General features: G+C 42.8%; 6 protein-coding genes across 7 annotated transcripts; 2 read left to right on the top strand and 4 right to left on the bottom strand.

Annotated features, from left to right (window-relative positions):
• Positions 1-12,587: 12,587 nt before the first annotated feature.
• PSMA6 (proteasome 20S subunit alpha 6) lies at positions 12,588-22,470 on the bottom strand. Of its 2 annotated transcripts, none has more exons than XM_088529208.1 (7): positions 22,310-22,470; positions 19,063-19,157; positions 18,245-18,326; positions 17,836-17,991; positions 15,801-15,979; positions 13,854-13,948; positions 12,588-12,824 (listed from the first exon to the last, which is right to left on the bottom strand). In XM_088529208.1, exons 1-7 carry the CDS (start codon positions 22,383-22,385, stop codon positions 12,764-12,766), a joined length of 744 nt encoding a protein of 247 aa, XP_088385334.1. In that variant the 5' UTR covers positions 22,386-22,470; the 3' UTR covers positions 12,588-12,763. The 2 variants fall into 2 exon arrangements, with proteins under 2 accessions (XP_088385334.1, XP_088385335.1); XM_088529209.1 differs by having other exon boundaries at positions 12,588-12,801; positions 22,310-22,469.
• Positions 22,471-28,265: 5,795 nt separating this feature from the next.
• PRORP (protein only RNase P catalytic subunit) lies at positions 28,266-63,421 on the bottom strand. Its single transcript, XM_088529246.1, has 7 exons — positions 62,286-63,421; positions 61,214-61,261; positions 59,583-59,715; positions 49,059-49,166; positions 31,152-31,300; positions 30,350-30,545; positions 28,266-28,408 (listed from the first exon to the last, which is right to left on the bottom strand). The coding sequence occupies exons 1-7, from the start codon at positions 63,278-63,280 to the stop codon at positions 28,277-28,279; spliced, it is 1,761 nt and encodes a 586-aa protein (XP_088385372.1). The 5' UTR covers positions 63,281-63,421; the 3' UTR covers positions 28,266-28,276.
• An 869-nt stretch (positions 63,422-64,290) lies between these two features.
• Positions 64,291-77,620, top strand: PPP2R3C (protein phosphatase 2 regulatory subunit B''gamma). Its single transcript, XM_088529258.1, has 13 exons — positions 64,291-64,362; positions 65,283-65,410; positions 66,361-66,465; positions 67,004-67,116; positions 67,889-67,986; positions 69,034-69,104; positions 69,664-69,796; positions 70,864-70,919; positions 70,991-71,066; positions 71,690-71,826; positions 73,752-73,889; positions 76,786-76,845; positions 77,355-77,620. The coding sequence occupies exons 1-13, from the start codon at positions 64,314-64,316 to the stop codon at positions 77,541-77,543; spliced, it is 1,353 nt and encodes a 450-aa protein (XP_088385384.1). The 5' UTR covers positions 64,291-64,313; the 3' UTR covers positions 77,544-77,620.
• Positions 77,621-80,469: 2,849 nt separating this feature from the next.
• Positions 80,470-92,579, bottom strand: FAM177A1 (family with sequence similarity 177 member A1). The gene is made up of 5 exons (XM_088529207.1): positions 92,505-92,579; positions 89,143-89,319; positions 82,779-82,845; positions 81,554-81,651; positions 80,470-80,795 (listed from the first exon to the last, which is right to left on the bottom strand). Exons 1-5 carry the CDS (start codon positions 92,577-92,579, stop codon positions 80,583-80,585), a joined length of 630 nt encoding a protein of 209 aa, XP_088385333.1. The 3' UTR covers positions 80,470-80,582.
• A 4,232-nt stretch (positions 92,580-96,811) lies between these two features.
• On the bottom strand, positions 96,812-109,464 carry SRP54 (signal recognition particle 54). The gene is made up of 16 exons (XM_088529206.1): positions 109,345-109,464; positions 107,324-107,432; positions 106,672-106,763; positions 106,079-106,163; positions 105,087-105,191; positions 103,867-103,933; positions 103,725-103,782; positions 102,887-103,037; positions 101,347-101,495; positions 99,778-99,878; positions 99,586-99,672; positions 99,097-99,170; positions 98,787-98,895; positions 97,817-97,987; positions 97,285-97,380; positions 96,812-96,937 (listed from the first exon to the last, which is right to left on the bottom strand). Exons 2-16 carry the CDS (start codon positions 107,399-107,401, stop codon positions 96,846-96,848), a joined length of 1,515 nt encoding a protein of 504 aa, XP_088385332.1. The 5' UTR covers positions 107,402-107,432; positions 109,345-109,464; the 3' UTR covers positions 96,812-96,845.
• An 8,176-nt stretch (positions 109,465-117,640) lies between these two features.
• LOC104566871 (uncharacterized) lies at positions 117,641-132,616 on the top strand. Its single transcript, XM_088529374.1, has 8 exons — positions 117,641-117,734; positions 120,704-120,825; positions 122,184-122,322; positions 123,176-123,298; positions 125,059-125,168; positions 129,245-129,351; positions 130,804-130,894; positions 132,390-132,616. Exons 1-8 carry the CDS (start codon positions 117,641-117,643, stop codon positions 132,504-132,506), a joined length of 903 nt encoding a protein of 300 aa, XP_088385500.1. The 3' UTR covers positions 132,507-132,616.
• Positions 132,617-142,505: the final 9,889 nt, after the last annotated feature.

Here is a 142,505-nt window from a genome sequence, read left to right as displayed (position 1 = left end):
AGTGCCCTAAGAAGGAGGTTATCATGTTAACCCATGAGGCTGTCACCTCTGGGAGATTGCAAGAGGGAAAAAGGAGACCTGTGAAAGAGCAGCTCTGTCCACCCCAGGCTCCGGATAATCCCAGCGGGATGGAGAGCTGGGGCAATAGGGGAGGCAGGTTTTCGGGTGGACATGTGTGGCTGTTCCCACCTGACCAGCAGTTCCCTTTAGCTCTGGGTTGGTTTGTGTCGCTCTGTGCGTTTTGGAGGAGCATAGGTTCCCCTGGAGTGAGCCGGGCTGGTGAGGCTGCCCAGTGCGAGCGCTGCCGCACGTGCAGCCACAGCTCACCGAGCGGCTGGCGGGGAGGATCGCAAAAGCTTTCACCTCCTCCAGTTCAGACCGAGCAGGCCAGGGTGGCTTGGACAAGCCGAGCTGCTTAAATTAACCTATATAATTTTGCCTGAAGCCAGCGCAGGGAACGGCACTCCGGTTGCTCCAGCAGCTATGTGAGGGGGAGCAGTCTCCAGCGGGAGGGCGGGTGCGAGCGCGTGGGCTGCAAACCAAGCCAGAGCTGGCTCTGTGAGAAGAGGCAGCCCCAGGCCCACAGCCATAGCGGGGCGCGGGCGGCGCGCAAGCCGGGCCTGCGTTCAGGGCTCTGGCCGCGGTGCAGGCTGAGGCGGCGCACTGAGAAGGAAGATGGCTGCACGGTGAAACGACAGTCATTAAATCCAGTGCTGTCGCACAGGGAAACACCAAGTTTCTTCCCCAAGCGACCTGTTCCCTCTGCATTTTTTTGTTTTTGTTTTTGTGGAGTTGCTGCCTACACCCATCTGCACAAACAGTACTGGCACTGCAGGTAAAGGTATCAGCTCCTGAAAAACGTTTTCTCAGGTGGCTTTGTTAACTGCGGTGTGACAGTCATGCTTCTGTCACCTTCGCAATGTGTTCGGTAAAATCTGCTCCCTTTGACTATCTGCGGTGGGCACGTGCCCTCACACGTGCCGGCGCTCTTGAGCGGAGCTCGGTATTTCCCACAGCACCTGCTGACAAGGAGGTGTCTTGGTGACTCAGATGCCATGATGTGCTGTCACTCATCAAGGCGGCTTGTGTCATCGCCATCCTAATTAGTTCACCTGACGATGTGTAGGCCTTTGAGACGGCCCTTTTCTCTGCCTCACGAGCTCTGTGTTTTATAGCTCTGCTTTGCTGCGTTTCCCTAGGAGGCAGGTGGCTACACGAGCAAGGTACCTGTCAGCAAGAGTCATAACTGGTGAGCACTACGCCAGGTCTCTGCATTCCAAACGGGCACCGTGAGGAAACCATCGAAACTATGAAGCAGGAAAGGTCCCTTGGGAGGAACAAAATGCAGAGGAGTCAGCAGGGCATTGGCATGGGGTGTCCACGGCTGCAATGGTCTCATTTTACACACAGGGCCTGCAGAGGCTGGGAAAACATCTTCATGGAGCAAGAGGCAGAAACGGGGCAACTTGCTGAAGCTTTGAGCAATAGGGGAAGGCGACTGGCAGGGTAGAGATGCAGATCAAGACACTGCGTGAAACTGCAATCCCCAAACCAGTTACCTGTGGGTCAAACCAGTGTAACTTCTACCTTTACGCTGGATTTCAGAGCAAAGGGGTGTGTCGTGCAGAGGCCTTTAAAAAAAAAAAAAACTATTTTTGCTCAGAAACCAGAGTATTTCCTGTGGAAACTTGCTGAGACAAACTCTTGTTCTTAGGGTTGGAAGGAAGAAATTTTTCCATGCCCGCCAGGGAGGTTCTCTGACAAGACATGCCGGGGAGCAGCATGGCCTTTCTGGTGGGCTCTGGAGGGGCCAGGATGATCCTTTTTCCATCCTTGCTCTCTTTCTGTCTCCTTTACACCTCCCTGACGGCCACTGAAGCAAGGCCAGGCTGGGGCCAGGGCTGCGATGAGGGACAGGGAGAGGCAAGCAGGGCTGGTGCCTGGACCTGTGACTAGAGCAGCCACGGTGCGGGCCTTGGCTGGGATTTTCCGGGGAAGCACCCGGATCAAAGCAAGCAAAGCACACACACCCGACGGGTTTTATTAAAGACTTCCCTACCGCGCTGCGACAGTGTCCTCGGCTGCTCTGGGGCCGGAGAGGACAGGTTGGGCTGACACAGCAACGCGGTATAGCGGGGACAGTCCCAAACCTGTCCGGCAGCAGCCGAGCAGCTCCCACCGCACACGTGGGGCGAGGGGAAGCACAGGAGGAACAGCCCAGGGAAACCCTGCAGCAGCAGCGGCTCCACACCCGCCTCCAGCCGGGAATGCGGGATCCATGCAGGGCGGGCAGCCCGGGGCTGAGGCTGTGGTTATGAAGGGCTCTGCGCACGGGAGGGCTTGAGTAACTCACTGCAACCACAGCGCAGGGTCACGCAGGCTCCCTGCTGATGGGGCAAAGTTGCTTGTCCTGTCACCACAGCAACCTCCTCAACTGTCACATACACACTCGTCAGCTGGTTGCAGGCTCCTTGTAAGAGCTACTTTAAAAAAATCATATATATATAAAATAAAAAAGTAGGTAATGTTCTGGTTAATATTCACTAATATTATTAATCAGTCAAGTGATTCAAGGGGAAAACATTCTTTCAGTGCTTTACATTGAATACACACATTTGGAGGGCCATGCCTTGAGAAGCGGCTTGTTCTTTCCATCTTTATTTTAGCAGTAAGGAGAGGAAAAAAAAAAAAAAAAGCTGATGTTTCCAGCTGGAACAAAGACAGCAAAACAATGCTGCCAATCCAGACTTATGAAGCAGGAGAAGGCTGCTGTGTGCAGCCTCAGCGCCAAGTAAATAAATACCAGACACTGGCAAAAACATTGGGATTCCAATTCCCTCACATTTTAGCACACCAGAGTGTTCTCTCAGAACTACATCATCCCCTTGCAGTTCCAGTACATCCCCGATACCCCTCTGTGGGATCCTGCTGCCCTGAAGTGTTGCAGAAAGTGATTTTTTGGTCCATGAGTCGAGAACCCTTTGCCCTACTCAGAGTCTCCTCGAGCTGATCATTTGACCCAAGGAGGAAATTCTTGAGGCTATTTCCAGCCCATGATTAACAGTCAGCCTGCAGAACCAGGGTAAAAAACACACATCAGAAGAATCAGAATTGTTAGTTAGGGGGAAAAACTAGGAAAAAAAAGAAAAGGGGGGAACAAAGCCAAGCCCGCAGTAACTGAGAAGAATAGACACATTCCTCCCCTTTCAGCCGCTGTGCCCTGCAGCTGAACGCAGCAGGAGACCTACATGGTGACAAAACATCTTAAGTGCATTTTTTCCTCTTTATTTTTCCATGAGCCTTTTTGTTTGCCTTTCCCCCTCCCTCCTTGCAAGTGGCAGGAGCTGCTTTCGTAAGCGGGCTCGAGCTCCGGCCTCAGCTTGCCCCGCTTCCAGCTTGCTCAGCTTCCAGCCGCGGGGATTTCTGGAGAAAGGCGGTCAGCACTGTCGCAAAGCCAGCTTCCCTTTGCCGGGCAGTCAATAGCCCCGGAGCTCCCGGAGAGGGGCCAGCGCAGCGCCACGTTGCAGCGCTCGCCTTGCAGCGCCCGTGCTGACACCTGCTCCCCGTCACACTGGTGCCAGGAGGAGCAGGAGGATCGAGACGGCTTCTCTCTGGCGTAGCCTAGTCTGTTGATAGCCCCTAAATTACCAGATAATGTAACCAGCTAATCAGGCATTAGGGATTTGAAGGGATTTTCACAAGGTTCTTCTATGGAAAATGCATTTCTGCTTAAGTTTAAAACTCTGGTGGTGCTGGCTCTGCAGCATCCATCTTTTTCACCTGCGTGCTACTTGACAGTTTCCCTTGCTCCTTATCTGCTTAAAACAAGGAACATTTTAGCTGAGAAAGCTGGAAAATTTGTGGCTTCTAAAAGCTATGTATGCCTCGAGGCCACCTCTCTTCTCCTGACCAGATGGTCCCGGAGCAAGGAGGATCCCGCCCTGTGTATCACACAAAATGGTCTCCCGAGAGCGGAGCTCGCAGAAACTTTCATGAATGGAGCAGGACGGCGCGCTCGCCCTGCGTCGAGCTGGGATCCTGGCTGTGGTCTCTCCTCTTGCTGCTCACACGCTGTTGCAGGGTTGTGTAATGACAAAGACACTGCGTTTCAGGAAGCAGAAAGAGGAAGGAAACTATGCAAGACAGGGATTTCCCGGGCTGAGGCCCGGTCTTTATGTGAGGTACTTTTGAATGGAGGAGAAGTCTGGAAACAAGGAAACCAGGAGGGGGTTTTGGTACCTTTGCTTCTTGCTGATCCCGTAACTTTGATTCCGGACAAAGCAGCCTGCAGCGACAGCCTGGCAGGCCCGTGCGGGACACGCTGCGAGCCAGCAGACGCGCACGCAGGGCCGTGCACAGGCTGTCCCTGTCCCCGTGGCGCTGGGACAGGCTGCTGGCCGCCGCGAGGCGAGCGCACAAGCTGCTCATCTGCCTCCCGCAGCCAGGGCCATCCCCCCGCGGCCAGGGCCATCCCCCCGCAGCCAGGGCCAGCCTGGTGCTCCTGGGCCGGGCCATCCCCCCGCAGCTCGTGGAAGAGGTCAGACCCAAAATGTAATCCTCCTGTTACATGGAGCACTTAGCCCGGAGGTGAATTTTGCTCTCAAGTTGCTACCTGCATTGCAGCATTTAAGGCACACTTAGGTTTGACCTACATCCCTAGCTGTACAGAGGTCACTGTCCATCTAACCACAGTAGATAAGAGCAGCACAGACCAGACTGGCCCAGTCTAATTGGAAGAAAACACAGATTTTGCTATTTGTCGCAAAAATAAATCTTGCCCTAGCTGCAAAGGCCCTATGTTTTTACACAGAGCACATCGACTTTGGCCGAGTTGCAAGAGAATAAGAAGCGCCAGCACTCTGGTTGTTTAACATTCAGCATTTGTGTACTGAGGCTGTTTAATATTTAGCGCCAATGCTGCCGTGCAGTTAGCGGGCGTGGGAATTCCCTGCAGGCTGGAGCTGCCTCTGCAGGCGGCGCGGCCCCAGCAACGCGCCCAGGCGGCCGCTGCTGCCGCTGGCGCCAGCCAGGAGCCGCCCCCAACCTTTGCTGCCAGTAACAGCACGGCAGATGAACAGTTATATATGCTCAGCAGTTAATGTGGAGGGGACGGGGCAGAACCAGCAGCGATTCTGACAAGTTTCATTATTCTGGTAGTTTATAACTTCCTTCCTGCAGGATACATGATGCTTCTGTTACAGCACTGCTCCCTGCCCAGATTGAACAAATGTACGTGATGCAGCCCTCAGACCTGAAACAAAAGCAGTATGTAGGAGTTGATCAGTTTGTGCAGATGGCTTTTGCCAAGGGTATTGAAAACATTTGGGCAGTCGCAATTTGTGATAAAGAAGCAGAAAGCCGGGTGAAAACGCTTCTCCGTGCTGAAGGTGGCACAGAGCTGCCTGCAAGGCGCCGCCAGCAGCGCAGTGCTGCAGCGCCAGGGCCGGGCCCACGTTACGTGACTGCGCTCGGTCTGGGGAAGGTGGTCCCACCGTGCAGCTCCCAGCGGTGAAACTGCACTGTGTGAGCGATGCAGGGGCACTCCTACCGAAATATGAAAGCACGCAGCCAGCTGAAACAAGCTGAACAGGTTCTGCTGCAACTGTATTTAAATTGCTGCTCTGCACCCTATTGCACAGCCAATGGCTCAAAGCTAGCAAGAACACCAGCAGAATTAGACTGGCTTCTTTTCTAGCTAGGCTATCCTCAGATGACCCTGGTTGCTGAGGACAACGCTGTTTTCTTTCCCAGCTTTCCAGTCAACGGCTATGCCAAACAGAGTATGCATTTTTTTCCATAGTTATCATAAGTGCTCAGCTGTGCTCAATGCATCTCTCTTAGCAAAGACGTAGTTTAAGGGTTTTGCTTTATTTTTACAGAGCGCCAGAATGCAAACCAGGGACGGACTGTCAGAGCAGAGGCAGGAACATACTCTTCAGCAGAGCTAACCTGCCGCACGCGCTACCCACCCCGAGCAGCCGGAGCGCTCCCTCCGCGGCCTTTCGCGAGCAAGGAGGCTCCAGCGAGTCACGGCAGCTCTGGAATCTCGCCCGAGTTACGATCAGTTTTATGGAGACGCGGCGAGCGCGCACGTAGGCAGCCGCACACGCCGCGCTGGGCTGGCAAGGCCGCTTGTTTATCCGCCTGGGCAGCTACCCCTCTTCAGGCGGCTCAAACACCAACACGGCACAACCAGGGAACCTGCTCCGCGCTGCGCTTGGCACACGCAGCCCGAGGGCTGCACTGCCGCATCCTGATGGGACGAGGCACCCGCCTGTGCTGAGCTGGGCTCTGCCCTGCCTGTCCCACAAACTCTCATCCTCCCCCTCAGCAGGCACTGGGGCTTGTGCAACCGCATGGTGAACAGGCCCAAAGAGCTGAGCTGGACAAAAAATACTCCTGCAATAAAGGGGGGCCGGTGCTGGCCTCGATTAAGCCCCTGAACGAGGTCAGCTTGTGATCCCGAGCACCGCTGGTGGCACACAGACAGCGCGAGGCCGCAGAGCCCAGTGGGGAGGCACTCCTGCCTCACTGTGCCCATAGCCTGTGGGGCTGCCCCCTCGCTAGGCCAGAAGCCTAACGGAGCAGCCCGGGCCTGGGGGCTGGCGTGGAGCCCGACTGCCCCTCTGCTGCATCGGGCACCACCAGCCCTTCCAACAGCCCCGTGCACCTGGCACATCCCGGTTATCCCCTTTACGCGTCCATACACTTTTGTTCCTGCTGCAAGGCACCCGTGTCCACATGATCGTGCATGCTTTGGATCGCGACCAGAGTGGAAAAGCATCATCTCCCCATCATTACTGTGCGGAAAATCCTGCTGTCAAGAACCGAATGTCCAAAAAGGAGACAGAAAAGTCCTAAAACTTTATTCAAATAAAGGGAGAGTCCACGGGACATATCCCTGCGGGGTCTCTCAAATTGCTGGAGGACGCAGCCCCGCCTTTTACCCTAATTTCCCAACCGAGGGACGCCCTCTCGTTTACCCCACTGGCCAAGGTACTCGGGAGTTACAGCCTTCCCGCCCGCCTACACCAAGCTCCTGCCTCCTGCCATCTGTTCTCGCCCGAGGTCACCGACTCCTTTGTCCCCCCTGCCAAAGGAGGGGGAGCCATTTCCTCTCGGCATTTGCTCTTTTGTCCTACTCCCTCATGGCTCCGCTCAGTCTCTCTCCACTTTGTCCTGCTCATCAGCCAGACTGTGGGGAATCCCCTTATTTGTGAATACACAAACTCGTGTACTCTGATCATTACCTACACCTCAAACAAGTGTTGTTTGACAATATGTTTTTAAATGGAACAGCAGTTTCACACTCCTCCTCCTGCTGAGTGTCTTGCACATGCTTTCATCCGCCACTAGCCCAGCATCAGACAGCACAAGGAGAATCCATTTGACCCTCTTTTTCCATTTTGAGAAATAAATTCCAGCTTTAAACTGGGGGCGGGGGGCAACCTTTCCTACTCATTTGTGATATTAAAGACTTCTGGTATTGCTACATATTCTTGCTGTGTCTCTTCCCCAGAAGACCCCGTGCCCTCTCTCCTTTCCTTTTTGGATACCAGGACATTCACCCCTCCTCCCGCCAGCCCTGGCCTGCAGGCCATTCCTGTCCCTCCTGCCTTGGATTTAGGGAGCTCTGCTGCAAGCAGCTGTCCCTGCTCGGCCACCTACCAGCACCAGCGCTCTGGCCTGTGTGGGAAAAAGATGTAGGTGTGTGCAGAACACTCCGAGTAGCAAATAAATAAAACTGGATAGATTGATCTCCCCGTACGTAGGGTTGTCACACAGGGGACCTAACTATTTTTTGCACCGACAGAACGAATTTTACACTACTGTGTTTGGTTTGCTACTAGATAAGAGAGGTTGCTAACGGAAACTTCTCCTGGAGAGAAGCACAGGGAATACTGCCACGTGGTTGTCTAACAGATACCTCAGGTGTTTGTACGTGCAGAGAGCCGCAGGGCAGAGCAGCTGGGCACTGCAGGCCGAGCAGTGCCAGGGCCGCCGGCCGAGCCGCCTCCTGCTTCTCTCCCTGTGCCTGCAGGCAACAGGCTACAGACAAACCTCCAGGCTTCACACCGCTGCATCCCGTTTCCTTTGGATGCTAGGGAATACAATGGGGGCAATAAGCAACTAAGCGAACGTGAAAGCTTGTTTCTAAAGTTCAGCACATTCTTGAGATCTTTTATTTTTAAGCCAGACATCTCCAATTACTGTTAACTGAAGGTGGGCTAATATTAAATGCAAATGAAAAAAAAAATCTTCAGAACACCAAAAAGATATGCAAATGCAAGCAATTTATAAATGCCACAGGTGGAAAGTGAATGAAAAACTGTTAATTCCAAAACCTCTGTCCTCTTCAGCATCCAACTGGCTGTTTTCTTAACATCCTCTTAGATATTGCATCTTCATATGTGCAAGATTGCACTGACCTATGACACTCCTTTCCTAGCAGGAAAGGCTGACAGGGCATATCAGTCTCCTGTTAGTCTCCTTGATGGATTTTTTATGGGATTCAAAGAATTAATATTCCCTCATTCCCCAAAGAAAACATTTGCTGACAGGAGGAATTTCACCGCCTTGCCTATCAGATGCACAACTGGTTTAACTGGCCCCTGCGCCCGGTTCCTGTCCCTGCACTGCCCCCTATGCAGCTACTGCCCGGCCACTGGATCCAGCTGCTGCAGGACTGCAGTGGAGGTTAAAGTTAATGCAACTTTTGCATTAATCTTGTCACACTTTTTGCAACACAGACACATTTCCAAATCAGGTTCTCCAGGTTACCCTCAGTACTGCTGGGCTGCATGGGGTTTAGCAACAGGAACAAACCAGGAGCTGGGGAGAAGCTGCTGAAACAGCCTCACCCCCCAAAAAACCTCCTGGCTAAAATCCGCCTGCTCAGGAGACACCAAAGGGGCAATTTCGATGCTGCTCAAACTAAGGCCCTGTGTCACCTGCAGATGCAAGTGCCACATCAGCAGTGCAAGCACCAATTCTCAAGCCCACCTACATGGTCGAGTGTAACTCTGTGACCTGGAAAAGGGCTGCAGTGTGCACTGCGCTGCTGCAGCCTCGGCTGGACAACTCGACTGCAGAGGCTCCTGGTTCAACACGCGTTTCACCAGCCAGGACACGACGAGTAACAGCAAGGCCTTCTACTGAATCAACAAGGACAAAAAACCTCAACTACCGCTGGCAGCTTCTAAAAAAAAATGGACAAAAAAACATACTTATTTGGTTCATTGTTGATTAGTCAGTTCTGCCAAATGCAATTAGCAGGATTTTGATTTGAGGGGTCTATTCATTCCCCAAGCTTGCAGTCAAATACATAGCAGTGCCCATATTTACCACCATCTATGAAAATTCTCTGCTGCTACTTTGACACAGACAACTACCACCAGAGCAAAGACTATTATGCTAAGAGGAGTTTGAACAAGCAGTATCTACCATCTACAAACATTTTGACAGTCATGTACAAAACGCAAATTTACCTCAACACACACAGTATAAAGCACAGGAAAGTGTGTGTGCCTTTGTTTTGTTTTAAGCATAAGGATGAAGGGGGGCGGGAGGGAAGCCCAGCGCTGCTCTCTTTAGGCCGGCTGGAAGGGAAGGCCGTGCCGGCGCGCAGGACGCGGCCGCTCTCAGGATGTCTCGCGCATTGTTGTGGAGCGGATGGGGCCACGGCGGGGCAGGGCTGCAAAACAAACCGTTACCAACAGAGCTGACCAGAACAAACCAGGGCAATTTAAGAAGTTCCTGTCTGGAAAACAACCGATTACAAAACGAAAAGCAGCTCCCCTACCATTAATACCTCTGATATTGCAGGGCATTTTGCCCCCACCCCCCTTTTTTTTTGAGGGAAAACATGAACACTCTCCGTGGATATGCCCTGTTTCATCAGCCACCAAGCCTGCTGCTTTAGAGTACTCAAAAGACTAGATTTTGCTCCAGTGTCAAGGAAGAACCAAGTACTAAGCTGCTGCTTCAGATGGCAGCAAGCTTTCCTTTGGATTCTTTCGTATTGCCTGAAATAACGTGCACTGAACCAAAACATTTACTCTTTGGTACTTCTTTAATGAGAAAGACACAGAAGGCAAAGGGAGATGCAGTTTATTCTTTCATGTCATTAAAAACACTCTTTACACGCACACATGCACACACTCCCTCCGCACATATTCCCAATCTAGATCTCTCTGCTTGGAAAATGCCAGCACTGAAGGCTCTAAAGTGAGAAGGACTTGTGTGCAGCAGAAACCCAACCTGTACCAGCTGTTGCATTTAAGAAGTACCTGAAATCCTGGAACAGTTTGTTTCTGCCTGCTTCCGTGCCTTTTGTTCCCAGGATGAATACACAAACAACACCCGACGATTGGTGGATGATTTATGAAACGAGTCCCCTTAAGCTACCTCCATCTGCCAGAACATGCCCCTGCTCTTCCTGGGGCCCTCTTCACGCGTTCGAAAGCAATCCAGGTGCTTTCTACAGAGCAGAATCCAAGCTAACGAATCCCAGCTGACTTAACCTCCCTGGATGTATTTAGCACACATCTCCTTACATTCTATACCCCAAACATAGCCACAGGCTGTTCAGAGCCCATTGGAGGTTAGTGCAGCTGACACGAGCCAGGTCTAGCTGGTTAAATAAGGCCGAGGCACAGCTGGGCAGCAAGAGGCTCACGTACCTGTGACTTAGGAACAGCCGCCGGGATTCCGAGCATGGGAGGGTGGCACACACGTACGCTGCGGTATGAAGCACCTTCTCACTACATCGGGTATCTCTACCTGATGCAATCTACCCTCCCTTCTTACCTTAAGGACAGACACATGGACTGAAAAAGAAAAATCCTGATCACCAACATAAAGTCAAGAATTATTATTATTTTTTTTTAATATGCAAGACTAAAATTGTAGCACTATTCCCAACATACTATCCTAGAGGCGACTTATTTCATCATCTGCACACCCTGAGTGGGATGTGATGCACGCAGGCGCACAAGGTGTGCAAGGACACCCATTGCCCTCAGAAAACCTAACCGAGTTACACAACCACAGACAAGCTTCAGAATTTAAAATGAAAGGTGTTTCAGGGAGTCTCAGTACTACACATCATGCAAACATGCTCCAGTAATGCATCTCCCTGACTGCTCCCTTCCTTTTGTTCAAGGAGTCATAGCCACCATAATCAATTCAAGCTGCTCAAGAGCAAAGTGAAGGTTCCAGCTTGTTGTACAACTGATGCGTTAGAAACAGATCCCAAGGAGTTTCAGAAACTCAGCGGCCACTTGGAAACACCCACACCTTTAAAAATGTTTTCTGTTGTTGTTGTTGTTCTGATATGGTTGCACAAAAAACCAGAATCCTCAGATAACCAACCTCAAACCAGAAGAAAGCACAGCCTCCTTATACTCATCTATGACACAGTATCTGACAGCTGGACACGTGACATTTGGAAGCACTACTAGAAATTCAACAGGTATTATAAAGTCAACAGTCCGCTGCACTTCAGGTGCAAACAGGCATCTAAATAACAATCTCCTCAAGTCAGTTATCACATGAAAATGTAGTGAAGGAGATGTAATATTTGTTTTAATAAAGGGTAATGCTAACAAATAACTTAAAGATTCAGCAGGCTATAACTGAAAAGGAAAAAGGGAAAAAGAAGCAATCTGAGTTTCTGAAAACGTGTGAAGCCTTCCCAAAAGATGTCAGAAAAAAACAAGACAATCTCAAGTAATAAAAGCCAACATAGGGACAGCAAGGCAGAGGAATATGTGTTAAGGAACTAAGTCATATTAGCTTTGCTGTCTTTCAGGAAGACACTCACCTCTAGATATTTTAAGGTGTTGGGCAGCCTGCCTCTTTATTTGCCTCAGTGTCTCCTCCCTAAACTTTCCTACCTCCCATTTTGCTGCAGACACAGAAATCTTCAGCAGAGCAGAAATGCTGTTTTCTGCACCTTGGCTTAAAATTTTTGCCATCATGTTTTTTTCTCCTAACCTGGAATCTCTGAATCTCCAAGCAAGGGGAACAGCTTCTCAAAGACATTCTTGTTGTTGGACTTCACCTGGGTCACCCCTGCCGCAACAACAACTTTTGTACTGCTCAAAGCCTCAAACCAGGTGGGTGATAAACCACTAAAATCCCTAAGTGCACCACTTCAAGAATGCCCTCCCCTAAATAATAATGTTAGCTTAGAGCTGCTTAACTGCAGCAGGCAGTGTCTATTAAATTCAGTATCTAAAGAAAAAAAAAAAGAGAAAAAAAAGGCTGAAGGGATTTTGGTCCTCCCCCCCTTCAACGACTCCTACATCCTCATTCAAACCTGAGCAAACTGAGGATTTAATTTCCTCATATGTAAAAGAGCAAATTATCTTAGAACAAAATTATCTTAGAACACACATACCACATATCTGATACAGAACTAAGAATCATCTAGTTCCGACTACATATAATTTTTTTCTTAAAGTACAACTAAAAGGCAAGTGATTATCACAGAAACATTCAAAGTGACCAAGCACTTTGAATAACAATTTCATAGTACTGAAAGCTTTTTTTTTTTTTAAAGTTACATTAAAAGGAACACCAAGTTATTTCAAAAACCTCTGTTTTATTTGTACAGAGTAAAATACATCATAGAGTGAATATACTGTTTTCAACCCATAATCTAGATCCATTAACAAGTGTTTTCTTTTCACCAAATACCTTGGCCAGAAGCACCCAGACAATGGGAATGGGAAAGCTAATTAGTCTCTCTCTGCCAGCGCTACAAGGTGAACATCAATCTCTGCCTCTGTAAGGATCCTAAAAGAACAACAAAAAGAAATCTTAAATAGCTTTTGTGAGTCTTCCCCTTACACTCCCATATTTCGACCTAATGTAACAAGTTTTTATACAATGCATCTTTCAGCCCTTTCAAGCACCGCTGCCAGGCCACAGGCCAACATACCAATTCTTCTTGAAAAATAGAGAGATAATCAAAGGCACTAGAGAGAAAGGGTAACAAAGGTAGAAAAAGGACAGGTTGTTCCTCATGAGTAATATATTTGCAGGCTGGGACTGCAGAGAAGAATGGGCACGATAATTAATAAGATCACTCCAGTTGGGACACAGGTTTTCATAGCCTTCCTTTCTGGTTGTTACCCCTCCTTTCAATAAAGGACATAAGGGCTGACAGATAAAGTCTGACACAAAGTTAAGTCTCACGTTTTCCCCCTCCCCACAAAGCTGTGTTATTCTATCATGCTAAACCTCCCGCTGTTCGTTTCAAAGCCACCCATCGCTCTCATGTCAACTTTAACACATGAAGAACATGCAGAAGTCTGCTCTGCAGGGCACGAAGGTCTCAAGACTCTCCTCAATCACTGAGGCAGGTAACTGTGGGCTACATCACAGGTGTCTCGCTTTCCTGCTTGGGGAGAACCTGGCAGCTGCTGGAATGTACTCCAAGTAAAAGAAATTGCATTAATTGCCATAACTGTGATTTGGGAGTGGACTCTAGAACACAGGTACAAATTAAAGCTTTCAGTTTTTTAGGTATGAAAAGTTACCTAGACTCGTTGTAACTTCAGTTGAATCAAATACCCTTTTGGTTTTAAAGGATAGCCCTTAAAAATACACTGGACACTTCCCTTGTCCAGACCCAATAAGACCACACATTTCCAAACTGTGCTCCTTTTTTTTAAATCATTTTATTTTATCGCTGGCCATCTGAACAGTTAGAATTAAGAGAGGCCCGGGCATATAATTTCTGCTATTTCCTTCCTTTTCCCAGTTTACTATTACACAAGGAGCTAAAACTAACTGCACCTAGTCAGAGAAACACAGAGCAAGCTTTAACAGTGCTGATCACTTACCTGAATTTAGGATTTTCCACAGTAACTACACCAACTTCTATTTCTGAGGGTTTGAAATCAATGGATAGTACAGTAGACAGGCATGTTATTGCTGTCTGAAAGATGATAAAAGCACAGAAAGCATCAGACCATTTGCTTTTATACAGACCTAGCATCAAACTATTCTTCTTTCCCGTTTTAAATTATTTTCTTCCATCTCCAAACATAATCTGAAAAGCTTCAAAGTTTCTTCTTGTTACAGAAGGTAGTCCCTCTCCAGCTCTCTCCCGAAAAGGTTCAATTTACAAAAATATAAAAGGACATATTTTCTTAGCAGAGAGAAAAAAAAAAGGAAAGAAAAAGAAAGAGGGGGAACAGAAAGGGAGGAAACAAAAGTTAAACCCCCTGGTCCCAAAGTCAGAACATGTTTACCACATACAAAACAAACTAGACATCACCGGTACAATCCAGAATCATTTAGTGTACGTTACTTGTGCAGCACATTCCTGCCTTTCCTTGTTAAAATTACATTAACCATTTTTAAATGTTACATTTAATTGTAGTTTAACTTGACTTTTTTCCTCACCCATAAAAAAACAACACCCACCATTTGTTTTAAAAGTGTTCTCTACTTAATTCTGCAGCAGAACTGTAATAATGCTGAAGATACACAGGCAAAGTGATGAGTGCGCACAAAGAAAAGTTTTGTAAACAGCTACATAACCAGATGCTTGTCAAAACAGTTATTCTGACACACTGGGACTTAACTCTATCAGTAATAGTGTTTTAGGGAATACAGAATACTAGACAAAACCTTACTAGTTTTTTTCACTATGCCAGTAATATACTGATCTTGCAGGAATTCTGTGAGACTTTGAAACTTTAAGAATGAGCCTGAACAGATGTCTTAACAGAAGACTCCCTGGAAGCAAAGTTGTGAGAAATTGTTTATCCATGGAGCATACTACTATTTAAAAAAAACAAAGTGCTTTTGCTCAGCAGACTTGCTTCTCCCTGTCGCCACCTACTTTTAAAGGACAATACCTCATCTACATTCACAAGTTCAGCATTCTTACAAAACCAAAAAGCTATAAAAATGCATCCAAGATTTGACCAGTAGAACTTGGTTTCAAGTAGATATTTGCTCTATAAGTACAGCTTTATGAATAATAATAAAAAACCAGAATATTAAAAAGCTGTTCTGCCTATTTTGATCACTCAGCTAAATGATGTGTACAGTGTAATCAAGTAATGATAGAAAAAAAACGTTTAGTTTGAGGATTATTTAACCAGGATAGAAAAAGGGCTCCAAGAGAACCTGGAATTCACGGCATGTTCCACTTCAACATGATACAAGCATTAAGATGGCTCAGGATCTTCTTTTACAGAAATTACCAAATTGCAGGCATTAGTATTTATTGTCCCTTTTAGGCATGCAGTAATGCAGACTTTGGAAGCAATTTTGCTGGAGCTCTTGAACTGCACAGCAGTCGCACAGACGTCAATACAACGGGCTGTTTAACTTCACCAGATTAGCAGAGCTGATTGCAACTGCTGACCTTGTGATGCAAGAAACACTGCAACTGCAGAACAAGACTGGACAGGATAATGGGCCCCTTGAATAGGACTGTTTATATAAATCTCTGCTGTGTAAGTCTAACTGCAGAAATACACACACACACACACACACACACACACACACACACACAAAAAAAAAGATTCACTGACCAATTTTAACCCTCAGAGCCCCCTCAGCTAACACAGGGACAGGAAAACCAGATTAGGTCACTCCACCTAAACATTTGCTAGGCAAAAGATTTTCTCGTGGGAATGGCTGTATTTGGCCTGGCAGCAACACCGAGCTGCAAGACAACAGGAAATGCCTGGCTGCACCCCCGGTACCACAACCCTACGCACACCGCGCTCGGCAAAGCCCTGCGACGCAGCTGGGCTCCCCGCGCTGCCTACCTCGACTGTCTGCTCGTAGGTCCAATCAAATTTCTTCTTTACTTTCTTCTCAAGAAAGCTGGTCGACTCGGTCTGTTTAACTCCTGCGGCCGTGGCCTTGAACCCACAGTAGTAGCCTGCCGGGTCACACTTGTACACCTGCGGGCCGTGCTCTTCATCAATGCCGATCAAAATCATACCTTCAAGAGAAAAAGGTGATGTTTTTAATAAAATCTCATTACCTTAGGAGTAGAGCACAGATCCTTTCTCTCCTGTGAAAAACACACATGCCCAGAAACATTTTTGCAAAACAGCCTCATCCTCAGAGCTACAACTTCCTTTGGCACCTCAGTTTTGTGCAACTAGATTTCTGCCATGTTCGCACAAGAGCACTCGTTAAAGGCAGGGAAGTTTTTTGCCATGCTTAGAGAACCACAAAGTCAGGAAATACAGAAGTTTTAAGTCTTGGTAACAAGGTTAACACAGCCACACTTAACATCCTGTGCACTATACAACATTCAAAAAATGTACACAATAGTTCAATTAGGATACACTTTCCACCAGAAAGCAGCTTTATAAATATATTTAAATTAATGAAAATATTAAGAGATCAATTTTAGATGTCCTGACTGCAATCCTGACAAGCCCTCCTTTATATCAATTTCAGATTTTTATTTTGTAAAAAGAGAGAAAAGGGAAATCTGAGAAAATAAAACGGAACTTTTTAAGACCATTTGACTGAGTGATTTCAAATTGGGCGGATTTCAAGTAACTCAAACTTGTCACAACATTGAAGTGCATCTGTGCTCAACTATACATTCTAGATTTGTAGTTGCATCATCTCAGTACGCCTCTTAAAAATATCTCAAGATCAATACTTGTTAAAAAGAAAAAGAAGAAAAAAACCCAAACAAACAAAAAACAAAACACAGAGCAAGATCAAGGTCTTAATGCTTACAGCCATACAGTTTCTAAACCAACAGCTGTAACTAACAGCTAGTAATTAACAGAATAACTACCTGGGAAAAATAAAATAGAAAAACAAACAAACTCTTCCAAAAAGGAGAAGCAGCATCAATTTGTATTGTTGTATTCTAAAAAAAAACAAACAAAACTAAAGCAGCCCCCCACACACACACTTTCCAGCATTATCAAGCATGGGAAGTGCCAAAGCACCGAGGGACAAAAGAAACGATTATTCCTGAAAGTTACAAGCGTAAGAAAATCGACCCATCACAAAAGGTGGTGCAATCCCGAATGCTACTTCTTTACTGAGAAGTGCTTGTGCCTATGATTACGAGAAGTGATTCATCAATTCTAAAAATATTCTTGGGAAAAGAAAAATGAAAGTCATACACCAACCTCCCACCAAAACAGACAGAATGTTTAGCAAAATAGTCATTGAGGAAACATTAGATCTTTTCCCAGGCAATTTCCAGGCATCCTAAAAAGTACATCCTAAAAAGTACATTCACACTGGGCTGTGAATAAAATGAATGAACAAACTGGAATCCCCTCCACTACCCCATCCCCCACTAAATATGAAAGTAATCAGAAATACCTAGAAAACTTCACACATATCTTTGTCACCTAAACTTAAGATGTATTTGCAAAGACAAAGCAGGACTCGTGCATAACTGTTTGCAAGTAAAGTATATTTAAAAAAGAAATCATAAAATCTACGCAAGTCAAATTTCACTCTTCATATATCTGCTTTAATAAAGGTTCTTACCCTTCACGAACACTGGTAAAAGGAGCAACTTCCATTCACAAGCATCAGTGTTCAGTGCAAACAGGCTGGGCCCATAAAATGAAGGTGAAATAGTAACAACGTTTTAAAGATGTTAAATGACTTATTTAAATTCATATCCTAAGTCAATTGTTGAACGAGGACTTTGATGCTTCCAACACTACGTGTTTCGGCTGTTGGTCCCCCGTACTCTTTCAGTTACAACCACATTATTTTACACAACCTGAAAAATGGATGAGCAAGTCCCATATTTGCAGTTGTGAGCTTAAAAAAAGATTAGAGGACAGTTTCATGCACCATACTTACAGCAACCAAGAGGCCTCATTTCAGCATTTTGTGTGTAGACCTGAGAAATGTCTGCAATCCTCTTGCACAGCATATCCACGGGGATGTCATAGCCATACTTGTACTTCCAGTTGGCAGCCTCGTAGCGGGCTCTCTGCACCTGGGAGCGGCTGTCAGCTAGAGAAGAGCAGCATTAACTTCACCCAGTGCCTGCCACGTTGCATTCTCAGTTCCCAACTCAACGTCATCTTCAAGTACACACTATCAGAACTAGACGAGCTCTCCCAATCCAATCTGAGTGCAAAAAATCTCCTAGAGCATATGCTCAGTTTTACGTGATACAAAGTTGGAAAATTTATTAAAAAAAAAGCAAAGAAACCCACAACACAACACACACTTGGGAAGGTTTAAAAGATTGGGAATTAAATACCTGTCATTCCTGTCATCACACAGCCAATATTTTCAGTAATTCTGAATAAATGAGTCACAGTGTTGGAATCCAGTAACTTGTCCTAAAGAAGAAACAGAAATACTCTAACAGAAAACACTAGCTTTTAATAAATAGATACATAAAGAGATAAATAAGAGATTCTTGATGTGTCAATATCTACAAAAGAGCCCAAAAGAACCTGCTTAAAGCTAAAAAATGTTTTTCAGGCTCTCCACTATTGACTGCTATGGGCATACAGAGGAAGAAGAAGGAGAATGACGAGGATAAAACTGAACATTTGAAAGGGTCTGACAGCTAAGGTATGGTCAATAAAATCAAAGACGCTTTCCACAGAGGAAACTTTGAGAAGAGACATACAAAAATCTCATGCTACCTTTCAAACACAAGAGCCTCCAACTTTTTCAGCAATAAACTGGGCTGGCATACTCATGAGTATCTGTTCTATGCAGGTCTGTGGACTCTGCATAATGCTTTGCCAGCAGGACTTATGCAAGAAGAGAAATCAAACAAACAAACAAACAAACCACCATCTGATTGTGGACAACCTAGCCCTCATAAGCTACCCATGCCTAACTTGTATTTTAGCTTTACTCCTTGGTCAGCTATGTAGAAAGCCAATCCAATGTTACCTGGATAACAAAATGTACAAATGAGCATCTAACGGGTGCTAAAAATTTTAAGAGAACAACAACCAAGAATACAGTATAGACATGTATCTCAGCATTAATAATCACAGTGCCAGTGTTGCAGAGTGTCACCTCCACCTTTCTTTCCTCCAGCACCCTCCACGTACTTACAGGTACTTTCTTCTGTGTTACAATTACTGCAGAATCCTTCCCACGAACAGCTACTGATGTCAGCCCACCCTGGTTGATAGCCTTAAAAGCATATTCTAGGAAAGAGACAGACAAGTTAACAGAAATAGTGCTAGAAATACTGGTAGTAGCATCTCGAACACCCACTCAGCACTGAAATCCCACTCAGCAGTACAGCTTCCGTTTCCTTTTTAACACAAAGGTATTTGTGCAGCACCTTGTGTCTCTGAGGTCTTTGGTACCACGCACAACAGAGGCTTCAGGTAGGAATTAGGCAGTTCTCTCGGTACAAAACCACTGTCACTGCTACCTTCACACATTTATGAGAAGTTTATCTCTTTGGTCAATTAGAATGCTCAACAGGAAAAGACTTTGTTTTGAATCAGAAGAAATGCAGGAGTTTGTTATTTCAAGCATTAATATCACCAGAAGAATGTCATTTCCTTTTGCTGCTTTAACTGATACAAATAAAAACTGAATTCTGTATTTTAACTTGTAATAAGATCCAAATTAAATATGTTTGTTTGCTGCAGCATTTTCAACCTTTTATAATCACTTGTTCTGACTTGATGTTCTGACACTGACTTGGTGTCTTTACTCACTTTTTAGATGAAATCTGCCCACATGCCTTCTAAACAGCATTATTCAGGTAAATGTAACTGAAGGAGTTTTATTTGAAGTGACTTATGCAATAAAGTTTTCTGGAAAAACGCTTCCAAAAGCTTTGTTCTCAAATCCTTTAAAAATCTGTATAAGGCTGTACGTAGCAAACTCTCAAGAGTATCACTTGCTAAATGTAGATGAAGCTTTTGCTAGCTGTGTGAATAAGACCAGAAGTTAGAATAAGTCTAACCAACATCAGAGTAAACTGCTAAAACGGTCTTCTAGAGTAAAGGGAGTAAGAAGCTCAGTAGCTTTAAAAGCTGAATTCAAATCTATGGAAAAGACTGTAGAATAGGAGAGGGATAATCTGGGAGTGGAAAAGAAAAAAACAAATAAATAAACAAAAACCTAAACAAAACAAAATCAAAAAAGAAAATACACACATGCACTCGCACAGAGCTTGCTATACCAGAATCTTAATTTTCCATCTGCTCAGTCAGTGCGGTGAAAGCCCTTGAAAGGGCTGATGACCACTTACTTACAGTGCTGTATTTATTGCTTCAGGCCATCTCTTCCTCACTGCTCAGCGCCACAGGGAGCTCTCTCCCTTTCTCGCCGCCAGCTGCAGCTTCCCCCCGGAGCCACCTCTTCCACCCGCCTGCCCCCGCGCAGGAGCGAAGCCAAGAGAGCGGCGAGCGCTGCCTGCAGACGGGTCGGGACTGACGCCCCGCGCCAGGACCCAGCGCAGCAGCGGGCAGGAACAGGGCCCCTCGAGCCCTGGGTCTGCTCACAGGTACCAGCTTCAGTGAAGCACTTAGCCTCTTCTCTGCCTGCTCCAATCCTCACCCACAATAAAGATCCTAAGCAGTTTCCAAAGAGATAAGTCAAAGAACTACTGGAGCCATTTAACATTGTATTCTGGTATGTAAATATTTTGGCAGTCCCATATATGTTCTTTCCAATTACAGCAGCTCCCTGCAGCTTCCCAAATACTTCACACTAGAGTTATTTGTACATAACCATTTTCTTCATCTCCCCCAAATATGAGTTGGAAAAAAAAAACTTTGAATACAAACAGATTGCAGGAAAACCATGATGCTATTAAGGATACTAACCACAGCAATGAGAATGTGCAAAAAGAACATTACTTTCCTAATTTGAAAGCATTTCAAAAGACACATAAGTTTCTTGTGTTTCAGAAGCAGTAGACAGATCTGAGGCAAAAGTGTCTCGAACTAACACTGCTGCACGGAAAACCCCTGGTCAACTCCTGATGAATTCGGGAAGAAATTCCGACTTTCAAGATGGCCTTAAAGCTCCACATCTGTCCATGCCCATCCTCGGGCACCTACTTGTACCTCAGTACATGGAGAAGGATGTTTGGCACCCTCCCACACACAGATGCTTACTTATGTGACATGGGGGCTTCCCCTCCATAAGCTGCATGGCTAAACAGCAGTTGACACTTAAACCCAGGTGGAAAACCAAGCCTTATTTCCCTCTTCACTACAGGATGCAGAAACTCTGTCCAACTCCACCTCACGGACACCTGGCCAGGAAGGTTGGGCACACCAGCCAGCACATTGTGAAGGCAAGGGAAGGCTGAACACCCTGACCTTTGTTCTCCTGCATAAGAAGGTGCTGGCCCTGCTACCTGTGTGCATAAGGTTTACGTAACAAGCATAATACAACTCTTACTGCAGCAAAGCTGCCAAATAAGTGTCCATGCATAGGCAGCTGCTACAGCAACTTTCCACCTGTGTTACTTGCACTCAAGTGTTTCTTCCCTAGATATTTGAAGAAGGACCTATTCCATCACTGCAGTACCCACTTATGAAGTCCGCTGCACCTAATCTTCTTTCTTCCCTGATAACAACTTTAGGGCAGATCCAAGAGCAGCCGTGGCTGCCGCGTGCGGCCTGGCCGCAGCAGTGAGACAAGCGGGTGACGTGCGCGCGGTTACGGCTCTGCAGCAGGGGACGAGCCTCTGAGTGCCCAGGAAAACCACCCGCAGGAGGATTCAGTCAATTCATCCAGCCCTGAGGCAGGATCCTGAGAGCACCCTGCATGAACCGTCTGCCCAGGCTGCGGGTTCATGAGGTTAGTAAGGAGCATTCTGTGGAAGAGCAGCACAGGCCGTACGGAATCAGGTACACCGTAAAAAGGATAAAAGAGGCGGGGAGCTACAGAGGAGCGCAAAGCTCTGCAGCAGCTCAGCAGAAGGGGCAGGTCCTACACCATGCAGACCAGGCTGTGCTGCACCCACAACGTTCAGGCGTATCATGGCAGGCACGCGCCGCCTCCACTGGCTTTGTTCAGGCCTGGACCACCAGGGACAGCTCAAAGCCCGTTCTGAGCGTGGGGGTTTTTGTTTGTTGCTTCCCCAGAGGGTTGCACTGCTTGCTGTTACAGAATACCACCACACTGATAACCCGGCTTCTACACGGCTCAGCCTCCCCGAGACACCACCCTAGCGTATCGGGACCAGCCTCCCCCGGGGGCTGCAGCCCCCGGCCACACGGCACAGAGCAGCGCGGGGGCGGCAGCAGCCGGCAGCTCGGGCAGGCCCGGCCCGGCCGGGCCGTGACGGGGCAGTTTGGCGGCGGCGCCCCGCGCGGGCACTCACCGACTTGGTAGAGGCGGCCCTCGGGCGAGAAGATGGTGATGTGCCGGTCGAAGCCGGCGCTGGAGCCTCGGGACATGGCGGCCGCGGGGCTCCCGGCGTGCAGGCCCCACCGCTACCGCACACCGGCCACCGAGCGGAGTGCTTCCGGGGCACGCACTGCGCGCAGGCGCAGAGCCGCCCGGCTCGCGCACCGTCACGCTGCGCGGCGGGGCAGCGGGGCACCCCGACTGCGCATGCGCGGGCCGCACGACCGCCTCTTCCCCCTCCCCCGCCCGCGGCCCGTATGCGGCCCGCGGAGCATGCGCACCGGGGAGCCGCGGGGCGGGCCGCCGAGCATGCGCACCGGGGAGCCGCGGGGCGGTCCGCCGAGCATGCGCACCGCGGCGGCTTGGCGCGGCCGCGCTGCCGCCGTGCGCAGGCGCGGGGATCGCGGCGGTTTCCCGCCCGCCGCCTGAGGCGGAGGCGGCCGCGGGGCGGCCGGCAGCGCGCGCGGTTTCAGCGTCCAGCTGGTGCTCCCTGGTATCTGGAAAACTGCTCAAACATGTCCGGGTTCGGGATGTTTTAAAGAACACGCACAAAAATACCAGAAAACCGGAGAGAAGCCAATCAGCACGAACTGTGCAGACATTCAGGAAACAAAATGCACACAGATTTTCTGAATGTTTCCATGTGTTCTCACAAGTCAGTATAATTTTTAAGGCAAAGCAATACATTACCTCAAAGGAAGATCTTTAAGATACTGTTTGTGGGTTGTGGCTACAACTGCGCGGGACTGACGCTCTGCCAGTGTCCAGTACAAAGGGAAATTCCCCCATTTAAGCACGTGAATGTTGCGCTTTCAGCGTCTTGGATTTCCCCTGCTCCTTGTGGGGAGACTTGTTAAGTTGTAAAGGAGCTGGAAAAGCTCTGCCTTGATATTGAAACTTACATGTTAAAAGAAGACTATTTTGATGAACTTATTCTCTGTTGGAAGAGCAGACTGCAGAAGCATTTTGGATTGTATTGCTATTTCATACATTAAAATCATCTGCTTTTCTCAATTTCTGCATATACTTCTTGCTGTTTATTAGTACCATGGAAACATTAGCTGTCTCACTACGTATTACACAACACAAATTTGGTCAATAAGGGAAACACTGCAGGCAGACATAAAGTTGTCAAAGCTGTGATGCAAACATTGCAACACAGAAAACAAATACGCAGGAATTCCTGTACAGGCCCTGCTTAGCCCACTACCCTGTCTCCAGCTGTGGATACCCGCAGAAGAGCATGAAGACTACAGAGAGCCCTTCATTAAACATGTTTGTTCTGAATATTCTCCCAGTCCCCAGCAGTTGGAAGGGGCATCCCAAGGCAGCGATGGTGTCTATTTTAATAACCCGTGATGGATTTTACCATCATGAACTTGCTGATCTCCCCTTGAACTCAGGTGAACTTGTACCGGCAACATGCTGTGTGTCAGCACGTGTGGTTCCAGCTGAAACTTCACTTTTTATCTGAACTTTCTATCTGCCGGTGCCTCCTCTTGTACTGGGAGAGACTGCAAATGAGTGAACCCTATTTACCCCTTCCAAAACAGCTCTGACTGTAAAGACATCTATCTTACCTCTGCTTAGTCATCCTTTTTTTTTTTTTTTTTTTTCTTTTCAGGCTGAGGACTCACGAGCTACTAGTCCTTCCTTATTTGGAAGCTCCATACTGTAACATTGGAGTTTCATGTCAGATCTTTTTTTTTTTTTTTTTTCTCTTGACATTAAGGGTATAGGAAAATGGAAGGAATTATCTAACATTCAACGCAATTGCCAAAAAGTAATAGAGTCAGAAAGTCTTATGACCCTGAGAGTCAATATTTGACTCAGACCAAGGTTAGATTATAGTTACTCAATACCATGGGGATGACAGAGCAGGAGTCATAGTGCTCTCAGGATATAGCTTAGTTTTCCTCATGTGTAGCAATTTAATTGACTTCCAAAATATGGATTTGTTTCAGAAAAACAATAAATATTGCTGATGTAATATTCACCAAGTCTTATCAACCACATTAGTCAGAGTCTGTGCTATAGGATTACAAAGAAAGACTGTTCTGAGATCTTTTTAACATAATAAATCCATTATCTTGGCAATTAAACTATTCACAAACTATTGCTGTGGCCAAAACTATTGCTGTGGCCGAGGGATACTGGTGAAACTTGTGATGGACTTGCCGGTATTCAGAGGAACATTAAGAAATGAGATGCATAGCACTTTTTTAATTAATAGAAGCTCATGCATCGCTACCCATTCTGTTTATTCAAAGCTATGTTATGTTACGAGATGGATTTCTGAGAGGTAGAAGGCCCCGCCTGGCTGCCACCCTGTGCCACATGCTCCAGGTGTCCCCGCTGGAGCAGGGGGTTGGCCTAGATGATCTCTAGAGCTCCCTTCCAACCTCTACCATTCTGTGATTGTGAACCAAAGGACCTGTGAATCTAAGCAACACCAGTAAAGATTCTTAAATTTTTGCTATATTAGTAAGCACAGCTTTTCAAAGCCTCAGCTCATTACCTTACATGGTTTTCTTTTCTCCAGTAGTTTTGGTTTGTGGATTGTTTTGGTTTGGCTGTCAGGTTTTTTGCCAGTGAAATCCCCTGGAATTCCTTTAAAATAGTCAGAAGCAAATCCTCATATTCATTGCTGTCTCCAAATTCTGTTTTTCAGTGATCTCTTTCCAGGCAAACAGCCATGCAAAAGCAATGTTATTTCACCAATATCTTAAAGAAAATGCAAATAATTATTCTGGAATAAGTATGTATTTTCAGCCAGAACGCAACCTCGGCAGAGTGTGCACAGCCATACGAACAGGCAGCATGCAGAGTAAAAAGTGCCTGGACATAGAGAGGAGGTAGTTAACTCCTTGTCAAGAGCTTCAGGTCTTTGAGTAAATTGTATAGCATTACAGAAAGAATACAGGAAAGAAAATAAAATCATAACCACTCTGACACCGATCTTAGAATATCTTCCTCTTGTAAATTCCAAGATTCTTTTCTTTATTGTTAATCGGTAAAGTACCTGACAAAAGACAATTTAATACTGTAATTTTTGCTGGCATTAGCACTATGTTATTGCATTATCTCAGATATTCCTGCATTGTAAATAAAATAAAATAAAGTTTGCAACAATGTTATTAAGTTCTCTAAATCTCTTTCTCACACAATACCTAAACCACAGACTCACCTGATCGTTTCTTACAGCAGTTCATCCTCATGGGATAACCACTAAACTTCACGTGTCTTTGATGCACAGTGCCCACATAGTGAATCGCACAGCTCGGAGCGTGCTGTTCTGGCCAGTTTGCTGTAGCGCCCGGCGCGTTCCCTGCAGCACGCGCGGCCTCCTGCACAGGAGCTGCACAGCTCTGCCCGCAGCCACATCGCGGCCGTCACGGGGCATCCTTGGCACAGGGGAAGGACGCGCTACAGGGGTGCCGTAGCTGCAAGCTGTGCTTAGGCAATGCTCTCAGTTGTCGGATGATGCCATCTGCTCCAACCCGTTGGGATACGACACATGCTGCAAGGCCGGTGCTCTCCTTTGGGCCGTCAGCATCAGCAACAGTTTTCCTTGTACTGAAGTACGAACGAGGAGGAATGTGAGAGCACCTCGTTCACGGCTGCACAGGAAAGCACACAGACTGGCACTCGGCAATAATAATCCACGCTAAGAATGTGCACTGAGAAAATGCCACTATTTGGAAGGTGTTATGGCATCTCTAAGAGAGCATTTTTGACGGGAAACCATGACTGATTAGGGACACGTCTGGTTTCAGTCAAAAGCTTGTGAAGGATGGCTTGCACTTATTCCACTTAGATGCTGGTTATCACGTGTGTCTCCGAATGACCAGGATAAAGATAAAACATGAACCTCAATGCCTGGCCCTGCCTTGCGGTGAAGCAGACAACCTGAGACAACCTGCTCCTGGTCGGGCAGAGCCACAGGGGCCCCCTCTCCCGCATGGCAGCGGCCACACGACGGTGCCAGGTCAGTTTTACAGAGCTGGCTTCAGGCGACAGCTCTGAATGGATTATCCGCAGGGCTGCCCTAGCAGAGCTAGAATCCAGCTCAGACCACAGCAGCCATGATCCAGACCAGCCTGTTCTGCTGTGCAGTTCACTGGGGATGGGGTGAAATAGGTAACCCCAGGCAGGGCAAGGGTTGCCAGCTAAGCACTTAGTCCAAAGAGCAATATCACCGTTTTCAAGGAGGGGTGGCAACTCCTTGACTTAGAGAAACGTCAGGACAATCCTCATACACACCCGAAGTCACTAAGTTTGAGGAACAAGAGCAGACGACCCAGTCTCTGCCTTCCCCGCGGCCTCCGGAAAGCCGAGGGCGACAGGAGCTGGCACGCTCTGCTAGGAGGGAAGAGGGCTCTCTCATGAGTGCTACCGACAGAGCAACAAATTCAAACCCTCTGGTTTACCTGGAGAAGGACTCGGCTCCTCAGCACCCAGCACGCTATGTGACGGGCGCAGCTACTGCAACCAGCGCCAGCTCCTTTACAAACGGCTACCGCCAGGGTCAGGAGCAGGACGAGAAGCGGGATGCCCGTCTCTGCCATTACAGGAAACGTGCAGGGAGCAGGAAAAGAGCAGGGAACGTGCCTGACCTCTGCAGGTCCTGCGGGAGGCTGTCCCGGACACTCCTGGGGCTCAGGCCGGCAAATTCTGTACGGAGACACCCGTATGACTCAGCTCAAACTGTGTCTGGGGGACAAAGGTGACACTAACAAAAGCACTACGGAGAATACACCGGGTTGGGTGGCGTTTTTTTTTTTTTGGAGAAAGTTACTTGCTCTTTACACCGTATCAAGGAACTGGTTTCATCGTCAAAGCACCCTTTTCAGAAAAAAAAAAAAAAACCCAAGCATTTTCTAACTAATAAAAATTATACACATTAATTTTTCAGTCAGTATAAGAAACTACTGTAAACTCTTCAAGGGAGCTATGGCTGTGGGGTATATTTAAAAAAAGGATGGCACAGTGGAGCCATGGCTTCTCATGGCACCTCTATGTGCTATTTTAAATAGAACAATTTTAATAACCAGAAGCAATGGTTTTCCTAAATAGGGGAGAAGGCTGCTTTTGCCTCTACTTTACCACCAAATTGGTGATCTTCCAACAGAGATAAGGCACTTCCATCTATTTTTATGGGGAGAGGAGTTTTTATAAAAGTGGTAAACTGAATAAACAAATGCTTTTTTCCCCCCCCCCCATAGAGACATTTATAAATCATAACTCAGAACACTTCTTTTCCTGTTATATATACTATTTTTTTTTCTTGTAAGCTTTTTTTTTTCTGTAATGAATTTCTAGCTGGGATTAATTTCTATTTAGAAAATTCACATATTTACATAAGCAAACTTTTCCAGAGGTGCGAAATCCTCCCAAAAGCAGCACGTTTAAGAATAAGAGAGCCACATGGTCTCTTCTTCTTGTTACCTTTTTCTTATGAAAAAAACCTCAATGAATGTTATTAAATATTAGAACTATGTTTGGCAAATGGTGAATAGCACCTGGCCCAGTCAGCTCGTTTTGGACGCACCATACAACACGGTTGCAAAGTCAGCAGGACAATTTGCAAGTACTTCACAAGTCATGATTGATTTATTTACGGTACAGAGTACCTGATTTTAAGTGCAGATGAAAAAAAAAAAAAAAAAAAAAAAAAAAAAAGGAAACACAACCTGAAATTCCCAGATGGAAAAATACATTTTAATTCAAATCACATTGAGAGTTACAGAAATGGCCTGGAAAGATGGACACAGTAGATCAAATTAATCCCTAAAGAACCACCATCAGACTCACTGTTGGAATAATTTTGACAAAATGCAACTATTGAGTCACTTTTCAGCCATGTCTCACCAATTAATCCTGTAATTGTACTGCTGAGCTCTGATAAAAGAACAGGTTTTGGCTTCTACAAGTACATTCTTCATTGCTTCTGTTGAAGACAGAGCCATTTTCTTGGCACTTCATATGAGTATTTTTCCTCAAACGTATCTTTATAGGGAATATGCCATGTATCACCTGTAGTCTGTACAACACAGTCATAATTGAAAGCAGGCTGTAAGATAAAGACAGAGAAAAATCATCTTTATACACCGCACTGCTGAAACACCAGTTACGCATCGACGTTTTACAAAGCAGCAGCTACAAGGAATAACCACGCGCCAAGTACCTGATCAGTCACTTAACTGAATTTTTTCTTGATTTTTTCACTGCACATTTTATACCATTTGTGTACCTTGTACAAGACACCAGCCACATTCAGGCAGCCTGATGTGCTGCTGAACTTGCAAGCCCTGGGACAGGCCCCCTTAGCTGACTCAAAGGTCCTTTTCTTTAGTCTTTCTAACTGCACCATGACCCATACTCCACATTTCCTTTCATGGATATAGATTATTTTTCATTTCTGTGTGTTTAAAAGGTTTATACAGATCAAACATGACAGTATCCCATTCCCAAATTCTCATTTATTTCCCAACAGTAAAAAACTCATCAATTTTAGGAAGGGCTGGGGGAAAAATGGAAACATATTTCAGTAGTTTGTGGTCTTGGAGTCATTATAAAAGGTTCAAATTCTGCCTTTAACATCCACCAGATAAAAAATCATTTGAACATGATACATTAAATTTCCAGAAATAGCAAATTGCCTTTTCTTTTTTTCCTCCCCATTCAATGTAATCATATGAGAATTAAATCTGGATGTGGAGTTTGCATGTTTCTACTAAAATCAAGGTTGAAGTAATCACATCTTGCGTTTGCTCATCCAGTGCACCTCCTTACAGAACTGATTTGCCCTGATCACTGATGTGCTCATGCTGATGCCAGAAATAGAATTAGCACTAACACCTCCGGCATGTCCCATCAGAAGAAAAATATTAAAAAAAATATAATAAACCATTCTGAGAGTCTATCAGGCTGCAGGTACACCAGCCATCGTGCAGGACACAAATACCGAAGGAGTGTTACTGGTTATTGCAGCTCCTGGGAAAACCTAGGAGGTAGCTATGCCTGGATAAGCCCAACATCCAAAATCAGCTGTACAGGGACCAAGATGGGAAAATTACTAGTTCTGCTAGAGCAAGAGAAGGAAACGAGGTGTAGCTAAAGGTGTGCAAAGCAAGTTAGCCTAGTGATGGATTCATAGAGAGGCACATAGCTAGTGATACTTAATGAAAGGTTGTCATAAGCCTTGGTCTCTATAGTATGTTTGCAGTAATAAATACTATTTTAAAATTTCAGAGCTGCAAGAAAATGAATCTGCATATGCACTGCATTGATAAAAACAGAGACAGACCAAACATTAGAAAAATGTATAATCTGGAATATCATGTAATGAATCTGACAATCCCTAGAAAAAAAACTTAGAATGGCTGAAGCCTTGTTAATAACTGCTTATGCCTCCCAGGGATTGCTGTCTCCCAAACACAACGTTACAGTACTATGCTAAGAAAGACCTCTTATGCTGGAAAGGTGCCATATCTACAGTCAAATACTGATAATGAATCTGCCTATTTTGGTCTTTCTTCACTGCATGAAACCTTAAAAATATTTTAAAGAAATATTACAATGAATACTGAAATAGCTGTATTTGATTCTTTAAAACAAAAATGAATGGAATTAGAACACAGTTAGAAATATGGTATTTAATAATAACTCTGTAGAGGAGAACAAGGTATTTCCACATTTTAAACAGAATGCAGAAATACTGACACTTAGACTTTTGTGTATACAAATCTTTCCAGTGCAGTAAAACGTATCTACATGTACACAAAAACCACCTACATTTTAAACATTCTAGGCATCACTTCCTTCAGTTTTCCAGTTTGTGGCAGGCTTGGAGAACACAGCGAATTTTCAGCAACAACAGGAGTTTTCAGCCCACAGGTACAAAACCATCTCTTAGACCTCAACAAGAATCCTTCTGCTTACTGAGTTTGAAACTGTGTGTATTCTTAGTGAGTATGCTCGGCGCTCTTTCTGAATGCTGCCCATAACTTACCAAAAAATTGAAATGCTTTCCCTCCGCAGAAGGGGAAATGGCGATTTGGTGCCCACGCTGCCACTTACGGAAGAGGTGCCGCGTGAGGCTGTCGGAAAGACAGGCCTTGTGATCCCGCAGGAAGTCCCTAGTAACAAACCTGCAGTGCTTGCCCGATCTGAGGGTGGCATACAGCAGGAAGGCATCGTCTTCAGAGCTGAACCAAACAAACGGGAAAGACAGACACCGTTCACACGGTAGTAACTGGCTGCAGGAAATGAATCAAGTGCTGATCGGAGATTTATTCATCAGCAACGCTCAAAATTCCCACCACTACTCAGTTTCACCCATAAAACAAATAATTTCTTCCTACCACTATGCACTAAAAGCTAGAAAGGGGAAGAAAAACTAATTGGATGCTACAAAGATTCTTGTCTTTTATCACAAATGAATAAGTTAAGAGTATGATTTTTTTGCCACCAAACTGAACCAAACTTAATGATACAGTGCTATGGGGAACAGAATTCCTAAAATTGATAATGGCACTCCCCCCCCAAATTTTGGAATACACTTGGAATAAAAACATATTCATAAATTAATTAAAAAATGATAAATTGATTTAAAGCATTATAAATAGCCAGTGGGATTCTAAATGATGATATTGAGTCTTAATACAACACTTAATCTGTTTTGGTTCCTGAGGCAAATAGTGCATGGGGTACACTTTCTTATGCATACTGACCTGGAGTTATTCTACAGCTCTTTATATTGATTTAAAACGCACACAATTCTCTCTTAAGTTTAGCCATTTTCTTCAACTCACATATTTTCTGCAAAGAAGAAGTCTGCCATATTCTGCATCTCCTTCATAACCTTCTGGTTCCAGTTTGAAGAGTTAACCAGCATGTGCTTGCGGCCCAGCACAAGCAAGCGCACATTCTCTTTTGCCAGGCAGTTGATAGCATGAAAGAGCTGCAGAAAAACAAAGCAAAACCCAAAGATTTTCTTAGCTATATGAAAACAGAATGACAGGAAACACTTTTTCGTCTGCATATCAAACACTGCAACTCCCAATACTCCCTCATTTCCCACAGTTCTTTCCTGCAATACAATTTACGTGGATAACTAATATAGCCCTCTAACAACAACTCATTAAAGGAAGCACCTCTCAAACACAAAGAAAATGCGCTGCTATTACAAACCTCTTCCCAGCTCTTGCAGGTTATAATTGCACAGATGACTTCGTTCAGAGTTCTGTGGAGACCTCGAAAGATGAGAGCCAGCAAAGGGGCCCGAATCTCTCTGGATTCGAGTGGTATCTAGTCCCAGAATCAACTCTGCAGCGAAGCCTCCGCTGGTACCTGAGCAAGGAAGACGGAGCCCTCAACCATCCTCTTTTCCAGCCCCATCTACGGTTGGGATCGCAGAACTGCACTTGAGCTGGGCCGCCCGCGAGGAAGCAGCAACCCCCCGGGAAAGGGAAGGAGCGAGCCGAGCGCTAGGGGCTCAGGAGAGCCCCGGCGCCGCACGGCGACGCGGCCGCCCCTCGGCGCGGCACCACGGGCTGCTCGGCAGCAAACGCCTCTCGCGCCGGGGCCTGCGCCAGGACCGGCTGCCTGCGCCTCCCACCCCCCGAAACGGGATCCTGGCGGAGGGACACAGCTGTGCCTGGAACAACTGAAAAACTGCAGTTCAAATTATTTTTTCAGTATTGGTGTTTCATTGTTGAATGGTTCATCTAAGCTCATCAATTTGCTTCCATCGATTTATTTTCAGGTCTTCAGTTTATCCTCAGGTTCTCTTATGCATTGGCCCAGTCCTGCAAATGGTTGGAAGCAAGTCCCAAAGGGAAATTAAATTTGTTAAGCTGACTCATTAAACAAAGCTTTCCAAGGCTTTCAAACACAGCTTTCAGAGAACCAGTTCCTTTGCTTTCCCAAAATCTGAGTTTTATAACATCCTCCTCTGTGGACACCACCCACAACAGCGATCCTGCAACTTCTATTTTTAGCCACCAGCCCTCGGCCAGAAGCGTTACTACTTTTTGCCATTCACGTAATTCCTACTCAAGCAGAGACACACACAACGACTTTCAGGAAAAGTTCTGCTCTTGGGTAGCATGAAGTGGGCTAAAAACATCATTTTTTTCCCCAATAATCTCATATAGCCTTTTTTTTTTTCCCCTTCATTTTGTTACAGAGCTGCAATGCTCCATGGTCGATATAGCTACCTTACTTCATAGGTGACCTACAGTGTAAAATTAGCGAAATTAATCTTCTCTTCCTCTTTATGATTATAATGCAGATAAGATTTTTTTCTTTGCTGTCTATTTTTGCTTTAAAAACATCAAAATTTATGTTTGGCCTAGTTACGACATGGCCAAAAGTAATTAGAGTTAATCTCACTTTTTATGGCTTTATTTCAAGTCTCTCTGTGAACGCTGATTCCGAAATAAAAATTATTTCAACTACCTTTAACTTAACTTTTTGTTCAGTTAAACTGCCATGACCTAGCAGCAAACCTGCATACAAAAGCTCTTTTCCTTGGACTACAAGACAGCTTGCACTCGGTTTAACATATCTTCAATTTGTACCTGGTTGACACTGGATTAAATTGTGCCTGTAAATCCAGCGGCTTTAAAGCTGTATTTCCTCTTATGCTGCAATATGTACACTGAGATCCACAAATTGCATTGAGGCAATAGAAGCTGGAAATGTAACTACTACCTCCATATACATTTTCACATAAAGAAGAAAATAGTAAAGAAATATCAACCAGGAGTAATGTAAGCAACCCCTTATGAGGTCTGAAATTAAAAACTGGACATCAAGAGTAGCTGGATGAGACAAGAGAAGAAACAAACCCTTGACAGAGGCTGGGAGTCAGACACAGCCTCAGGAACAGAGCGGCAGTAGACGCGTGGTCTGTGATACCAGATCAGTCAGCAAAGAATTGTCAGCATTTGAGTTGGTGGAATTTACCCACAATAAAGAAGGAAAAGCTTTTTAATTACACGGATGGTTTAAGACAGTCAGCTGGATTTTCAGCTACAGATGGGTGAATCGGGGCTATTCAGTTGGCTTGGATCCAGTGCCCTTCCCATTTCCTTTCCCAGGGTACGGCATTGCTTTGTCCCTGACAGGCAGATGGACGCTCTCTAGTGAGAAGTGTCTCTGGGAAAGATTTGGAGGTGTGGATATAAATTAGTTTCAGTTTTGCAATGGAAATACAGGCTTAAACTTTAACAAAGTTAAAAAAAAAAAACTTTAGAAACTCCTGCTTGCATAACAGCACATTGTCCCTCCTGTACTTAAAACGAATATTAACCTTTACTTATGGAAATAAACCTCAGATCAAAGAAAGTTTTGCTTTTGCAAGATCAGAAGGACATTGTCCTGCACGTTCCCTTCCCTGATGCTACTTCAGGAATGAACATTTTATCTCATTTTAGGATGGGGCTCAACAGGGGGGTCTCCAGGCAGCCACACACTTTTAGGGGGTGGTTCCTAAGTGAATCTGCTCCTGTGAGGGCTTCTCGGGAGAGGAACCTGAGGCAACGTTAACACTTGCTTCAGCCATGGGGGAAGCAGAAAGTGGCACTGATAACCACGGAACAGCAGCAGCGGTGTCTCAGTCAAAAAAAGACACAAGTGCTTTTTCACCTAATATTTCCAGATGTCATTTACAAACCATCATTCTCTGCAACTCAGCAACACCAATATCGCGAACGCCACAACCACCTTCACGTAGGTACCACCCCAGAACGCCTCTGCCCTTTTAAGGTGGCAAACATCACATGTACAATTGGACAATAGGTTCAAAAGACAATTTGTGGAAAATATTAAGGGAATATTCTCCATGAGAATACTATGAAACACACATACTGTCCATAAAAATTTGTGCAGCTCAATCCTCTATTCCAAGCATTCCCATATGATGCAAGTCAGAGATTTACTTATCCTCAGTGCCAAAAAGGTGCCTTGAGTCCTTATTTCCCTCAGTGAACAGAAGCAGAACACAAAATGATGCTTCAAGGCATATCTAGCTGTACAGAAAAAAAACCATCCTTTTAAATGACTAACCTCTATGCCTTTTCTTTCTATCATTTTCCTCTGCATCATTACGAATTTTAGTCATTAAAAATAATCAAACCATGGCTAATTCTCTCTTCAAAGGTTTTTGTGTCAGTGAATCCTAACATAGAATCATAGAATTCTTAAGGTTGGAAGGGACCTCTAGAGGTCATCTAGTCCAACCCCCCTGCACACGCAGGGTCACCTGGAGCACGTGGCACAGGACTGTGTCCAAGCGGGTTTTGAAGATCTCCAGAGAAGGAGACTCCACAACCTCTCTGGGCAGCCTGTTCCAGTGCTCTGTCACCCTCACTGTTAAGAAATTTTTCCTTAAGTTCCTGTGGAACTTTTGGCGTTTCAGTTTGTGGCCATTACCTCTAGTCCTATCAGTGGCCACCAGTGAAAAGAGGCCAGCACCATCCTCCTCACTCCCTTCCTTGAGGTACTTATATACACTGATTAGATCCCCTCTCAGCCTTCTCTTCTCCAGGCTGAACAGGCCCAGCTCCCTCAGCCTCTCCTCATAGGGCAGATGTTCCAGGCCCCTGATCATCCTTGTGGCCCTGCGCTGGACTCTCTCCAGCAGCTCCACATCCCTCTTGTACTGTGGGGCCCAGAACCGGACACAATACTCCAGATGTGGCCTCACCAGGGCTGAGATTTTCCTTATTGTTTAAAACACATGTTGAACCAGTTTTACTAAGAATCTTCTGCTTTCATTTCACGGGACAGAATCAGTAAGAGAGTTGTGGAACATTTTGTACTGTTTCACTGGTCTCAATCTCATATCTTTACTCCTTCCTGTGTGCAATGGAATTTATTATTATTTTTTTTACACTGACACACTGGACCTTGTTTTTCAAAAATTTGCTTTCATTACTTTACGTTTTACATAATTGCTATTCATTTTCTTGAGAGCGGTGATTGTGTAAGAATGTGTAGGAATGTAGCGTAGGAGTGACCTTTCACAAATATTGGTATCTTTCAAACTGAGACAGCAGAGCGTATTCCAAAGCTCTTTTCTTCCGAGAAACAGGAATTCTAAGCTCCCATTCTGCAGAGGAGAGAAGAAAGCACCGCACGGTTGGAACGGCTAGTCCTGCTCCGGGGCAGGACGCAGCACGAGGCAGCTCTGAGCCACTGCTCTTCTGCACAAAGCGACAGCCACGTGCCACAGCACTAGGACCCCTGCATTGCACAGACAACTGCACTCAGACTGACTTTTCCTCTGACAGTGCACATGGGTTCCACGGTGCTTTCAGAACTGCAGAGACTTTTTAATCAAGCTACTCATGAAGACTGCTAGATCCTTCCGAAGTTCACGCCAGCTGGAACGTGCCGTATGAACTGTCTCCATTTCCAATCTTTTGCATTTATCAGGTACATTTCATGTGTCAGTGTGCTGTCCCCATCTTCGTTTAAGAAGATCATCCTCAACCTTCTCCTGAAGTTTAGCCTTTTAAACTAAGTTTAACAATGAAAACAATTTTGTGTTCACAGCGCTTTAGTAGACTGGACTCTGATGAAGCCATAAAGGAGTAGGAAGTTACACAGAGCTCACGGCAAAAATGAACACGAGCTGTTTGCAAGCACAGCAAGCCTTTCCCAACGCAGATCTCTGCAGCACACTGCTAAAACTACCTCTTTCTTTTTTTTTCTCCCTGGGAAAAGCTTAATTAAAGGGATGCATTCATTCAACATGCCTGCTCTAACTCTCATTTCTGAATCCTAAGTTGTGAATCAGTGAGAGAGAGAAAAAAAAAAAAAAAAAAGCACACTTGTACACTACCCTGATTGAGCATACACATTTACCTTTCCTGAGTTCTTCTTTCCTGGGGACAATCCCAGAGATGGAAGCATGCACCAGTAAACAAGTTCCTTCTTGTTTCTGCAGCAATACCATTTTACGACATTTCCCCTCAACCATCCAGCTCCTGCCCTCATATCACAAACACATCTTTCTTTCAGCTGATCTGACACAACCTATTCGCAGGGCTATTTTGTCAACCACATCACAGCACAGAAACAACTGTGCTCAGACACAAGATATCCCATACAAATCCTTGGAAATGGGAGTGCAGTGCTGGCAAACTGCAAGATGAAAACTCACCATCACAGTATTTTACTGAGGAAAGGCATATTTCCAGCTCCATTTGGCATGTGCATAAGAAGATGAATGACTCCCTCATGCAAGGAACTAGGAGCAGAGCAGGCTCTTGACTTCCCAGCCATCTCTTTCCGGCATGCCGGGCCACGCGTCCCCGTTGCAAAGGTAGCTTCCTGCACGGCAGGCTTCCTCCCTGGATGTTTCTGGAAACACCTGCCCGATGGGAATGCCCCGGGGAGGGCGCACGGGACACGCCGCGCGGTGACTCAGCCAGCGGGGCCCTGCCCGGGCCGCGGCTACGGCATGCGGCCAGGAGTAACCTACAAGTTAAGTTGTACTTAGTGCTAATAAAGCACATTAGTCATTTTCCAAGCTAGTGTTTTACTAGCTGCCATGTAAAAGTCAAACACCCTTCAGTCAGATACCTGCAAATAGCAGTAACAAACTGCTCTTGCTATTAGTAGCTGCTGTTACGAGCTGCTAGTGCTACCTCCCACCAAGCCTGCTGCTGGAAAGCGCAGAGGAAACAGCCATCCCGGCCACAACCACCCTCCGCGGAGGCTCAGCGTGAGCATCTGCCCCACGAGTCATGCAGAGATCCAATTCTGCACATCAACACCAGAATTTGACTTCTAGTTGCAGCATTCTTAGTTTCCTTCTACTTATTTGCAGACAAGGAAGCTCAAAAAACCTGACCTTGTTCCTTACTGCCATGCATGGGAGCAGAGGGACTTGACGGGAAGCACGAGACTCTTTCCCAGAGCACAAGCAGCTGCTGAGGGGAGGGGGATGCTGCTTGCACCAGGGAAAAGTTGGAGTTTCTCAAGAAGCCTGGTAATTTCACAGAAGCAAATTCAATAGCGTTATCGCAGAAACGACACAATAAAGGCTTCCTTTTATATTCACTATCATGGCAACTGACAGGGTGTATTAATGCGAGCGTGCTCTTCACTCCCATGCAGAGGCAGCACATCCACGGCACGAGCTCCCGCAGATGCTGCTGTCCTGCCCAGCACGGGTAGAGCTGCCTACACGGCAGAGGGGATGAGTAACCACGAGCCTCGTCGCCAACGTTTGCCATCCTGCTTGCGGGCAGCCAGCAGCCAACGCCTGGGAATTAACCAGTACAATACTGGGGGTTTCTGCAAGACTGCAGAACCAATAAGATCGGGAGTACCTGCATCCTGCATGACAGCTGGGACTACTTAGATGGATGGAACACGTATCATGCAAAACTCTCACCAGTGAGGCCACTTCTTACAGCTTGATGACAGCAGCAGTTGCACAATGTATAGAAAGTACAAATGCCATGAAAGATGAGGAGGCAGGAGCAGGATCATGAGCTGGAGAAAATGCTACACTGAAAAGCCTGGCTTTTCAAATAACAACACTGCAAGATCTCAGACTGCACGTGCAGCGCACCCTTTAGTGCGAGCATTCTTACTTGTCCCTTTCTGAATTATATTGCTTTCATCATCATCATCCTCCTCCTCCTCAGATGAACAAGGTCAACCAATGAGAAAGGAAAGAAAATAGATCATGACGACATCTAGCATAGCAGACCAATGATAAGAACTCCAAAGTGACAGCTATAGAGGAAACGGAGTGGGGTTATTGCTATATATCATATTGTGATGGGCTATTCTTTCTGACTCTTGCAACAATTCAAGAAACACATGTGGACACAAGAACATTCTTTAGTTGCATAACTGAACTTTTGCAAGTTGAATTCTGAAAGTCACTGCAGAACCAGCCGAGCTTCTCAGTCACAAAAAAATTCTGTTTTACAGCAACAGTTTGAGTCTCCTGGTGACAAAGAAACAATGATTTGTTAAGCATGTACAATACTATTTTCTTTCCCAGTCACTTGAAAAATTGTAGGGCTGGCTTAAACATTCAAGCAAATTCACTGAATTTGGCTTCACAATTATAAATCAGGCATAAAAGTGGCAGAAAAAGGACAACATCAGAATCCAAAGCAGCAGCCTGAAAAGGCAGCAACTGAAGCTAGGATACGTTTTGCAGCGAAAAATGAGTGATACAGCAACTTTCCTCTTCTAAGTAAAGCAAAACTTCCCTATAATAATTTCAGGAATTTAAAAATGCACGTGTGCATCAGCTGTCACAACAACCACCTGAAATGGGGTCTTGGGCTGTTTGCCTTCAACCCAGAAGGCTGCACCTCTCTTCCCTAGCCTGCACCTTATACCTCCCAGGACTTACACTGGAAGGAGGAAAGAACGTGAGTGAAACCCACCGCACAGGCCATCAGAGGTGACTGAGGGGACCTACATTCATTCTTCATTTTATTTTGGCTATGTTTTCTCCTGCACAGTTTTGAGGGACAGGAAGGTTAAACAAGTGGCCCATGATGATGTGTCCTCAGTTAACTGACTTCCTGGCGCCAGCTTTGAGAGGGACCACGAAGGCCTCTTGTGGCCTTACTCACCGGAGTACACGTCCGTGTGTGCAGGTAAACAGCTTGTTTTCACATTTTTGAGCAAAACCCTCTTCTAGAACTTGAGCTTTGAACTACTTAATACAGGAAGTACAAAAGATGACAACAGAAATGATGCACAGACAGTAATTTCTGGAATACAAGAAGCTAACTGTGGAAGAAACGCTTTGCAATAGGAAGATATAGGTATGAAACAAAACATGTCTCAAAAGCTTTGTTCATCTGTTCTAAGAGTGATCAGCTCTAGATGACTTTTTGTCCTCCACAAAAATTACTCTTTGGGACAGTTTCTCAGAAAATAAGACTGAGCACCTGTTTCTCTGTGAGAAACTTTCTGGGAATGCAAGCATGATTTTTCTGGAATGCAGCTCTTTAATATTAGGGACAAAACGCCTCTCCTGCATATTTTAAGTTTTTAAATATACTGTGCTCTTCTCCAAGAGAGGAATTCTTCAAAATTAAAGGCATTTTCAATAATAACAACAAACATTCTTGGATTTTCCCCTACTTGAAAAACTCTTTCCTCACAGTTAAATGCAGTACCATAAATTAAATAAATACATAAAACATTTTTCTTCATATTGTACCTAAAGAAGGGGAATTCCAGTGATAGAAGATGATTCAAATCTCTTGTTCTTTTATGTTTTATTATGAAATCCAGAAAGTCAATCTGCACAGGTAGAACTACTAAATCATGGCACAACAGTCCTTCCAAATATAAATAAGTTCTGTTTTGTGGCATGTCTTTTAACCTTCTTCTCAAGCCATATGTCTCAACACATCAAAGAAATCTGACTAGCTTTCCACACCTGTTGCATGATTGAACCTAGCAATTATGGTTCTGGAAGAAAAGTTCATTCAAGCCAGTGTCCTGCCTCTTCATAATGGAAGCATCTGGTACAAGTCATTTTTCTTATTTTAATTTTTAAACCTCGGCTCACTTCTTTTTTGCCCCTCATGCATTGACCATTGAAATTAATTTACAGCCTGGCTCTGCCTGGGAGGAAAACAATCTGGCACAAGAAATCCCATAAGCTTTCTTACAACGTATGAGCATGCTGTGGTATAGAAATGGGGGACTGGTTGTTCCCCATACTAACTGTCATCTAGTTTGTCCTATATCCGGTGCATGAGGACTTTTCTGAGCTGCAATTAACCATTGACTAATGTCCATTAAGTACTGTACAGGTATAATAGCAATGAATTTAACACTTTATAGTTATTAAAATATGCTTCTTTTCAGGAATTCTGAATTTCCTAAATGTCCTTTTAACTTGCGTCATGTAAAAGGGAGAAGAGAAGCTCCTGAGACACTTTTCCTTTGTAGCTAGAACTGCTGTATACTTTTATTATCTCTCCTCTTACTCATCCCCTTGCAACGAAGAATAAATACCATGATTTTGACAATATTCATGGAGCATCTTACCTGGGCTTTTTTTGTCCAGACCCCTCCTGCACACTTACTATTTTGTACCATAAACTGGAGATTTACAAAGTATTACAAAGTTACTGGTATCAACCCTTCACAGTAGGAAATAAACACGCTAAGGTTGAAAGGACATGTGGAAGTGCGACCTAAGCGTTTCCACATATCGATACCACCGTCTGCTCTCATTCCTGAGCTCTTCACCGCCTGCGCTGTCACTTCTTGAACAATATTTTCTTACTGTTCACTGCGTGTCGTTGCACTAAGTGCTATGCAGACATAATCTTCATATTTATGAGACAGCAAGTTATACAAAAAAGAGAGGGAATATGATTTTACTTTTTTATATATAGTCTACAGAACTGGAATTTTAACCAGAGCCACAGACAGTAAATGGAAGTTTCCTAAATGCAGTTGCAGCTTCAGGGGTCTGTCATCTTTTACGCTATGTTGGGATTCTTGCTCTTTTGCTATTCCTGTACTAGCTGTACACAACTACTTAAGGTTCTAAGAGAATTAATGCTGTCATTTCCTATTTTAGATGGAATGCAAAAAGCCAGCTATTTGAAAGAAAGGAACTAGAGGCGTCTGCACCAGTCTTAGACTTTCACAGCTTGGGTCAGCAGCTATATTTAAGTACTAAAAATCCAGAACATGAGCAGGATCTCAGCACAGGGAGGGGAGGGAGTAGGGGATGTTGTAAATACAAAAGCACAGGCTTGACTGATCCTTTCCATAGATAGGAAATAACTTGGTGTGGGACTGAAATCAGCTTTGTAAGACTGAAAGTGGCAGTTTAAAAGATAAAGTTTAAAAGATAGTTTGGCTCTCACTCCTGTTCTCCAGAGATGTCTGCACAATGTCCCTGGCCAGCCTGATGCCTGCATGGTCAGAAAGTGCCAGAAGGTACTTGTGTTCTTTGTGGAAAGGTGCCACATCAGCTGGGAGATCACTGCTTCTGCAGCACAGGCGTGATGATGCCACCATCTCACAGGACAGTTCAAGGCACCTTAAACCTCAGCTTCTGCAGAGACGCCCAAGCTTTTCATAATCTTGAGAGTTACACAAAAGCTTTACAGCAGAGACTGTTTTTATACTTCCAAGTCAACAGGCTTTTGGTTCAAGTAGAATGACATGAACAGCAACAAACCCATCAGAGGTGGAGACGCAGGAAAACACCACAGATCTCAGCAAGGAGGAATTAAAGAAAGAACCTTAACACTGATACAAGCACAGGTGGCTTTTACCACACCAGAGGAGAGTTAACAGTCTTTCACACCCACCAGAACACCCAACCAACACTGCCAACCTCAGGCTGCTCCTGCAGAGCCCCAGCAGCCCCATTTGGACCAAGGCTGCACATCCTACTGTATATTCCCCTTGCAGGAGGGCAGCCATCTGACTCAAACTGCAAATCTGAACTGTGACTCTGCATTATTTTGCTCAACACAGTTATCTAGCCCAGTCGTACAACTACAAACTGGTGCTCTTTCACTGCAAGTAACACCACTGCAGCCAACATCTCTGCCTGGAGAACCTGGGCAGTGAAGGTCTGAGAGCCCCTCACAAGGGCTACAACGCACAACATCTAATTTGCTTCAATGCTTTTAATATAAGTTTATTGATAACACACTGCACTACTCAAAAGCTAAACACTGGTCAGGCCAGTATTTATCTTAAGTATTCTTCTCTAACTCCAGAGATAAGACACTGCAATTCAATAATCTGATAATGTTGTCAGCTCCCACAAATTAATTATGTATGATATTTGGCATTTGCCTAAAAGCTTCAGTTTCTGGGAACAAGTGGCTATATTTCTTGTTGTCAGTTTACAAACAGATATAGATTAAAAGCTGGAGACAGTTCTTTTTGGCTTTTCTGTAAATTAAGATAAAAATGTCACAAAGTTTACTTTAACTTTGATTTTAAACTTCACTGCAGACTACAATCACTTTATAATCTCAATTTAAATAAATTAATAAGTTTAGTTAGCTAAATGTAAATATGCGTTTATAAGAATAAATATTCTTAGAAACATAAGAATGCAGGAGGGAAAAGAAAATGAGTCTAGCTTAAGGGTCATTTTCCCGAAATATCTGGGAATAAACGGCTGTGCAAAAAATAGGAATTCATAATTTTATAAACAAACCTAAATGCAATTTAGATTTTTGTTTCATTGTACCTTTGTCCTGAAGATAACAGCTTCTAAATATTTTTTTTCCACTAAAATGGTATACCAGATGTAAAAGCCAAGTGTAAACTAAAAATGGATTGCCTTTCAAAACATCTAAATAAACCCAAATGTGCATGAACGAACGCAACCACTGTTCAGATGATTTTATCTAGATCACCTTAAAGATGACTCAAAAATCAGTGTTTCTCATGCTCGAGTTAACTTCTGAACACAGAACTGGCCCGTGATAGTCCAACTTCCACATCTTCTGGCCTTCTCAGTATGGAGAATTTCCTTTCCCTAAAGGCAAAGATTTGGAGATTTCCAGATTTTGAAGCGCAGCACCTCCTGTTGCTGCAATGGCAACTATTCCATAATTAGATGAAACTACCCAGCTGCCTAAAGAAGGTTCAGTCTTTTAACTTCCAACTAAGGGAAAAGAGCAAGCTCAAAATTAATTCAATTTAAGAGATACCTTCACTGCCCAGGTTCTAGGACTTCTTTATACTACACAACACGGCAGGCACTGTTGACCTGTTGCTATAGTAGAGGTTGACTCAGGCAGGACTTGGTCAAGACATGTTCATTCTGCGCTGCTGAACTTCAGGCTTAGCTTCCTAGTGACATAACGGAACTCGTTATGAAAGATGTGATGCAATTCCCCTCATAAAAAGGAGTGCTCAGGTGCTCCTCTACTTACCTTAACATTTGATTTACTGCTCTGGTCATATACAAAGGTTGAAACCACAAACACCAGAAAAACCTATACAGGTCATTAAATTAATCACCAACTTCTTTTCAGACTTACAGCCAATAAAAGAGATTGCAAACACTAAGTCAGACAACACCAGGAAGTTTTTGCCCTTGGAAGGCTGTCTAAATGCCTGATACTCTGATATTTTTACCTGCTCAGTTTCTGCAGCTTTATTCTTCTCACCAGGAAATGCAAAGTCAGGCTAGCTACCACTGAAAAGAAAAATAGTCTCTTACAGCACACTCCCAAGGAATTTAATTTAGTCAGGGAATCCTGGCAGCTTCCTGCTCTGTTTCATGCTGATGGGGAATTTAAGCTCTGACTAAATTTCCCAGTATTGAGGTAGCACCAGTGTGACTTGGTATTTCCTTTCTTAGTCAGCCCCAGCTCCCTCTTACAGCCCCCACACTGCCAAGGACGCAGGGGAGCAAACCCGTGTGGAAAGGGCGCGCGGAGCTGCGCAAGGCCGCAGCCCAGAGGCCCTCTCGGCTGCGGTGATATCCCTGATGTCTGAATGCTCATCCCCCTAGTCCTTCAGGGCTGGGTTCAGTTATATGAGGGGGAATGTACTACATGCCCTTTTGCCTTGCTTTTAGCCACAGATTAAAACCAGAGATTTTAGGAGAACTGCGAGGAGAGAGTGAAGACTTGCAGGCCAGGCCCTTCTGCTTGGTTTCAGAGACGAACGAGTGCCTCCTTCACCTCTCCTAGGAGCCTTTCTCTCCCTCTGCACCTGGTGACAAGTTTTTAACTTGAGGTATTCTATTTTAGTATGATCCCAATATGCAGCAGGAGGGAAGATACTGATAAACTGAAACTTCTACCTTCTGTTAGGAGAACAAAGTGACTAAACTCATACCAAGACACTCAAGAAACCCCAGAAATGAACCGAGGAGAGATGAATGCAACGCTGAACGCTCCAGTCCCGCTTCTCCAACACTGAAGCGGGGGAGAGCTCCACAGGCACCTCTCAGTGCTCAGCTCCTCCTCTTCTATCACAGTGTATAAACACCTGATCGTGCCACACAGAGGCTGAAGGTGAGTGAAACCAAAGTCTTCATCTTCACAATCTGCGTCGTGCACAGAGGAATAAGAACAGAGTTCTAAAGAATGAAACAGATGTTGCAAAGACAGGAATCTTTCCTTTCTTGAGCAACAGGGCTTAGTTATAGTGGAAATGTAAACTTGGATTATCATTAAAAGACAGAAAAAGGAGATGGAAGAGGCTGGGAGCAACTGGACAAGTACATGTCTGACTGCTTCGTTGTGCGGTAAGACAAAGATAGTGGGAGGAAAAATTGATGAACTGTCACAGGATGACAGAAGAGACCTTTGTTGGACCCACTGACTCTGAACAGAGAATGAGTCATGGATCTACTTAATTCTTGCTTCATTTAAAGACAGTAAAGTATGGGAACAAATCACGGACGCTGCCAAATAAGTCAAATAAGAAAAAAAATAATTAAAAAAAATTTCCATGCATGATTTGGTTTGGGTCAAATTTATTAATAGCTATTTGCTTTGCAGGGTGACCTGTGCGCTAGAGCTCAGGGTTTTTGGGAAGCCTTGCTCCCTCACTGCCTGCCCAGGCCACCTCTCGCCTGCAGGTAGCACCCACACTGCGCTAGGCTGAGAACCAGGAAACTCGCCCCATACCTGCACAGGTATGTCAGCTAGGCATGCGTGCACAGGCGTTGATTACTATGATATTCACAACCATATAATACATTTGACCAAAAGCAGATTTTAATGGGGGTCCCTTTTCCATATGGCAACCTCCTTTCAAAAGAGGCCCCCTTTTCCCTGTAGGGGACTGGGAAGGGTTGCAGGGCATGTCCTATCTTCTGCCCATCACAGGGACTCTCAACAGCAGTGGTCACAGGGACCTGGCTTCGGGAACCGTTGTACAGACTTGCTGTATTTTACATGGGAACTATATGAACTTGTGCATTCCAGTTATAGAAACACTGATTCAGTTTAAAAGCTACTGCTTTGAACCCTCAGCCAAGGGTTCCTTTGTGCAGTATCAGCCTTAAGGAACCCAATCTGGAACTATTTTATCAATCTTCCAAATGTTCAGGCTCAATATGGAGATTAGAGAAAAAAAAAAAAAAGGTTAGGGCTGAGCTAGCTGCATGCTGTCAAACTGTTTGAAGAAGGGAACTGCAAGTTGGCTTTGATCCACCCCAACACACATTGGAAGTAGATTTCAGCTACATCTAACACCAGCTGGGAACATCTGAGAGGAGCTAGCTGCATACCTCAATCCCAACAGAAATTAGAGTGCATTATTTTACTCTAGTTTACTCCCTAAGCTGTCCTTGCTGCCTCTCACAACCCCCCACAGGCCTTCACCCACTGGGGACAGCCACAGAACAGCGTGTCCCAGCTCTTATAAAGCAAAGTCAGATGCTTCAGAGCCTACACATCCCTAGATTCACCTCACTTCCACAGAATACTTCTACAGAAAGTTTTGATAAACAGGAAAAAGCACGTTTAAGCATTCAGTAACAGTTTGTTACAGTAACTTGCGTTTGGAATTTCCCTCTCTTGACCTTCCCAAGGTGAAGGCCCGTGCGGAATGACGGCAGCCGAGGACAGGGAGTACCCAACGTCACCGCGCTGGCTCAGGATTTATGTAACCCGTATGTCTGGAGGGAAGGATTAGTTCAAAGTCGTGATACAGCCTGAATCAACTTTGCCTAGTCAAACTGCAAGCAGAGCTGAGTTTACAAACTACCATGTTTGCAATGCAAACAAGGACTGGTTCATCGAGGCAAATACACGTTAGGTGCAGCCTTAAAAAGGAACAGGATTTAACGTACAAAAATTGCAGAAAGACTTTCACATTTGTTTTTATTGCTTGGACTGTGTAGCAGATAATTTCCTTTCTATGCCTTTTAATAGGGAATCAATTTTAATGTCTAATCTAAAATGACACACACCAGCAAGGAAATAGTTGATTGCTTGCTAATATCCAGTGTTACAGTATTCAAAACAGGACTGCACCATTCCCTAGCCCTCAAATATGTTTTTCCCACCCTAACGCCACCTCCTCTTTTCTTGTGCTTAGTATCGATGCAGCACATAATGACTTGTACTAACAAACAGATTAGTTTGAAATTAATTTAGCAAAAAAGTGGAGTATAGTTAAAAACGTGCCATACACTACAGACATTACCAGAAAATATTCTTCCAAGTCTTTCAAATCAATAAGTGCTGACTGTGAGGACTGAAGTTGCCTGGGGCTACTTGAAGTCACATAGTTTCCCAAAATTTGAGAATACTTTTGGAACTGAGTAACAATCACTCCTTCCACTTCTGTTTTTTTCCTTCCCTTCTCATTCCTCAGGGAACTCCTGCCTTCCCCACACAATGCAACCACTTCCCAAAATGCCTACAGAATCCCTATGTGGAATCACACACTGTCAGAAAAACAATAATCTTTTAATCCAAGTTTTCTCATTTTACTTATATGACTAAGAGTAGCTAGAGTTCTTCAACAAAGAGTTTACAGTACTTAAAGCTAAAAATCAAAGTGGAACAGTATTTCTGTTGAGTTTAAATAAGAACTAGCATGCATTAAAAATACTCTATTAAATATCTCATTTTGAACTGGCTTATGTGATTTAGAGAAAATGGCAAAACAAAAGACAATAAAAAATCCTAAAAACTCACCCATACTAACACTTAGTCATACATGGAGAGCAAGAAAATCATCTGCTGTTTAAATCATTACTGTTATACTAATAGACTGAAGCAAAAAAAAGTTTATAAAACAGTATTCAAAACAGTATTCAGTAATGAGCCCCTGAAACAGGAAGCCTGGCTCCCACATGGAAACTTGAAATCCTTTAGCTCTTTGACAATTAACACCCATAGGGTAGGATGGTTTTTAACGCATGTTGTTGGAAGTGTTACTCCTATTCGGTTATTTCTCGAGCCCAACAGAAGAGGTCACTGCAGAGTCATAAAAGTCCCTCTTCAAACGGGCTGTTTTCTGCCTAGATTTCAGCTTAAATTCAGCAGCCTTTGCTGCAAGCTCGTTCTAGCCTTCATTATTCTCTGCCTAATTTTTCTTGTTCACTTGCATTTATTTCTCCTCTTCACCCTCTCAGTTCTGCACTTCACTTCCCTATCAATCTAAACAGTTTAAAATGCCAGTCTGTAAATGCCCCAGACCTACCACTCCGCATTTCTGTGCTGATACAGGACCACCTGAATGGAAAAAGCTGGTGCCTGCACAGTCCCCTTCTGGAGCTCCCTCCCCTCAGGGATCCTGAAGTCCTTCCAGACAGCAGCAGCTACAAAAAAACTCATGGGCAGTCAGTTTATATTGCTAATAGCTCCTAGTAACATTTCTGAACAGAAATCAGATGTAATTACACAGCAAAACCCACATGGCTCTTCTATCAGGTTATACAGAGCTTTCATGATCTTGTTCAGAGATCCCCACACTGGAACAGCCATGCAAGGAAGGATGTTAACAGATGAACAGCTCATTTCTCCTCCCCATCCTTGGCAGCATAAATCTGTCTCTATAGCTCTTGAAATTCTGCACTACTGTCTGCTCCCTGGGACTTTTCCTCAAATAATCCAGGCTTCTTCTATGATCCCACGCAAACAACTTGCAAACTTCCTTTTCTATTTTCATAGTAAGGAAAGCACCCCCTTCACGAGCAAGCATCTCATGAAATCTCACCACAGCTCGCAAGCAAATGCCTTTCAGCAAGTTTATCTAATCTCCCCACCTCAGCTGCTTCCACCTCCATATACTATCTGCCCTCTCTTAGGAATAGCTTTGAAGTAGTTCTTAGAACAACAACAAAAAGTATTTCTTGTAATTGCCAGAAGTAAACTACTTCCTTCATTATCAAGTATATTTGTAACTCAGCTTTACTTTCACAAGCTTTAAAGTCTAGCTTTGGAAGGCATGCCAGTGGCTGCTTTTTCCTCACACCTAATTAATATTTGCTTGACACACAGAAAAAAAGAAATCAAAAAACCACAAACAAAACACACACACACAAGAAACCCCTCTAAATTATATCTTAATACAATCCCAAGAGGGAGTCCCAAGAACTCTTAAAATAGTTACCAGTAAACAACCAGCATTATTCGACTTAAATGACAAAGTGGAAAGAACTGAATTCAGTCTGAGCTGCACTTGCAAGAACAGGTCTCAGAAGCTTAGGGCAATAGGAAGTGAAACAAAGTTAAAACTTGGACAGGATGTGGTTTGAACCATCTTAAGGGTTATTCAGCTTAAGGACAAAACTTACCAGCATAATTTTATTATTCTGAGTTTCCTACATAATAATTCATTCTAATTTTTCCTCTTCCCCCCAACTAGTCAATATCACATATATGAACACTGCAAGTATATTGATTTTCATTTCTAAAACAGCGACACTTTTGATCCACTATTTTGGCAGAGTTATTACCAATAACTTAGCTATAAATATAAGCATTGCCTAGATGGAAAAAATAAGCACAGCTTTGCACTGTTAATATAGTCATTGCATAGGAACAACCATTGCCCTGGAACAACCATTGCATAGGAACAACATATCATTTTCACTCCTAAAGTCCAGATAAATCTCTGAACTTCACTGTAATGTTTGCTACAAAAATGTTCTATCAGTTTCTCAAGAGAGTAAATAACAATGAGGAACTAGTTATTTTATAATCAGCCTAAGCACACACAAAACTCTTAATGAATATTTAACCAGCACTTACATTTTCACACTGCATCTTTCTGGGTTTTAAGTGGGAAACATTGAGACCATCAATAACAATATCAAATGGAAGGCGATCTTCCACAAATGCTTGAAAGGCTTCAAATTCCTGAAAAAAAAATAAAGTGAAATTGAAGGGGAGAGGGATGGGAATTTCATTCATTTCATTGTCTTATAATAGAAATAAAACCCAAATCTCTCACTTTTCATTTGTTGGTTACATTTCTTATTTCCCCTTATATATTTACTAAATACCAAAAGGAAGTATCTTTAAAAACATCAAATATTACAATGGATATTTGAAAAAATTATTTTGAAATTCTATTATAAGAACACCGAAACAGCTAAAAAACCTCTTAAAAGTCATCTAGGCTTCCAAAATTATCATCTGAACTACACATTTTTATAAATACTGTAGTTATTGTTACACAACAGCTGCAAAACATAGTATTTAAAAAGGAGAAAAAAAAGAAATGAAGAAGAAGAAGAAGAAAGAGCAACTTTACCTACCAGGAGGCTGTGACACTGCTGCTAACTCTAACACCTTCAAATGCAAAATAAGCATCAATATTCCATAAGAACTCTTAAGTCTTTAAATACTAATCATTGGATAATACTGCTGTATTTAAAGACGATATTAACGCAGCCTTCCATCTGTGAGAAATAAACAAATCCTTAAACCTGCCCAAACAATGAACTTTGTTATGAACATGATACAGCGATCAAGCAAACGAGATTCATGGAGTTTTTCCAACTCCATGGAAAGGAAAAAGGGAAACCACAATTGCTTTAGGCCTGAGACCCCATATGAGCAGAAGAGACAATAAAATTTTAATTTTTAGGTTTTTTAGCAGACACTTGCAGTTGATCTCTACTTCCTGCTTCTCGATGTTTTTAACAGGCATAGGAACTGTAAGTCATCTAGTTGGGCAGTGACCTGCTTTCATGGTGGACTTTCGTATCAACAGGTAGTACTTATTTGATCAAGTAGTAGAGGTTTCTCCATCCAGGACTATATATGAAGCCCAAGGGGAGCTCAGAACAAGCGCAACTTTCACACATATACTCAGAGTGTGTGAAGGATTTTTCTAATTTTGCCTTCTCCATATTATGAGGAAAGTCTAAGCGAGTTGGGCCTGTTTAGCCTACAGAAGAGAAGACTGAGAGCGGATCTGATCAATATGTATAAGTACCTGAGGGGAGAATGTAGGGAGCATGGGGCCAAGCTCTTGTCTGTGGTGGCCAGTGACAGGACAAGGGGTAATGGGTACCAGTTGAAATACAGGAAGTTTCATCTCCACGTGAGGAAGAAGTTCTTTCCATGAGGGTGACAGCCCTGGAACAGGCTGCCGAGAGAGGCTGTGGAGCCTCCTTCTCTGGAGATCTTCAAAACCCACCTGGACCTGGACCTGTGCCATGTGCTCTGGGTGTCCCTGCTTGAACAGGGGGGTTGGACTAGATGATCTCTAGAGGTCCCTTCCAACCTCAACCATTCTGTGATTCTCCCTTGTAACCATCCAGCAATACTCAAGTCTACAGCACAGCACTCTCCACCACAAAAGCCTACATAGCGCACACAATTCCTCCTCAGAGGAGTAAAAGAAAAATTGTCCAAAAGATACACTTCTAACAGCAACAGGAAGTGATCATGTGTGTCACTTTAGTCACAATGTTGATGACAAATTATACTGGAAAAAAGGGATTACTTATACATGAGTATAAACCAAGCAAGACAAGACTGCCTCACTGATTCAGATGTTAATATTTGTGGCACAAATTCCAAGTGAACTGAGCTATGCTGATCAAAAGCTGTCATGAATACAGGACACTACAGCATCAAAATCAATTGGCTTTTATGTACTGCTTCTTAGCTTACATAAACATGCTTAGTGAGAAAGCATAAAAGCAGCAAGGGAACAAACAAATTGCTGACACTTGCAAAGCTTTCCCCCCTCTATACACAAGCACCATCTTGGTGTGCTTTATATAGATGAATCCACATCACCCACATCATAGATGAAACCCGCATCACCAGCAGATGGACAGGGAAAGCAAGACAGAAAGGAAGAACCTTAACAAAAGCTGGGGTACAGGTGTGGGGCACAAATCAGGCTCCAAATCCCCCCACCCTTCCTGGATTCCCAGTTTGGGTGCTCATGCTGGTCGGTGGATTTTCCCTGCCGTCCCACATCAGGTAAGGTTTGGCTGTAACACAGGATTGCTCTATGAAATGAAGGAAAGAAGAAAGAAAACACTACAGACTGAATGATGGTAAAAAAGGAGACTTTTGAAGGAGGAAGATAAGTAAGAAAAGATGAAAGACAGGAGAAGCAGATAAAAATACACATAAACACTCCAAAAGAGTGTTATTTTCATAATGCCAGCATTGAGATAACAGTTGTTACTGTCTGGCGGACATTTTTAGAAAGGATGGTATCCATGTAATCCCGTCTTTAACGGCTCAATTCAATCCAGAACACTTAATGAATAATTTTAAGGGGTATTTGACTTCAAGTGACGGTAATTACAGAGCAGTTTCTCACCAGGGCAGGTTTTTCCTAGCGGGCAGGGCAGATGGCCCTAGGGAGAAACCCCTCAGCCCCAAAGCTGCGGAGCAGGAGCTGCCAGGAGGCTTCGCAGCTCTCAGCAGCCACTCTCCATTCTGACCTCTCGGCACGCAGGAAAAGCTGCGACGGGCTTTACCCCTTTGCTCACCCCACCGATCCACGCTGGAGATGGCGAGGAGCTAGCAGTAGAACCAGTGCAGAGACAAACACCTGTGTTCAAGTTGTCACTGAACACAAGGCTCCAGTGAAAAGCCTAGACAGACCAGACAGGGCTAGGAGCAGCGCAGTGGCCTCTCTGCGCCTAAAAGCACTGACACGCACACAGAAAACACAACACTCACTCCAACCAGCCCGGCCTAGGCTGGTCTCAGGCGGCTCTGAGGAAAAGGTTATTACTTCAGACTTGGAATTACTACTCCGGCTTGCTGCAGAGATGGCATCTGAAGAGACTAACTTAAGCATATGCTCAGCGTTGCTTACTTAGAGCATCCTCTCAAGGAACTACAAAACAAAAATTGCAACAAACTATACAGCAACTCTATTACAGTCATTGCAAGATGACTTAAGAGAAGCCTGCGTACTGAAAGCGCACACCTCAGTACTGCCCAAATACAGGAGCACTCACGGGAGGTCCCACTGACAGTTGATTTTACACCGACTGCAAAGGAAGAGAGAATTGAAAGAAGAAATATCCTCTTTCACTTACTGTGTGGATGGGAAAATAGGGGAATGCCAGTGATGCGACAGTGGGAAGCGATTCACTGGCCCTTCTACTGCGAGGACTCAGCTCCACAGGTGAGGGCTCTCTCTCCTCTCTCCCTTCTCCCAGCCACTCACTCCCAGCCTTGCCTCTCATCTCCCACCTGGATGGGGTAACTACAGCATTTCATGAGATTTTAGGTGGTCTCTCAACCTGAGGCACTGCAGCAAAACAAGAGGCAGAGGCTGTACATTAAAAAGTTCTTGTTTGGAGAAAAAAAGTGGCAGATATTTTCAGCACTCATTTTCTATGCAAATAAAAACACACAACAAAACAGAAGAGTTACCTCAGACTTCAAAAATCTGGCTTATATAGCCTGCCAATTCTATATCAATAATATTTGAAATAGCAGTTGCAATGAATCTGAAAATAGAAGTAATGCAGTTTCACAAATGACCGATTTCAATTTCAGTTTCTTAAATATATTCTTGGAATATATTTAGGAACCTATTTTAATACCTGCCTGTGCACACAGACTACGAGTCTCAAAAGCATGATGAGAATAAAGAGGGGAAGAATGAGCCATTAATATTTACACGTTTACCACTCTAAATATAATTACAGAAATAATCATCACAATTGAAAAAACATAATGAGCATCTCCTTTCAAAAGGAGAATGAGAACAATTCAAGTAAATATTTTGAGATCATTTTAATACTTGTAACAGATCTACAAAAGTATAACCTTTCAGATCAATAAATCTTAGGTTACAACATTCTTCTGCTCAAGTGTTTTAGGTCTAAATAGGAAAAGTGCACAACTAACAAATAAAAACATGGTCTTTCAGTTTTTCAACAATCCAAAGTTTCCATAGATATAACTGTACAAGGTAACACAGAATGATACAGCACACAGGGGCATTGTGAGCAAATCCATAAAGGGATATTATGTTTATGTCAACACAGGGAATTAAAACAAACAAAAATGACAGGCCTAGCAAAAACTACTAAACCCACTGCAGAGGAGACAGATTGTTGCTTCTTCTGAACAATAAAGTTTGTTTTCACTCACCAGGAATGGCAGAGAGACCCTACAAGTCTCCGTTTGATTTAAAAAGTGCAAAATTACTGTTATTAATATTTGACTTCCAAGAGTATTCACGATATTCTAACATTTGTGCAAACAAAAAAAAAAATGGTGCTCCTCTACAAAGAGAATGGCAATACACTTCAGTGCAAGGAGAGAACAAATTCATCATAATTCTTGTTATTAAGCATTACATAAGTCTAAGTATCAAACATTTTTTAAAAAAAATTCAAGACTGTAAAAGCATTTTTGGAGAAGTGAAAACATTCACTTTTTAGCTGCTTCATTAAATACCAAGTGATGGGGGATTGCTCTGTTTTTGGCAGCGTTTCTCAGTATGGGAAGAAAACACAGGAATTAGCATTATAGTGTGAGAAGTAAAATTCAGCTGTTAAAAATGAAATCCAGATTTTTGTTTTGTTTTGTTAAAGGCACCTGGTTTTGTAACCATTAGAGAACTATTTGTTGCTATGCCTGAAGGGTGTAAATATTTCCTCCACAGTTTCAAAGCTTGGAAATCCCCTTCAAACCCTTATAACCAGGAAGGCTTTTCTCAGCAGTGTGTTGATACACACTCTGGCTTGCATACGATTCGTGTGTCCTCTAGTATTTACCCTTCTACAGTTGACAGGTAACTCGGGGGTCCATGATCCAGCTCTGGTGGCTGCAATCCTCACGGCCACTGCTGCAAGCAGGGGCCCTCGGAAGGACGGAGCGGGCATGTGGCCGCAGGGTGCCGCGTGCTCCGTGCGCGTCACCTCAGCAGTGCGGCCAGCGTTCCCAGAACCCGCTCCTGCTTCCCATGTGGAACCAGGGCCATGCAGGCCTCGGCGCTCCCCAAATCTCCTTTCCTAAGCACAAGTCAAACGGAAGGAGGATCAAGTGGGTCGGGATGCTCTCCGCAGTGGAAAAGTGGCTTTGCAACGCTGCCATTCTGCGTGCAAAAGGGAGGATGTCCCATTCGGCCTGCTTCTAAAGAAAATACCTTTGCAAAGGCAGAGAGGGACAAAGTGGGGCAGGAATGAGCAGCTGTAAGGAAGCAGGGCCAGTTATGCCAGTTTAAAAATCACACCGCCACCAAATGCTGAACTGCATTATGAACTGCTAACTAATGTTTACAGTCTCACAAGAAAGAGCAACTGCTCAGAAACACCGAAAGGCACCCAGTGTTCCATCCTCTATTTTAGTATTTCTAGGAATGAGATAGGAGATTAGAAATTGGAGAGCATTTGTACACTGTAACCTAAACGAGTGATTAAGAACAGGAAAACAGTCCTCTGGAATTCTATGGTCTGGCAGGTTTAAAGTGCATACCTCCTGCAAAAGAAAAATCTCTAAGAATTCTTTGCATGTGTTCACGACAAGCACATAGAGTCAGACAACAACAGATGTGCAAAAAAGACCAATAATTCTTCACTACAAGATACTAAAGAAACTGAACTAGTCATGGCATTGAGAAAGATAGAAAATAAAAAAAGGAAAAGGTCATGTTAAAAAACAAACACTCAAAATAGTCTTTCAAAGCTTTGTAAATTCCCATATTTATTAAATATTCCAGGTATTTAGAAAGGGAATGACACTAAAAAGTCAGGCTAATTGCAAACGCAAAATCAAATTAAGTTCACTATCATAAAGATGAAGCAGTGGATGCTGTAGGGACACGTCTCCTACATCTCCAAGTTCTAGAGCAACTAAATCAGCTTCCAGGATCCTTACAGACAGACAGTGCAGTCAAAACATCTGCTCAAAAGGCAGCTGTTCTGTAATCTAACCAAATCTTAGAGACAAGGCACTGGAAGGACAACACGCATCTATTAGAACCTCATGATACTATTTTAATCAGCAGAAATTGGAAGACCCTGTACTAGACTAAGGCCCTGGCCCCTGCAGCATCAGAAGCACCTGGTTTTGCCCACTGCTGGACTTACAGCCCCTGGACTTACAAGGATCATTTGTTGGATTGGAATGTTTCAAAGCATCTGAAACAAACCTGCTCACACTGATCTTACTTATGAAGTATTTTCAAGGTCAGTAGTAGTCAGAGACAGAGAGGACTGAAACAAGGACTTATTATACACAGTCTGCATTGTGTAAACATGTCTCAAGAGCCCCCAGATAGTTACTTAGGGATGAAAGAATTGCAAGTAATTGACTGTTTATCCAAGAAGTTCCTGATAAAAATCTCACAAAAAAAGGTCAGCTACTCTTTACCCTTTCAGATTATTTTAATTCTTTTGGTGAACCAATGGGGAAAAACCTACTGTTCCGTTTTCATATCTTTGGCCTTGTCTGCCTCTCCGAACAGCTAATGAACAGACAAAAAATAAATACTTTATCAAGTCATGACCTTATAAAATCCTGGGAAGATTTCTCCATTTCTCTCATTGATATATTCTAGCTAATGTAATGAAGATAAGAATGGAGAAAAAGCACACTACACCAGGAATGTTTTCATGTATTTTGCTAGAAAGATCTCCAACACATAGACAATCATCCCAGACCCCCTCAGATTATTTGACATTCTCTAATACTGAGGTAATTGAGGGAGAGAAATACATGCTGCATTTATAATATTTTCATCCAGATCTACTTCTTGCTGCTAAGGAAGTGATCTTCTATGCTCCTGCCAACCACCGCTCTACACTTCTGCTCATTTCCATTATCAGGAACCACTGGGGAAAGGGAAGATGCAACAGAAACCCTAGCAAAATTCAAACTGCCTTTTCTCTTGCCACCCATTTACTATTCAGCCTCCCGCCTCCTTTTCCTTCTTTTCACAAGTCCTCTCCCTTTGGCAGACAACATCATAAGAAGAGTCTACCATTCGCTCTGAGCTAAATATGAAGAACTCATGGCCTCCAGCTACAAAATGGAGAGCTGCATCTTCCAGGCAATCTCTGGGCAGGTAAAGGTGGCTCATCTTGGAAGCAACTCAAATGCAAGAAATTCAGAATTTGCAAGAACTTAGGCGCCTCCAGGTATGAATTCGGAAGCAGCTAGGTAGATGCAGGTACCAAGAAGCCATGCTGGAAGCTGGAATGGAAGATCTACCAGGTGGAATTAAGGTAGGTTGTGCCAGGACTACTTGCTTGAAGCACACAGGTTTCTGGAAGCAGTAAACTGCTCCACCGAGGAAGGGACTAGCAGACAGCACAGAGGGTTTAGGGGAAAACCATGGAGTTGGCAATCATGTGCGTGTGAAAGGGGAACCAAAGCATTACAGAAGAGAAGAAAAGGTACCAAACCAAAAGTTTAGAGCCAGGGCTATGTTATCGAGGGTCCACAGAGACAGCACACTCTCATTCAGCTGCAGAAATAACTCTGAGGTGAAAGGGTCACACTATCACTTCTCATTTTAATCTCTTTACTCTAGATGGGTCTGTAAAACCCCCTGGCACATTTAGCCCAGATCTAGTGTGAGGACTTTACATGCCCACAAAACCACCTTTTCCTGTCTTCAGACAGCACATACGCATCTCCCAAGCGCTTCCTCTCCCAAACCCAACAGCTCTTTCAGACTTATCAGGGCTACAAGGCTGCCACAAGGGGAATGAAATTAATACACGTGCATATGTACAAGAAACACATGGGAACAGCTAGGACATGAAAGTCACCACAGTGAATGATTTTACTGCTTCTCAGGTGATTATATCATCAGGGTCAACAGCAAACAGGAGCAGAGTTCAAAAAAAATCCAGTTGAAAATACCATATAGATATTGGTACAAAGGTGATGGTTTTGATAGAGTTGCTTTCTTCCTACAACAACCTGCAAAGCTGCAGCTCTCTCCATTAGATCACCATATCCCATGCTAATAGACTCTTTGGCAGGTGTCTATAAATAGGATCTAAATTGATCTCCATTTTTAATGCAATGGGTATTTCCACACAAATAATCAGTTTCATACTCCAGATAGGCCATCTTTTCAAAACACTGTATAGTATTGTTCACCAGCACTTTGATTTATGATCCCAAGTTTTCTTCAGGAATTTGTCTAATCACAAAAAACTTAACTGCAACTGCATTACAACAGACTGCTCCTGGAGAACTCCAGCCAAAGCAAGTCTTTGCTCATTTTCTACTCCGTGTTATCGCTTCTTGGAGAGAGAAAGAAAAAAAAAAAATTCAAAGCAATAACATTGTTGCAACAGTAACAAAAAAAAACATTGCTCAGAGCAGAAAAAAAAGGAAATCCTGTCACATATGCAATTTGAAACATTGTTGGAACAATACTGCTTAGAGATCAAAACAACTCAAACTGTTCTACCTACTAATCATTCTTTTGTAAGCACCACAGACACACAGAAGAAGCAGTAGTGGAAGATCCTAATTCTCAAGTGTTTTCTTCTTGAATTGCAGTAACTACAAGTGACACGATTGCTTGCGGAAAATGAAAAACCCCTTCTCCGATACGCTTGCCTAGGCCATAATTTCAGCCTCTTCACTAGCTTCCCCTCTGGAAAGCCCTGGCTGCAGGAGAAGTCACAGAGTCTGGTATACCTAGACTGTACAAAATTGGCAGGATATTCTCATCACCATATGTCTGCTTTCACAGCCCAAAAGCAAATGAAAAGCCCCAAATTTATTTTGAGAAACCTCTGAAATGGTTGCACTGTGCTTTTGGATACCACATTCATGCTTAAAATACACTCAGCTCAAGCAGCGTGGCCAGCAGCAAACCCGCCCTGCTGCAGCCCCACTCAGCCATCAGATGATCGGCTGCAGACACAGAACCGTACGAAGGCTAATTCGGAACTCAGAGCAGAGTCACAGAACGATTACTGTGCAGATTACCAAAATTTATGGACAAAGCTTAAAACAGTACGCTGATTCCAGTTCCTTAAGACTGCATTTCTTTGCTCAAACTAGTGATCAAACAGTAGGAGCATCATTTCCTCTATTGCTCAACCTGGATATGAAAGTCCTGTCTCTCAGAACTACCCTGTCTGAATGTCCCCCTAGCAAGTTTTTCCCCTGTCCACCTGGTATCACTAATCTAACCCATATACTTGACAAAACTGTTTTATTTTTCCAGTCAGCAATCACTAAAGGGAACATAAATGATGCTTCACAGATTAGATGGTTAACTGCATAAACCTGCATCAGTCACAATTTTTACAAGGGATTTTCAAGAACAGGTAGCATTACCTATATACAAAACATGATTTTACACAGTGTAGAATATGCACATTGTTTTCTAACATCAGTGCCCACTCAATACTTAATATTATTGCTGCATTTTAAATATCACTTCACTCACCTGCATAATTCACATTCAGATTAGCTTGAAGTCCTGAACTGAGAAGGAAGCCCATGGAAATTAGACAACAGGATTCCTGTTCTACAGATACCCTGACACTAGCTGTTTCAAGAACTGCCATGCATGCACGAGGTTCGTGTCTGCAGTAAGTCTCAAGAACTAAACCCGGTGTTTTGCTCCATATTTTCAGAACTAGCGCAGCAAAGTGACATCAATATTTGTACAGATAAGTTGCAAGCAGCCCGAGATGTGCTGTGGGCTCCATCTAGCGGAGCTCACCCGACTTCAGCTTTCCACGAGTAAGAAACAGCACTGCAGTTCAGCACAGTGTCCCAGAACGATGCCCTCTCATATCCTCACACTGAGTTTTGAAAAAGTTACATAGTCTTAATGCGTATTGCAATTAGAAATATGAAATACATCTTAAACATGTCTGTTTGGGAAAGCTAAGTGAACAAAATAATAATCGGTTCTTCATCGGTTCTGACCCACAGCTCCCCAGTGAAAACCTGACAGCCAGCTAAGTTTACACTCCAGACATGATACAGGACTTCAGAAACATCAGGACTTTTATCTTATGGCAAGCACAAACTGCTAAACAAACATTATAAATTTTTATTCTAGTTATCTACTTGCTTTAACTTTAAAGAATTTTTTCCAAGATCTATGTTACACTTTAACTAATTCCAAATCCATTAATGACTACTTGGAAGCATAACAATTCAGACAATATAAGAGAGTTCCAGATTGATAAAACAAGTATTAACAAAATTGAAAAAAAAAATGTAGATTACTTATTAAAATATCTAATGTAATTAATGTTTAAAGCATTTGTTTTCAAAGCACTTGGACACGGATTTTATCCTCCAAAAATCCTCAGGCCAATAAGCCTGAGAGCATTCAAGACTTACCTGTGGACTTGTCTTTCTAAAAGTATCACGTCCATGTATCACATCTGTTGTTATTCTTTCTTTGAGAACATGGTATTCCTCCTCGGTGAGGTTACTATCCTCCAACTGGCAATGGCAAACTGGGCACAGTCCACTGTAATAATGAAATAAGAAGATTAAAAAAAAGAATGCCCATACTTCTAACAAGATCAAATCTGTGGCTTCCCATTTAGTCCCCCAGATTAGCCTACTTTCAAGCATTTCCAAACCACCTTCTCTCTTTTTCAATGTGAAATACATTCTGACAAGACAAATATTCCAATTTGAACAGAGACATGTGAACATGCTTGCCCACTGTTACAGGCTACATTCATGAGAAAGTCTTTACTTAATCTAGTTAGCAATCAAAAGGAATAACTGCTAAAACTGCCAGAAGACAATCCAAGAAAGCCTAAGAATCAGACAGAAGTAAACACACCATAGAGGGACAATTCTGCTGTCACCTACAGGGTCACCAGTATCACAATTCCACATTCCTGAGCTTTCTGAGAACACCCTCTAAAGCATTACTTACTTCTGCAAGTCTCCTGGTCCGGAATTTCACAGGTTTTTTTTGCTCTAGAACAGTTTGAGATATTCCACATCTATACCTTCTTTGTGGCACTTGTCTTTCCACATCAGACTGCCCTTTATTTCTAAGCTAAAACTTTCTATTCAGTGACCTTAGGACCAAGTCTACCAGAAAGTCTTTCACAGAGCAGCCCACTATACTTATTAAACACTAAAGAAAACAGAAGAGGAAAGATGCATCCTCAGAACTGTGAAGCTGAGCTTGCATAGCAAGGCCAAGAAACAAAGCAAAAAAGCTGCAGAAGAGGAGAGGAAGAGCTGAAAACTGCATTATAGACATATTTCACCTCCTTGGGAGAGATGGGGAAGAAAACAATCAAAAACAAGTACCCCAGAAACCACAGGATTCAGAAGCAAAGTCTCCAAAAATCCAACTTGCTGTCACTTAAGCTTTCCTTAGATTTATGTTGCTGATATTTCACACTTTTTCTATCACTCTGTACTGTAACCTGTATTCACACAGTTGGGCATACTTTGAACTGAGGGAGAGATCATTCTTCTCTAACTCCATCTAGATGACTTATTTTCACAAGCGAAATCTCAAAACTCAAAAACAGGATTAAAGATTTAGGTCTTAAAAAAAAAAAAAAAAAAGGTTCTACCCCGTTTTTCTCCATAGAGATATCCTAGAAGTGCCCAGATAAAGCAATTCTAATTTTCTGAGCCACTGCAATCATAAATGTCAAATTCTCACAGCAAGCGATGTCTGGTGTATATTAATGCAGAGACTGCTACTGAAAAATATGCAGAGAGTGCATTAAATGCACTGCCGACAGTGCATCTACCGAATTCATGAAGTTATGTGTGAAATCTCAGCAATGGGTATTTATTGCTACACATGAACAATACAATCCAGTCACTTGGCCTACTGTGGCCACTGTAGGCTTAGCCTACACATTAATCTAAGCAACGACACCGGCTGTTCACATATCTGCAAAGCTACCATTAAATAAATATAAGCATTAGGGAACTTCATAGTTTCAAATATAGGAATTCATTTTTCAATAAAATGTTGCAGTTACCTGGGTTTAATGTTGGTCAGGTGCCCTCTCCAGCTCTCACCTGGAATACTAGTATTTACACAGAGAAAGATAAATAACAGTATTAGATTTTTATTAAATAATACCCAAATTACAGACAAAAAACACTCCTATATAGAGAGCAATATATAGCTCTTGGACACCATGCCTTCTGCCCCTACAGTCTCCTCCTCAAGAGCTCTTATTAGTTTGAGTTTCCTGAACATAACCCCCAAGCGGGTTCTTCTCTACTCTCTGGGAGAAGGGCAGCCCAACACAGATTCCTGCCGACTAAAACAATTCACTCTGACTGAAACCTGCTCCATCTGCTCCCTCGCAGACCCCAGGATGGGAAGCAGGTATGCAGGGCAGTACTTGCTGTTATGACAAGTGCACACATCTGTATTTTTTCATCAAAAATGGCTGTGCAACCTATGCTAACGAAGCCCAAACAAGAGTTGTGCGTATATGGAAGACTCCAGTGAACTACCCTTGGCATACACACACACACATATATATACATATATGTATATATATAACTGATAAACCAGAGAGGATCCAAAAGAGAACCAAGAAGAGTGTCTACACCAGGCTCTCAGCAAGTACTTTGTCCTTAGCAGAATTTACTGCCTCCCTCCTTCACGGAGGGAAACAGTCACTTCTTCATTCTTGTTGTTTGTTCGTTTGTTTTGGGGTTTTTTTTGAATGATCTGCTATTTCTCCATTGTTATTAACTTGAGGAAAAAAACGTTTGTCAATATACCTTACATATCAACCCCTGAATGAGAAGAGATAAAGTCTAGAGAGTTTGAGCAATCATGATCAAAACTTCCTATTTTCTGCATCAAGAATGGATATTTAAGAATGAAAAAAACTCTTACAAAGAGGTAAAAACAAACAAACAACAAAAAAGTTACACTTGGAGCTAAATGAAATACAGCTTTTTAATCACAGTTTGTTTCTCAGGGAGCAGCAGCATAAAAGGCAGCAGCTGGGCCATTTTATTAGTCTTAATCTGTGGAATAATTTGAGTCCTATCTCATCAACTTCAGTTTCCTTTTGAAATATTATTTACCTTTCAAACCATAGCTTTATACTTTGCATAAACATTCTGTGAGGGTATATTTGGTTGTCTCTCAAATATAAGAGGATACCAAACAGTTCTTTTTTTAACTCAGCATCTTTCGTACCCCTGCTAAAGTCAAAAAAGGCCTGCAGGACATCCAACGTGGGCACCAAGTCTTTAGCAAGCATATCATGGTAGAGCTCACACGCCAGGTTCATTTCTTGGTGCCTGCCGGCCACTTTGATACAGGATTCATAGCTTGTTCTTGAGGGAGTCATAACTTTTTTTACATCCTCCAAAAGAGTCAAGGCCATTCTCCATTTATCTGAATTACTGAGCCCTCTGATAAGAAGATTGTAGGCACTACTTTCTAATGTCTTGAATCTCATTTTCATTATATCATACACATCACAAATTTCCGACGTCTTCTGCTGTTGGACACACAATGCCAGATACTTGATCAGCAAATTATACCCAATGTCACCATCACTCTTTGCCACGTAAGTCAGCAAGGACTTGGCCACATCTACGTGGCTTTTGCATCTGATCATACTGTTAAGCATCACTTCTTCAAATATTTCAGGTGACTGAAAATTTTCCCTCAGTCTTTTCCACTCTTCGGCCTGCAAAGGTTCTTCTGGAGGCTGGACATCAGTGAACTTGTGCCTTAAAAGAGCTCGACTCACTACTCGTTTCTTTGAAGCTCCAGAAGAAAAGCAAAGTTTTCCTTCAGATGTTTTTTTACTCTCCTCATCCCATCCTGTTCCTCCTTCATGCTCAACTTCAGACCTTTTCTTAGCAGGAAAAACACCAGCTCCTTTGGAATTCCCTGGCAATGCAGTGCTGGCAGATGTCATAAAACTGAAACAGCTAAACTTTTGCATAATAGGGATGTTCAAAGAGACAGCAAACAAATGCTGACATCTTAAAACAGGCCAGATAATTCGACATTTTCCTAGCAAAGCGTGCATGCCCTTTTGACTAGTTTGAGAAAAGAATGCCATCAGAAGATCAAATTACCTCACTTTTAGCTTACTATATTTAAAGAGGTCATAAAATGGAAAGTGCAGTTTGCATGGGAAGACTTATTATAAAAGTCTAATGGCCATCAAGGCTCACACATTGCACATGTTCTTCAAAAAGCTTGTCCTGAGTCCTTTAATTTTGTTACATAAACAAAAAAGGATAAAATCATTTTTCACAAAGAGCCATCTCTTAAACTAGAAGCATATTCTTCCCGAGCAAGAATCACTTTCTGCCTAGAAAAGTTACTCGGCAGGTTTGCAGCAGATCACTTTTGGCAGCCGAACAAGCGTGCTGTACTGCAGCAGGCGACACGGATGCAGCCATCCAAGAAACACTGGTTTTATTCCCAGCCTTCATCCAAGTCGGTTTCCTAAAAATAAACAAAATAAAACCATCACCGCAAAGACCAGCGCTCAGCACGCAGCTCTGCTGGCGCGTCCACTCTGTCCCCGCTCCCCGCACGAGGAGCTACGCGGCGCGGCCGCCGACAACGCACAACCCCCCACACACACCAGCCGCCATGGGGCCCTCTGCCTATAGCTCCCGGCATGCAGCGCGCCCGCCCGCCCCGCGCGCTGCCTGCTGCGAAGCGCGGCGCCTTCCCCGGGCCCCGGCCCGCGCTCGAGGCAGGCAGCGCGGCCCCGCCGGGACTGCGCACCCACCTCGCGGGCAGGCGCGGGGCTCGCGCTCCGCCACTAGAGCATCCCGGAAGGCGGCACTGAGGGCAGGACAGCCATGCGGCACCCGCGGCACTAACGGCCTCCCGGAGCGGAGCCTCGAGCCAATCAGAGCTCGGCGGGCTGGGCGCGCTGCCGCACGTGACCCTGTGTGCCCAATCAGAGAAGGGCGCGGCACAGCCCCAGCAGCGCGCGGCCCCGCTCTCTCGGTTACGGGCGCGCCGCCTCGGCGGGTCACGTGGCTGTAGCGGCGCAGCGCGCGTGCGCGGAGGGGAGGGCCGCCCTCGCCCGCTACGGGGCGGCGCCGGTCACGCGGCCCCGGCGCGCGACGGGCATGGACTGGCAACGGAGCCTCCGCGGCCGCCTGGCCGCCCGCAGCGCCCGTGAGTGGCGGCGGGGCAAGGCGGGGGGCGGACGGGGAGGGGCGCGTGGAGCGCCGGGGCGCGGCAGGGGCGGGGCCGTGGCCGTGCTTCGCAGAGCCCCGCCCCTCCCTACCCGTCCCGCCGAGTAACGGCCACCCCCGCGTAACGTCTACCTCTGGGTAACGGTCACCCCACCCCGTAACGGCCGCTGCCGGGGTCGTCTATGAGTCCTGCCTGGGGCTTCTCAGCGGCCTGCGGTGCCGCTGACAGGGCGGGGGCTAGTCCCGACCGTTGCAAACCCCGCACTTGGGCTGCCGAGACAAACCGCCGACTTCCGTAGAGAAACACGCGGGAGCCTTTACTTCAGAGATTAGCATTAACAAGGCCGAGGACCCTAATAAACTTGTGTGGCCATGCAGAACTTGTGCTTGGCAAGGCTGGTTTATCTGTAGTGCTCACCTCTCTTAGGTCTGCTGACTTGCAGCTCTTGATTCTTAAATGAATATTCAGAGGGCTCTCCTGACCTTAAGAATGTGGTCACACACCTGCAAGGCCAAAAGGTGATATGCTCTGGGTTCTTGGAGTAAGCAGTCTCTTAAAAATAATCAAAAACTTTTAAAAAGAGTGTTCCTGCTTTGTAAGTCATAACCACCCCAACCACATAACCATGTGGTATCAAGAATGTGCAGTTACTGGAAGTGGTACTTTGTAGATCCTTGGTAGAACAGGTATATAATGTTTTCAGTGTGCATGTTTATTTAGGTTATAGGCATGTGCTTTATCTACTTGCACCTGGATTCCTCATAGTAAGTATGTTATTAAAAAGCATGATCATGTGAAACTCAGAGGCAATCTTTTTTTTTTTTTCCAAAGTTTTTTTGTTACATTGAAAAGATAGAATTTTGGAGTGCAGTATAAAAATTATTTTCTGTATTAATCAGCCAAAAAGAGTGAACAGGAGCTGAAAGATGAGGAAATGGAATTATTTACAAAATACTACATGGAGTGGAAAGGCGGAAGAAAAAGTGGCAGCACATCTTATATGAACATACCACGGTTTTACTATAGGGTAAGTGAGATATCCAGCTATACGTAAGCCAGAGACTATTCCACATCATAAAAGAAATTATTGCGCGTATTTAAAGGGGTATTTCAGCCCCAAAACCTTAAGCAGATCAAGATCTGAAAAATGTAGATTACTAAGCATACACTGTTGGTTGCTAAATCACAGTCTACAGTTGTGGATTTCAGGAGCTTCGAGTAATTAATTGCTATACATCCAACAAAAGGCCATGAAATAGCTTGCTAGCTTTTAATAAGGAATAGGCTTGGTTGTTGAGTAAGATTTTGGTATTGTTAGTACTTGTCAGCACATGCTGCTCAGCGACTCTGTAACCGTGCAGGATATTCCTTAGGAACCTGAGGTTCTGCCAATGAAATTCGCAAATGCCTTTGTTTCAGTTGCTGAGTTCACATACCACCATTCAAATGCTGGTCGTGCTGTATAGTTTCTTGTGTAAACATTAGCAGGACTTCTGTGCTGAGCATCCTGCCATCTTTCTTGTTTGTCAGATCTCATTAATCTCATCTATAGACAATCTCATCTTTGAGGTTCAGGTCTGCTACAGAACAGAAGCTGCTCCTCTGCCTCCTCACTAATAGCACATTAGTAAATGTCTTCTACATGAGAGCCCTCCCATCCTGTGGCTCTGGGAAAGAGCTTATTGCTTGAGCTACCTGGTATGTGGTAGCTCTTGGTCAGCTTCTCATGTCAAAGATGTCCTGCTTTAAATATCTATTTAAATATTAAAATAATCTGAGACAGCATGCAAGTGATATTTTACTATCTAAAAGACGCAGATAGCTCACAACATTCTGGGAGGTGTGTTGGTATTTTCTATGGAATGGAACAGCAGCTGAGGATATGAGTCAGGTCTGATTGATTGAAAGTACTTTCTAGCTCTGTATTTTCTGAATGCCACTGCTATACAGAAAAGTGAACTGCCACAATGTTTCTAGCTGCCAGCTGAAGATGAAGTCTTGCTTCAGAAATTACGAGAAGAATCTAGAGCAGTCTTTCTGCAAAGAAAAAGTAGAGAACTGCTGGATAATGAAGAGCTTCAGGTAAGAAAATATTTTCTGTGTGTTTTGAATGGTTTTTGATAAATTTCTTTGTCTGCAGGGATTTATCATCTTTTCTCCATCCACATAATCTTCTTGTGCATTTTGTAATATGCTTTGTATTTGTGGCTGGACAAGTTGGCTTGTTGTGAGGTCCTGGCTAAAGCCTAAGTGCTGTGTAGTCTTAAGCTGCTAACCTAAGTCTAAAATGTGGATACTGTAATGGGCACAAGATCTAAATCAATAGCATCTAATCTTCCAGTGTATTCCAGTGACTTCCTTAGTGGTCCAGAAGAAGAAATGGGTTCTGTTTCCGTATCATTGAGAGAAACTCAAAATATCATAGAGTTTGCTGCAGAACTAAGACAACAGCAAGTGGCTATAGAAATCCGAGTAATACATACATGTGTTTATAGCACCAGTTTGGAGCAGTTGAAAAATAGCTTGTCCTGCAGTAAAAACCTTGTGTTCTTATATAAACTGTATTAAGCACACTGGCGTCTAGAGATATCTTGCTAACCAAATATATATGCCTTTCAAGAATCTCTGGTTTCTGCTGGACAAACATCAGACTTCACCTATGATTGGAGAAGAAGCAATGATCAACTATGAAAACTTCTTGAAAGTTGGTGAAAAAGCTGGGCCTAAATGCAAGTAAGACTTTCCTGGCTTGTCTGAGCTGATTCTGGCTAAATCTAAGTGGTGCCATAGCTTTTGATTATTAAAGTAGATAGAGCAGTTTGATGACCACAGATAAGATGTTCATAAAGTTACTGGTGAACTTCTTGCTTTGCGTCCTTGCAAAGGTATATTGTCCTATATCCTTAGGGGAACTTCAGAGAGAGATGTCAGTAAAATGGAATGTCACAGCTTTTTGAAGAAAAACTCTGATGAGCATAGGCATTTTCATGATAATAGGTAGTCAGGAAACCCATTCTCCCTGACCTATTAACTTCAGATAGATGCAGTCCTACTTCTTCTGCATGCACCATATGATGAATAGTCCTTTACTCTCCTACTGGAAGCTGCTTTACATGAATTTTGGGCAAAAGCAGATTTTTTGACAGTAGTTTTGGTCCTGTTTATGCATTTATAATTGTGGAAGGTTGGAAGGTGCCAAATATTTGTACTAAAGTGGAATTAAATTGAAGAAAACATCTCAGCACTCCAGAGTCACTGAAGGCTATCTCCTATTCATGATCAGCACACTGAGTTTGCTATCATTTCTTGGTAGGATCTTAATTATACTTTCCAAAAATTCATATACCACTTGTTGATTGTAATGTTGCAAATTAACCTCTATGAAGACACTGAATGCATCCTATCTCATTAAAGCTGTATTTTAAACTGTAACTTTTGAATCCTATAATTGGATATGTCAGTGCAGTGTTACAGAAGCACAGAATTAGTTGTTTGTGTTTTACAGACAGTTCTTCACAGCAAAGATCTTTGCTAAATTACTGCACAATGATCCTTATGGGAGGATATCTATCATGCAGTTTTTCAATTACGTCATGCGAAAAGGTTAGTTGATGCTTCCTGCATGTAAAGAGTTGTTGAGTTGTTGAGTTGTTGTGATTGCTTGCTGATCTCTTCAACAGCAGTGAGATGTAGCCCTTAATTGCTAGTAATGTTTTCATGGAGGTTGGAGGGTTTGTTTATTTGTTTGCTTGTTTTTCGTTTTGTTTTCCTGATTATTGCAGGAAAACCAGACATCAACTTGATCTAGTTATCACATAAAATATTTTATAAATAAATATGTGTGTTTATATATATATGTGTGTATATATGTACTGTGTGAGTGTGCATATGTATATATACTCTGTGTATATACATGTATATATACATACATACATGTATATGTATGTATATTTATATATACATGTATATATATTTATATACACATGCACACCCATATAATTTCCTTTATTCTGGCAGTATTGCAGAGATCAAAACAGAGTAGAGTTGCTATGCCAGCGATGTGACCCTTAGCGCTGGGTTGAAAATGTCCAGTATGTAGAGCTTTATTTGCCAGATGTGGGTCTTTTTCTTTCTTTTTTTTTTTTTTCCAGAATGTTATTTGTATTTCATAGCTTTGCCTGTGTGCTGCCTGATTGCTGCATGTTGCTAGTACGAAAGTGGATACTTGTTCCGTTCCAGTTCTACTATTCTAACTTGGAAGTGAGGTCAGGACTCTTGAGTGCAGCTGCAGTGCCTCATGTGGTGTAGAAGGGCTGTGCACGCTGTGCTGAAGCAATCTGTGACAAGCAGCCTGACTCCCACATCATAGACTTGGCTCAAATGCAGTGAAAACTTGTTACTACACATCTGTCTAGTTTGATGTGGGAGAACTAATCCGTATGATTAAATGTACCACATAGAATGTGGCACTTACTCAGGATTTCTCATGACTTGTTGTTATGAGTTATTCAGAGGGTAAATTGTGTTTTTAAGATGTTTTGCTACTTATATTTGCTCTGTTTAAGTTTTATAAAAATCAAGAAATACAAGGATGTATTTAATATCTAGAATTGCTTTTATTTATCTATCTATTTATTTATTTATTTACAGTGTGGCTTCATCAGACGAGAATAGGTCTCAGTTTATATGATGTGGCAGGACAGGGCTACCTCAGAGAATCAGTAAGTAGTTAATCCTTGATGAATTTAATGTGTGTCTGTCTTTGGGTGATGAAATATCAGAAGGGCTCCACTTCCATTTTGACTTTGCACCATAAAAGCCAAATCATAATCTAGATTTGAGGAGAGCAAATTTGTTTGGATTAACAGCAATCTCTCTGTATTAGAGATTTGCTGGTGAGACTGCTGCTAGCCTTAGCAGTACACAGGTAAATCTCCTGAAAAGAAGTTTGTAAAAGATATATGAAGTCTTCATATGGTTAACATTTTAAACAGATTTAGTAGCATTGAGTAAAAGTCAGAAAAATCATGACCAGAGCAGGCCTTGAAGTAATAAACTATTTTCCTGTTCTAAGAGAAGTTAATATTGAACAATGAATAAGAAGACTTAATTTAAAGAATCTATTAAGGAATATTCAGCAGTAAGATAATCCATTTATGAGTTATGCATTGGTTTTATTAACATACAGTGCTTGAAAGTCAGAATAGACTCTAAAGAACAAATGCAGTTTAAACAATAGCTATGCTTAAAGTTTCTGTGCATGTGTTCTTAATTTTACAGGATTTGGAAAACTATATTTTGGAACTTATACCTACTTTGCCACAGCTGGATGGTTTAGAAAAGTCTTTTTACTCCTTCTATGTCTGCACAGCAGTTAGAAAATTCTTCTTCTTTCTAGATCCTCTCAGAACAGGTAGGTCCATATTTTCAAACAACTCTAAAAATGTTTACACTGAAGCTATTTGCACCTTCAAAGTGATACCTAATCTTCATAGGCTTCAGTTCAGCAGTTTTATATTTGAAGATTAATCTGCACTGCAGACCATGAGTCTCTATGTGGGTCTGATAATTTGTGCAGCTAATGAGTGTTAGTGAAATAGCCCTCAAGTGGGGTACTACAGAGTTATCTCACTGGAGTGAGCAAATTAAGATGGTGTCTCCTCATAATGCAGAAAAAAATGTGTGTTAACAACTCCTAACTCGGAACTGTTTAGCAGAACCTCAGCAGAGCTGTGCAAAAGGCTTACTATGATGTGCTTCTCGTGTGATTATATTTGTGTATGCCATATATGCTCATGACAAAAGGTTTTCAATTATGACAGCTAGTCCTGTTATTACAGATCTAACTCTCCTGGGCAATGGTGTGCTTTTTCCTATGCAGTTTAATCAAATTAATCACAAACTACAAGCCTTTTCAAGATCTAGCTGTGCTAACTGAACTTATCAGAGCTATGTGGGCAATAGAATCTGGCAGAGGTCATTGCAAACATGTAGAGAGGGTATGTGAGAAATTACACTGTCATTATTTTTCATGACAATTTGCACAGCAGGTATCTGCACAGCAGCAGAAGTTGATTCTGTCACTTTATCTTTGTTGGGTCTGTAGTTTCTGAAGATGTTTTAAAAAAATCACATCACCTAAGAGATATTATTAGTCTAAGGAGTTTTAAGCATTTATTTTATATTTCAAGTTGCAGTTGAATATTCATTTGTTTTCTGTCTAGTTTTTTTGACATGTAAAGTTTCATGATAACTCCTCTTCTACCAGTATCAGGCTTGTTTTGTTTCTGAGTCATTTAAAGGGTGTTTTTATTTTATCTTTCAAATGACAACCTTATCCTTGACATTACAAGTTGGTTAATAGAAAAGCACCTCTGCTCAGGGTACCACTTTGTTAAGAATAGCCTAAGTGAGAACAGCCAGGTGGTTGTATTGCTGCCTGAAGGATATAATGCACTTTTTTTTTTTTTCTTCCTATAGGGAAGATAAAGATACAGGATATTCTAGCTTGCAGCTTCCTAGATGATTTGTTGGAGGTGAGATCTTGCAACATATACTACTGTTTTTTGGTTTCCTCTTCCTGAGTTCTAACTTTTGTTTCACTTAGTTAAGGGATGAAGAACTGTCTAAAGAAAGTCAAGAAACAAACTGGTTTTCTGCTCCTTCTGCATTAAGAGTTTATGGTAGGTTCCTTTCTAGGTGATTTTTTTTCTACCTTATATGACCTAATCACATACTTAGCCGTACTTTTCCTGTTATTTAAATCCTGCTGATGCCTTGTGTTTTCAGTATCTTTAATTATGCCTTCAGTCCATCTTCCTGAGTGTCTTTTGTAGTCTTTGTTTTCCTTCCCTCTGTTTACTGTCACGCTATGTTCCTTGCATTCCTTTTTACCTTCTCTTTTGATTGCTCTGCTGGTGCTTTTGCATCACCTTTGGCTGTTTTTTTCAGCCCAGCTCTTTTTTAGCGCAAATCCCTGCGGAAGATGCTAGCTTTTCCTTTAAAGTCAACACTTAAGTCATCCATTCCTTTCTGCTTGTGCTCAGACAATATTTTTGAGCCTTTTTGCTTTTGGCACCTTGACATCTTTGAGTAAGGTTGTTAGCACCTCATTACAAGAACTCTTGTCTCTGCTGTATTCTGCGCTCATTTATGTTGTCTATGAATATTTTTATGGATCTAGAATATTTACACTTAATCTAAATCATAAAGTTAGTGCAGTTAAATGTGTGCTGAACATTTTCCTCCATTGAACAGTTCTTTGTGGTGTGGGGGTTTTGTTTTGGCCTCTTTATCCTCTCTTCAGGCCAGTACTTGAACCTTGATAAGGATCACAACGGCATGCTCAGCAAAGAGGAACTGTCCCGCTATGGAACAGGGACTCTCACCAACATATTCCTGGATCGTGTCTTCCAAGAGTGCTTAACTTACGATGGAGAAATGGTAATCATATTTATTTATTCTGTTCTCAATTTAAAAGCATATGCTTATTGCTCTGGAAAATGTCTCATAATCAGTATCTTTAAATAGTAGCTGAAAATTAATTTTCTGATGTCAGGATGATCACAATGTGGCTAAAAGACAGAAGTTGCTTTCTTTCAAAAGCAGAGGTGCTATAAAATAGATAATTGGGATGAAGTTTCTCTTCCATTTGTATATTTAATAATTCATACTGCATATTGATGAAATGTTCAGATATATCAATGCTTTCTAATGATATTTAATTATTTAGTCAAAGTCAAAGGTGAGTGGCACATCTTCAGATTAGGCCAACAGTTAACTAACCTGTGTATTTCACTGTGAAGACAGTGGTAATTTTACTGAAGGCTACTTAACAGCCATTTATGTATGGCTGTAAACAACAGGAAGTCTAATGTGAGATTAGAACTAAAATCTAAACTTGTACTCTTTCATTTGAAAGCTTTCCTAAGTCTATCACTGCTTCCAAAATCTGCATTCATGTGACTTGCCTCTAAAAGTGCTAACTGACAGATTCACTGCACAGTTCTTCTGTGTTGCTTGTGTTAGCAGTGTTTCATAGAATCACATAATTACTGAGTTTGGAAGGGGCCTCTGGAGATCATCTAATCCAGTTCTGCTTCTTAAAGCAGGAACAAAAAGAATAGGTTGCTCAGATGGCCTTGCCCACCTGTGTTTTAGCTATTCCCACCTTCTGGTCGACCTGTTTCAGTGTGCAGATGCCCTCACAGTAAAAACATATTTTCTGAAGTTTAAATAGGATTTACTTTATTTCAATCTGTTGCTTCTTGTTCCCTCGCTGGGCAAGAAGAATCTGGCTCTTCTTCTTGGCTACGCCCCTCTTGGTGTTTCTGCTCCAGAATGGCATCTTGCCTGAGATGCCTTTTCTGGAGGCTGCCCAGCGGGCGCAGCCCGGGGCGCTGCGGCCTCCCGTGTCGCAAGGCACCTTCCTGGCTCGTGTTCCGCTGCTTGGCCAGCACAGCACCCCCGTCCTTCTCTGCAGAATTCATAGAATCATAGAATCATAGAATGCTTAGGGTTGGAAGGGACCTCTAGAGATCATCTAGTCCAACCCCCCTGCACACACAGGGTCACCTAGAGCATGTGGCACAGGACTGCGTCCAAGCGGGTTTTGAAGATCTCCAGAGAAGGAGACTCCACAACCTCCCTGGGCAGCCTGTTGCTCTCCAGCTGGCAGCTCCGTGGGCTGTGCTCATGCCTGGGGTTATTCCAGGCACCCCAGGCCCTGCGCTCCCTTTGCTTGAACTTCATGAGCTTCCTCTCTGCCCGTTTCTCCGAACGGCAGCACAAAGATCTGGTGTTTTAGCTAGATAAGGTTGTTGGATATATAGGACCATAGGATTTCTGTTAATTGTCACAGGTGAGTATGTGATTGGCCAAATGAGCAACTGTGGTCTAAGGAGTAGGTACTTTAATTGCTCATATAGTTCACTCTTGGATAACAGTAAGCTTACTAATACTGTACATTTATAATTTGCTGTAATGAAAACTTTTATTAGCTTTCTTTCACTAGTTGGGTGTGCTAAGCACTTGAAGGATGTAATAAGCAAGCATTGTTTTCAAAAATATATATATATATATAGCCTGTTAAATTTGGATTTCTGCTTGGAATTCTACTTTGTCTCTAACATGGTAGTGGGAACAGAGGGGCATAATCCCTTCCCTGAACCTGCTAGCTATCCTCAGCAGTCCCTAGAAACAAACTTTTCTGTTGCCACCAGTGGCAGCAGCCATTTTCTGTTTCCTGTTGTCTTTTTCAGAAAAGGAACTGTTCCCCTACAATGAAATAGCTGCCAATTATAATGTTCCTGCTTGCAAAATCAATTTAGAAGGATGACTGTAATAAACATGATTGTGTCTACTTTTAGGACTATAAGACCTACCTGGACTTTGTGCTTGCATTAGAAAACAGAAAGGAGCCTGCAGCTCTACAGTATATTTTCAAACTGCTTGATATAGAGAACAAAGGATACCTGAATGTTTTTTCCCTTAATTACTTCTTTAGGGTAAGTCTCTTTATACAGGTAGGCCATTTTCTGTGGTTATGGTGTTACAGCCTGTGTGCTTCTGCATGCAGATCTGCAGGGAATCACTTTAAATTACTGATACATACTGGGAGGCTAGTGACTGCTTCTTAGAAGATTTAAAATATTAAAAAAAAACACACTCAAAAAAACACACTCAAAAACTTGGAAAGAATTCAAAAGGTATTTTCAACATTTTATTTGTGATTGAAATTAATTGGTTTGATTTCATTTAGGAAAAAAAATATTTCCTATTGATTAAAAAAAAAAGAAATTGTCCTGAAATTGTTTGACAATCACCTATTAAAATCTCTTACGATGGTTCTAATTGGTTATTGCCCATGTTTTTAGTTTCCACTGTGATGCTAAGATTCTATATAAGAAATGAAAATACTGAAGTGCAGTGATGACTTGTACAGCTCTGGGATGTTACATTCAGTGTGTTGGTGCACAAAAGCTTCCTGCATTTTTCTTACTCTATACTTTTATCCATTGCTTCCATAGATGTGTTCTGTCTTTATTGATTTATATTGAATTAATACCTGAAATGTCATGGGCCGGGGAGAACTTGAATGGGGAAATGTCATACCGTTTAAAAAATTACAATTTTGCGGGGAGGAAAAGAAGCTGGTTTAGGCTGAGTTGCAAGTAATGCACTTTTTTCTGTTCAAGGTCCTCCTTCAGTGGTATTTATTTAAATGCAGGGACAAGCACTTGTATTTTCTGTATGTAGGTCTTTGTGCTCTATCTTTAAGAACAAAGAGTCATTGTCTGTGGCCCCCACACTGTAGGCAGGAAAAATAAGTGTGTCTTTGGTTCAGCTCTGTGTAAAGTGTTCGCGCCTGCTCGAAGGCACAATCTAGTGTCCTCTTGATTTTTGTATTGCCACAGGTCTCCAGCATAAATTTTGCTGATAATAACTGCAGCTCTATCATTTTATAAAAATTGGATTTTTTTTTTTTAATCTGGAAGATCTTTTCTAGAATGGAAAGGGATATTTATAACCCTGCCTTTTCCTCCCCTTCCACTTCCCTCCCCTTAGCAGCTTGGAATAATGGACTGATCTAGATCGAAAGGGACCGTTTGGAGGTTCCTGCTTCCGCAATGTGCTCCAGGCAGGGCCAGTTTTGTGGATAGGTCACGTTGCTCAGGGCAGTGTCCTGAGTAACTGCAAAGAGGGAGAATGTGAAGCCTCCCGTGGCGACTTGTCCCGCTGTTTGCGCACCCTTGTGACGAGTTCCTCGCCGCTTCCCCTCTCCCGCAGCGGTTGTGTCCCTTTCCTCCTGCCCTCCCAGTCACACCTGTGCCATTCCCTGCCTTTCTCCTGACGGAACAACCGTCCTTCTCGGGCTCCCTTTGCAGGCCCTCAGCCTCTAAACAGCAGGAGAGCTCCCTGCTGGGCTCGCGCTCGGTGACAGTGACCGCTGTAGCCTGGGGAGCCGCGAGGCCGCCTCCGGAGGACGGCGCTCCATGCGGAGCAGAGGGCAGGCGTCCCTGCCCTCCCCGCCTGCGCCCGCACCAGCACCCTTGGGATCGCCCTCTTGCTGCCAGAGGGCAAGGTCCCTTCTGGCCGAGGTGCCTCTCATCGGGTGGCCCCTAGAGTGTCTGTTTGCAGGGAAGATTCTGCTTTGGCCTTTGAACTCTGTCATTAACGTAATGCAGTGGTAGGGTAGCTGTGTTGTGTGAACATTGTGGAACAGATTGGCTTCAGGATTTCAGTTACTTGTGTCTTAATGGAAAATTGTTGGGCCAGGACATGAGAGTAACAAGGTCCTAGAGAAATTAAGAAATTGTTTGTCTTGGCTTTTGGCTTTTGCATTCCCCTCACTTCCCCCGCTTTGCTTGCTTGGCAGGAGGATTGCTTGGCATTTCAATAAAGGGTTTTAATTTGCAGTTTTACACTTCACAAAAATAGAAATTTTAGTGTTTTTATAATACTTCAGTATCTTAATATGGAAGTCAGCTTAACAAAGTAGTCGTGCTTAAGTTGTCGTCTCATGGCCATTTTGTGTAGCTATTTCTAGCAATATCCTGGGTCTTCGCTTCTGCACAGACTCCTTGACTAGAGCACAACGTGGTGCTGCTCAAACTCGTGGAAGTGGAATGTGCTGCGTGAGCCTCTCCCAGCGTTGGACAAAAATTCCTGTTGACTCCTTGAATAACGGCTTTTATTGTAGCCTAAGTGTGGGTGGCTCTGCACCTACCAGGCCTGTGCTGGCAGAGCTGCCCTCACAAGGCTTGTATTAGCGAAGCAGATGTTTTGGTTCTTAGTTGTGTTCAGCATGCAGAGACTTTGCGATATTACTGCTTAAAGAGTGTCACACTGAAAGGGCAATAATAGCAAATAATACTTGTATTTCAGTCTAGGAGTGTCTGCTTCTGGCACAAGCAAGGAGCCCCCATAGACAAGTGCTCAGGGGTATGGATTGTTTCATGTTGTCTGATGAGCTAGGATGCAGGTTGCATTTTCCAAATAACTTAGTGTGGAAACAGCCACATTGCTTTGTCTGTTGATTGATTTTTTTTGTCTTCTATTTTTCCTCGTCTGTATTTAGTGTTTCCTGTCAAAACTAAACCTTCTGGTCTGAGCAGGTATCTTAAGCTTTGAATATTCAGCAAACCTTCATGTCCATATGTCTGCAAATCTCACATGCCAAATACCTAATAACTGGCCATAATGAAAGTTTCAGTCTCATCATATTGACTAAGAATGGGAAAGTGGGTCGCTGATTTGGGGAAAATTTCCCTCCTGCCTTGCAGAAGAGAAAAACTGGCTGCAAGCTGTGCGGTTCGTGCTTTGTTGCAGTTTAAGGTACAGCTTCACCTAGCGCCCGTGGAGTACTGCACTACCTGTATCTAACTCGTCCTTTGTTCCTAGGCTATTCAGGAACAAATGAAAATCCATGGACAAGAACCAGTTTCTTTTCAGGATGTTAAGGTTAGTTTTCCTGGATAGAGCTGTGAAGCGTCTGAATAAGCATTTCATAATTTATGTGCATAATATTGTAGTTTCTACATATATTTTAGACTTGCCCTTTTCATAAGTTGAAAATGGCTGTCTCTTTGGGAGTTGCTCAGTAAGAGAATTTTAGTAAAAAACTGTTCTGATAGTTTCCTTATTAATGGGCAAAGTATCTATACTGCCATGCCTTCCATTTAAACATATTTAGGCTGTCTGTACTGTAATTCAGGATTACTTGGGAGGGGAAGGCTGCTGACTCAAGTGTGTCACTAAAAATACCTTGGGACACTGCTCCTATCCTTAGCCAAGTCACTGTGCTCTGTGTCTAAAAAGATCGGGGACTTTCTTAATAGCACTTTGTAAATTGCTGTGGTTGGCTCTGTTTACCCAAAGAATATTCAGTTTACAGTATAAAATAGCCAGTCTTCATTAATGTGTGGGGCTTTTCTCTCCTCTTTTCTTTAATTTTGCCTTTGCTTTCATAGGATGAGATCTTTGACATGGTAAAGCCTAAGGATCCTTACAAGATCTCCCTTCAAGACTTAATCAATAGCAGCCAGGGAGACACTGTTACCAGCATTTTAATCGACCTGAATGGCTTCTGGACGTACGAGAACAGAGAGGTCCTTGTGGCGAGTGACACCGACAGCGCTGCCGACACGGATGATACGTGACTTTGAACGTGGTAGACTGCAGCCAGGGAGCCGTCCTCAACGTAATGCATTAACTAGGTGCTGGAAGTCAGAAACACTCGTCATCTCGACCAATGCCTCCAGCCTTGTTTCTGCCACCCAGCTCCCTCTAGCATACAACATGTAGGCCCTGGACGTACAGGGACTCCTGAACTGACCTCTGAAGCCAAAATAGCAAATCTTGTTTAAGAGGTGACAATGACCTGTTGTAGTTTTTGTTTGTTATTTAAATAAATATTTTTGGAATCCTTTCTTAAGTAGCAGGAGATGTTCTTAGATGGATGCCCTATTCCAGACTGTGTATTTATCCCAAGAGTGAGGATGCACTTCTGGGATATACCCAGCCCGGGCCCGTATCTGCTTGGTCCATGCCAAGCCTTCCATTAATTCCGTGTCACTTCTGATCTGATGGCTCTGCTGAAGGCTTTGCCTTTACAACCCAGTGCTTAATTGGAGGTGAGCAGTTTTAAGCCTTTTCCTTCTGTGTGTGTCCAGCTGTAAATGCCTGTAATAGACAGGATATGTAAATAACTATTGAGCTAATTTGGTAATTTTTTACTTAAGAAGATCCCTGCTGGAAGTAAAACAGCAGAGCTTTAGGTCTAGTTAAAATTGATCTTCAACACCTGCTTGAAGGCTTTTACCAACTTAACCTCCCATATAAGTATTTTATGTAATTTAACTTAATTACACAGCTGAACAACAGCAGTAGTTGAAGCAGTAAAACACCTTTTTCTACTCTTCTCAAACCTGTAAGTGTTTCAGCCCTCAGATAAAGCTGCAATAGTTGCAGGCCAGAAATGGTTACCATCCTGGGCTATTTGTCAGTGCCTACCTTGCTTTGGTTAGTGCTGAACATGTCAGGTGAGTTACCAAGCGCTGCGTGGAACCATGGGGGAAGTGTTTGACCTTGCATTTCAGTGCTTGGATGTGGGACTTGAAACGAAACAGCGAAGAGGAGGCACTTCTGAATGCAGACATGAAGCTAAAGACCACAGCAACTTAAAGGAAAAGCCACAGCCCATCTCCAGTTCAAAAATTATATTAAATATAAAATAACCAGTTAATAATGCATTTACAGAAAAATTTAAAGTAACCACTTTCATACAGTTTGCAAAAACTAAAAGGAGAATTAAGTTAAGGCACAGTGAGTAATAGAGCGTTTTGTACAAAGAAGTTAAAGCCCAGGGCAGTGAGAGCATTCCTTAATGCAACAGCGAGGGAAGGAAAAAAAACCACAATGGCCAGAAAAGCAAGACGTGTCCTTTGGCTGCCGGGGCTTCGCTCCTGCACTATCAGGGGCCTGTCACGTTTCACAGAGTGCCACAGCTCCCACCACGCTGGTTCCCTTTGCACGCGCCGGGAGCCGAACCAAGCTCGGCCTCGCACGGATTCAGCGGTGAGGAGTGACCCTTGCACAGCACCCGCTGCGTCACGGAAGGAAGGGAGCACCCGAAGAGCCCGCGGGGAACAGCCGAGCGGGAGCCGCTCCTGAGGAGGGCCTGGGCCCCGCGCGGGGGGGCGGCCGCGGGGCCCCGACTTGGGCACGGGGCTCTCGGAAGGGGCTGGCAGGGCCACAGCTGCCCTGGCCTGTGACAGTGCAACAGGCTGGTGGGGGCCCAGGGCCAGGGACACGCAACGATACCCAGGAGGAGATGTCACTGAAGCTTGGATTTTGCTTGGATTTTTATGCTTATTCTTAAGTCTCAGGATAAAAGTACTGATTCACATAGTAATTAGTTTTTTGCTTATTCATCTGCAAGCATTCTGCACAGAAAGGGAATGGGACAAGTTATTTACTTCCCTGCCTGGAACACTGAAAACTGATTATCTTAAAACTAAACCATTTCTCTTTTACAGGCTACAGCTAGGATAAAAGTTACTGCACTAAAATCCTTTTAATCAGTATTGGGGGCCATATAAGAGATCTGGAACTACCTGTATTCTGCTTCTCCAAAAAGAAAATTTATTATCTTTCCAATATTAAGGTAAGGCCTAGCATTAAAAAAAAAAAAAAAAAAACCCACGAAGGAAGAGTCTTTAGTTTTGTGATTTACAGTTATTAAAATGTAGTCTGCACTACAGAGGAAAAGCAGCTGCAATAGCACATGCCCTGCCTGCAACGTTGCTCAACAAGTGCTTAACATTAAACAAGTGCTAAGCAAGAGCACTGACTCAGGTCATTTTAGGCAAACCCCACCTTTCCAAAGCTACAGGCTGCTCTCAGACACGGCGCCCAGTAAACTCGGGGTAATTTAGCAGACTTCCGTTTACTTTCCACAACCAATCAGAGCATTTAAAGAAATATTCAAGCAGGTGGGTCTCTAAGCCTTACAAAGGGAGTGAGGATGTCTGAAAACGCTGCCAGGTGGGGAGTTTGCTAGAGCCCTGAAGGGACAGCTGAGCACTGTTAATCTCTAAGAGCACTGGTATTAGTAAATTCTTAGGGGTGTTTAAAATAAAAAAGTAAAGGCTTTCAGTGGGCCCTCACACCTAGTTAACTTTAAAAGCTTATTACAAACAACAACAGAAAAAAATACATGCATAGAGTAGTGACAATAAATAGGGGACTCTGGGATGTTACAATGATGTTGTTGAGTTACAGGGAAAAGATTCCTATTAATCTATTCACAGAGAGCCAAGCTGCCAACAGAGTGCAAAAGCAGGTGGTTAGGAGTAGAAAACAGCACTGCCTGCAATGCACAAGTGTCAGCCACACGCAGCAGTTCAAAGACGAGACGTCTTCGCTCGCTTTATGCCGCAATTGGCTGCCCCATTCAATTTAGACCTAATCCAAGTAGTGCAATGATTTTGTTTTCAACAGAAGTGCCAATTTGGCAGAATGGCTCAGCCTTTATTAGGCAGGTGGACTGAACACACAGCACCTGGCTCTCTCCTGATCAATAAGAATGCCAAAAATTGTATTTTACTGAACAAGTATAAATCTATTTTTCCTGCTTCTTACAGCCACATTGTGACACCTGACACTTCCTATTTCTAGTATGATGCGGAGCTTTATGCTTAAGGAGGGACAGTAACCCCATCCTGCTTATCTGCCACCACAGGCTGGCAGTCTCCCTCAGCCTCAAAGTTTAAATTCACAAACGAACTACATGATGTTGCCTCAGGCTGGTCTGTCTGGACAGGAGCTTCAGCCTGAGCCTTGTTCTGCTGCTCCCGATGCTGTCTTTCTGCTTCCTCTGACATTTTGTTTTCCTGCTCCTCCTCTTCCTCCTTCCAAAAAGGAAAAAAAAATGAGAGAGAAAGAGATTTCACAAACTATTATTCATTTGATTCATTTGAAATCAATGTTCCTTATGCTCACTTTAAGCCTTCCTATAAGAATGCATCATGAGTATCTGTTATAAAATAAGCACATTTATTCTGCTGGAGAAGTCTCTCATTTATTATAAGATTAAGTATCCCAGGATGAAAACATTCACTCAGGATTGGGCTGTGTTATGTATAGATAAAATGACTGATATCTAAATAAGTGGTTTTTAGTCAAAAGCACTAGAGTGGTAAGTAGAGAGATAACCAAAACAACCGGTAGCAATACTCAATTTACCCTTGATACTTTGTCAGACATGAAACAGAACACGTGTTGATTTCAAAAGCTCCTGACAGCAGCCTCCCCTGTAGTTTACATACAAAGTCTCCAGTAAAGGAGACCTTGGGGAATGTGAGAAAGGTGCTCGGGGCACCTTTCTCAGAGCACCTTCCTCACACTCTGGAATCCTGGAGGAATTGTGCAAGAGCAGCAAATGGAGAAGCGGTCAGGACCAGGCAGCTCCAAATCGGGTGCTGTGCTAAGCAATGTGATGTGCAAGCACAAAATGGGCACCAAATGAAGCCTAACAGCAAACTGAAGTAAAGCTGCTTAAAACTTAACCTTTCTTTAGCCAGTAATGCAGAAATACAATTCTTTTTTTAAATGACAGGGAAAGTAAGTAGAAGAAAAATAGAAGCATAAGAATTTCTCACACACATACCTCTTTTTTCATTCTGTAATACTCATCAATAGCATACTGGTATTTTGGTGTACTTATTCCTAAAACAGATGCGATCTTTTCCCCAAGGAAATCACAAACTAAAAAGAAAGAGAGGGTTATATGTGTTTAGTAACTAGAAGAAGGTTATTAAGCAAGTTCTAGTTTAAAAGGTGGCACTGTTGTTCTTGAACAGTTTTCCATATTCACTGCTTCACTCAAAAGACAGAAATCCACCATGGAAACCTATTTTTATGGAGTTATTAGCTCCATATACTAGTAACTGTTATGATATAAAACACACAAAAGAAAAGCAAATTGGCAGTGAAAACCGAGATGGTGTCAGTGTTCACATTCAGATAATTTTAGCTCTGCATCTAGCTTCATTTTGCTTAGGGCTCAGTTAAAGTCTTGAGCTGAACTTTAACTGAAAATTGAGGTGAGACAAAAACACCAGACTACAAAGTGCACTGGCACTTCAGCCTAATGGTGCCAAGCACCTAAGGAATTATTTACTGATCACATGCATATTTTAGGCGAGCAGCAGTTTTAGCAGCGCTCCGTGTAGCATAGTGCAGGACTGCCACGTTCCTCAGGTTTCAGCTTTCTCAGCTTTCGAGCTGGAGGCTGCAGGCAGCGCTGCTCGGCCGACAGCAGCAGGCTGCAGCCGCAGGGATGGGACAGACAGGCTCTGCCAGGCAGCTTGGCCGTGGTGATGGCTGCGGCAGCGTCACCAGGTAAAAGCAAACAAGAAGCCCCGTGATTGAACTGCTTCAAACTGCCCGTGTGTCCCAGGACACAAGCGAGCGAGTGCCCAGCAGTGTCCCACGAGAGCCCATCGGATGTTGCCAACTGAAGAGTGTCACAGGGACTCATTTTACACACATCTTCACGTACCAAGTTATTGATGAAGACCAGTTCAAATAAGAGGCAAAACAAAGTTGTAGAAGAGAGAAATATGTAATAATCTCCTCATTCCTAAAAGACTACTGAAAAGTGAAAAGCAATATCCACCTTTGTATACACAGGATGGATATGGCAAGGGCTGAATGATGATTGAATGAAAAGAAAAAAAATATCTAAGGCGAAAGCCTACATCTCCATCCAATAAAATGCCAACTCATTCATACTTTTAAAAGTTGGTCAGTAAATCACAGAGATGATACAAAGTCTGTCAAGATGACAAGCAATATTCATTTGCACATTTACTTGAGAAATAAAGCAATACCTGATAAGGTTGATGTAGCAACTCTTAGCATGTGAAACCATAAGTAAGGTCCCCATGTAAGCGTCGTCTGAAACAACAAGAATAGTAGTAATAGGTTTAGTTTTATGTTCACAGCAAATAACAACAACAGCAGCAATGCAGATGCTCAAACACAGATCCAAGGAAAAAATGATGGGCAACACTGCTTGTTTGCCAGCTACCACAGCACTGCAGTCTTTATTTTTGCTTTAAAGTAAGTCTAGGCAAGACCTACATGCTGTAAGTGTGGCTTATCACTGTAACTGGCAGGCTAACCACCACGGCCTGCACAAGCATTTTGTGATTATTGAAGGAAAAAACAAAAAATAATGACTTCATTCAAAAAAAAAATCTTCATAATGATCCAGAGGAAGAATCTGTTTCCAAGGACCTACCAACCATATGAATTATCAGTTGGGACTGTACCCAAAGAATAACAAAACTCTGACGTATCCACCTGGTAGCTCGTCCTGGAAAGCCGGTCGGGCACCCAGAACTGAGCAGGAGCTTCCCCTCCTTGCGGGCCCCACCTGGAGCCAGTAACAGACTGGTGTGAGGGCCACAGAAACTGCCATGGCACAGGAAGCACCGCGGAGCAAGGAAATCCAGACAATTACGCACTGGGACACAAAGAACATTCAGAAATTTAGGGCAGCCTCTTCCCTGAGGAAAGAGCTCACACCTCTTCCTCTAAGTATAAGAAGGAGGAAAAAGTGGATTAAAAAAAAAAACCCACTCTAGCAAGAAGAGCTCTATCTACATGTTTGCTTTTGTGAAAAGGTAAGTCAAATTTCCTGGTAGCCTAGAACAGGTTTGTAGTCAATAGTCTGTTGTATTCAGGTAGCTCTTCCTTGTCCACGGGCCCCCACAAAGGTCTCCATAGACAGACTCCTCTTGTGGAAACTACTGATTGAAACCCCACAGTTCCACTCAGTTACACGTATAATTTGTTCCTACCGACTGTTTAGTAGGTATTAAGATCAGGGAAATGGGTGCCTATTCCTATGGGACATGAAATGCTTGCAGTGCAGCTGGTGAGGAGCTGGGGTAGCCTGGCTGTGTTGTGACTGGCCACCAACAGCTCCCACATGCACAGAAGCTTCGGGAGGCTCCAGGACTCCCCTGGCTGAGCTCCTGCAATCCAGAGGAGCAGGAATCACCTGCCAGCCTCGAAACCCATCGTGGACAAGCAGAGAAACAAAGCAGATCTTGATTTTTTGGCAGTGGTTTCGGAAAATACCCTGCCAAGGTAGGAGTGTAGGCAAGGCCAGCGCTGTCCGCCTTGCACAAAAGCCCCGCTAGCTCCTTACTTGTGCGCTTCAGCCAAGGGAAGTCCCAAGAAGTACTGGAAAATCCTGTTGTCATAGGAGCAGACAAGGCACTGACTGGCCTCCATACAATCCCTGGTGACATGGTGACATGGTTAAGGCCAAGCAAAGTCCTGCTGTGCTGCCATAAGCAAGAGGCTGGACGTATCTCCTTAGCATTTAAGAATAAAAAAGTAAACTGAACTTCCAGATTACAGAAGTAAATCAGACATGGAATCCTCTAACATACTACTGCAGTAACACAAATACAGCTAAAATTTGAGTCTCTGCAGGAAATGGGGCACAGAGATTCTTCCCATTTCCACTAGTCTACCACCACACAACTAAGGGGGTTTGGTATGTTAGAAACAATCCACCTCTGAGCCAAACTTCATAGAAACCTCTGCTCTGTGACAAGACGAGTCCGCAGCACAACCAGACTCTTCCTCACCCGTGTCAAGTAACGCACAAAACTCCTGGCAGTGTCCGGGAAGGCGCCAAGGAGCCAGGAGAGAAGCGAGCCCGGCAGCCGCAGCAGGATCGGGAGGTGTCGAGGAGCAGCCGCCGGGGACGGCTGCGGAGGGCCCAGCCAGGACAAGCCCTGTGTCTCCTCAGGGCAATCGGGAGCCTCTTCCGCGTCCACCTGAACTCCTAAATAACAACAGCGAGCACGAGCTACTGCAGGAAACCAGAACCTCCTGCGGTGGCAAGAACAGAACTTTGTAAGGCAGCTCTGTACAAACCAATCTGACTATGAAAAGTACCTCTAATGCACTGAGTATTTCTGACATACCAAAGTTAGGTCTTATTAATGCTCAATGAAAAGCAATACATAGATATTGTATTTCGACCTCCTTTGCCCCTGAAGTCTTAATGTTCAGTCATCCTAATCAAAGCAAGGACACTGCAGAGCCTCCCTTTAATGGAAATAAGGTGCAGCCGCACGAAATAAAGGGCACCCATTTACTGCAAGGAGAGCAAGAGCTAGGAGAAAGCAGGCTACTGCCTCAAATATACACCAGCTAAAAATAAGATTTCATGGTTATTATATTTGGTTTTGAAATTTCAAAATATGCTTTAATGCACAATATTAATCTGCAACTCAAGATGATCTCTCCAAATCTATTTACCTATAAAAGCTGTTCCAGTGTTTTTAAGTAGGAATGAACATAATGAGTTTCACCATTTATAAAAGCAAATAGGGCTAAGATTCAACAACAGAATATGATGAAGTTTCCTAACACAGGGCTCCTGAAGGAAGCACAGCACCCTCTTGAGCTTCTGAGTGCACCATATTCCTCCACATAAACAATCCACATCCATACTTACTTTCAACAAGTTTCTGCCCCTAGGAACTTTCAAACTTTCCAATAAATCCACATTTGGTGGTGGTTTTGACAGAAAATGGCAAAATGAGACTATGAATCATCTATTCATTTAGGAAAAACAAGTCATGTATTTGAGAGCTAACATGCTAACATGCACCACCAAATGGACACCTCTCTGTTGTTTACCACATCGACACACACACTGAACGAGCTAAATTCATGCCCAGTTGGTCATCAGATACTGCTGTACCAGATCCTTCAATGAACACACCATATAAAACTGCAGCAGCTACGAAAATGGTCAAAACAAGCTCAGAAACACACCCTTCCATCTCAGAAGAGCTTCTATCACATTATAAATATCTATCATTTGGTCACTGACTATTTCTCTCCCTCATCCCTGTCTCCATCATCCCTACAGTCTTGAAAGAAAATTAGTTTAAGAATCCTCACCTAGCGTAAAACCGGTGCTATGAGACATTAAGCTGCTTTTAGCCACAGGATATCACGATAATCTTCCTGTGAGAATGTGCTTCAATCTTTTCAAGCACTGAAGGTCGACAAAATTGAATGTCTCCTGGAGCTCTGTGGCAGAAATGTTCTCAAAATGAATTCTGAGGTAATAATCAACAGTTACATTGCTTACAATTGCTCTTCAAAGACATCCACTCCACCTTCTGCTTACTCACGTAATAAGTGTATTCAGGAAAGATTTCGTAACAAACGTCACTCCAAGGATAAACAGATTATTTTCTAATACAGGTCTTGGTGGACAGAAGCAAAGGGAGATTTATATATACAGGGTAAGCAACTAACAAATTTTTGGACAGAATAAAAGACGGTTAAAATTAAGGCTTTTACAAGTCACAAAGAGACAAGGGAGATCACTCATGTAATGTTTGATACTACTAGCTAAAAAGATTCAGAGAAAAAAATATTCTGAATTCATTTAATTCTTAAAACAAATGCAATGGGACGGACACTCAAGTTCAAGAATGTCGATTAACCTGTTGAAGTCAAAGAGCTGAATCATTTTTCCAAAGCAAGATGTAATACTGAGTAGCTCACATGAAATTCCTTGTTGTGAATGGCTGCAGCAGGCACTAAGTGCTTTAGTTAAAACACTATTGGACTAAAGCAGTTAGTTAGACACTGCCATATGCTTAATGCTGAAACATAAGGAAGCCAAGGTCGCTAGGGAAAAAGTTTATAATATGGAAAATTGTTTCCCTCCAGCTCTTTCAGAACATGTGAGGATGCCAATACTAGCTGAGCTCTGAAATTTCATAATGTAAAGCTGCTATTAAAAATATTAAGTCTGCTTTTTCTAAAAATAAATTGGACCAGAAACAGCTGTTATTTACAACATTCTTTTTTTTTTAATACCAACTGAGATAACAAGTTTGAGACATGCTGGTCTTAGCAAGCTGGCTATTTAATTGCTTTTATAGAAATCCTACAATAAGTACATTTTTAAGGCAGCTATTGGCTAAAACATCAAAGCTCAGCTTGGTCTAATATTTCTTCAATTCACTGACTCAGTTGGGAGACACGAAGCGTTAAGCACATAAGGTAAACTTCAGCCCCTGGGCTAATCAGGTTTATTGTGTCAGGTTAAAAAGCAGTGTGCAGTAAGGCACATCGTGCTCCACAATTAACGATTCTGGTTTTGAGGGTCCTTTTATTAAAAAATGTAATAGAAATTAAGGATTTCACAAACAATGGAAGGGGAAAAAAAAGATCTTAACTGTGCTACACACCATACTTTCAGGTATTCAGGAAAAAAAATCCGTGTGAGGAAAGCAGGAGAACCAGCACAGAGCATTTCTGCCTATGACGAATGCTTGAGGTGTTCCTTAATCACAGCATCCGTTTGCACAGCAGCGTGGACTTCCCTGGCCTCAGTGCTGACATCGAGTGTCCTGACCTTCCACAACCTTAACACAGTGAAATAGCTCTGCTGAGAGAGGCACACGCAAAATCTATGTGGATTTGCTCCCCAGCTGGCTAGAAATAGCTTTCCTTATACATGCTGAGATATGAGACATGATCTGCTTCACGTGCAGCTGATCTGACTCTTCAGAGATCTGAATATTACCATAGTATTCAGTAACTTTTTCATTTCTTGTACTTTGAGAAGACCACTAGGAAAATGAATAAATAAGTTAATTGTAACAAAACCAGCACAGTAACTTAACACCTATTTATTGTTCAAAGGTTATTTATTAGGTTATTTATTGTTCAAAGGTTACATTTGATGATGCTTCAGGTAACTATAAACTTTATATTTACTTTTATACTGATGCCTTTCTGCTTCATTTCAGGCTGTTACTTTTCCTTGTATGCATGAACTGCCTAGTAAGTGGTACTTGTGTAAGAAATCCACCCAAGATTAAATGAAAAGCTTCATTTGTGAGTTCCTAGGAAGCCCCGTCCTGGATTCCCAGTTTCATTGCAGCTCCTTCCTCAACCTACCACTTCACTTCCTTCCACTTCAAGCTAAATTCACCTATAGAGAAAAAAAGGCATTGATTCCCAATCCTTGCCAAAGCAAGCCCGGCAAGCTTGCAGCCCTTCTGAAGAAGGGAATGAGCAGGAAGTCCAACTTTACCACAAAATCCCTCCAACAAGGTCCTGCTCTTGTGGGATGGAAACAGACACAGATAAATACAGGGCCCAAAAGAGGAGTAATTAAGAGGCCCGAACGCTGCATTTCTTCCTCACGCGTTCCCAGAGTGCGGTGCCCAGGTCATTTCAACAGCAGGTGCTTTTGTAGAGAATACAAGGCACATTTCTGTGCATGACGAGGTGCTTCTCTCAAGTGTGGCAGAAGAAAGATGTAGCGGAGATAAGGGTTTGTGGTGCCAAAAGGGTGCCAAAGCAGAGGAAGAGCTGGGTGGGTAACTCTTTCAGCTCTGGCTGCCAGAGAGCTGGAAACCACTTCTGCCACGTCTCACTTTGCACATCTCCGCACCACAAAATGCACCAGTTGACATCCCGACGGAATTAAACTGACAATTATACTTCATTTTTATCTGTGAATCACAGAAAAATCAAAGGGAAATGTATTTTAATAGCTCCAACACACACTGCTAGGGACAGTTCTGAACTCCACTCTAATATGGATCAGCAAACAGAAGCTTCATTCACAGGCCAAGCAAAGTCTCGATCATTTAAAATGCAGGCGACAAACTTTGCGTGCACAGACCAACCAGATCCTTTAAAACCTGTTTCTGAAGCACATCAGTATTTCTTTACTTCTGCAGGTCATCTGTTTCTTCTGTTACTAAATGCCACTATGCTAATGTTAAACAACAAGTTCAAATCTCCCCGTCACCAAACCTAAGAAAACAAATGGCTTTTTTTTTTTTCTTTAAACAGTAGTATGAATCAGGGAGACACCAAGCAAATACAATTAGAGTGAGAAAAGCTAGAGAGAACGGACTTGAAGTGTAAAGGAATAAAACCGATTCCTGCACTATTGTCTAAGCAGTCCCACTGACACTAGCAGGACAAGTTAGTGCCAGTGAAGGACTCCAAGACAAAACTATTTCGAAATTCTTCTTATAGATTTCTCTGTTTCCAGAGGCAATCAAATTACTTGAATCCTTAACGCACTAGATCAGGTCTATGATGTGAAAATTGAAGTATAAGATGCTGCTAGCTATCCAGTAAGCCAGGAGGAACAATTTAACAAATAAAAATACCTACAGGATCTACAGGAGGCAAGAGGTCTTTTTTCTCTTGTTCATCTTCCTCTTCATCTGTGCTGTATTCTTCCATTGTCTCTCCACTTGCAAAGTGAATAACCCTCCTCGGAATTTTTTTCTTCTTTCCTATGACACCCAACTCCACGTTCTCGAAGCCTCTTTCTCCATTTGCAAGTTGCTGTAATGAAAAAAAGAAAGAAAAACTACAAGCTTCTATATGATAAGTGGCAAAAATGGAAAAAAAATCTCCCTTGAAAAACTTCACAGGGTATTTAAAATACTTTAGATTCTTTAGGATATAAAATGGATATTAGCAAATAGGTGAAAGGTACTGCTGAAAGATTTTTGTTTGTGGATACCTAAAAAACAGATCTCCTCACCGAAAACAAACAGAAAAAGAATTGACATCACTTCACTATGGATGAAAGGTATTAACGTCATTCTGTTTAGAAAACACTCCGTTTCTTAGCAAGAATTTTCTTTACAAAAGTTGATGAAAAGGTAAGTGTTAATATTTAAAAGTATTGCTGGTTTCTGAATTAGTATCTAATGAAATTAATAAAGCAGTTAATAGCTTACGGTTGCCTCAGCAAGTTTGAGCAGACACCTCCCGTTACAAAACCCAACCGAATGAAGAATAACTCCACAGCCTGGCTCAGACTTCTCAAAAATGCCCCCAGGAATCTGCCTCCGTGGGCTAGCACCCAACAGTGTGCTCTATGGCCCCTTGTACTTAACAAAGAGCAACACCTACTTTGGTGGCCAAGAACACAAGAGTAAATGAGAAGTGAAACATCTGTTTGGGGATTTTTCTTTTTCCTTCCAGCTGCTGAATATTCAATGTCAAGTAACAAATGTCTGGGAAAAAAAATACACAGTCAAGCTCAAAGTCTGATCAACAATTCTTAATTCTTAAGGCTAACAACACCTGTTGCTGAAGGGTTTTATAAGGTATTTGTATCACATCTATCAAAACGAGCTCTTTGTCTTGGTTGAGCTTTTAGACATTACTGCAACAAATACATAAAACTGCTTCAAAAACACTTTTTTCACACGGACAACCATGTGGGAATCAGGAAACGTTAACCACATTAATTTAATGTCCCACAAAGATATTTTTAAATGGCTGGTAATACATAAAAGTGCATCATAATATACAAATGCAAAAAGATCCCTGCATGCATAAGCACAGATTTAAGGCTGCAAAAACTGATCATGGTCCAATTTTGGAATTCCTGCCTATGCAACCAAAACAATCTTCACAAAACATAAACCAAAGTTATTAATAAAAGCATGTGTTTTTTTCCACGGAGTTACGAGCCCTTCCTCGTTACGAGCACGGTACCAGCACTCCTGCCCCTTACGCCACGCTACACAGAGCTGCCCCGGGGCAGCAGGAAGCCGTGCAGAGCAGAACCGGGTACCACTTTCCGACACGTCAGGTTCCTCCGCGCGCACAGGGCAGAGGAAGGGTGGCCGGGCGCTGCGTGCTGCCACCCAGGCGCCCCAGGGTGCAGGAGCAGCGCCCATCATCCCCCCAGCCTGGCGCAGCCGCCTCCAAACCTGCAAGTCACGGCAGCTCCGCGCAGGGCCCCGCGCTCGCCGCGCGCCTCGGTGCCGCCGCGCAGGCGGCGCCGCGTTTCCACACAGAAACAAATACCTGGCTGACCACGCTGGGCCCGCAATATTATTTTCTCCACCAAGCCGCAGTCTTGCGAGCACGGCAGTAGTGGAACATCGCAATTACAAAAATATGAATTCTGAAGTAAGTTGGACAACTTATGCACAGGGAAAAAACACTGACTGTCAGTTCTGTATTTTTTGGAGCCAAGGGCACCGCAGAATCCATGTTTTACAAATGTTCCACCTTCCTTTCTTGGTCCAACACAGCGAGTCCGTTTTCCCATGTTTAGCCATAGCACTGAACAGCACCACTTCTTGTGACCCAGCATCACTAACATTACTGCAGTAAGCAGCACAAGCCTACCTTAAAGCTCCTCTAAAGGCATGGCCTCTTTGGGTTTTGCCTCATTTAAATCAAATGAGTGTAACCCAGGAAAAAAAAAAAAACTTAGAAAAAATATATTTAACATTGAAAGTCTAAAAGTAGTCTTTAAAGCCCTGATTGTGGAAACTGCACACTTTTCAATCCTCCCCTCACTGCACTTATATTACTTACATTAATAAAAACTCAGCATGCTTAATACTGATAGCAAGTTTCAGACAAATGCACCAGTTCAAGAAGATAAGCAGATAGAAGTTATAAATCTCTTGATTTAAGGAGCGCAAAGAACGATGAATCCACTGCTTCCTTTGGTTTTACAAACATTCCACCTTCCTTTCTTGGTCCAGTACGGTGAGTCCGTTTTCTGGACTGACTCGGGATCTTTATTTATTAAATAAAAAAACTCAGGTCAGTTGCAGTTTAGTTATTGCACAGGCAACAAAATTAGATGCTGTTTTTAGTCATGGTATTTGTGGTTTATTTTTTACATGCACAACATCAACACCAGCCAAGCAGAGCCAAGTTAATGTAACTTGTCTTGCCAACAACATGATCCACCCCAAATGTGGCACCTGTAGGCATATGACAAACATGGTCCTACCCCAACATTTCATACAGGCTCCCTTTATAGCTAAAATATTACAGTATCGGGTGCTTGAGGCTTTACAGATTTTAACTTTTTTTCCATTTCAAAAAACCTCCTGCAAACCTCATTCTTCTGGCCTACATCTTGGGCCCAGCCGCCACCTTGTTTTTTTCCACACACTGAAGACCTCCTTCATAGCCTCATATGGTTCAAGTGTTAGCTTCAGTTTCTATTCTGTCACTTACCAAACCGAGACGCCCCCTTTCGCTTTCTGCCTCTCCCCCTGGCACTCCCAAGGCCCTTGCTGTGAACATTACACAGCTATTCCCTTCTTGTTCCGTTTTTCAAACGCCCCTTTGGAGTTTGCCTTCGCTTTATGACATCCATGCAAACCTTGCTCGCGGGTTCAAACTGCCGTTCATCAATCACCGCTTTTTTACCCGCTCTCTCGTCTCACGCTTCGGTGAGGAAAGAGAAAGACGAGAGAAGCCCCAAGGGGGCCAGGGAGGGGGTGACAAGCGCGACCCCAGGGCAGTGGGGAGGCCGCGCGCGGGGCCACGGGCCGGGCCTGGCGCCCGCGCTGCCTCGGCCGCCTCCCCCGGCGCTGCCGCCAACGTGGGAAGCCGAAACCGGCCTCGATCGGATGTTTATCCAGTATTTATGAGGCTCCTTTGTGCGGGGCGTCAGCGCAAAGACACCCGAGCCGCGCCCGCTCGCAGCGTTAACTACACGGAGAGCCGCCCCCCCGCTCAGAGCCGCGGTCGCCGCTCACCTGCTCGGGCTCCATGGCGCGGGCGGCGGCGGGGGGCGCGCAGTACAGGGTGATGGCGGAGAGCCCCTGCTCCATCCTCCCCTGCCGCCCGCCGCGGCGCCGGGGGGAGCGCGGCGGCCGCGGCCCAAGCGGCGGCGCCGCCCGTCACGCGGGGCGGGCGCGGCGCCGCCACGCGAACGGCGGGGCCTGCGCCCCGGCAGCCGCCCCGCACCGGGCCCCGGCGGGAGAGGAGGCAGCGGTCCCGGGGCCGGGGCGGCGGCGGGAGAGGAGGCAGCGGCCCCGGGCGCGACAGAAGCGGCGGCTACCGGGAGAGCCCCCCTCGCAGGCGGCCGCGCAGCGCCGGCCTCGCCTCCCGCGGCCGGGCCGCTCCTCCCGCGGTAAATAAAGGCTGGGCCTGCACGGAGGGCGCAAGGGAGGGCCGGGGAGCGGGCCGGGGAGCTGCCCCCTCGCCCCTTCCCCGTTTTTTTTCCCTCCTTTCAAATAGAAGGTAGAAAACTTATTTTTAAAAATAAGGAGCCAGGGCCAGCAGCAGGCACACAGCAGAGCTGTCCTTCACTCCCCCTGAGTACGGATGCAGCCCAGGTGGGCTCTGCGGGCCCTGCTTGGTGAGCCCAATGCTAACAGCGACCCCAGAGCTCCGCCGCAGTGTGCCAGCTGCACCGTTATGCTCGTAAGGGCAGGAAAACACTTCCCCTTCGGAAAATGACTTACAAATCTAGTTACCACAGTATTCCACAGAATACACTATTAAAGGGGCAGTGATAGAAATACTCTGCAATAATTAAAGTACTGGTTTTGATACCTTTCACACCTAGACATCACTCTTATAGGGATAAGAAACATTATTTGAAAGTGCAACAAAAAAGAGTAGTGTAACATAAGGACATATAAAAGCCTGGTCACTCAGAATGAGAGGTAAAATCCTACTTAGCAAGCACCAACTGAAAGATGTTAGGAGCCATTAAAAGTCAACATTAAATCAGTAACACTGAGCCTAATCTTCCACAGAACAATTAGTATTGTTAAATTTGTCTCAGCTGCCAGCTTTATCAAGTGTCAATATTGAAAGTGCTGAACCAAGGTAGAGACCCCATCATCAGCAAATAGATACTGCAATGTTGTGGCAAAAGAATATGCCATGTAGGGGCTATAGTTTTGCATAAAAAGGCAGCACAATAAGAGGGGAGAAAAAAAAAAAAAACCCACACACAACACCACAAATAAGGCACCAACAATCCCCAAGCTGGATCCTTTCCACATTTGGCAAGATCAAAGGTCTTCTGTTAGGACCTTTACAGAGTGAACAGTTTTACACCCACCTTCTTCCAGAAGAAACATGCAAGTTACCTGCCTCTGCATTAGTTTGCACAAGTAAGTGCGCACATTTCAAAGTTTGTTAACAAAGTATAACCAAAGAAAAAAGGGCAACTACAGAATACCACTGATTTTGAAATAATGCAATTCTAAAATAGAACTGCTTAAAAAAAGAACACCAAAACAAGAAGACTCTAGCTTATTTTGTGTGTTAGCTCCTTCTAGTGGCTCTCCCTAGGCACTATTACAATTACCTGACTAAAGACTTTCTGCTTTCAAATACCCCACAAACTTGACATTTACCCATTTTGTCCAGACAGCAAGAGAGAGGAAAAAAAAACTGGTCAAAACCTCCATGTCACCTTTTTTGAAGAACCTGCCTAGAGAGGCACTGTGCTCAGGGCTATGCTCCCCCAGCTACTCCTCGTTTCAAATCGTGCCATTTATGCAGAAAATATTGACCTCCATCTCCTCGTGCTTCTGTTTCCTGTGAAGTTTGTTTGCCCCAAGCACTTTAGGTTTCTTGTGTGCCAAAGCATCTTCTCTGCAACACAGGGCAGGATACTGTACAAGAGACCTAACCCAAACAAACAATGCAAGAAGGGGAGTTGTTTTTCCTGACACCTCCTAGCAGAGTTAAGTTTTACATGTTTTTGTCTTCATGCAACAAGTCTCTGATTCAGAATACCAAACCGAAAGAACACACTGAAAAGACATGACAACTTCGGTTCTCTCACAACAGCTTTAAGATTTTCTTGTACACACAGACTTGTACACACAGGCACATAGTCTATGCTTAGACTATGTCTAAACATAACTAAATATTTCCCACACTCCCAATAACAAAATGTTATTCTTGTGCAAGGCAGGGAGAGGACTAGAGGGGAGCTCGAGCCAAACTCTGGTGTGAAGCCCTGCAATACAAGCTCACGCTCCCTTTGCAGCTTCACTTCAGCTCCTCGGACAGTTGCTGCAAGCAGGCTCTGGAGGCTGCGCTGCCATGCACACCAAGCTAAGGGATCCCTTGCACAGCCCCAGTGAGCAAGATGCTGCTATCTGCTTATACCAGGCTGTACTTTTGAAATAAAATTAATGTATCTGATACATTTACGGAAATGCCTCCTGAACTGGCCTTTACCCAGCCAGGCAGCTATTGGCAGCTCTTCCTGTCTGGGCACAGCCATACACTAGAACAACACACTAAAATTAAGCACTAAAAATTATTGTGCAAGGAATTAAAGAGAGTTAATTGTTGATAAGTTGGCAGTCTCTGATCAAGCCTGCACGGAAGCACAGTGCATCACTGTTCATCCTCAATATGCCCATTCTGTGCTTGATTTCCATTGGGGACATTCAAGTGAGGGACATTCAAGTGAACTATCCACTCTCCCCTACCAACTGTGTTGCAAAACACAAAATTTGTCATATTTGTAGCATTATTTTGTGCATTACAGTCTTTTTCTTGCTTCTGTAAGGAACTTGAGAGCATAAAGTAAAAGAAAATAGGCAGTTTCAGTAAGCATGCAGCTGAGTAGCTGAGGACAGTTCCCACAAGCTCATGATATGCAAGTGTTCAATCTTATCATACACTTAAAATAAGAAAAAAATCAAATTAGTTGATCCTTTTACAGACTGCTTTGCAGTATTGCAGTGAAAGGCATACCTAAAAGACTTGCTAGCATCTTCTATACTTTTCAATTACCACATTTGTTATCTAATTTAAGCAATAGAAATGTGTGCTCATTTACAGCCCAAATATTCTGAAGTATATTAAAAAATGATTATTTTATGGATCATTATTTTATGGCACAGTATGAAAAATCACCCTGGAATTCTTAGAATCTTATACCTTCCATCGTGTATCTAAATCATTATTATCAAACAAACGCCAAAAGAAAAATCTTAAACATTCTTTAGCAATGGTCAACACAATCACTTACCAATTTCCCAGGTAGTACTGAGAGTACTAGAATTCAAAGGAAAAAAAGTTCAACACACTCTTTGTTTAACATCGGGGCAAACCATCTTACAGTATTTTTTAACACGTCAGTTATGATGCCATTATCTTCCCCATTTTCTGAAATTTGCCTGTAGATTCTGCCTACTTCGGGCAGAAAATTCAGTGGACTGAAATAACACTGAAAATTCTACGGGAAATTAAGATCAGATTACAGCTGCACAAGAACTGGGAACAATGTGATCTGCCATGTACAACTCCACATGGATCTTCAGTGCGAAAGCTCAGTAAAGGAACAGAATTTTAGCTACCATGTATTTCAGGCTGTCATTGTTATAGCAAAACAGCTGCTTAATTAGCAGTTGTTAAGAAAATTATCAAGTTGGCACATAGACCAAAACACATAAAGAATTAAGACACTAAAATCATACAGGTACATGGGTATTAAAACAGAAGGATACAGTTCTGCAGAATAATTTTGCAAAAACTGGGTGCCTTCTAGAAATGCTCCATTGAGAAAATTTGAGCAGCAGTGCCACCAAGTTTTAGATGCTGAACTATTGCCATAACATTTACCTCAAGCATTAGTTATAGCAATAATTTAAAAACAAGTCAAATAGCAGTCTTTTTCAATAAGAAAATAGTCTCATTACATGCTAATAACTATGAAAGAACTGAAAAAAAAAAAAGGCTATTCCTTTATTTATAACCATTTTTATTTTACAGTATATTTGTGACATTTTATGTTACTATAACCAAAGATCAGGGTTGTTTACAAATATAATGGCTGCCATTTGATGCAAACAATTTACAAGTGTCTCTAAATATTAAAATTTTACATCATGATTTTGTTTTATTAAACTGAAATACTCTTTGTGCCATCAGATATTAGTGGAGAGAAACTAGTATAAGCAAAAATAATCTTCAGAAATTAGATGTAGAAACTGAGAAGCCTGAATAAGATTTCAAAACACCAATCCCCCATCACTGTAAAAAGGAAGAAAGCAAATCCTTTCACTGAAGTTGCAACAAACTATCAGTCAACCAAGTCCATTTTTATTAAGGCTTCTTTACATGTTATTGAATCCCATCATGCCTTTCATATTCCCAGCAGCACCTTGTTGAAATTGTCTCATCATTGACTGCAATCCTGCCATACCACCTGCAGAAAAGGGACAACATATGTGTTAATTAACCCTTAAGCCCAGCTATGTCCTTCTGAGGTGTCATGTATAGTATTCAGATTATATGTGCTATAAAGTGCAAAAACTCTCCAACCAAGTGGAGAGACTAATCCGAATGAAGAGGCTAGAAGCACTGGTACTTGCAATGCATTCTTAACATGCAAACCAAGTTTTCTGAGTCTCATTTAGAAGAGCTAGAAATACTCAACACTGATACACAATATATCCAGAGACACATTCTCACACTGTGCTCTTCACTTGTGTAATATTTTAAATGCACCACTAATTGCTTGGTTTCTTGAAGTTGCAAAAAGGCAACACATACCCATATGATGAAGAACTCGTGGATCCATCATCTTTGCCATCTGTTGGTTCAGTTTGGCCAACTGAGATGGGTTTACATTCTTTGACATATCACCACCTTACAAACAAAACCATAAAAACCCACACAAATAGATTAACACACAGGGCTAAAACTAGAAGCAGTTTACATCCTAATTCTGGATTAAAATCCATTTAAGTCAATGATCAAAAGTTACTACACTTGTACTACACTTAAAAAGTCCCTGCCCAACAGTTTGAAGTACTAAGCTAGTATTGTAGTACTAACAAAATATACATTGATAAATAAAATACAGAATTTCCCTGCCTAGTTATACATTAGCAGCATGAAGAACAGTATAGCTCTTACCAGTTTAAGAGATTTTAAATACCATGAAAAGAAATCAACTACAACCTGCTTCCTGCTCTAGTCCCATATCCCCCTTTCCCCTCCCAGCATCTAAAACACATTTTTTCCCCCCCTTGTTCACACAGCAAGCCACCTCCACAGGGTCAGTAGATGTTTTACTTTTTACCTTTGAAAAGCCCTTTGATACCTCCCATCTTTTTCACCATCTGTGCAAACTTGGTGTATTGGGTCAAGAGCTCCTGAACATCTCTGGTAGATACACCTGAACCTCTGGCCACTCTTTGGATTCTTCCTGGCTGCTTACTGAAAACTTTGGCACCATCTGTACTGTCGAGTTCTGCAATTAGTGTAGGAAAGAAAAAAATTATTCAACAAAACACTGAATATGTTACAACCTGATAGCAATAAAGCATGTTTGCTGAGATTAGAGTACAAAACATACCTTAGATTCAGCTCCTTAAAATACAGATCTAGTTTTAAAAATGACGATGCAGAATTGTATAGAAATGATTGAGGTATAATATTTTAATGGAAAGAGCACTGAAATGCTGGCCTCTTTCCCAAGTTAATCATCATGATGGAAAAACCTGTCAGAGCTAATTATGCTCTCAGCTTACCCAGAGCAAGCTAAATTAATGGGTTTAGCATAACAGTAAGAACATGCTTCTGCAAGTTTTGCTGTGTGTCAGTTGAGACCTAACTGCTGTGTCAGTTAAGATCCAACACACCTTGGGCTTCAGGGAGCAGATTGCACTACTGAGTAAAGAGGCTTGATGAGGGGTAGGAAGGTAGGTACTCAGTAAAAGATGAATGCAACTATTTAATGTGCAAGTATTGCAAGTTGACAGTTTAAGAGGCAAGGTACATTATACAAAATCTTGAACAAACCACTTTGAAATCTCACCTATTCTACACACGAGAGCAGCATGAGGATCTCAACGGTCACAATACATTTCTAAATATTTGGACTCATTCAGAAAGTTTAAGCTACGGAAACACAAATTTACCCTTTGCCATTTTTGAGCAATTACTCCTCTCTGCTGTCCATCATTGTAAACACCTAACTTGTTTCCAAAAGTATCTCTGTAAATAGGACTGTTCAAAATGAAGAATATAGCAGCTGAAGTTTGGTTTACCTTGGTCATTCATACTGTCCATTATAGTCATCAATTTCTTTAGCCTTGCCATTGATTCCTGTTCATTGCCTTTACTCATGAAGTCAGTTCCAAAACCGGGGATCATACCCTAGTTTTAAAATGTAAAATAAAAGCTGTGTCAGAGTATGCAAAACTAATTTGAATTAAGCAGCCAAAAAAGGTAGCAAGCAAGTTTTAGTTCAATTCAGATACATATCACAAAGTAGACAAATAATTTCACTGCTTTTGGAAGTTCTTCAAACATAAATGAGAAGTTGATAAAATAAAACACGTTTTGTGGATAACTAACCAAGATCTGACTGAATGGTCCCATTTTCATGATGTTTTGAAATTGTTCATACATATCTCTTAATGTAAATTGACCTGAAATACAAAAAAGTTAGAAAAGGTCACATTAACATTTTAATATTACTGTCCTTTCTCAATTATTATTGTGCATGTAAAGAACATAAATACTGTAGTGCATAGCTAAGTGGACAAATGAACCTCTTTGCTACTACTAATATGGCTAAATCATTCTGGATGGCACATCTCAGGAGTTTTAAGCCAGTTAATGTGCAATTATAGCACTATTTGTCACTTGATGCAAAGCATACAGCTCAGTGTACTTGACTACCTTACTTACAAAGACAGACAGACCAAGGCACTTCTGTTAATCTGTGCTTTATTAACCTGTGTAAAATTGTCACAAGTAGTGACAAGTAACTTGGTGAACTACATTTTGTAAGGAACCTACCATGGTTAGGCACCTGCTGTTTAGACTTAGAAAATAACTTACCATGTTTGAGCTTCTCTATGAGCGCTTCATTATCATCCAACTTTAACTCATTTACTTTATCTATCAATCCCTCAATATCACCCATACCTAGAAGACAAAATCATCTTGTTAAGTTGTCATTAAAAAAAGTATTGCACTTTGACTTTTTATTATTCCAAGTGTCTTGTAAGTGCAGTTATAAGCAGTACTTACCAAGAAGTTTGCTGATGAAAGGCTGTGTTTTAAAGGGTTCAAAGTCATCTATGTGCTCACCCGTTCCAATGAAAATAATAGGACTTTTTGTGGCAGCAACTCTGCAGTAAAATATATTTTATATTTAACTCAAAATCAAATTATACTAATGTTTTATTAACAGCACCAACTAATAAACCACCAACACAATGCAACCTGCCCAAAGTATCCATCTTGCTTCTCAACTACAAAGGCAAAACATTCATAATTTTAAATCAGAATAGGTAGCTGAGAATAGCTGACAAGTTTCAACATTTGGAACTTTGGAAAAAATGCCAACTCTCCTTCTACTATATTCTGTTTCTGAAATGATCAATTGAAATGTAAGCTCCTCATTTTCATTGCTGAGTTTCAGAAGTTTTTTTTTTTTTTTTTTTAAAGTCACATTCACTCCATCCTCTAAGATTGGGAGAGATGGAATTGTAGTATTGGGATGAGACAGGTATTGATTACTTTTTCTTCTTAGCTCCTCTCACAAACAACAATCTCATTTTTAATACAGGAAAAGAGTTTATGCCTTCTACAAAAGAAATAAAAAGAAAAAATAAAAACTTTTGAGGATTAGGTCAGCTATTAGCTGACTGGCTACTGCTGCTCCTAGCAGCAGCTATTAGATTAACTTAGCTTCCAGTCGATCTATAGAAAGACTAAAACATACAGGGGCTTCTTAATGCATGCAAGATCATGATGCCCAAAAACTCACTTGTGTCATTTATACTTTACTCCTAGGTTTAGTTTTTCCATCACTTGCACAACAGCAGCAAAATGAAGACGGCAATTTAAAGAATGCCAACACTTAAGATCAATACTTAATATCAAAGTCAGACAGTGATTTAGCAAGCTGGTGTCAGACTAAATAGACTGTTTTGTCCAATCATCTTGTCTCCATACGAGCTGCATCATTTGAATGCAGCTAGAAATTACATGTCATCATATAAGGTTGAAGATAAAACACAACCATTACTGCACAGTGAAGAGTGTCAAGATACAGCACAACACAAGAGAAGCCAAACAAGGAAGAAGAAAATTCAAGAAAGTGACTGAAGACTAAGTTACTGGTCATCAACAATCCAGCAGTTTGGTCAACATCACAATTTCACGGCCATGAGATGTGACACGTTATCGTTTTTCCCTTTTGGGAAAAGCCTGGGGCATTAAACAAGCAGCAAACTTTTCAGATGAGTCACATCCATTAAGTCCAAATTTATCTTTTTAATAAAAATTTCTGATAGGCAAGATGTAATATAATTGTTTCCAATGCTGTTCTAAGATAACAGAAGTTTGACGTATCATAACCACAACCTAACATTGAAAATATATTACAATATCCGATTCTGACAGACATTAAATATCAACAGGGCCACCAGAAGTTGGGTAAAAACACACTTTTCAGACTTCAATCTCTACATTCTGTAGAATACTACAGTGAAGTTTATGGAATAGATTTCTGAGAGATGTTAACACATTTCACGAATCCCCAATTTGTACAATTTCACGCGCCCCGCCAGGCTACCCAACCCCAGTACTCACGCACTAAGAGCGCCGCCGCCTTTCGCATGGCCGTCCAGCTTGGTAACGATAACCGAGGCTACATCTACTTTATCCTTGAAAGCTTTAGCTTGAGCCTCACAAGCCTGGCCAATGGAAGCATCCATCACATATACGATGTTATCTGGTTGCTGGAAGAAAAAAAGAAGAAAGAGAATAATTGTTTTCTGCTTTCTTAAACTGTGTTTGTCACATTCCGTGCAGAATTTAATGCAAGAACTTGTAGCACACAAGAATGTTAGTACATTTTGTACTTGAACACAGGAATACACTTCATTGGGAGGCTGGTAACACTGGAACAGGCTGCCCAGAGAGCTTGTACAATCTGCATCCTTGGAGATACTCAAAACCTGCCTGCACATGGTCCTGGGCAACCTGCTGGATCTGACCCTGCTCAAGGGTCAGATGAGGAAATGGCCGGAAACTGAAACATCAAAAATTCCATAGGAACTTAAGGAAAAATTTCTTAACAGTGAGGGTGACAGAGCACTGGAACAGGCTGCCCAGGGAGGTTGTGGAGTCTCCTTCTCTGGAGATCTTCCAAACCCGCTTGGACGCAGTCCTGTGCCACGTGCTCTAGGTGTCCCTGCGTATGGAGGGGGGTTGGACTAGATGATCTCTAGAGGTCCCTTCCATCCCTAAGCATTCTATGATTCTATGATTCTAAGGAGGGGGGCTGCATAAGATGATCTCCAGTCCCTTCCAACTCCACGTATCTTGTGATTCTTTAAAAGCTGTACTCACTTCAAATCATAACAACATCTGTGCTTTTTAAACCGTATTCTCTAATAACCTTCAAAAATTCTTATGCTGTGTTAGTATTTGTGAAAGAATCTACAGCATAGAAAGTTACTGTTTTTGCTCTGAATCACTTTGGCCAGTATCCGAGCCAATAACCTTGTTAATACCTACAAGCGATCAATGCCAAACAACAGCTTCCCTTTTTTTAAACATTGACAGCTTTTTAAGACGTCCTACTCCTCAAAGGAAGTTATTTATTAACAAGAGATATGTGGGAGATGTGTCTTACTCTTTTGCCAGATCACAGCATCACAAACTTGCCAGACCCATGCAAAAAACTTTCAGCTTCATTTGCATATCCAAACTATTGAAAGTTACTCAATAATCCACCCTGTTTTAAGTCAAGTATTCATAACAGGCATAAAAATCTCGGCAATAGACTGGGCTACAGAATTTTAAGATTTGTTGTTTGTCAGCACAAAAGATCAGCAAAATGAAAAGTTAAAGCAGTACCGGTAGTCCAGCTATACAGGAGCATCCTTGTATTAATAGGACCAAGAATTAAATCTGGTACAGAACTACCAAACATCAATCATCCAGCTTTAGTTTATCATTCATGTTTGCACAAATATGTTTAAATATTCAGTCTATTATTTCTATTATATTCCAGAGTTCACATTCTGACACATGCCAGAGAAAAAATTATATAGAATGTGGAGATGAACAATGAACTGTAGCCAAATTGCTATAACAAAAGCTGCTGCATTTATTGCATACTCACTATGGCATTAGCAACTTGTAGCATCTCTTCAAACAAAGAGTCTTCCTGTTTGTGACGTCCGCTTGTATCAACAATGATTATCTCAAAGTTTTCATTTTTAAATTTCTCCACACCTTCTGAGGCAATTATTACAGGATCCATTTCTGTGTAACTTATCAAAAGGAAAGGGAAATTTCAACAGATGTGCAAACCCCTGTTCCCAAAGGAACCTTTCATTACTTGACTGAAATCTTGTTAATTATAAATATACCTAAATTTCAAGACAGACTTTCTCCTAGGTCAAGACAATAACTACTTTAGCAAAATCATGGTTTCCTAAGTTCTTTACTTTTACTATCTACTGAATTGAAACACCAAGTACTTTAACTCCTCTTCCTTGCTGGAGGAAGATCTAAGTTTGGATAATGATTCTTTCAAATAAGATACAATGGAACACCTAATCAATGTATTTTCAGTAAAATATAGCAGAGCGATTTACTGATATACAAGAACTGTTTTAGGTTCACTGCCACCCTTACTTGATGATAAAAATTAATGGTTCCAAAAATCCCTTGATGTGTAAAGATGATGTATGGATGACTTCCTAAAAATCTGCACGTGTATCTGATCAGCTAATTGCTCTAACTGTAGCAAGATATGAGAACATTCCAATGAATCATCCCTAGAAGCCCAATCTATTCTTACACTCTCCCTGCCATCTACTACTCGCAACAGCACACTGACCTAGAGAGAGCACAGTGATTGCCTAACCAGAGCAGCCAGAACAACTGTTATATTAATACCTGAATAATTCGACAACACTAAAAGGGGCTCCAACTTGATTGTGAAAGATACTTACCTCCCATAAAAGGGAATTCTTGCTTTTGTGGCATTCTGCTTTAATTGGTCAAAAGCACCTGTAAGACAGGTAGAGTTAAAGGATAATCTAAAAATCTTTAAATATTGGAGATGCTACAAATATTACAAATTTGTTTCTTTACCTGCTCTGTATGTGTCTGCACATATCAAACAAGTCTTCCAACCTTTTCTCTGATAGAAGTAGGCTAACTGTGAAAGAGAAAACCAAAAGCTGGAATCATGCAAATATCTCACTAGAAAACATGACCTTGTGCAAGAGCGTGTAAGTCACTGAGGACGCTGAGCCAAGTCAGCCTTCCTCAGCTATTCTGCCTACCACTCAGTCCAATTAGCAACAAGTATCAAATGTTGCCACCTCTGTTATTTTAAATAAAGTATGTCATAAAGATAACCAGCCATAGTTAGATGAAAACAGTTGCTTGACTCAGAGTATGATTTCAGTTTCCTGAGCTAAGAATACCTATAAATAGCCACAGTTTCCATTTTACTAACTCCTGGATTCCGTTTCCTCTTAATACTGCAGGTAAGAATAGCTACCCAAGACTACCCAAAGCTTTACTACATCAACATCAGCTACATCATTCACTTCTTTACTTTCAGGATGAAGGCTGGGGGAAGATATTTCTAAACTAAGGACATGTTTTAAAGCAATGGAAGGAATTTTAGTTTCCTGTAGCAATGAGCTTTACTAGTACAATGCACACTCAGAGAACATTTGAGGCACTCATTAAAATACTTCCAAAATATGCTTCATCTACAGCAGCATGAGGAAACTTATGAAATCAGAACACGGATATGAATACACATATGAATCTGTGAAAGAATGATTTAAAAACACACAAAGATGAATATTATCACCATAATCGGGGTAAACCTTGATTCAAAGCATTCATTTTAACTTTAAAAATATAGACCTGATTTTTCTCACTGAGATGGGGGCTGAAAGGTTTCAGACCATCTACTCATATTTAACTGAGGCACTCAATGCAAAGGCCAATTTCCACTGGCTCCAATAACTAGCTGATGGAAGGAGACTGACTCCACTCACGGTCCTTGCATTAAATCCAAGTGAGAAATAGACATATTCTTTGTTATCCATATATAATATTGTGCCATCAAGTGTCCAGTTAAAGAAACAATCTTGAAGCAAGAACTACAAGCCATAAATTGGCCCAAAAGAACACTACTTTGAACATTCAGCTCATCTCAAAAATGCTGCATTGTAACCAATTGTCAGTTTACCAGCACGGGGTAAGAGAAGTCCTACCACAGGGCCTAACGAAAAATGCAAAACAAACAAATCAAAGAGAAACAAATTTTAAAAAAAATCATTGAAAGTTACCTTTGAACAGGTTGTTGTTTTACCACTTCCCTGCAACCCAACAAACATTATAATGTTCTGTTTTCCTTTGGTAGGTGTCCATGCTTTGACTCCAGGATCCACAAGCTATAAGACAAAGCACAATAACCGTTACAGAATTGAATTTCAGAAGCACAGGATTGTTAGTATCACATTTGGCTAGGCGTCTGGTTTTCTTTTTAATGTGGTAAATGATTTTTCCATACTCTATGCTAGATACTTAGACATCTTAGACACTTGCTGATTCACTGTGAAGTGCAATAGCCTGTGAAAGCAATCTGTGTATCATATAGCACCATACATAATCACTCTTCAACACTGACAGTATTAGCTTCTTTTCAAAGCCAAGCACTAAAGTAGGGGTTGCCGGTAAACAGGTCACACACATTCCAAATAACATCAGAACATGTATGAGCTCCACCCCACCATCAGTGCCCCAGATGGACCTCTTTTAGTGAGAGCCTTTGTGAACAAGACTGACTGTAGGTCTGTCTCGCATCTTCCACAAGTAGAAGGTACCTAAATTCCAGAAAGCTGTTATGGGCAAGCTCAGATTCCACAAGAAAAAAAGATTATTCTGTTATTTGGAAAGAAGACGCATTGATACCCAGGCTCTGACTTGACAAAGTAGAGACAAAAAGAATAAAAATCTCCTCCCCATTCCTCCTCCGCAAAACAAAAGCTTTTCATAGAGAAAACTATTAGTGCTTTTCTCTTTTCCTGTCTTTAAGTTTCAATTGCTCAAAAGCTTAATTGAGGTTCATTTGAGAAAGACATCCAGCAAGTAAAGTTTCAGTCAGAAAAAAAAATGCCATTTTTCTGGAGCTCTGGAATACCTTTAAAACAGGATACGCAACCGCCCAAACAGGTGGTACACCTATAACTGCAGATAAGGTACTAGACACTCAAAATTTGGCTTGCTGTTGTACAAGCTGTACAAAAAAGAGAAGTAATACAGAATTTCAAAGTCCTACCTTAACAAGTTCCTTAAAGACAGCATGCTGAATCATTTTTCTTTTGTTGAGGCCAGATGCCATCTCTTCAAGATCGATTGCAGACCTGAGTTTAAGAAATGGTTTTAATAAAACCAAAGCCATGAAACACTATACAGCTTATTTAAGCTAAAAACATATTATTTGCAATGAGAGCAGCATTCTGATTTGTCTTGATTTTTTTTTCTTGGTAAAGTGTATTTTTACGAAGTGACATGTTCTGGAGACATTCCTTTTGTATGAAGGACACAAACAATTTACAGGAACACTTGCAGGTTTCAGACTGGCATCTACTTGAGTTACGTATCTGAAAATAGGGTAGCAGTACTGGTCATATGTGCAGGCAGGTTATGCTACACAGAACATGCAAATATAAACTGTCTAGAACTTATCCATCAATTATATTATTCACTAGACAGCACGCTTTTTTCCTGAAATATAAAAATAGCAGCAATAACTGGCTAAACTTCTTTTAGAGAAAGATTCTCTTGATAACTGTTATTTTTCTGTGATCTCAACCTACAAGTTTTACAGAATTTAAAAGTCAAATTCATTATTTTGATTATTTTACTTACTTGACATTTTCTCGGAGCTGCTTTACTAGTTTGATATTAACATCAGCTTCCAGTAATGCTGTACATACTTCTTTTAACATAGCATTTAAAACCTTTGGAGTGCAAGAGAAAAAGTTTTACAGTATACTGCATGGGCTATCTTGAAAGGAAAGCATTCAGAATAAAATCAATTCAACATATAATCAAGGCTACAAATTAAATGCACATTATATATCACAGGGAAAAGTTTACACTAAAAGTTGCATCTCCTCTGACAACCTCAACTCCTGCTAGCCTACAACACATCTACGTTACACAAGTCTCAGATCTCTGGTCTTACAGCCTACATTCAGCCCACATTCAGCCCAAACCTAAGCACAGATTTTCATTTACAGGCTCTCCACCTGTCTGGCCACCAGGCTCTAGGACTCTCTCAGACATAGTGGATCCTATGGCTAGATAATACATACCTGAAACTAGTTCTAGGTTTTTGGAATACTAACATGGAGCTACAAATCTTTATCTAGAAAGAGGATACCTATAGAAAGAGAAGGTTTAAAAATAACATCAACCTACTTCAATTTCTCATTAACATAGTGTGGAAAGCAAAATTAGCCTAATCTGTCAGCATTTCTGCTTTCTAAACATTACATTACATATGCATATTACATACCTCTTCATTGATAATTGTAGCATTGCTCAGCGAGCGCAATGCTGAGGTTATTTTTCTTCCAAGATCTGCTAGCACCATTTTGGCAGCTTCAAACACAACTCAGAAGAATCTGGAAAGCATTTAAAAAACAATTTTAAAATAGTTTAAGCTATACCTCCTCAAATGATTTTTTTTTCCAGAATATTTTGGGTTAAGAAGCATGATTTGCTATCCCTGTCAAGTGCTCCACAGAAGTTGAACTTTTTTTAAACAGTTATTTTTAGCAAATATGACCTGAAGTTAATTCTAGGCTATTCTAACGGCCTACTTAAAAACAGAAATAACATACTGCAACTAGGAAGTATTTTATTGTATGGTATACATGTATACCTGGTTCACCATGAAAAAACAGTCCAGACAGATCTCCAGACAGAATGTTAATTACTTTTTATCTTCCTATCAGCAATAGGTTTCATGATACAACAAAATCAAACAGGATAGCCCAGAATCACTGCTTTCTGCACAGGCAAGATGATCAGAAGCAATACAATTGGCTAGCAAGGCTGAACATTATTGATCAGTTTATTTACCCGACCTACTAGAAATCAGAGCAGATCTCTCCTTCTGATAACCCTACGAACATGCATGAACACGGTTTTAGTGAGCAAATTTTATGTTCTTAGGACTCTCTTATCAGAGCTCAGTTTTTGTTCATTGCAGATAAATTTTTCCATATTAGCTCAAACTATGCCTTAACTTAGAATGAAAAAAACCAACAATCCTGAAAGAGATGCATAACACACAAAACCACTCATCCTCCTTTCAGCCATACAGCTGTTTCATGGGAAGCAAGCAAAAGATGATGCAATAGCCAATACACAGCAGTATCGATTAGCTACATAAAAACTTAACTAGTAGATGTTAGAGAAAACAGACAAAAAAAAAAACTCATTTTAACAACGATCACAAAGAAACAGAACATAGTAGTGACTGAAAATGGAGTCATTAAATTACACTTAAGTGAAAAAGAAGCTGGGGGGGCATTAATAAAGACAGAAAGAAACGAGCAGAAAAATTGAGAAAAACATTGTAAGGAGACAGGATAACTCAAAAGAACACTCGGCAAAAGCAAGCTAGAACTCTGAAAATGGTCAAACTAAAGTTTGTCTGCAGAGCACAGAAGTCCCAGTGAAATAGTTACTGCCTGAAACAAGATCTTCTCGCTCTTATCTGCTGTTAACTTCACAGCTGGTTTCTCACACCTAACTGAAACTACCCCCTTGCAAATAACAGAATCAGATTTAGATTCTTCCTTTCAAAACTGAAAGCAAACTTACAAATATAACTAAAGTTTCTGTAATCAAAGTGGTTGACTTTAGAAAAAAAAAACAAAAAGAAAGAAAGATTCGGGAGGGAGGAACAGAAAAAAGGTAAGAAAGCCTAACCCACTTAATAAAAAGCATGTGTCATTAGCTACACTTTTTACTAACTTGAGAAAGGAGACTAGGGGGAAGACAGGATGTAAGGAAACTTTAGAACATGCTCACAGAAGTTTTCCACCAGCATTACAAGCTCTAAAAAAGAAGACTTACCACATGCTCATAAATAAAGAAAAAAAATACACAGTACACAATACAACAAGTCTTTCTTGCAAGCTGACGTCCTGGGTGTTTTGCTTAGTTTAGAGTTAACACTCGCATGGAATTGTCAGGTTTAAAAAGCAAACAAACAAGCCTCGATGAAACAAGAGGAGGCAGCCAGCCTAAGTCCCTCCAGCACAGGGAGGAAACAAACCCCCAGAAGCTTCAAGATGTAAATTCAACCTAAATACTGGCCTCAGCTGTAGCAAATGATGCAAATACTTATACTTACATACTTCACAGCAAATGCAGATTGCACCTACCAAAGATTCTAGAGACATGCATCTTCATTAGACATTAGGAATAAAAAAAAAAAAAAAAGTATCGCTTACGAGGAGCTTTGCTTGCAAGATACTTGAGAAACTTGTATCGTTAACAGTATTATTAATTTTCCTCACTTACTGAGAACTTTTGACTGCAGAGTTAGGGCAGCCCTTTCCTCATCTGATGTCTACAAGCTCAGTTCAAAGCATTCCCAAGCACTTTGTGACGACGCAGTCCAATTACTGTAAGCAAACAAGAAAAAAAAAACACCACACCGAGAGGCGCGATTCACTCCAGCGTTTTAACACGCTGCTTCCCTAGCGCATTAACGCCTTGTAAAGCACCGAAACCACCGGGAGGCGCCCAGAGAGCGGCCCCTCCACGCGGGCACTCACCGGCAGCGCGGGGCCCGCGAGCCGCCTCCGCCGCCCCGGGCACCAACGGCCGCCGCCGCAGCGAAACGTCACCACACGCTCTCACCCTCCCCCTCACCTCGCCGCGCTTCCGCTTCCAGGACGCGCGTGGGGCCCCGCCCCCGTTAAGGGCGTCTTTGCGAGCTGCGCATACCCACACACCGCGGAACACCATGCCTCTCCGCGCGCCACCTTAACGGGGCACCGCCAGAAGGCATGCGCACTGCGAGGCAGGGGGCGTGGCTCGGGCGCGGCACCACCCACGTGCATGCAGACCAGACCAACGCGCAGGCCGCGCTCTGGGCATGCGCACAAGGAGGACTTTTAAAGACCCGAGTGAGGGAGGACTTCCACGCATGCGCACAAGGCCGATAGGCCGCGGCGACCCAGTCCGCATGCGCACGAGGCTGCAGGCGAGCTGCCCGCCTGCGGAGGGCCCGCATGCGCGTCGGCCCGTCGCGGATGCGCGCCGCGCCGCGCCGAGCCGTGCCGCGCCGAGCCGTGCCGAGCCGTGCCGTGCCCTGTGGCAGCGGGCGGGACGGGGCGCCCCCCGGCGGCGGCGCGATGGGGCTGCCGGCGGCGCGGAGCGCGGGGCTGGCGGCCGTGCGGGGCGCGCGCGGCGCCGCCCTGCCCCGCCTGCTGCACTGGATGCGCACCACGAGGAAGCGCGGACCCGCCGGCGGCGACCCCGGCCAGGCCCCGCGCGCTCCGTTTAACGGTCGCGCGGGCTGCGGTGGCGGCACTACACCGCGGGGCGGGGGGCTACCGGGATCGCTGTAGGGCCCGGCCTGGAGAACGGGATGGGGGCACCTCCAGGAGCAGCTCGTAGCCGGGCGTAGTTGGGCCCGGGCACCTTGCTCGGCGGGGTTGGCTTGCGAAGAGCAGCACAGGTAGCTGGGACCCCAGGCTTGACCTTTTCCAGCACAAAACGCCAAGGATCACAGGGAGACACCCTGCGCTTGCTCTGCGTGAAGAGTTTTTCTGTGCTCGTCTTCGCACACGGTCTCAGCAACATCTCAGCAGCTGGAAAAGAGTGGTTTGAGCTAATCTGCAAGTACTTGTTTGCACATTTAATGTCTTTTTAAGTTAACAGAACTTTCTGTTTTCTTGTTTGTGCCTCAGTGTAATTTCATCAAAAGCTGCAATGAAGCATCTCAACACAGCTGAAGGAAGGAAATGTGGGCTAGTGCCTGTGCTGTTCAATTTTGCAGCTGAGCAAATAAAAAGATGACATAGAAAACATGAATGCATACAGTGCGCTAAAGCTGTAGGCACATAGTGCCGATGTGAATAAAGTGACCAAAATGCTGCTCTGCCTGTGCTTATGCTTATTTTTTGCCATTACAGATGGGGGTCTCGGAGCCCCCGAGGGCTTTGATCCAGTCAGTGTCTCAGGCAGCTTGTGTGTATATGAACTGTTTATTGATCACTGCCTGCTGGGATGGTAAACCTGCTGGCTGGTGATGATGCTGTGGGTGGAAAAAATATATGATGTGTTATGTCCTCAGGTCACACTCCAATGTGCTGGGGTTCCTGTGGTTTAGTTCCTTTGTTCCAGCAGTGTTGATTCCAGCAATAGAAAAGCCTGGCATAAGCAGCAACCCAACTTTAGTGTAGAACACTATGGAATCCTATAAGCAAATATTTGGGGACATAAGGGCCAGCTGTGAGGCATGGAAGTGGCAGCTATTCGCATCTGAAGGGTTGTGACTGGAAGTGCAGTTTCTTACTGCACGGGTATCCAGGCCCAGAGCAGTGTGTGGCCCCTTGCCCTGCGGCTGGCGCTTCCGCAGGGCGTTTGCCCCCGCAGCCGCTGAAATGCGGAGTCGGCAGAGACCCGTTTGTGACCGGGCTGCTCCCTCTGCTGTCTCGGCAGGAAAGGAGCCGGCTGGGCAGGCAGCGCTGGGCGCGCACAGCTCCCACCCGCCCTCCTATCTCCTCGCGTATTTCCCAGCACATCGGACTCCTTAAGACTATATATCTACCTATATATTCGTATACACACAATTGCAAAGTGCTCAGAACAGTATTTCATCCCTTCCTTCCTGAGCCTTGGCCTGGATGCAGTGGCATCTGTGCTTGCTAAATGGCACATGGTTTGCTGTAAATAATCTTGTTACAAGTATTTTTCTTCCTTCCAATATGCTGTAATTTACGTCATTGGGTCTCCTGTGCAGCATATTGCTTGTTCATCCAAGTAAACTGTTTCTAAACTAACGCTAGTTTGTCATGTGCATATATGGCTGTCTCGCAGCTTACTGTTGTTTGACTCACTAGCAGATACAGTAAAGTGCATGGGAATTTACTCCTAAAGCTTGAAAATGCAAATTTGTCTCAGTAAGGAAAAGAGTACTTACTGTTTTATCCACTTTGATCCTATCATTAAGGCTTACCTTTTATCTACCAGTGTAACTTTTAGCCAGTGGCATGGATTATGAAGACTTGCATAAGTCCTCTTTTTTTTTCAATCAGTAATTTTTGATTTTTTTCTTGTGCTTCTAAAAATTCTCATAGCGAGGCGGTCTGTGTGAAAGATGAGTATGGCACAGTCTGTAACCTGTATCAGATTATGACCATGCATTTTTTTTCCTCTGAATTTTAATGATATAAATCTGTGCCTGGTCTTTTAATGAAAAAAACTATATATTCTTTCTTCATGTTTACTCTTCATAATTTAGATACAAGATACAAAGATACAAACTGCAGATACAACTACTTGCTGTAGTCTGCAATCTCTGCCATTCTGTTTTGTATTAATTCCGTTATCAGTGCTAATTGCTATCCCTTTGCTATATGTACATTGTCTTAAAACTAATGTAGTATCATTTGCAGTTACCATTCAGTAGGTTTTTAGATCATGCTGTGCAATGGAAGACAGAATAAGCTAGATGCACAGGGCAACCACAATCAAGCAGTTACAGTAGATGTATAATTTCATCTCTGTAGTGTTCTTTAGAGGCCGGATCTGAATCTTTTTCTAATCTAATTTATACTACATTTTTCCCTTTTGCAATAAAAAAAAACAATACTCTTCTTGAATATCCTGTTTGTATGCTATTGATTTATTTTCTGAGAAATAAAGCTGCACTTGGTGCATCTGCAGCCTGTGATTGTGCCTTGCCAGGTGCTGATGCAGTAACAGGCAGGAGGCAGTCGCGTTTGCTCTGTAGGTCTGGTTTGGGAGACTTGATTCCCTGGAGTGCCAGCTTTGTGCAGAATTGGGAGCCTGTAAGATTTGGTCACGTGCTACTGCCTGTAGAAGTCAGTAGTTTCTGAACCTGCTGATTGTGGTGTCTAAGCAAAACTACTAATACTTGTCGAGTGTTCAGGCTATCACTGGGTCCTACAGTTCCACCCACCCTCCCCAACAAATACGTGCGTATTCATATGCATGTAGGTATGCAGTAGAGGAGAGGAGATTGGAAAATTTTGTGTAGATCTGTAACAGTTTCTCATTGTTGTCCAATTAAGATCCATTTTATTGATTCACTAGGTTAGTAGTCTGTTTCTTAGACTGTACCTAACCTGCTTGTATTTTTCCACCTTGTTTTTCTGAATGTCTCTATCCCTCCTGTCTACCTCCAGTTTTCTGTGCACCAAGTGAGCACAGGCCTAGAGGAAGATCTTTCTCACTGGTTTTATTTTCCTGTGGTGCTGAACTATAAAAGTGGGCAGAGGTTCATCCAGCAGGTCCCACTCCTTTATTCTTTTGGGAATTTCGCCAGAGCTGTCCGTGTTCCAGGTGATGTCCCCAGCACAAGGCTCTGGATGATACCTCTCTCCTTACTGTGTCTCTGGGCTGCTTCTGGGGCTGCACATTGACTGTAACTATTACTGTGATTTTCCCTGGAATTGTGTTTGAGTAATTACATTGTCCTTCTCGGTGTAATACCCAGATGCTGCAGCATTTGGTAGTGATTGGAGAGACGGTGGTGAGGTGTGGGGATGGAGGTTTCTGCTCCTGTGGCCTGTGTGTGGTGAGATTTGAGGTGTCTGTGCAGTGAGGAAGCAGTTTTATAGGACATGCTGAAGAGCTGCCTGAGCTCTGGGCCGCACGGTGAATTAAAAGCCCACTCCTTGACGATGTGGGTGGATGAGAGAAACAAACCTCTGATGAAAACAAGAAAATATGGAATTGCAGGGGCAGAGGAATTCTGAATGAGAAAGCAGGGCAGCTAAGCAGGGGCAGGATAAACAGAAACAAAATGGCATCCGCACGGACAAGTTGTTTTTCTGTGGTGTGTCTGTCTCCCCCAGGCCCCTTCACTGCCATCCTATTCCTGTTTCTGTCAAGATGTGGAGCTTATAATTTTACTTTCAGCTGGGAGGACTGCGCAGGATTCCAGTGCTAGCTGCACTCGGGCTCTCTCCTCTCTTCCCTCTCTCCAAGTGTCTGTAGAGCTTAGGAAGGCCCTGCAGAAGTGGTTGCCCTTCTATTCTCACACACCCAACGTTATTTACTTGATTACTTAATTCATATTTTCAGACTTCTATGCTGAATGCAAGGAGTGTTACCCAAAATCTTTCCATGGAAGAGCCAGATTACAGTAAAGCAAAGTATCTTATCTAAAGTAAAGACTTTTGTATGACGTGGAGCTGAGAGAACGTTTCTATGAGTAACCTCCCTTAGTACTGATGGGAGTGTAAGTGCATGCAAGATGCTGTTCTACCTCTTCTTTGTCCAAGCATGCAATGAAATAGGCAGTTCGGGGGTGTTGTGTTTTTTTTTGGTCTTGTGAATTTTAAGAATTCCAGATCTTTACGTGCAGCGTGAAGGCAGCTGCTCAGCAATGCTGCTTGGCTGTTTCGCAATCGGGCAGCTCTTCCCACACACTGCAGCGCGGCCTACGTCATTGCACGGTGACTTGCATTCCAGCTTTTCTTCTGAGCTAGTCTCAGATCTCAAAGAAAATGGAACAATAAGAGTTGGAAGGAATAACAGGAACTTTTGGTGACTTAATTTTTTCATAATAGGATGATTAATGCTTTAATATCCTTCTCAAATATCCATATTCCAGAAGTTCTGGCTAAGAAAACTTGCGTGAAGCCCAAGAGCTAATTCAAACCACTTGGGGAACCCCCCTGAATATCCCACTCAGTTGTGCTCTGCACTTGATGTGTAGCTCCTATATGGACGTGTGCATGTATGTATCCTCTCCCTGCTCCACTGCCCACAGAGGCAGGAGAGGTTACATTTGGTAAGAGTGGATGCTGGAGAAGATAAGCAAGGAAAGCAGAATTTAACAGGCCATCTCAATATGGCAATACAGAAACAGAAGGAATTGAAAGAAAACATTTTTAATTTCCAGGATTCCTCTTTTCAAATTTGATAGCGAAGTGACCAAGCTATACTTGCTGGCAACTGTTGAGCTTTTTTACAATATTTAGAGCTATTAATGCATGTTACAAAACCTCTCTCTCAATTCATGTCAGTGAAGCACAGATAAGGTGATAAAAAGCCCCTTGTCTGCCACAGGGTCTAAGATGCAAAATTATATTTTCAGCAGGGCTAAAATCAGCTGTTCTAATACTAGCTTCTGTGTGTTTTTCTTTTTTTTCCAGTCATGTAACTTGGTAAAAAAGGAAAAAAAAAATTTTCCATTCTGTACATTTCATTGAAATCATAACTTTATATGTAAATGCTTCTAAAATGATTCACTGGTCTGAATATCAGCCAGTTGTACATACAGTGATGTATAATTCAAAGCAATCATTGAATAAGAAACCATCACAAATCCTCTAAGTTATGGATAAACAGCATATAATCAAGTATGTTTTTTTTTTTCTTAGGCATTGACTTATACTGGGGGAAACCTTTTAAGAGGTTCATGTTGGATTTGCCCTCGTGGTTTGGAAGTTGGTGGCAATGGGTGCCCTAAGGTCAGGCTCTTGGCGGGCGGTGACGGGTGGCTTTGGCAGCAGAGCGTGGTGGGACATGTTGCTCTAGTCCTGTGTTTTGCAAATGGAGAAGAAACTCTCCTGATGCTTCTAGGAAGAGACTAAGTTTATCCAGCTTTTTCTATTATGTACTTTATGGCTAAAACATTATTGTTTTTCCAGAGCTGCTGGGAAATACTGTCAGGTAGTGATTTTCACAGCACAAGAATATGAAATAGTATTAAAAAATACTCTTTAACAGGACATAGTCGTTTATATTTCCTTTTGGTGCTATTGTCATACATGAGGACCTAAAGCAGAGTAAGTCTCTTTAAAAGAATGAAAGCATGGGTTTCTGTGGTATGAAAAAAGTAATTTAGTATAAATATGGCTTCATGACTAAATTACTGTGTCCTATCCAGGTAGAATCTCTTTCAGAAGAGATTACAACTCTTGCAGAGCCAGGTTAATGGGAATTCTTTGTTAAAGTGATGCCATACCCCAGATCTTTTTTTCACTCCTCTATGTTGTTTGATAAACTAAAATGGAATGTTACCTGGAATCTGGTGAATCACCAAGTATAGGAAGTAGCATTAATTACTTTTCAGCTGAGACAAATGATACTGCTGCAAGGGAAAAGGCTCAAGAATAACAACTACGTTTATGCTCTTAGTCACTGGAATTTAAATAACCGTGTGGGGGAAAGCTAAGATTATACAATAGTGTGTGACTTAATTAGTTTCAAATTTAAATTTGAAGCTTTTTTCAACTTGTGAGTGTAAAAGACTTAAATAACTAATAAAATGTGCTATGATGTCTGCTGGAAAATGTGCCAGGAAAGCTGATTACTTTCTACAAGGTGGTAAATAACCTTAAGGGTAGAGAACGTGTTCAGAGTGCCTGAAGAGCGTGGTATACGGAGGTCATAGGTTGGTCCAAAATTTGTTTAACCAAAAAAGGTGGTAGTAATGCTTTAGAGATGTGGGGCTTCCTCTTTGACCTGTTTGTTCAGTTCGATTAGAATAGGTGAGTGATTAAATTAGCTTTGTATTAAGTTGCATGGATAGTAATATTTGCTTTTTAATTCTGTGAGTCACTGTTTTTGTCTAGAAAACCATGTGGTCTTTGCTGTTATGGTTATCTTTGCTAAATCCTCTTCTTTCCAAATGACATGTGATCTTAACGATTTCATTTGGAAATCATATGTTGCTTCTCTTCAGTCATGTATTTTATAGTGCCAGGATGTTTAGATGTTGGTGTAGCGGTGCTTTCTATCCAGTGTGAGGCTTTGTGATGTTTTCTTAGCTTGTGTTATATTTGTTGTAAAAAAAAGGCTGAGCTGCAGCAGGGTGTTAATTAGCCTTTTTGCAATGTGTTAATTAAATTTTCTACATGCCCATTGAGCATATCCAGTGGAACCGGTTTTTGAAGTAAAATACAAACAATAATGCACTCAAACTTCCTTCATAAACAAATAGTTATGATTCATCCTGCAGTATTTCATGAGTTGTACAGTTTTTTCCTTGTAGCTGTGTGCTCTATGAACACAACGTTTGGCTTACATGCTCACTCTTTCATAGATATAACAGGCACTAAAATGTAAAAAAAAATAGTGTTCTTTTTTATTTCTTTGCAGATCCCCAGTAAGGTGATGCTAAGATTCTTGTGAGAGAACAACTTGTTAAACATAAGGGTGGAGTGGATGACACCATACCAGTTGAGGCAGAAATATGTATGTATTTTCATATTTAGCACCTGCATTCTGTACTTCATGGCAAGCTATAAATATTTACATACTGCAAAAGTAAATGAGTTATCTTGGTAGCTGTTCCTATTTCTTGCTTTGACGAGAGTGAAGTAACTCTCAGAATCTGAGTTTAACTATTGGCTAAACATGCAAATATTCCCCATGCAGCTTCTGCTAATGCTGCCATTTTGTGGTCTTGGTAGTCCTATCTTTAAAACTATCTTTCTTCCTACGTGCTTATATTTTAAAATCTGATAGTTGGAAGGAGCACTTCGCTGGTCACTTATTTTTTGGTATCTGTGTTCAGCATTTTTCTTTTGACCTACTTATGTGTTTTTTAAGACGATTTTGTTATGACCTGTTTCATACCGAGTATCTGCAAAGGTTTTTCGGAGCCATGGTTAGTTACGAAGCTAACAGCTACAGAAGAGTAGCTCGAGTAACGATTGTGACACATGTTCCTTTCGAGGTGGGAAAGGAGTATCTTGGATGTGAGGAAGCTGGGAGTCCTGCAGCTCCAGGAGTTTCCATTTCTCTGGGCTGCAATATTTAGTAGCCTGTAGAGCCATTGGCCACTGCTTTTGGCCAGGAAAGGTCAGTGAAGCAGCGAGCGAACAATTCCTGTTAACAGCTTTGGGGGAAAGGGAGCTGAACTTCTGCATTTGCAATGTGGTGTGGCCGGCCTGGTGGTCTGTGAACGCTTCCTGTGTTTCATTAAACTCTGTGTATGAATTTGATACTCTTAACAGGCAGTTTAACAGCTGGATGAGCTCGATTGCATAATAATAGTATTGTTTTAAAGCATGTGCCAGATGTAGGGGCTTATTGCCCACAGGCAACAGTCTGTACAGCTGCTAATATCATCTTTCTACTCCGTTGTTGTGTCCATATCACTGTTTTTTCCCCCTCTTGTTCCTTCAGAGGTTACCTGGCTCCTTTGCCCTCTAAAGTCTGTCATACTTCTTCTGCTCTGATCCTCACCATTATTTACTGAGGTTTCCCTCAAGCCCATTTCATCGGGCTTGAGCAACAGTTTGTCCACCTTCCCCAAGCTGATCAGGAAAGTCTTCAGCCTCCCTGCCCCTGGGACATGCATAAAGAGTCTGCAAGATGTGGGATGGACTGTGCTCATTAGAGGTTTCAGATTTAAATGCTTAGAAGCTGAAGCTGTCGCTTTGTGGCTGTTGTTGTTCATGCTGCTGTTGCAGCTCCCTCCTCCATGCCAGTGCACAAGTTGCTCCTCTCTGGGAGCTGAGGTCCTGCAGAACTTAGTTAAGAGCCCTTTGAACAGCAGTTCACCTCCTAATGCTCTAACAGCTACGAGTGGGGTTACAGTGCCAGCTGGGGCCTTCAGGCATGTCTGCAGTGCGTTTAGTAAATAATAAACTGAATATGTATTAAGGGAGTCCAGCTAATTTAAAGGGCAAGTGAAAGTTTTGTGCAGCTTCATGTGGGGGATTCAGGATTATCTGTTGGTGTCAGTCTTCGGACTTGTTGGAAGAACCAGTTACTTTTACACCCTCTAAAAGTGTGTCTTGCACTAATGAATGATGGTTTCTTTAATCATACTGTACTCACTGAAGTGTTCAAGCAGAAAGAACTTGAGAAGTGTATTGAATTTAAAATTGTCCTTTAGCTGGTCTCTGGAACTTTCTGCGCTTCCTAATGTAGCTTGTGCTCCACAAGTGGTAGCAAGAATCAGTGTACCAGCACACACAAAACTCGTTGTCTTCCAGATTCATTTTGAACCTGCTTGTGCTGAAGTGTGTCTATACCACTGTTCCTACCCAGGACAGCAGTGCTGACAAATATTAATTTGGGTTTTTTTTTTTAACCCCTAAAAAGACATTAAATTTTCTTTGAATAAGTGGTATGCATTTATGTAAAAAATACTCTCTGGCCAACATGGTGGCAATCAGAACAGAACAAGAAACAAACTGGAAGCAGAGTAGGGAAGAGCGGATGAACACGTCTCTGTTTAGACAAGAGGCATTTTTTCAGTTAGGTTGGTGGTTGGGTTTTGTGTGGCCCTTTTCCTTTTCCTTTTCCTTTTTTTTTTTTTTTTTTGTAACATCTATGTAGTTAGGTAGTTTCGACCTGGGATGTGCCTTTGTTTAGAAGCAGTTAAGTGCCCTCAGAGCACTGGCTACCGAAGCAGAAGAGGAATTTCATCTAGTCCTTGGTTATGAGGAAGGTCTAACGGGAAGGGAGCATGGTAGCACATGGCAGATCTCAAGGCTCAGTGTCAACTAGGAGCATCATGCTATGGGTGGAGGGCTAACAAGAAACAGATGTTCTCTGCAAGGTGTGAAATGTCTGATCAGGACCTTTAGGTGGGATAATGTGTCTGGTTCTGGACACTACGCGACAGAAAGGATGAAAGGGTCTATAAGAGCTAGAGGGGAATGACGAGACAGAGCTCTAGCAAAATGCAACAAAGGGCTAAATAAGTGGTTCTTGTGTAGTCTAGAAAAGAGAAGATAGAGGGGACGTGTGATAAGTCTTCAAACAAGTAAAAAATTACTGTATGCATTAGAAGAATAAAGCCGTCTGTTTCCATGGTGGGTAGGACAGGGAGTACTGGGTTTAAATTGTGGCAAAGGAAATTTAGATCATGTATCAAGAAAAATGCTGCTTTCTAATACAAGTTATGCACTGGAGTAAATTGCCCAGGGAGGTTGTGGTGTTTCTGTCATTGACGATCTTTTTAAAGAACACTCTGGAGAAGCAGTGACACTTAGAATTGATTCTTCCTTGCAAGAAGAGAGGATTGGCGGCCGCCTAAATTTCCTTGGAAGTCTGCTTTCTAGATGTCCAAATCAAAACAAAGAAAAAGGGTGCTAAGGTAATGCAGGGGTATCCTGGATAAACAGCAAGAATTTACAGGGTGCCTTTGCAAAAACATACTGCTTTACATCCACTTTTATTTTCTTTCACATTTGAAACAGTTTGATAGCTTCAGTCATTAAAGAAGTATTGTAAGTTGAACTGTTGAACTGTGCATTATCCTTGCTGCTTTGTAACCGCTTTATTAGAAAGATGGTATGTATATATAAAAAAACTTTTACAAAAAAAGCACAAAAACTGTGTACATTCAGGCAACTGTGGGTTTTGTAATTTCTCCAACAGTTCAAAAATATCTTTGATGTTTTTATATCTTAAGTTGAAACAGTATCACTTTGGTGGCAGCCCGGACCATCATATGTGAGTTATAAGTTTATAAATATGAAAATAATTTGAGACTCAAAAAAGTGCTATATTTATTTTAAGTGGCAAAGTTATTACAATCTAAATCTGTCATTGGCTGGAAAAACTAACAAAGGCTGAAAAATGCATTTCAAATAAAATCCTTATCCATCTGGTATTGTTTATGTATTGCAACTATATTGCACTGGTCATCACTTAGTCCACATGATCTACATATGATTGCTCAGGTTTTTTTGTTTGTTTTGATTTATAGGTGACTTTGATGACCTTGTGGTGAATAACAATGATGTTGTGCTCAAAAATATCGCTGAAGATTTGCGGAATCACTTACCCATCAAGGCAGTGTTTAATTGGGAACATTTAGCTTTGCAGAAAGTAAGCCAATTGTTATGGTCTCCGTATGGAGAACCACATAATTTATTTGGGCACTGTGCTGATTTTGGTTATTTTGGTTTTACTAGTAGATAATAATAGAGAATGAGCATTGGACTGAGATACAGGAAATCTCAGTTTGCCTCCCAGATCTGTTGCTGCGTAGTCGTGTGACCCCAGGTAAGTTGTTTGATACTTCTCAGCACTTATATAGTAAGTTATTTGGCATAGCTCTCATTCTGTATGGTATGACACTTGTCACAGTGATTCTTTACCATTAACTCCATAACAGAATCTAACAGCCTGCTTAATAAAAATAGAAATAGAGGGCCAGTGTTTTTCTGTTGCCATAATGTGGGCAGCGCAGAAACGATTTTCACGTTTTTTTTAGATTCCCGTGGCTCAGAGAGAGAGAGATGGGCTGTGAGTCCTGTGGGAAGAGAGAGCACCTTTTCTACTTGAGCTGCCAGTATAGGTGGCAAGTTAACGTGTTTCCCAGAAAAATGGGGAAAATGGCTCTTAAATGCAATAGAGGATTGACCACATGCATCTGTGGATAAAGGGAGGAAAGAGGAGTGAGAGGATGAAGATTATGCCCTTTGAAATGATAGAAGGCAAACATCCTTACTAATATGACTTAGTATCCTTTTGATTGAAAATGATATATGCATTAATCAGGGATGTTCCTAGATTGAGGCATAAAACATGAAAATGACAATCTTTGGACAACTGAAGTTGAGAACCAAGATTGTCCTTTCTGCTATATTTAAGCAACCTTCTCATGAAAGTCAAAAACCAGCAGGCTCCGTTCCCATGTGCCAAAGCTCTGTATTGCCTCCTCTACACCAAAGCCAGCTCAAAGAAGGCAGAATTCAAAGCAGGTCTCCTGCTCAGCTATCCAGACCTCCAGCCGTCTTTCCTTTGTCAACTTTCACTTACTGGTAATCTGGGTGGAATTTGATCTAGTTGACATGCAGGAATCCTACGGTTTAACTCCATTAATTTGTAATCAGTATAGTTAATCTATAGAAAACTTGTTTGGATGGTTTCTTAATCTGTCTTGAGAATAACCGATGCCAACTTTGATTTGATCAGACCAGCTGTGCCTTTTGCAGAACTGTAAAGTGCATTAACTTTAAATATATCTATATTTATGATACAATTAATATTAGACTTGCAGAGATTAGTAATGTGAGGACCTACTGCACAATTCCCAGAATTCTCATGTGTAATTTTTGGCTAGGGAGAACCTTGGGTGTTGGGGATTTGATTGAAAGGTAAGATGGTGGGCAGATTAGATGAGTAAAAGCGAAATTATGAGACTTTGTTATGTCTTTCTTAGGTTTTCTTCCTTTTCTCAGATACACCAGCATCCACTGCCCATGATTCATATTGATGCATTCCTTTATGATGATGATTTTGTTGACTCATTATGTGAGGAAGGGAAAATGAGTAAGAACTACTGCACAGAGTGTGGCGCATGCAAGGCTGCATCTTTAGGTAAGTGCTCATTTGGGAACATGAGAAACAAATTTTGTTCAACTAAATTGGTGTGTGCAATTATTCAGCTGGGTAGGAGACCATCCAGTTGATGGAGGACCTTGTTCAGACTGGTGCAGCACACAGACCACAGTTATTTCCTATCACCAATGGAGGGAGACTCCGAAACATGTAAGCCAAAATCATTTGCAGTGGATGAGTGACACAAGTTGCTCACAAAAACTGGGCAAGGAGGGGTCAGGGCTGCGTACCACTGAGCAGCAAGATGCAGAAAGCAGACAATACTGTAGCAAGACATGCAGTAGCCTCAGTCTCCTCTTGCCTATCGAAAAGCAGTAGGGAATACCATGGTAAATCTTGTATGTGATGCATGAGCTACAGTGTGGTGTAGGTCAGTGCTGTCACCAATATAACACAGCACTGAAGAAGGAGTTGTTTATTTTAAGAACGTTCTGTCCCTTAAGAGCTTGGAGTTGAAATTTAAGCTGTTAATATGTCTGCCCATGAAAAGGTTTTCATGAATTGTGTTGAGTTTTAGTTACTGTGTTTCTACATTTACTTAAATGATTCCAAGTTATTGTATCTTCTATTTAATATATGTCACTGTGCAGACAAAGGTAATTCAGCTTTATGAAGGATTTCAAATTTTTTCATGTAAGGTAGTAAATACCCAGTCTCATGGCAGGCATCTTGGCAGGGTGCTTCAGTTCTGCAAACCCTGTTTTTTGAAGGTCCCCAATACTACTTTAGTCAGGAAACCAGGCAGGTTTTCAGTGAGGCTGACTCTTCATTGATTAATAACGCATTGGTTAGTACTCCCACCCAACACTTTGGTTTTGTTCTTATTTCCCAGAGTTTATTTCACATTCCTTTTCCCCCATGGAACTGAAGTTTCTTTATCAACATGTACTGTCTGACCTGACAGGAAAGGTAGTGGTTGATGTTGGCTCCAGGCTTGGTGCAGTGATACTTGCAGTAACTTCCAGCCCAGGAATTCATATTTTATTACTGTGACATACATTTCCCACTTCTCTGACTACCTACTCTTGTTACTCCACCTTGATCAGGTCATTCTGAGAGGGATCTTTAGCATGACTGAACAGTATAAGGTGCTGCTGTTTACGAGTGATTTCAGTTCTTGTTCTGTTCCTCCCAAAAGGAACTAGGAGTGATCTTGCTCATGGAGAGGAAAAGTCTGTTGTCCGACACAGTAGCATGTTATCGTCACACAGACTGCTCTTTTGCTAATTATTGCTGTAGCTTTGCTTCCTAGGTAAGCTTGTCCTGTACATCTTGACCATGCCTATATATAGATCAGTTATGTTAAATTCCTTTATGAAGCTGACAATGCGTTAAGTTATACAAAGGAAGACTTTGATACGAATTTGTCTCCTAAAACATATTGTCCTGCTCTGGGTTTTAAAATGCGTATAAAATACCTCATTGAAAAACTTGAGTGCAATTTTGATTGCTTTTGGCATGGCTGGTGCAACATATGGCCAACAGCAACTCAAAACACACATTACAACTTTTCTGCAAAAGTCAAAGGCTGTTTAGGGCTCAGCCTTGGAAACACTTGAGCATGTAATTTTAGTCATCTCAGTAATCTTATTTTGAGACTGCTCAAATGAGGAAAGTTGCTCCCATTGGTAAATATTTGTAGCATTGGATCTTTTAATGATAACACGATTGCTAGCTATTATGTTTGTTCTGAAATACATAAAGGCTCGTACTGTAATACTGGAAGATAGCCTCAAGATAAAGCAGCAACAACATTTTAAAAAAGAAAAAAATATCCTTTTCATCATATTCTTGGTTTGTATTGGAGAAGTGTTGACTTTCTCTTTACAGGTTGCTTTTCTGCCCTCTGAGTTGAATGCTTTCAGATAAACTTTGATAATTAGATTTCAAATCAACATATCTCTGGTATTGTGTACATTGTTGCTTTGCCTTGCCCATAATTAGCAAACTGGAATTATGGTGTTTGCCGAAGACACAACTACAGTTAAAGCTCAAGCAATATCCCCATTAGCCACATTGGCTCAAGTATTTCTACTTCTCTCTCTCTTTTTTTTTTTTTTTTTTGTAATCTCCCCCCCAAAATCCATCATCTTAGCCCAAAACTGAGCTATTTAAGCATTTTGGTTATTTTACCAATAAATAATTTATCTTTTTCGTCCATACGGGCCTGTAGGAAGCACTTAACAATAGCAGTAATAGAGGTGCTGACAAAGATTTTGTTCTGTAATAATTGCTATATATTAGGGTACGTTGTTTGCCATTTTCACTCAGTTTAAGTGTGTGTCTAGTCCTGGATCTTGTCTTTTGGTCTTGTTATGTTTTCTCCCATTCTTAAAAGAAACAAAATTGCACAGAGAGTGTTTAAAGACTAAGCGTCACTGCCTTTCATTGTATTTTTTTTATAACTTAGTTTGTAGTGGGTTTTTTTTTCCTCCTTTGGCCAGTTCACATGTTTTGCAATTGAAGTAAAATTGCAGCTCTCCTTTTTGTTATTTGATCTGTCAGCTTGAATCTCTTATTAAAATTTGTGAGAAATCAGTGATAATTGCCAAAACAGGGGCTTAGTTCTGAAAAACATATAGCATCCACTGTAAGATGTTTCTCAGCTTCCCATTTTAAATGTTTTCTTAATCTTCTGTTTTATTTTTCCTTTTTAATTGAAATGTTTGAACTCGCTTTAAAGGCATCACAATTACTAAATTTCTTTTTCCTAATGTTATTTTTATAGCTCAGCACCCCAACTCTATGGAGTAGAAATGAATGCAGACTTTTGCCAGTTGCAAGAAATGACACTTAAAAAATACCAGTTCATTAACAGAATAAAGGCAACTAAATAAATGATTCAGTGTGTATCTTTAATTCAACCGTGCAGTAGGTATCCTTTTTAGTGGAGTGACAGGTAAATCAGCATTCTGAAAATAAGTCTCTGCCTTTGCTTGTTTTGGTCTTAAGCAAAGGCTCTTTGTTTTTTTTTTTTTTTTTTTTTTTAAAAAAGGGAAAAAAAAAGAAAATTCTCTAACTGGAAAAAGACTGAATTATCAAAATATGATAATGTGTTGAGTTGCTTAGCCTTTTTCCTGAAAAGACCTGCCTGGTGGCTTGCACAAAACACACACATCCTAGCATCTTCTCCCAGCGAAATGAGCGATAGGTTTGCCACTAACTTCTGTGAAACTGACTGTATAAGAAGTTTTTATCTCAAACAACAAAAACAACTGGCATCTGTGTTCACTAATAGCAGCTCTGTGTTTTGTTAATACTAATAGAAAGATTTTTGCAGGATTTGCAAACACCTAAAGGACTTCAGGCTATGGGCGTCTGTTTCCTTGGAACATATGAAAAGCAAGATGGGTTTCAAACGTTCTGATGTTTTGGGAACCATTTCCTTACTCCCATTATGAGAATAACTACAACTATTTTGATGAGTTTTTTTTTCTTTTCCTTTGGAGGGATACCAGTAGTTTCAATGCCAGCAGAAGTTGGTGAATAGGATATGTTCAGTGAAATAATGGGCTTAATCCTGCTACATGCATATGCTTTTGAATGGAGTCACACAAGACGTTGGGTGCAGTAATTTCTTGAGAATTTAAATAACCAATTAAAAGATGAAAAATAATAAATTAATAAATGTTAAAATACTGAACTCTCAGTTAAGCAGATTCACCAGCTTGTTCAGTTTAATCACAGTTGCTGCCAGTTTTATCGATAACGTTATTATTTGCATAAGTTTGGGGTTCATATGAGCATCACCTCATTGCGATGGGACTGAAAGCGCAGAAGGAACTCTGAAGTTAACTCAGTAGAGATGGTGATGTATGTACATGCTTTTCAGCCCTGTATGTTCTTTACTGCAAGACTTTTTTGTTCTTCCTTCACACCTTGTAATTCTGCTGAAATATTCATTTCAGAGTAAAGATAAGATAATACATTTTCAAAGTAGTGCCTGAGGACTTCACTATTTGAGTCTCATTAGATGTTTAGTCATGTGACTCCTGTTATCGCACTGCTTTGAACATTTCATTCTTAGATTTTTATTTCACCTCCAAATTAATCCTCTCCGGAGATAGGCACTGTCTTTGAAAACAGTCAGAATCCAGTTACGGATAATAATCTGTGATTCAAAATTGAGAAACATTGAAGAGACACTTCTTAAATAACCATTGATTTTTCAGGTGTACGGCTACAGAATGTTGTTCCTGAAGGACAATATGCGAAATGTTATTAACTTATTAACTTTAATGGCTAATGTTTTATGAGTTCCTTTGGTCAACATTTGATTTGACCAAGAAATCACCCTGTGGTGATCGCCATTTGGGCAAACGTTTAGTTTCCGGGAGGAGAGTTACCCAGTTGAACAGATCTTGAGAACCGTCAGAGCTCAGTTCAGGGGCTGCCCATGTTCAGCAGGGCTCGGTGTGCGCTCCTGCTGGCAACAGGTCTGTTGAGGCACTTACTGCGCTGCTGTTGTGCCAGCGCAGAGCTTTGTGTGAGCTCGTGGCCAAGCGGAGCAGGGCCCCGAGCCAGCTGCCAAAGAAGGCAGCAGGAGAGCTGAGAGGGCCTTCCGCTGGAGGAGGACCTGCGTCTGGCTCGTGGAGCAGCACGTGAGTGTGCGCCTGGGAGAGAGGGCTGCTTGGGTCAGTTCAATCAGCACAGGCACCTACTCTGTACCTGCAGTCTAATTTTAAGCTAAAGTTTCAGGGTTGAAAAGTCAAGGAAACATCAACACGTACTCAAAATTTCCCAGGCGTTCAAGTGTCTTTCTGAATTGAGGCTTAAAATATTAGAAATGCTATTAGAAAGGTATTAAGAAAACTTATCGCTAACTGTGACTTCTCATGCTTCTTATAGATGGGTGACCTTTTCCTCTCTCTCAAGTTGCCATTCTACAAATCCCTGTTAGAATGAATCATCAGTCATTTGCGTTTGCAGTGAGGGATTACAGACTTTTTTTTTTTTTTGGTATATTTTGTACAGAAATTCCATGCTGCTGTTATTTTAGGCCCTTGAAAAGGAAGGAGTAAGACACCTCCTTAACCTTGGAAACCATGATTTGAGCATCACTTACAGTTTAGGGCACTGAAAGCTATGGGTAATGAGGGCTCTCATAGCTGAGTTGTGACAGTTGTAGCTGTGGCCTGTTTTGCCCCAGACGTCTGCACTGCCCCTCTGCAGGAGGTTGGTCTCTGTGCACTGGGACAGCAGCATCAAACCTAACTGCAAACATCCACTCCCTCAGTGTGCAGGGTGCCATTATATGGACAGCAGAGGCTTTATGTGGAGGACTTCAGTTGACAAGCAGGGCCTACCGTAGGCCGGACTGCCATGGCGAGACCAGCCTGGGCGGTCTGTCTTGTTTCCATGTTGCCTGGATGTTTGAGCTTTCGCTGCTCAGCTGCTGTTCGTCACGGTGCTACAGTTTACATTGCAGTGTCTTAAGATAAATTAGCCCCATTTCAGTTGTCTAAAGAGAGCCTTCAAAGACTAACCTGTCAATTTTGAGTGAGCTTCAAGAATGTTGTTGCTTTCCTTCCTGTTATTATCAGCATTGGTGGAGAACTCAGCATGGTAATGTGTTTAATGAAATAAAGCTGCTTGTTTTACCAAGTTGGAGTCCTCACAGAGAACTCAGAGAATATGACTCCCAAACATGAAGCGCTGTCATGTCTTATTTTTACAAGTAGAGTTTATTTCTGTTACAGCTGATACTGAAATACTTGGCTAAACTTGCTATAGTGCATTCTGGAGCTGCAGGCTACAGCTGCTCATTGCCTTTTCCCCACTCAAACTCCTGCGAGTTGCATGGGTCCTCCCTGTCCCCGCTGCCAGTGAGAACTGCATGCTTTGTGTGCTCAGCAAGTACCAGGATATTGTGAAGTGGACAAAATGTTTTTCAGCAGAAAGGGTGTCTTGTCTTCTGTATAAAGATTCAGCTTTCTTGCCAGAATCATGATTTCTCTTTTACATCCAGCCAGTGTTAGAAGAAATGGACAAAACAAGGAATGTGGAATCTGTCCAGTTAATCTAGTCCCAGCAAAACCTAGTAATAGGTGACCCAAGAAATGCAAGAAGCTGTTCAGATTTCCTGACCATTTTCAACATATAGAGACATACTTTGAAAAAACTTCAGATTAGCATTCTCTCCATCATGCACGCAAAAGATTCCTATTCATGTTTCTCTTCAGAGTTAGGAGTTGATGTACTTCTCCATGTTCGAGAGGAAGTCAAATGCATCTTGTCGTAGCCTTAATGAGCATCCATATTTTCCCTCCACTGAAATATCACCTGTTTGGAAATGACATGATGTGCTTTTTGGTAGCTGAAGGTAGATGAAGGATTCTGAAAATCAAATCAGCACGCGTGCTGATTAGAGAAGTAGTTGTTCAGCAAGATAAAGCACTTTTGTGCTCCAGCGGCACTCTCAGTCCCAGTGTGCATAACAAGAATTTAGCTGTCAAGCTTGGGTCTGCCTGGGTCTGTTGAGTCTTTTCTAGCTGTGATCCCTCAGTAACCCACTGTGCTTTTGAGATGCCTTTTGCTATCCTGCTAAAAGCCGTGGCTGGCTGAAGCTATTTACTGAAATCAGTAAATGTTTGTGATTAAGACATAGGTAAGTGAAAGGTAACAGACATCACATACATCAGCTCCTTTTTTATGGCACACAATGTTCTAGATCAAAAGTCAGATACAGCATTTCACATAACCTAATGAATTATTTTAATTAGGAGATTAAAAAACAGGTTATTTTACTTCTCTTTTTATCTATGAACTCAATGAAATATCCCTTTTTATGACTGGTTCAGAACTGCGGTAGCAGGTGCTGTGTTCTGTTGACAGGCTTCATGTCTACTTGAAGTCTGTGTTTGTCTCTTAATTTATGCCCTGTGAAATTTCTCTCCTTCAGGTGGTTCACGCAGACATCTGTACTCAGGCTTCACTACTTCAGAAGGCTGATGTTGTTGTAATGAATAATGTCTTTGAATATTTTCTTGACAGACAGGAACAGGCCAGGTAAGCTATGTGTCCAAACAAGTAATCTATTTCTTTGGCAATGTACATGTAACCTTGTGAGCTATGGAAAACCTTCAGGTTGTGCTTTTTGAAGTTGCATATGTAATTTACATAAGGAAATTGCTTTAAACTACCTGCATTTAATTGTTATTCGTAACTGCTAAGTTGTTATGGTGGTTGTTATTTGTTAAGCCCACTGAACACTCTTTGTTTATCCAGATCTTACGCTGAATCCTTGCACTGGATAGTTTAAATAGTATCTAACCTTAATAGGTTTGAAATTACTATGCCCGCATACCTTTACTGTAACTTCAGGTTAAGTAATCTTTGGAAAGAGAACAGATTGCTCTGACTTCTGGGTATGTGAGCTTTAATATACATGCACTGCAAGAGATAGTTATGATATTTCTGATAGGATCATAAGTAAGTAATAACACACTGAAACATCATTAAGGTTGTTATTGTCCTCTTTCTGATGCAAGACACTCACCGGTGGGCTTCTGCTGCACTCATTGAAGATGCCAATAACTTTTACTTGATAAAGTTATCGTGCCTTTAGCACAGGCAGCCAAAGGATTGGTTGCCTGCGTCTCAGGCAGCCCAAGCGAGCGCCTGATATTTGCTAACCATTTAAGCTAAGGCTTGGCCCTTGCTATCCCTTGATTGAGCAGGTAAAGTGCAGAGAGCAGAATGCCTAAGTGAAGGGTGGCGGGTGTTTCAAATTGCCAGGGGATTAGTTTCCAGGTAAATTAGTTAGAATTCATCTGATTCCTGAAGAACTCAGGGTAGTGACTTAATGTGACACAGTACCGTGAAGATAAATGATGTTTGAAGAATACTAGAAATTAAGTTCTTTTCCAGTCTAAATTGCCTTGCTATGAGAAATGATCTGACTTGTCAAATCAGAAAAAAAGGCATGCTGGGGGCTTTCTTTAAGTACTGCCATTGCTAGTATCTTTTGTGGAGCGTTTTTGTTACAACTGCAGTGTAAGTATATAAAGAGCAAGTTGTTAAGCTTAATGAAACAGTGGGACTGGGGCCTGGATTTTATTCTTCAAAACTAACAGTTCAAAGGGACAAACATGTAAATGTTTTATCCCAGTCCAGAGTGAAGGTGTCGACAGTGCAACATGGCATGCAGGTAAGTGTCAGAGTGAAGTAAAGTGCCTCAAGTATTAACATTGTAAGATGATTCATTGCCGCAAGTATTAACATTATGAGATGATGCATTCTCTCTCTTTCTTATGGAGCTTGATTTTGTTCATACAAAGATACTTGGTGAAGTATTAAGAGATAAACAGATAAATCAGTATTAGCTAATAAATATTTATAGCAAGTCTTTTAAGCTTAGTCTATTTTTAGGTCATTAAATTGTAAAGTGTTAGATTTATTGTATAACAAACACATTTCTATTCCTAAAAACTGGTGATCTGCTTTTAAAATGTGTTTCAGAGCTTGGGAATTTATTGCTTGTAATGTAAGGAAAAGATGGTCATTATTAGTAACAGTTCTAAGGCTTGAAGAATCTCTCTCAAAGCTCCAGGTAAGTTCTCTGAGCCAGTTTTAGCCAACACGTGCTGTTGCCTTCTGTGGAAGTGGCACTTCTGTAGCTGAGTCTAACTGTTTGCCAGGCTTGTCATGAGGGCAGCTAGGTGCTCTTGTGTGCAGAGCAGAAGATGTAGGACTCTAAATTCTGTTCCTTGTTTGACCACCAGCTCATCATCCTCTGCTTCAATTGTCTCCAGCCACGACATGGAAACCACAAGCTATCTCAGTCGGCCGCATGGATTTTTGTATGTATTATTGACAATACCTTAGTTGGGAGGTTAAAAATACAGTATGATTAGCAAAGCTGAGATACGGTGTTAGTAAGTTATGTGATAATCATATCCACCCCTTTCAGACTATGTCCAGGTATAAGAGAACCTGCAGAGCTTTACAAGCATAGACATATTTATAAACTTCTAGTTAAAAACGAAACCTTGAAACATTTTTTTCTATTCAGCTCTGCACTTGCATGTTGTCTTCAAATATGACAAACTGTTTTGCCAGTGAGTGTGAGAAAGATCGTAATAAAGAAGGACCATACCCTGAGGATATCCAGTCTTCTGACCTGTTGCTAACATGGAAAATGATTCGTAATATGCCAATATGAGCTGTTAGAAGTACAGACTGGGGAGCTGTTAGAAGTACAGACTGCGGAGCGATGTGGTCCAGACAGCCAGATGATTACCAGTGGGTGTTTTTGTTTTGGATTGCTCCTGGAAACAAACAGAATGACAGTGCAACTTTCAGGGGTGTTCCGTAATACCCTGTGCTGCTGCTGGTGTTGAAGGGTAGTAACCCCCTCTGATGGGGCAGCCCCTGCTTTGTGTCCCTTCCGCGCAGGTTTTCTAGAGGTTACAGTTGTGTGTATGTTGCCTAGGGAAATTACGTGGGCTGGCTTTGGTTAGGAAACCAAGTGCTGATAATGCGCAGCAGGGATATTTACCAAGTGGCTCGCTGGCCACAGAGGGCTGCGCCAGAGAAACTGAAGCGCTCATTGCTTCTGTGCTCATAGGTGAAATACATGCTGAGCCCCAGGAGCAGCCATGGTGTCATCTGACCTTTTCTTGGAGCAGGCAGTAGTTACACAGCAGCTGAGAAGCCCTTTGTAGTCTTAATACAATTCCCTCTGGGTGTAAAACAAGAAAGTACCTGTGATTCTTCCCCGCTACAGTTAGCTGCTCCCTCACCACTTCTATCAAAATGTTGCCTTCTGATCCGGACGCTTGAGGCTTATACAAATGCAAATGGAAGGCAGTTGTAACATGCGAGCAAAATATCTAAGTGACTGAGTGAGATAATTTTAAAAGGTATCTTTTAATTCTCTCCTGTTTAGGTTAAATGACAATTCCAGAAAAGAATTATCAGTGCTGTATAATATGGAATGACTAATCTCTCTTATTATGCCTTCCCTTAATGTTGTACTGACCTTGAAAGTCCTGTTATGTTTCTCAGGATTGTGTTAATTTAAGGATATGTTCTCATTGTTCAAGATGAATATACAGCTCAGCCATTGGGTAGAAGAGATGCAGCTAAACTATGATGTGTTCATGGAGAAGGAGGTTGACAGAGAAGCACTCGAACAAATACATTTATATAAGATTCTCTAATACTGCACCAATTTACTAATATCTTTGTAAAATTATACATATTTTGAATATAAAACAAACTCCAAATAATTTGTCTGAATAAATCAAGCGAAAAATCTTATTGTGATTAATCTCAGTAGTCATGGCTATAGTTTGAAAAAGGATGTCTTGAAACAGGATTCCTTGTGGAGCATTTTATCTCAATGGAGATATCCTTATGGTTTCATTTTGGAAAAAAATGTGTGAAGGACTATCTAGGTACTGATGCTGAAAGAGTGTTTGCGTGCACTGGCATTGTGCACTGCTGATATCTGTGAAATATATCAAACCTAAGAATAGTGAGTCACTATTACGGTGAATGATAGCAGTACATTTAGCATGATTTTACTTAAAAGCTGCAGAATATTAGGGTTTGCTGGGGAGTTTTTTTGCCTTTTTTTTTTCTTTTGGTATAGACCATTTTGCCATATTTTCTTTACTGTTCCTCCTGTGGAATTTCTTGTTTCTATGTTTGTTTCTTGGTTTGCTTGAAAACTATACAATCTACTGTTCTTAGTTAAAACAAAAATGAGTAGTTATGTTTAGTTAGTCATCCTTAAGGTGGCTGGTAATGTGAAATGCTTACACAATTAATACTGCAAGTCCAGGATGACAAAATTCTGTTCTACTTCCTGGACTTATGGTGAGGATTATAGGAAGTATAATAAGGGGTTAAGGAGCTGAAAATTCTGAACAGGTGTCACAGCTTAATGCAGGCTTGGTGGTAGCGTAAAACATTGGAAATTCGTAACAGAGCCTCCTCAGAGAAAAAAGCTCCCCATACGCCCACCACATTTATATTTAGATTTTATATTCTAAGGGTATAAAGGTTTTAGTCAGCCGAAGAATGTTTCAGGTTTTACAAAACATTGACAATCAAATGCAAAAAGGTTAACTTCAGAAGTTTTGGACAAAGCACATTCTCAATTCAGAAGTAATGTTAGTTTCTAAAAGTTTGCTGCACAGCTTGTGTCTACTACAAATGGGAAAACTGGAAACTGGGTTTCAGTCTTCAAATGATTTCCAGGTCAAGGAACTTTGTAAGATATACAGTGGGCAAAAAGGAGCAGTGGCTGCTAAGCACTCAGTAACATAATTGCTAAACAGCACTGTATGAAGTATATGGAGTTTTAAGAAGTCATATTTTTAGCGGTTTGTTTGGAGTGGAGGAGGAAGTTTTAACTTGAGTGATGTTGAACCACTGCCCAAATACTGTGTTGAATCTATTTTTCATGCATTTAAAAATAACAGAGATGGAAACTTTTGCTTAAAATGCACCTTTGGTTACTTAATTCACAGTGAAGCAAATGCACTAAAAAGGGAACCTGGAGAGATTAAGCGACAGAGTAATTCAAGGCAATACAAGATCTATCACGGAGAGAGTAAGAAATGTGTAAAGAAATGCACATGCACTTCGGTAGGAGGAAATGAGCACTGCAGTAACCAGCACAGTACAGTGGAAGCCATGACTGAATTTGGATTGTATAAACAGGATCCTCTAAAAAGAAGACTGATTGTTTCTTAGCAAGCTGCTACATAAGCCATCGTCCTGCGAGAAGAGAACTCCAGACTGGAAGTTTGCTTAGTTGTTTCGAAGGTCCTGCAGGATTCCCTCATCAGTTGTCAGTACTTGTCTCTCTGTACTGGCTATAATTTGTGGACTGAACCTTGCTTTGGTAAAAAAAAGGAGCCACAGTTTCATTGCTGTTGTTTCCCCTCTTCGTGCTGAGTCTTCGAATACCTTTTTAGTGTTGATCTCTGATTAAAAAAAAAAAATCAATAGACTGGGGCAGATCACCAGCATATTTAATGACATCTGTATCCTCTGACTCTGGAAACAGCATGTGTGCAGCTGGAGCTCATATGCAGCAAGGGTGCGGTGGGGAAGCTCCCCTGGTCTTTTTTAGACATCAGGAGAAAGTTGGAGGCAATTTCAAGCTGCTGAAACTTCTGTGTTCCTCTCCTGCCCTTAATAGGTCCTTCATTTAAAGCCACACACCTAAGAGTTTACAGAGAAAGGGTGGTGGTAATTATGTTCGTTTTTGTTAAGTCTGATGCTTAGAAGTACATTTTTTCTGTCCTTTTTTGCATCTCTTCCAAAAATGTCTTTACAATACCTCAGCACTTCTCATGGATGTATGAGTTGCTTAATTTGTATATTGAAGAGATAGAAACAATTACTGTGTGAAAGAAGGAATTAATTGAATTTGTCCCTCTTCAGCTTTAATTTCTTTTACCAGCTCTGTCTAGTCACATTACAGATTCTTTTACACATAGGATAACAGAGAGAAGACAAAATGCAAGAAGGCTTGCAAGGTAGGTGGGCAAGCCTGTCCCTGCTACGTGCTCTGAAAGGCCCAGAGTGCCCGCTCTGGTTCTCCTGGGGATGTGAGTGTCATATGGGCTCCGGTGCTGCTTGCTTGGAAGCTGCCAGGGGTCCACGGAGCGGGCCGAGTCCGTGCTCTGCAACTGTTGAACTGCGTGGGCGCTGGCAGCCCCATCGAACGCGCCTCGGCCTCAGTGCCTGTAGTGGAGACGGGCGCAACAAATCCAAAATCAAAGCAAGGTTGTGAATTAATTGAATACCAGTTGCTTTGAGATTGTCTCATAAAAACTGCTAAGCAGCCAAGAAGTTCTTTTGTAAAACTGACTTAATTTAAGAAACCCGAAAGGCAAAGTAAAACATCAGTACTTCTCTAAGGTAATTTTCTAGCCCTTTTCTTTACAAGCCAGGATTGACAGGAAGCCTGGATAAATATACTACATACATCCTGGATAAAAATACTAAAATAATTCTTTCCTAATGTCCCCAGCTTTTACAATCTCCTTGCAGCTGGGGCAGAAGGGAAGCAGAGGAACAGGACGGGGTTGGTTCCCAGGTTTGGGTTCATGTGCGCTGGGCAGTTGTGCTGCCACAGACGGCTCCGCGGCCGCTGCCCGCCGCGGCCCGTGGCTGCGCAGCCTGTGTGCCGCGTCCTGTGGGGACGGACAGCCCCACGGGAGACCCAGGAGAGCAGCTAACCTGCCACAGCGCAACAGCCTTGTGGTTGTGACAACTCGTAAATCACGGGACCTGGCATTTGTAGGCCTGAATGAAGTCACGGGGAGTCGAGCCTCTGCGGCGTGCGTTGTAATCTCCAGGAGTTTCTGGCATGCGTGAAAGCAACGCTGCCCTTCCCCAGCAGTGTAACTTTCCATGTAGTCCCTGGCTCTTGCAGAATGCAGCTATCTGAAGTTTAAACCCATCAAGAACTATTGCAGTAAATCGAGGAAGACTCTCTGGATCCCCTAGAATAGAGCAAGAACTGACAAGCTGTTAAAATGATAGATTAGCTTCACACAGAGAAAATATTGCACATGCTATCATTTGAGATAAGGTCCTTTTAGAAGAACATCAAATGTCTGCTGGGGGCAGCCTGGCTGTCAAAGTGAGTCACTTACGGATGTTTTTTCCTCACGAACAATATGGGAAAGAACTAATGACCATACTCGGGAATTCCCAACAGCGGGGCCAGCTTAAAGAAACCCCAGTGCAGCCCTTTTGTTCCTCACCACTGTTCTTCTCTCCTTTTGCCTTTCCCAGCTTTATTCCATCTCTCGTTTCTCCTCAGTGGTAGGCTCAGGCCATGGTGACGGAAGAGGTGAGTGAAAGCTCAGTTCGAGTGTGGCTCTTGCCTGCGTATCATCTGTTACTGCAAGGCAACAATAACAGGAGGAACTTTTAATGGTCAGCGCTGACTGAAGTGATGATGGAAACCTTCGTGAAGGGCGGCTTGGCGCTCTCCAGGAACTGCGTGACCCCCCGCCTGGGCTGAGCCTGTTCTGGTAGGAGCGACTGTGCCGTTTTATGAGGGCTGGAGCTGGCAGTGCCAGGGGTGTCATGTGGCAGGTCCCTGCAGTAGGTCCTGGGGGACTCTTCCCCCTTGTCTCCCTCAGGAATCCCACCTCCCAAAGTCAAAAGAAACAAAAAGATCTAAAACACTCAAACCTGGAAGTTCCATATTGGTTGAAAGCTTTTTCAACCAAGCATTCTGTGTGTCCCCCGCCTCCACTTCTGCTGCATGACCCACACTGTGTGCTGTCCCCTCCTGCACCTGTGGTAGTCCTCTTACCTCTCAGCCCTGTTTCTGGGGGAGTTTCAGATTCTTTGTTCTGACAAGCTCCCCTTTTCTCTATTGGAGACTGACAGAAGAAAGAATAAACTTTTTTTTTTTTTTTTGAATTAAAATGGTTCTGGAGGCTCCAACTTCCATTACCTGCTCCAAAAACCACCTAAGGCCCTGAGGGCAAGTGGGGGAGAGGGAAGGCTCTGCTTAGCACTTCTGCTTAACTGTTTTTCTCGGGTTTGTGGGAGCGTGGAAGGCAGCCAAACAAAACTGTCAGCCCGGGCTAGAAATAGCAGAGAAAGAGAAAGTCAGCAAGAGATTTCGTGCAAAAAAAATGAAGCTGAGAATTTTCAATAGGGTTGATAGAGGCCCCAGCTGAGATCAGGCTCTGATTGATTGCAGAGTGCGTATTGTGTCTGTCTGTGCATATACAAAATGAGACTGTTTATCCTTAAGAGCGCACACAGGCAGAGGTAGAAGAAAGGAAATATTATTTCCTATCTTACAGATGGGACATTGAATTCCGTGTTGTTATTGTGATTGTGTAAATGAGGTAATGGCACGCACATGGCCTGCGTTATCACTGGTGAGCGCACTTCTTGTGCTGATGCATAAACTGAGCTTGTAATTGTGAGCATGGAAATAGGCACACAAAGCTGTTAAAAGGAATAATTTCTAGTTTTAGAATGTCATTAAGAAGATGAATATACACGAGGGAGGGAGGAGAGGAACATCACTTGCAGGTTCCTAGCAAAATGTTTAAGACACTATAAATACAGATACCAAACTGATAAAAGAAGCAAAGACATTGGTGAAACAAAAAGAGTAATTTGGGTGGAGGTGCCAGTTTTACTTCCAAGTGCTTCAACAGAGAAACAAATAAAGGAAAAAATAACAATTTCTGTAGTAAGTTAAATGGAAAATTAACACAGTGTGAGGCTTAGTGGCTAGAAAGTTAAAAAAAAAATACTAAGCATGATGCTGCACAAGTGCTTGCCCAGTAAGCAGGGCTAGATACTGAGGAGCAGTCTTCTATGCTAGAGCTCATAGATGTCTGTATGTTTCATTTCAGTCCTACTTAGGTATGCACACAGATGGTCTGCACAAGCTCACAAATTTCCTGGGGAATTTTGAAAGTAAGTACACTTTCAGTTATCAACTATCACAGGCTAGGAAAAAGATAACCTGAACTTAGCAGCATGCTGTGCTGTGCATATGCAGCAGAGGCAGCTCTTTCCTAAGTCTGCAGTGCTAACAGCCTTTCGGCAGTGCCTCGCACTTCTCCTGGATCCTCTCCCACTCAGACATTTAAAAAGACCAGATCAGTGACTGGGAAGTAGGTTGTTATCAGAGCTCTGATCCTGCCAGGACAAAAACCCAGCAACTGGAAGGTCATCATCAAAAAATCTCAAATACAGCCAGGCAATGACGAGGTAACAGTGTGAACTCATTGCTTTTGTAATCAAAAATACTGCGCATGCAAGTACACCATGTGGTGTTGCAATGTCTGAGTCTGTGGTTCTTACGCACTTACTGGAATTAGTAAGGAGCTCCACTTCCTAGTTAAAATCTGTGTTTCATAGACCGATTCTCTCTAGTTCATAAAGGTGTCAGCCAAAATTTCTGAAGTGGCGCTAAGATCTGCTATGGAAGAGAAGACTGCAGAGCGTGCAGAGCTTTTGGCGCTCTTTCAGGAGGGGCTGCCTGTGGACTACAGTACATCATGTTGGGCTTTTTTAATTTTTAATGACTCATATTTTGGACCTTATTGCTATCTGTTTTCCAAAGCCAAACAGAAATTGCTATTTAGGTCAAATTGCTGTTTTGGTACTAATAGAAGCAGACATTAGTTTTGTGTATGGTTTTCGCAGCTATGCATTTTTCAGAGTGAAGTTCCCTCTTCAGGCTACCGCTGACATTTAGCTGTGCCAGGGCTACTGCAGCTTTCAGACCGTGCTACCTGCACTGCGTTGCTTGAGCACGCGCAGCCGCAGCAGGCAGCGGAGACCTCCCCTCCACATGTATGTCCTTGCTTGTTCAGATGGGCTTGGGGGACGCTCTTCTCCCAGACCCTGGTGTGGGGCCTCCCCGCTGTCCTGCCTTTGTGCTGCTCTCTCGGCTCTTGCTCTCTTGACTCCTTTGCCCACCAGCCTCATCCCTCTCTGGCCCATCCTCAGCCCCTGCCAGCTCTGTTGCGTCCTGCCTCTCCCTGCCAGCTCCACAGGGCTGTTTGCTAAGCCTTGAGCACTTGCTCATTGCTCCTTGATACGTGCCAGCTTTGGAAAGGAGCCTGAACGCAGGTGGGGAAGAGCTTTCCAGCTGGCGCACGGCTCTGTGCCTCCAATCTGCCCCTGCTGCGGCTCCAGAGCTGGCTACTGCCCCAGGACCCGGTGTCTCAGAGGCTGCAGCCCCTGCAGACCTGCTGGCTCCAGCGCCAGGAGCAGCCTGGCACCAGCACAGTGTTTCCACGTGCTGCTCGGCCGCCCCAGTGGGCACCTGAGGCCTGTGCAGCAGAACAGCAGTCACCTGGCAGCTCCACCAGCCGTCCCAAGGAGCCGAGAAAGGAAACAGTTACATAAAAGTAACGGGGGGTGCCGGCCCAGGTGCCTGCTGGTGAAACTCCACACGTGTGAGGCTTCAGTGAACTCCTTTCAGTTCTTATCAGCTCTCCACCTTTAGCTCAGGGCATTGGGGCTTCTAAAAATAAATCTTTAAACCTATTTATGCACAGGTTTCAGCTCCTGAGCTACGGCCAAAGGTGCGGGCTGAGGGAGAAAGTAGGAAAATGGCTTTAAGGTACCTTTGAAGTTCCTCCATATCTGTATTGTTTTGATTGTTCTAATGGAAAATACTCTAACTTGCAGAATAGCCAAATTTGTCCTGGCAAGTAGTTATCCCAAAGGTCTCTTCTACAAACTAAGGTCTAGGAGGCCAAGGGCAGCTTTCAGGGCTACTCTTTTCTTCCCTCCCACGCTTCTCAGCCTTTCCTGTAGGTAAGGGGAATCCTGAAATGACTGCTGGTTTAGTTGTGAGAGGGCTTTACATGCATGAGCAGCCCAAATAGGCATTGCATGAAAATTAGATTCATTTTTGCTTACATAGATGGCAAGGTGGCTTCTGTGAAATTTTCTAATCCTTTTCAAATTGATCCTCTTTCACAGTACATATATGACACAATCCAGCCCTGCACTCCTTTCTGTCTGAGCTGCTGTGCTCTGCCTTTCTTGCTCTTTGCCTTTTGCTGATGTTTTTGGGGGGAAGAGCAACTATTTTGTCCAGACTGTATATACAGAGCAATTTTTGCCACCCTGAACACTCTCTGGTAATAGAAGGGTATTTTTATATGCTTTACTATTTTTTTTCTTCTTGCCACTTATCAGTTTGAGTTGATATTCATGCTCCAAATTAACAGAAGTTAGTTGCACCACCCACATTTCATCATAACCATACATATGGTTCAGCTCACAAAACTAACAGGGACAGTTTTTATTTAGTAACTAGAAATGAGTGTTTTCTAGAGACTTGCAAGCAGCGCGTCCAACCCGTAAACCATGAGCCCTGCTCAGTTCTGGTGCCGTGGCCTTTCCCTTTCGTCTTTCAGCCCTGAAGAGCACAACATGGTGCTGCTGAAACCTCAGCGTGGGCAAAGCCAGCTCCTCTCCCCCCGATCAGCCTCCCACTCTTTCTTGCATGACCCAGCCAGTCTTCTCTCCTCAGAAAGGAGAACCTTCCCACCTCTCCCAAGCGTGCGCGCTCTCCCTGCGATGCCTCAAGAAGCCCACGCTTTGGACTGGCCTGTCACGCCTCACCCCGGCGCAGGAGCCAGAGTACAGAGGTCAGGAAGCTCTGGAACGGCTTCCTGCCCAAACTGGTTCCCCGGGATGTGTGCGCGGCAGCTCCCTTCGTGGCTGGTTCCCAGCCAGCCTCCACGTGAGATGGGAGAGCAGGAAGGTGAGAAAGAAAAGCAGGAGCAGCAAGACTTGTTCTGAAAGATTTGAGGAGAACTGCTTGGGGCAAAAGTGCTGCTATGGGCTGCGGGTTCTCCTCTGTCACCAGGAGCTGTGCAAGCATGGCTGGCAGGCAGCCGCCGCCGCCGCCTCCTCCTTTCCAGGGAGCTCTCTGCTTCCTGCGCAGTTTCGAAGCACAGGGAATGCACTGCGAAGGAAGCGCTAGGTTAGGGAGAAGGAGAGGAAAAGGAGCTGCTGGACAGAAGTACTTTGCCTTGAAGATGAGCAGAACTGAATGTGAAAGCAACATGTGATGGTTGCTATTAGCTCTCCTTCCACTTATAACAATCCTTTTCTAAGCTTCTTCCTGCTCAGCTCCCACATTTTTCTTTCCACTGCCTTCTGCTTGTTGGTCTTCACCTGCTATGCGTGTGTCTCACAAAACCACAGGTCTCGTCCAAGCTCGGGAAGCAAGAAGACCTTCTTGCCATCTCCCTCATGCTTTTGCCGCCAGCCTCCTACTTGAAGGCACCCTCTGTGGGAAGCCTCAGTGCAGTCTCGTGGCTTCCACCACCCCTGAAGCCACTGTTTTCAGAAGTAGTACTTATGGCCACGTATAAATTACATATAGATTGCTTAATTTGCATAGGTGCCAGACAGAGAGATGCACAAAACTTGGCAGATAGGCCCAGACGCAAGGGGTGGTGTGTTGTGAGTGGGAGGAGACAAGGCCCGTGTTCATTTGGCTGTCGGCATTGCTGCTGGCAGGCGGAATGGGTTTACTGTAACCCAGAAAATTACCCAGGGCAGCCCCAGATCAAAGCTATAAAAGGGCTGTTAAATCTTTTATGCTTTCCGCCTGCACCGCATCTGTACTCTCTTGTGCTTTGCTTTGAGCAAAACTTTCACTGTGGTCAAATCATTATGCGTGTGAAGAAGCCGTCTGTGTGAGGACACTGTGGAAGGTTCTGGCAAGGCAACAGAGAGTGAGACATCAGGGTTGGGCTCTGTCAGATTTAGCAATGACAGATAAATGTTACCTTCGTGTCCTCCCCTCCGCCGTGCTGCTAGAGGTTGGCATCTGTGCAGCGCAGTCCCCAGGCCGGAGGCCAAGGTAAAACTGCCCTTAAACTGCCCTGTCCCAAGAGCAGGGCACAGGGACACACCAGCCACTGTGCACAGGAGGTGCTAGAGATCCCTGCTGTTTGGTCCAGCAGAGCCCATCAGTCAGAGCCCTTAAAATGTGTTCAATCCCCGGTAGAAGTTTCCATTTACACCATGACCCACAAGGTTGACGTTCAGCAGGGAACATATGCCAGAGCTCCACAGACACTCTGCTCCCAAGGGAAGGCATCTGCACAGGGTTTGAGATGCCCTAGATTGTTTGTGTTCTCTCCATGCCTTTAGCTGATCCATCTTAAATTTTCTAAGTAAGGGCATGGCAGAAGTCTGCGGAAAAGCCAATGGAAATTTTGCCTGTAGGCCCAGGACAACTATGAGTAATGATCGTGAAGCACCTGCTAAGGGTGAGGTGACTACATCCTCTTTGTTGTCATCACTTCCCTTTGCTCAACAGGGGCACGTCGGAAATTCTGCCATTGGGGGAGGACAGCAGATTGGGGATGTGGTTTCTGCCTCCCCTTGCTGTGCTCTGAACTCAGCACTCTCTCTCAGAGGCTGAGTGGGATGGCTAGAAAAACGGGAGGATGTGGTTTCTCAGTTCTGAATCATGACAATTTTCCCCCAATACTCTTATCTGTAATAATTAAGAAATTCTAATCTGGTAATTAGACTGTATCTGGTCTCAGGCTCTGTGGGCCTTAACACTAGCTGCTTAAATTTCAGGACTAACTGGAGTAATCAAATTATGTTTTTTAATTAACAGTTCTGCTAAACTGATACTAAATCAGAGGCCAAGCAGAGGAACA

Source organism: Tinamus guttatus, unplaced genomic scaffold (assembly GCF_059628265.1).
Source record: "Tinamus guttatus ecotype Peru unplaced genomic scaffold, ASM5962826v1 Tinamus_guttatus_pri_ptg000327l, whole genome shotgun sequence".
NCBI lineage: Eukaryota > Metazoa > Chordata > Aves > Tinamiformes > Tinamidae > Tinamus > Tinamus guttatus.
This window is presented reverse-complemented; position numbering and strand designations above follow the sequence as displayed.

What these genes read in the sequence shown, in the direction of transcription:
- PSMA6 (XM_088529208.1), bottom strand. Translation starts at nt 22,385, where the DNA reads ATGTCCCGAGGCTCCAGCGCCGGCTTCGACCGGCACATCACCATCTTC. An exon ending in AATGAGGCCTCTTGGTTGCT is followed by an intron (nt 15,980 to 17,835) that starts GTAAGTATGGTG and finishes TTTCTCTTGAAG; the next exon opens with GTATGATTTTGATCGGCATT. An exon ending in GTGGAAAATCCTAAATTCAG is followed by an intron (nt 12,825 to 13,853) that starts GTAAGTGATCAG and finishes AAGCTATTTAAG; the next exon opens with ATTTCTTTTTGTTGTTCTTT.
- PRORP (XM_088529246.1), bottom strand. Translation starts at nt 63,280, where the DNA reads ATGGCATTCTTTTCTCAAACTAGTCAAAAGGGCATGCACGCTTTGCTA. An exon ending in ATAAAGCTATGGTTTGAAAG is followed by an intron (nt 61,262 to 62,285) that starts GTAAATAATATT and finishes TGTAAATACTAG; the next exon opens with TATTCCAGGTGAGAGCTGGA. An exon ending in GAAAGATGCAGTGTGAAAAT is followed by an intron (nt 31,301 to 49,058) that starts GTAAGTGCTGGT and finishes GTTTTTCTGCAG; the next exon opens with CTCTTTCATGCTATCAACTG.
- PPP2R3C (XM_088529258.1), top strand. Translation starts at nt 64,314, where the DNA reads ATGGACTGGCAACGGAGCCTCCGCGGCCGCCTGGCCGCCCGCAGCGCC. An exon ending in TACCACGGTTTTACTATAGG is followed by an intron (nt 65,411 to 66,360) that starts GTAAGTGAGATA and finishes CAATGTTTCTAG; the next exon opens with CTGCCAGCTGAAGATGAAGT. An exon ending in TCTAGATCCTCTCAGAACAG is followed by an intron (nt 69,797 to 70,863) that starts GTAGGTCCATAT and finishes TTCTTCCTATAG; the next exon opens with GGAAGATAAAGATACAGGAT.
- FAM177A1 (XM_088529207.1), bottom strand. Translation starts at nt 92,579, where the DNA reads ATGGAGCAGGGGCTCTCCGCCATCACCCTGTACTGCGCGCCCCCCGCC. An exon ending in GCGCCATGGAGCCCGAGCAG is followed by an intron (nt 89,320 to 92,504) that starts GTGAGCGGCGAC and finishes TTTTCATTACAG; the next exon opens with CAACTTGCAAATGGAGAAAG. An exon ending in TCTTGCCTCCTGTAGATCCT is followed by an intron (nt 82,846 to 89,142) that starts GTAGGTATTTTT and finishes TTGTTGTTTCAG; the next exon opens with ACGACGCTTACATGGGGACC.
- SRP54 (XM_088529206.1), bottom strand. Translation starts at nt 107,401, where the DNA reads ATGGTGCTAGCAGATCTTGGAAGAAAAATAACCTCAGCATTGCGCTCG. An exon ending in CTACAATTATCAATGAAGAG is followed by an intron (nt 106,764 to 107,323) that starts GTATGTAATATG and finishes TGCACTCCAAAG; the next exon opens with GTTTTAAATGCTATGTTAAA. An exon ending in AGAATTCCCTTTTATGGGAG is followed by an intron (nt 103,038 to 103,724) that starts GTAAGTATCTTT and finishes CCTTTTGATAAG; the next exon opens with TTACACAGAAATGGATCCTG.
- LOC104566871 (XM_088529374.1), top strand. Translation starts at nt 117,641, where the DNA reads ATGGTTAGTTACGAAGCTAACAGCTACAGAAGAGTAGCTCGAGTAACG. An exon ending in AGTTCATTAACAGAATAAAG is followed by an intron (nt 125,169 to 129,244) that starts GCAACTAAATAA and finishes TCTCTCCTTCAG; the next exon opens with GTGGTTCACGCAGACATCTG. An exon ending in AATCTCTCTCAAAGCTCCAG is followed by an intron (nt 130,895 to 132,389) that starts GTAAGTTCTCTG and finishes TCATTGTTCAAG; the next exon opens with ATGAATATACAGCTCAGCCA.